At 43.3% G+C, this 104,161-nt stretch overlaps 1 protein-coding gene and 1 pseudogene across 1 annotated transcript; both read left to right on the top strand.

Moving 5' to 3' along the window:
• Positions 1 to 13,036: 13,036 nt before the first annotated feature.
• Positions 13,037 to 89,426, top strand: LOC138829927 (hepatoma-derived growth factor-related protein 2-like). Its single transcript, XM_070026440.1, has 5 exons — positions 13,037 to 13,259; positions 76,666 to 76,742; positions 85,601 to 85,739; positions 87,349 to 87,642; positions 88,037 to 89,426. The coding sequence occupies exons 1-5, from the start codon at positions 13,134 to 13,136 to the stop codon at positions 88,079 to 88,081; spliced, it is 681 nt and encodes a 226-aa protein (XP_069882541.1). The 5' UTR covers positions 13,037 to 13,133; the 3' UTR covers positions 88,082 to 89,426.
• On the top strand, positions 59,598 to 63,214 carry LOC138829926 (heterogeneous nuclear ribonucleoprotein A3-like; annotated as a pseudogene).
• Positions 89,427 to 104,161: the final 14,735 nt, after the last annotated feature.

Here is a 104,161-nt window from a genome sequence, read left to right on the forward strand (position 1 = left end):
TGTGGAGTCTAGCAGCCTCCTGAAAAGTTGGACTTAGGAACAAGTCACACAACTCCATGAACTAATTCTTCAAAATAAATGTGTATATAGATAGATGAAGTGATGAATAGGTTCATAGCAATATGAATGCACATGTCTAGTTCCATAGCTGCAGATACAGAGAATTCTGCAATCATCACTGCAATCATCACCTTTCATAGGCACATGCCCTTTCCAGTTCTTTACCATCTTTTTTATTACTTTCTAATGCTGAGGTTTAAATTTTGGGACTGGTGCTTGCTAGGAAGGTGCTCAACCACTTGAGCAATGCCTCCATTTTTATGTTTGACTTATCTTTAGCTACCATTTTATCCTTTTATCCCCTGGAGCTAAGCTGAGACTACAATGTTCCTACTTACCCTTCAGGCACAGCTGAGGGAACACCTACATTATCTCATACTATCATTAAATCTTACTGTGGCTGATCTTGAAACTCATTTCATGCTGGGATTACAAATATTTATCACCAGTTCTGACCTCTTGCTATCTTTTAAAAATAGAGTTGATGGTAATTCAGGATGAATTACCTTCCACTGGCTAAGTTAACTACCTTGCCTACATTTTGTAAGAAGGCCAGCATGTATGGAACTGACTGGGGACATTTATCTCTTTGACTTTAATTGCTTTTGCAATTATATTTTTCCTTCCTCTCTTTCTTTTGATCATCAGGATGTGTCTTCCTGATTCAATAACCAGGCAACCTTTCCTCTACATGATGAAAGCTCTTTCCTCTCCATGCACTGTTAGTACATTTGAGGCTTTCTTCATTCCTTCTCATCTTCTTATTTCTTCATTCTTTCTCATTTTCACCCTTCTTTAGCTAAGAAGAATTCTGAGTAGAACTATGGGCTGTGGTCCTCCAATGACCTCTCCTGCTCTATACTTTTACTGGGCTACTGTGCAAATTCCACCTTCTCCATCACTTGTGAAATCCTGAAAATAAATAGGATGGAACAATGTGGACCATGGTGATCTGGAACAAGATTGGAGTTAGACTTTGCAAGAATGAGCACAGAACAGAAAAAAGCATTTGACATGATTAAAAACCCCTTTATGAGGGGCTGGGAAGGTGGCTCAGTGGTAGAGCACTTGCTTTGCACACATGAGGCCTTGAGTTCGATCCCTCAGCACCACATAAGCAGAAAAAAAAAGCCGGAAGTGGTGCTGTGGCTCAAGTGATAGAGCAATAGCCTTGAGCTGAAGAGCTTTAGGGACAGCGCCCAGGCCCAGAGTTAAGGCCCACGATCAGACCCCCTAGGAATACATACAACATTCCTCAATATAGTAAATGTTTACATGACAAACTGAAACCAGCATTTTACTTAATGGTGAAAAGTTAAAACCATTTCCTCTAAAATCAGTAAGAAGGATGTCCACTCTTTCAGTATCTCTTTAATATAATACTGGAATTCCTATCAAGGACTATAAGGCAAGGGAAAATCATAAAGGTAATACAAATATGGAAAGAAGTTAAACTATCCCTCTTTGCAGATGACATGATCCTGTATTTAAGGAATGCTATAGATTTCTCCTCCAAGTTAAATGAGTTGACCTGAAACTTTGGCAAAGTAGCAGAATATAAAATGTTAAATGGATTATTATTTTTCATAGTTTTAAATTTTATTGTAAATATACTTTTTATACCTGTTTTATCCTAAATTTATTATTCAGTTTTATGTTTTAAATTTTTATCTTTGTAAGTTTGTAGAGTTTTATTTTATTTAGTTTCATCCTATTCAGAGTTCCATTTTATGGTATGCCATAATCCATTTAGGTCTCATCTTCAAAGATACAATCATTTTCAATATCATATACTCATTCTTTTTGGAAACAAATGTGAATTTTTACCACATATATTTAAAATAGAAATAATATAAAATATCAAGTGATTACAAATATTTTTGACAAGGCATACCTTTGAAAAAAGAGAGGAAATTGGGGCTGAGAAGGTGGCTCAGTGGCAGAGCGCTTGCCTTGCATGCATGAGGCCCTGGGTTTGATTCCTCAGCACCACATAAGCAAAAAGAAAAAAAGTCGGAAGTGGCGCTGTGGCTCAAGTGGTAGAGTGCTAGCCTTGAGCTAAAGAGCTGAGGGACAGGCCCCATGACAAGACCCCCCCTCCAAAAAAAGAGAGGAAATTATACAATGGACAAGACAATCTTTTCAAAAATTGGTGATGGAAAAATTAAACTGGTTTTCTATATGAAGAAGACAAAATAGGACATAATCTCCTAGGCGCTACAAAATTCAAGTCAATATCAAAAATTTTAAACTGCATAGCTTTAGAGGTAAAAAAAAAAACATAGGAAACTCTTTGAAAGTTATTGACATTTGTATCGACTTATTATATAAAAGTTTAACTGAGTAAAAATAAGAGCAAGAATTAAAAATAGGACTGCATCAAATTAGAACTATTGAGTAGAGAAAGAATTTTTATGTAAAACATACAAAGCTCAAAAATAGGTCTCAAATTAAAAGCTATTGCAATTCATAAATGTGTAAATGAGTTGATAGGTTTCAGAAAATACAAATTGTGAACACGTGAAGAAATTGCCAACATATTACAGGCATTAAGGTAAATTAAATAAATATTGAAAGTAAGGTTCCATTAAATCCCAATCAGACTGGAAAGCATTAAGAAAATAAGTTATAACATGCTGGAAAGTATAGAATAAAAGACATCATAACATAATAGTGGAAATGTAAGCTAGGGCAACCAGTAAAGATAAATTACCCAATTTGATATTTAGCACATATTGGTCAGTATCTCTTGCAGTTAGTATATAGTGGTATACTTAAGTTACTTCATCTAAACTGACTGGTTAGACAACCTTGACAAGAATTAATGAACTGTATTTATGTCATGTTATTATTTTTTGTGGTCTTATATCACACTGTTCAGAACATAATCACTCTTGAAAATAAAACTTGAATCTGATTATATAAAGCTATAGATCAAGATTCCAAATAAATATTACATTTCCTCTTATATGTGGAATCTAGAGAGATAAATATATGATACAAATATAAAAAGACTATTTGAGGGTGGTTAATAGGAGGAAAGAGGAAGGAGACAGTGTTGAGAACACATGATCAAAGTATACTATATCTATGTATACAAATGAAGCCAATTAAAATTGTAAACAGAAAGCTGAACATGACATAGGAAAGAGTAATAAAGTGGGTAAACAGCAATGGTATGTTCTATGTATGCATAGAGACAGCACAACAAAAATATAGTGTACAACTAATACATACCAATTAAGGAAAACGATAAAAGATTATAGAAAATATGATCTTAGTAGTTATTGGTAGATAAATAATTTTTAAAACACTCATTTAATATTTTATGTATGTATATGAGGTTTTTCTTTTCTCCATGTTCTAATTTTGAAAATATAATTCTATAATTAGTATCATTCTAAAGAAGCACATTCTTAAGAGATACTCAATTTATTTCCAAGATTTTTATTTTTTTCAGTCACAGAATTGGTAATTTTACCCAAGACACAGTTTCAGAAGGTGAATGTTTGTAAAGTCCAAAGACAGTGTCCCTACCCAACATGGATATCATCATGTGTACATATCAAAAGGCAAAACTGAAAGAAAATCTGGTCTAAGGAATTTTGCAGATAAGTCATCTTACCCTTTAGGAGGTAATTCTTGAATATTTTCATGTTTGTTTTAAGAATGTCCACTAGGTATGGAGTTGAGATATTTAGATATTTTCAAAAGAAACAATGGGTTTTTTTTTTTACAGATTTAATTTATTCCCTCTTTTTTAATTTTTTATTTTTTAATCATTTTTTCTGGATTGGTTCCATACCTTAGCTATGGTAAATAATGCTGCAATAAACATAGTTGTCCTGGTAGCTTTAGGATGGTCATGTTTGTGATCATTTGGATAAATGCCCAAAAGTGGGATTACTGGGTCATAGGGGAGCTCTATGTGGAGTCTTTGGAGGAACCTCCATACTGCTTACCAAAGTGGTTGAACAAGTTTACACTCCAATCAACAATGCAGTAAGGTTCCCTTCTGTCCACATCCCCTCCATCATCTGTTGTTATTAGAGTTCCTGATTATATCCATTCTAATTGGGTGAGGTGGTATCTCAATGTTGTTTACATTTCTTTTATGGTTGAACATTTCTTCATGTGTCTATTGGCCATCCTTCTTTTCTCTTCAGAGAAGTTTCTCTTTAAGACTTTAGCCCACTTATTTATTGGGCAGTTGTTTCTTTGAAGATTTGATGTTGGGGGATTTAATTTTTTGAGTTCCAGGTATATTTTAGATATGAGACCCTTGTCCATTGTATGACTAGTGAAGATCTTCTCCCAATCCGTGGGCTTTCTATTGATCTTGCTAGCTATGTCCTTTGCCATGCAGAAGCTCTGCAATCTCATGCTATCCCATTTGTCCAACCTTTCTTTGATTTGCTGTGTTTCTGAGTCTCTTTAAGAAAATTTTGGCCTGTGCCAAGGAGACCTAGGGTTTCTCCTGTTCCATCCTGTAATGTTTTCAGGGTGTCTGCTTTGACTTGGAAGTCTTTGATCCATTTGGAGTTGATTCTGGTGCAGGGTGATATATAAGGATCTAGCTTTAGTTTTCTACAAGTGATTAACCAATTTTGCCAGCACGATTTACTGAAGAGGCTGTCTTTCTTCCATTCTATTTTTTTTAGCTCCCTTATCAAAGATTAGATGGCTATAGCTCTGTGGTTTCATTTCTGGGTTTTCAATTCTATTCCATTGGTCCTGAGATCTGTACTTGTGCCAGTACAAAGCTGTTTTGATTACTATTTCTTTGTAGTAGAGTTTGAAATTTGGTATTGATATTCCTCCAGCACTGTTCTTTCTGTTAAGGATCGTTTTTGCTATTGGGGTCTTTTATTGTTCCATATGAATTTTTGGATTGCCTCTTCTATTTCCTTGAAGAATGAGGTTGGAATATTGCTAGGTATAGCATTGAATTTGTAGATAGCCTTGGGAAGTATTGCCATTTTCACAATGTTGATCCTTCCAATCCAGGAGCATGGGAGGTTTTTCCACTCTCTAAGTTCTGTTTTGATTTCCTTTTTCTTGCTGCACTTTTTCAAGGAGGTTCAGATGTCTCATTAAATTGTTGGTTTCAGATTCTCCAATTTGTTGATGTAGGAACTCAGAGCTATAAACTTGCTACTGCCTTTGCTGTGTCCCAGAGGAGTTGGTAAATTGTGTGTTCATTTTGATGAATATCATGATCATTTGAATTTCCTTTCTAATCTCTTCCGTGACCCACTGGTGATTCAACAGTGTGTTGTTTAGCCTCCATGTGTTACACGGCTTTCTTTGGTGGCTTTTGGTGTTGAGTTCTACTTTTATTCCATTGTGAGAATGCAGGGCATAACTTCAATGTTTCTAAATTTGGACAGGTTTGCTTTGTGGTCTATTTTGGAAAACGTTCCATGTGATGCTGAGAAAAACATGTATTCTGATGGGACTGGGAGAAATATTCGGTAGATGCCTGTTAAATCTAGTTGATCTGTGCAGTTGTTTAGATTTGCAGTTTCTCTGTTGAGTTTTATCCCCTAGTGGGGATAATGGTGTGTTAAAGTCCCAACAATTAATGTCTTTGGATTTATGTGAGATTTGAGGGAAAGTACGGTTTGTTTGGTGAATAGATATTTAGAATTGTAATATCTTCCTGAAGGAGAGATTCCTTAATTCGTATGTAGCAACCTTCTTTATCTCTTCTCAGTAATTTTAATTTGAAAGCTATTTTATCTTATATTAGAATTGCAAGTCCTGACTGTTTATGCTTGGTAGATTTTGTTCCAGCCTTTCACTTTCAGAATATGTTTGTTTTTATGAGCAAGGTGTGATTCTTGAAGGTAGCAGATAGTAGGATCTTGCTTTTTAATCCAACTAGACAGTCTATGTAACTGAAATGCAGAGTTTAGTCCATTAATGTTGAGAGTTAGGACTGAGTGGTGTTTGGGAGTTCCTGACATGTTATTCACCTTCTTGGGGGATGCAAAAGTTGGGTTCTTCCTATACTTCTTGGATTCTCAGTTTGGGTGTGGTTTCTTGGTCTTTATTGTGGTCTTGTTGGTTTTCTATGTGTAGAACATTTTTAAGTAGCTTTTGTAGGGCTGGTTTGGTGGAGATATAGTTTCAGTTTTTCTTTGCTAAGGAAGATTTTCATCTGACCTCCTGTTATGAGGAGAGTTTAGCTGGGTACAGCATTCTTGGTTGATAGTTGTTTGTCTTTAAGGCATGACATACATTATTCCACTCTCTTCTTACTTTGTCTCTGCTGAGAAATCTGAGGTTATTCTAATTGGTTTCCCTTTATAGGTCATTAATGTTTTCTCCTTGACAGCTTTAAGAATCTTTTTTAACTGAATTGATCCTGTGTTGATTCTAATGTTATGGTAGGATGTCCTTTTCTGGTCTATTTGGTGTTCTAAAAGCTTCTTGTATCTGCATTGGCTTATCTTTTTGCATGTTTGGGAAGTTCTCTGCTAGGATCCTGTTAAATAAATTTCCTAGACTATTAACTTCTGTCTCTAGATGCTCACCTACACCAATTATCCTCAGATTAGGCCTTCTGATGATGTCTTCCAAATGTTGAATAGATCTATCATATCTTGGATAGTTGTATGTTCTTTCTCTATAATATCTAGGCTATCTTCAATCCCTGAAATTCGATCTTCTGCATGGTCTAACCTACTGTCAAGGATTTATAATTTGTTTTTATTTCCTTTTCCACAACTGATTTGTTTAGTAAGGCATCAAAAATACATTCTTGAAAAGGTCAAAAGCTATGTACATATGACCATATAAGATGATACTAAGCGAAATGAACCCCAAGACAGGGACACAAGTGTTTTTTCCTTTCTTGCTATTGTTTCTAACATATTTATAATGTACCATGTGATTTTTTTGTTTCTTTGTATGTTGCTCCCCCATGGTATAACCTCTGTTTTCACTGTATTTATATTTGCACTGTATTTACATCTTGTATATACACTTCTCTAATTTGGGGAGGGGAAGGGAAAAAACAAAATGATTAAATAGGGATACAGGTTGACCCATTGTAACAATGAGATGTACAAGACACTATGTTGAAAATGAACTTTACAATTTTAGCAGGGAAGGGGGTCGGGGGTTGGGGGTGGAGGTAGTTGTGGAGGTGGGAGGGAAGGGATGGTAGGAGAAAAACAAAGGAGGAGGTAACAATGCTTGATAGGAAATGTACTCATTACCTTGCTCATGTAACTATAACACCTCTGTACAGTATTTTTACAATAAAAATACATTCTTGAATTTTCTGAGTTCTGGTCACATGCATATAAGTATGTACTTTGTTAAGTGTGTTAGCTTTATGGTGGTAACCATTTCAAAATGTTTATTTAATATGAAAATATTGTCTAATATTCCTTCAAAATATATAATTTTCTGTGTAAAATTGACCTAGCTAAGGATTAAATATTTTGAAAATTATATCCATGCTTCCATAAACTCATTTTTGGAGAGTTATGTGTTTTAGAAATGTGTTCAACAGATTCTTAGTCGAAAGTATAATAAAATGCACATTTTAAAAATAGGAAATTCACTAATTGTTGTCACAGTCATGAAATACCACTAAAAATTCTCAACGTTTAGAGAAGCCAAATTTCCTGGTACAAGTCATACATTAGTAAGATTATTTGTGATCTTTCATTTCATGAAAGTGACTGTAGTTTTCAATTATATCAAATCAATATTAAGTTACTGACTTTTTACATTCTCATGAGAAATAGAAAATTTACATAAGTGCTAGTCAAAAAGAGTTCAGCATAAGAAACTGTAAATTCACTATGAGTAAATAAGGATGGCATAAAATTTTATTTGTAATGTTTAAGTTTACATTCCTTATATATTTATGTTGAATAATAAAATGTTAGAAAGGAAAACATTGTTTCTTTTCTTCATGATATTTATCAAAGGGCTTTTCATCTGAGCAGCTTTTCATCTGAACAGCACAAATTGGTCTCTGTAGGAAACTTAGTCATAGGGTTTGGCTTTGGACCTCAACACAGATTCAATCCTCCTTAGTAGGGGACATGATTTGTCCTGTTGTTGCTATGTTTTATTAATTGACTTTGTCTCCATTCAAATGGAAGTTGTCCTGGATCCTATTTGCATTTGTCATTCACATAGTTCCTGTATTATACCACACCAGTGTACTATACCATGTCATAGTCCTTTCATCCCTGACTCTATCAAACATATTTACCTGCACCTTCACCTGGTCATGACCTACAGGACTAGCTGTTGGTGGCCATCACACTTGTATTGCTCAATTGAACACATAGTGCACAAGGCTGTCTTCAGAATCACCTCTCTTATGCAGGAGTCCAACATTACCTGTCAGAAGTATTTCTGCTCAGCACTGTAAGGGACTCCACATCTCTCACACTGTCCACTATCACAACTCAGGCATTCTACCTCACTAGGTGTAGAACCTCTTTTCCAGTGATTGAACAAACAGGCTTGCATAGCTCCTTCATGTCTTTGCCAAGAGGCTAAATCCAGTGCCTCAGGAGGGGCCTCTAGTACATAAACTTCCTGTCCCTTCTTTATTTCTGCCCTTAGTTGTGTACTTTCTGCACATAATCCCAAGCAAACCCTCTGGCTCCACCTCATGTCTTAGCTGAATTTGTACCTTCTGCTCACACAGCAGGCATAGAACTTGCCTGACTCAAGTATCTTGCAAATCAGTCCTTGTCCAGCAGCCTCCAAATGATGAGAGGGCAAGTCTCTGGGAGTGAAGGAAATGTAGGAATTGCTCCCAATCAATAAGAGCCACTTCTGCAGTCTCAGACTCAACAGGAGAATTACTGAATCAAGATTCTCAGGTACTTGTATTCAGGTGTCCTCATTTTGTAACTCAGAATTTTGTTAGTACTGAATCAGGGCCCTGACACTAGCAATAAAATATGCTCATGGGTGCTAGCCTTGGACAAATAGGCTCAGGGACAGTGTCTAGGCACTGAGTTTAAGACCCAAAACTAAACAACAACAACAAACTTTTCATGGACAATTACTCTTCTAATCTCTGTTACTCCCAAGATGAAGTTGTGGGTTGCAGTCCTCCTCATCCTCTGTCTGAAAAGATGTAAGGTTTCTTATTTTTACTGTAAAGAAGTTGAAAGTATACCAGTCTGATATATTGACTATGCAAGAAAATTGTGCCTGAAGAAAACAGGTGGAAAATGTTCTTTATGGCTTCTTTTCCAGTTTTCAAAATCAAAGCCTTCTCATGGACATACTTCCTAATTCTAGAACGTAAAACTTGCCTTCAAATTGCCTGAAGTGACAGAATTTTATAAATCACATGGGAAAATTTGTATTTTCCATTTCTGTCCTTATGCCTTATGCAATCTTTAGGCATATTAACAGAGGTAGGACCACCATCCTGTCCGTAAGAAGCTGAGTGTATCCATACCTAGGTGGGGGTATCTGGGTTTCTGATACTCATCAAAATAGTGGGTGATAGAAAAAGCTAAAGTTCTGATTTTTGGCTAGTTGAAAGGTCGACAAGCTTTAGCTTCAGAAAACCATGCTTATCAACCATTTCTTTACAATCTCTTGGCTTAATTACTTTTGAAATGTATGACAGAAATGACTCCATTTGGAATCTGACAACATCCCCTGTCTCAATGCTTACTTTCATACTATTAGAATCTGAATGGTTCTTCATCACTGGAATAAGCTTTGTCCCTAGAGGCCTTTTTCGTTGCCTGAATGTGATGTCCCAGTAGTTCTTATCCAAAGTTGGAGTGAAATGACAGTTTAGAAGGGACTCGGTGCTAAAAAGACATCTTATGATCTAATTGGGAGAAAAACAATTTAGAAGGAATGTCTCTTATACTAGTCTTGAAGTCTATTAGGGTAGTTTTCTTTAAATACATTTTTTATTATAAAAATACTACAGAGGGGTTACAGTTACATGAGTAAGGTAATGAGTACATTTCCTATCAAGCAGTGTTGACTCCTACTTTGTTTTTCCTCTATCATCCCTTCCTTCCCACCTCCACAATTACTCCCCCGACCCCCATGGCTCCCCGCTGGGTGAAGTTGTAAAGTTCATTTTCAACATAGTGTCTTGTACATCTCATTGTTACAATGGGTCAACCTGTATCCTTATTTAAGAATTTTTTCCCTTCTCCTCCCCAGATCAGAAAAGTGTATATACAAGATGCAGGTCACTGGAATCAAATACAGTAAAAACAGGGATTATACCATGAGGGAGGAACATACCAAAGAAACAAACAAACAAAAAACAAACACACAGTACACTTTAAATACATTAAAAACAATAGCAAGAAAGAAAAGACCTTTTGTGTCCCTGTCTTGGGGTTCATTTCCCTTAACATCATCTTATATGGTCATATGTACATAGCTTTTGACTTTTTCTGGTTGTCCTAGACATACTTTTTTATTGCAAATAAGGGAAACCATGGGATTTATGTTTCTTTGGGCCTGGCTTACTTCACTTAATATAATTTTTTCCAAGTCTTTCCCTTTCCTAACAAATGGGGCAATGTCCTTCCTGATGGAGGCATAGAATTCCATTGTGTGTGTCTTTGTGTGTGTGTGTGTGTGTGTGTGTGTGTGTGTGTGTGTGTGTGTGTGTATCACATTTTCTTGATCCATTCATCTACTGAGAGGCATCTGGATTGGTTCTACATCTTAACTATGGTAATAATGCTGTGATAAACATGTTATCAATCTCACTCTTTCTTCCACTGGGTTACTTTTTGTGACTGCTACTTCACACAGACATTCATCTGGACCTTCCTGGCAGGTCTTAATCACCTCCTCCATTTCTTGGACATCTAAAATGTGTCAAAGAAAAAAAAGACAAAAACATAAATGAGATCCAAAGATTCCGTAATATAAAGATGAAGATATTTTCTCCCATTCTGTTACAGATTTTCAATGATCAAAATAGGAATTAATTTATGATACATGATTTCTCCCTAATGTATTAATTAAAAATAATACTGATATTTAGCAATGGAAAATGTTTTTCTGTGTTTCAGTTTTTCTTTTTATATCAGAAGAAATATTTACTCAAATTATTCAACTAAGTACTGTGAAAGTTTTAAGCTGAACACTTAAAATTTGCCTTTAGTATTCTTGGGGTTGTTTCAAATATTGTTTTGTTTGACCATAGGGGAATAGCTGCTTTGTGTTCTTTAATTTTCTTGAAATAATTTATATATTGTGCTGCTTTGCTTCTCAACCATTAGGTGAGGAACTGGAATATTTTCTAGATTTGGAGACTATAATTGTGTTTTATATATTCCTTTGCCTTTCACCTAAGCAGGGATGGTTCCTGACAGTAGGCATTAATACCTACATCTCTTCAATTCTAACTTCTCATAAGAATTACTTTAAGTATCTGTGGGAATTTTAAAGTTCATTTCTCTCCATCTTATACAGTCTCATCAAAATTCCTTTTTTGACACTCTTGCCCCGCAGAAGCATGGAAGATCAAAGACACTCCAGCTCACGACCTAGTTAATCATCCTCTCTACACTAAAAGATCTAGTTGTGAACTCCAGATCTGTGCGTGGTGTGCGCACGCGTATGTTGGTGGTGTGGCTGTTACCACTGTGCCATGTGCTGACACAGATCTGTGCCTGTTGTGTGCACGCGTGTGTGGGTGGTGTGGCTGTTACCACTGTGCACATGTGCTGACACAGATCTGTGTGTGGTGTGTGCACGTGTGTGTTGGTGGTGTGGCTGTGGCTGTTACCACTGTGCACATGTGCAGACCCAGATCTGTGCGTGGTGTGCGCATGCGTGTGTTTGTGGTGTGGCTGTTACCACTGTGCCATGTGCTGACACAGATCTGTGCGAGGTGTGCACACGCGTGTTGGCGGTGTGGCTGTTACCACTGTGCACATGTGTAGACGCAGATCTGTGCATGGTGTGCGCATTTGTGTGTTGGTGGTGTGGCTGTTACCACTGTGCACATGTGCAGATGCAGATCTGTGCGTGGTGTGCGCACGCGTGTGTTGGTGGTGTGGCTGTTACCACTGAGGGACCATCCGAGGTAGGCGGGAAGGGGACGCTTGTAGGAGGATTGCCTTCGCACGCTGGGGCGCACATGGAGGACCCTGTGGGGGGCCTGAGGGTGCGCGTGAGCGTGCGTGCATCTAGAGCCCCACCAGGGAAGCACGAGGTCCTGAGTTCAAATCCCACCCTCCCAGCGCTGGTCACAGAGGCTCGCGGGGCCCAGGGGGGTCGGGCCGGGCCGGCCTTCCCCGCAGGAGGGCGGTGCGAGCGCGCCCAAGCAGAGGCCGGGGCCGGGCAGCGGTCAGGCCCAGTGGGCGCTGCGGCCCCCGACCCCAGGCGTCGGGGCCGGGTCTGACTCCTTGCTGTTTTCGGCAGGACCCCGCCGTCCAGGGGCCGGCGCGGGCCTGGGAGCGCTCCCTCCCACACGTGCGCGGCCGGGGGCCAAGGGAGGAGCTGGGAGACCCCGCGGGGCCTGGCGAGAGCCGGCGCACCCGGACGACCCTCGGGGTCGCCGCCGGGGAGGGAGGGGGAATGGGGACCTGCTCAGGCCCTGCCCCTTCCTCCCCTCCGCCCCTGCTCGCTCTCTCGCACGCGCCGCGCAGGCGCAGCGTCGGCTGCGCCTGGGGTTGGTGGGGTTGTTGTTGTGGCGCGCAGACCTCGCCCCTCCGCGTGGCGGCCCCGACCCCCATCTGTTTTCCCGGGCGCTGAGTGGATTATGTTGTGCGGGGGACCAGGGGCGGCCGCAGCGCCGCCGCGGGACAGGGCGAGCGCGGACCCTGCCGACAGCCCAAGCCGCGGCTGCCTCGAAGACTCGGCCCCGCCGCCGTCGCCGCCGCCCGCACCCCCCGGCCAGCCGAGCCGCGCACCTCAGCCACAGGTCGCACGGAGCCGCGGGCGCCGCGGCGGGAGCCGGCGCGAGGCGCTGAGGCGCCGCCGCGGGGCAGGAGCCGGAGCCGGCGGCGCGCGGGCTCGACCGGCCCAGCCGCGGCGCCCGCCCGGCCGCCGAGCGAGCGAGCGAGCGGGCGTGGGCTGGCGCGGCAATGTGCCCGGAGGAGCGCGGCGCCACGGGGCTGGGCGAGCTCCGCTCCTGGTGGGAGGTGCCGGCCATCGCGCACTTCTGCTCGCTCTTCTGCACCGCCTGCTGCCTGCCGGACTTCGAGATCGAGGTGAGCGGCGGGGCCGGGCTGGAGGTCAGGACGGTGTCGTGAGGGAGGGGGCCGGGGCCGGGGCCGCCGGCGAGTCCGGGCGGCGCTCCCCGTACCGCCGGTACGTCTGGCGGGGCGCCCGCTTGCGGTCAGGGGTCGAGCTTGCTTTTGTCAGGGCCGCCAGGGAGCCTGGCGGGCGGGCGGGAGGCGCCGCGAGCTTCCTCGGGGCCGGGCCAGGGCCGCCGGGAGCTCGTCCCTCCCCAGCGAGGCGGCGGCGCCCAGCCGCCAACTCCGGACGGGGGGGGGGGGCTCCCGGGGCCTCGGGGAAAGTCTGGCGCCACGTCTTCCCGCCGCGCCCGGCCCAGTCCGGCCCCGGGGGGGGGGGGTCGGTGGGGAGGGCGCGGGGCTGGAAACTTGCACGGCTTTTGTGTTGTGGTGGTTGTTGTGTTGTCCTGTTGTTGTGTTGTTGATGTTGTTGTGTTGATGTTTCCCCCTCCCCCCCCCCCCCGGCTCTGCGCCCGGCCCGGCGTGGGAAGCCGCGCTCCCGGGGCCGGGGAGGCGAGCTCCGGCCGGGAGAAGCGGGGTTCCAGGCGCCAGCGGCTGGAGCTCCCGCGGAGCGCGGGACAATGCGATGCGGGCTGCCTCTAGCGGAGGGGGAAGGGGGGGGAGGAAGAAGAGGGGGAGGAGGAGGAAGGAGGGGGAGAGGGGAAGGGGGCTGTGGTACCTAACGACTTTCCCTCTTCTCGGTGGGAGCCCCATCACTAGAATCCGGGCAGCCGAGGCTCGCGAGCCTGAAGTCCGCAGGAGGGATGGATGGTTGGATGGATGGATGGTTGAATGGTTGGTTGGTTGGTTTTCTGACAGTTACTCCCGAATGTTCTGAATTTCCTTAGTGGGTCAGCAGAAAAAAAAACACCCCGACGACGGCCAGCGAATCAGGGCTGCGTCTCTCCGTGGAGGCCTCCGGGCCCAGCACCCAGTACCCCCTCCTTGGGCTCCAAGGGACCTTGGCGAGGACGCTGCGTCAGGAGAGCCTTTGGGGGGAAACGGCCCGGGTCCCCGGGTCCCCCGTTTACCCCATTTTGTGGATGGAAAAGGAGAGGTCGGCTCATTTCAGCCTGAAGACAGCCATGCTCCCAGCAGCCTGGGAATGATTTGTCCTGGGTCCTACACGTGTGTGGCTTCTGAGTTTTAGCGGGCTCACTTCCTAAAGAGAAACGCAGATTGTTTGAAGAGGTCAAGTATATTTAAAGGAGAAATGAGAAGTGATTGTAGCTTACACAGTGACTGGTGCAGACACCCGAAGTGACTGTCTTCTAATTCTAGTCTTCCTTGGGAATAACTTTTTTCTTTTCACTTAAAATATATGCAATTTGAAAAACACCTCAGATACCTATTTAGATTCCAACATGTACGCCCTGTAAGTATTCTTCACACATCTTTTTCTTTGGAGACGTTAGGTAACCTACTTACTTAACGCTCTGGTTCTTGTATCTCTATCGTAGATCATGTGTATTTATTTTGATATGCCCCCCTTTGTGTGTGTGCGTGTACGTGTGTGCACGTGTGCATGTGTACGCACACCCCTGAGCTGCTGCTTTTTTGGGGGGGGGCTCAAGGCTTGTATTCTACCCCTAAGCCACAGCTCCATTTCTGACTTTTGGTATTTATTGGAGATAAGACTCTTCTCACAGACTTTTCTGAGCAGGCTGCTTCAAACCATGATCCTCAGATCTCAGCCACGTGAGGAGCTAGGATGATGGGCGATATGGCTATGTTTTAAGTAAAAAAAAAATTTTCAAAAGTTGAGAAATGTTGAATTAGTTGTCTACCAAACTTGACTCAACTGTGAAGAACTGAGGACACTAATCAGTTTTGATTCAGTATAATTGATTTTCATTTTTCTTAGGTAATTAAAAAATATCAAATAGTTTATTGGCCTGACTGTTTAAGAAAAAAAATCTGGCTGGGAATGTGGTTTAGTAGTAGAGTGCTTGCCTAGAATACATGAAGTCCTGTGTTCAATTCTTCAGCACCACATAAAACAGAAAAAGCCGGAAGTGGTGCTTTGGCTCAAATGGTAGAGTGCTAAGTCTTGAGCAAAAAGAAGCTCAGGGACAGTGCTCAGGCCCTGAGTTCAAGCCCAGAACTGGCAAAGAAAAAAAGAAAAGATTCCTAGGTTAGGTCCTAGGCCCTACAGTGGTAATGTACAGCAACTTGAAAAGATAGAAATGGTGGGCTGGGAAGGTGGCTCAGTGGTAGAGCACTTGCCTTGCATGCCTGAGGCCCTGGGTTCGATTCCTCAGCACCACATAAGCAAAAAGAAAAAAGCCAAAGTGGTGCTGTGGCTCAAGTGGTAGAGCGCTAGCCTTGAGCTGAAGAGCTGAGGGACAGCAGCCAGGCCCAGAGTTCAGGCCCCACGACCAGACCCCCCCCCAAAAAAAAAAAAAAAAGATAGAAATGGTGAATAATACCAGGTAGAAGTTGGATATCATTTCTTCTCTAATGGGGGCTTGAACTCACAGCCTCTCAATTTCCTTGCTCACTGCTGGAGCTCCAACATTTGAGCTCTGCCTCCAGGCTGGCTTTAAAATTTTTTTGGTGTCATTCTTGTGGTTTGAATTCAGGGCCTTGGTGCTGTCCCTGAACTTTTGTGCTCAAGGCTAGCACTCTGCCACTTGAGTCAAGGCTCACCTTCAGGCTTTTTGGTGGTTAATTGGAGGTAAGAGTCCTACAGACTTTTTCATGCCCTGATTAGCTTTTAACCAGAATCCTCAGATCTCAGCCTCCAGAGTAGCTAACATGCCAGCCTGGCATGGTTATAGGAGAAAAGAGTCTACCACTGGAGCCACAGCGCCACTTCTGGCTTTTCCTGTGTATGTGGAACCGAGGAGTTGAACCCAGGGCTTCATGCATGGTAGGCAAGCGCTCTACCACTGAGCCAACTTCCCAGCCTGTGTTTTGTTTTGTTTTATTTTATTTTAAAGGAAGCCAGTTTTCACCTGTGGGACAGATCTCTTCCTCTCTTTTTAACTCTTGATCACCACCTGGCTGAACATTTGGATTTGTAGAATCCTCAAGGATTCTTTTTTTTTTTTTTTTTGGGGGTCCGGTCGTGGGGCCTGAACTCTGGGCCTAGGTGCTGTCCCTCAGCTCTTCAGCTCAAGGCTAGCGCTCTACCACTTGAGCCACAGTGCCACTCCCGGCTTTTTTCTTTTTGCTTATGTGGTGCTGAGGAATAGAACCCAGGGCCTCAGGCATGCAAGGCAAGCGCTCTACCACTGAGCCACCTTCCCAGCCCTGAAGGGCTGATGTTTTTATATTGGCATGCTAAAAATATTTTTACTTCAGCCTTGAATATAGAGGATTTCTTCAGGAAAGGCAACATACTTTTTTTTTTTCCTGGTGCTGGGAGCTGGGAGATTGGACACATGGTCTCATGCTAGCAAGGCTTCTACCATTAAACTCCTTAGCCTCTTATCATTTGGAGATTTTTTTTTTTTTTTGGTTGATCATGGGGCTTTGAACTGTGGGACTGGGTGCTGCCCCTGTGTTAAAGGCTAGCGCTCTACCACATTGAGCCACAGCACCACTTACTGTTTTCTGGTGGTTAATTGGAGATAAGAGTCTCAGAGACTTTTCTGCTCAGGTTGGCTTTGAACTGTGATCCTCAGATCTCAGCCTCCTAAATAGCTAAGATTACAGGCGTGAGCCACCAGCACCTGGCTTGGAGATATATCTAAGGACTTCAATGTTTCTGTGCCCTAAATAAAGTGTTTGTAATCATCAGTCCAGAAATCTGTGAGTGTGCGGTTAATGATCCTTTACATTGTTTAACTGTGGTTTAAAAAATAATAACATAAAATTGCCAGGTGGTAGTGGCTCACGCCTGTAATCCTAGCTACTCAAGAGGCCAAGATCTGAGGATAGTGATTCAAAGCCAGCTGGGGTAGAAAGTCCGTGCAACTCTTATCTCCAATAAACTATTTTAGAAAAGGGGGGCAGAGGCTAGAAGTAGAGCTTCGACTCAAGTAATAAAGAGTCCTGACCTCAAGCAAAAGAAGGTTAGGGATAATTGCCTGGGCCTTGAGTTCAAGTCCCAGTATGGGCACACATACAATTGCATAAAATTATATATAAAGCTTGAATATTATAGCAAAAAAACGTAAAAATTTGAAATAACCCACTATCAGCCATGAGATTAAGAACTTGTAACATTGTAGCTTATTGCATATTTATAAGTTTCTAAATATATTCACAATGTATTTGTGTCATATAGTAGGGATTTTTTCAGAGGAGACTGAAGTATTCGGGTGGTTAAGACAGTGGATTAGTGACACTGAATTAAATCATTGGCATCATTAAGTACCTACTATGTGCTTTATATAGAAGTAGATAATATTAGTTAGGCTCATAACTGTCCTGTCAGAAGATTGGCAGTTAATAAGTAGTTCAGAGCAGGGTGCTGGTGGTTCATGTCTGTAATCCTAGCTACTCTGGAGGCTGAGATTTGTGGATGTCGATTCAAAGACAGTCCTGGCATGATAGTCCCTGAGACTCTTACCTTCAGTGTACCACCAGAAAACTGGAACTGTGGAACAAGTGGTAGAGCGCTGGCTAGAGCTAAAGAGCTGAGGGACAGCGCCCATGCCCAGAATTCAAGCCCCAAGACCGACCAGAAAAAGAAAAAAGTAGCTCAGAGCCACAATTGTTTGTTTATTTTTTGTTCATGGGGCTTGGGTGCTATCCCTGAGCTTTTGTGCTCAAAGCTAGTGCTCTACCACTTTGAGCCACAGCTCTACTTCTGATTTTGGGGTGGTTAATTGGTGATAAGAGTTGCATAGACTTCTCTGCTTAGGCTGGCTTCAAACTGTGATCCTCAAATCTCATTCTTCTGAGGAGCTAGGATTATAGGCGTGAGCCACCTAGCTTGTTGCCCAGCTTGTATTCTATTTAATCTAGCATGTAATTGCTTAATATTTTAGTGGTTAGGTTGGCTAAGTTTTGTTGACTCCAAAGAGAAAAGTTAATTGGTCTCTTCTTCAGAGATTTAGCACTTTCCCCTAACCAAGTAGTCTTCTCAGAAACTAGTGCCTTACTTGATAAGGGAGATTTTTCAGTGGTCTGATCCGAGGGAACTGGAAATGTTCATGTAGAATCATTTATGTAGTTCTTATGGTAGCAGGATAATGAAAATTAATTGATTGCTTTCTTGTATCTTTTAATGAGCTTCTTGCCTTTGAGAACCTAATCTTTAGCTTTGCTGTGTCTCTTTCTAGTTCTTTCTTCTTTTTTGGTTAGTACTGTGGCTTGAAGTCTGGGCCTTGAATCTTACTAGGCTTTTTTGTTCATGGCTGGCTTTCTATCTGTGGAGCTGGTGAATTGGAGATAAAAGTCTCTTGAACTTTTCTGCTGGTGTGTCTGGTTAGCTTGTAACCTTGATTCTCAGCCGGCAGCTTCTTGAGTAACTAAGGGTTATATTTGTGAGTCACTGGTTGGTGTTGGGCTCTGATTGTGGTTTTATGTGGTTTAAAGTCCCTTACCTAACCCGCATGATCACCTGGGTATAATATGCTGAGTCTTGAATGTTATACTTGGTGTTTCCTTGGATTAACTCCTTACTGGGAGCACAAGCCATGAATTTACACATTAAAATAAGTACTGAATGTGGCTAAGTGGTAGAGTGCTTGCCTAGTGTGCATGAAGTTCTAGGTTCCACTCCTCAGTTCCACATACACAGAAAAAGCCAGAAGTAGTGTTGTGGCTCAAGTGGTAGAGAGCAAAAGCTGCTCAGGGACAGTGCCCAGGCTCTTGAGTTCAAGCCCCAACCTGGCTCCTCCCTTCCCCCCCCCCAAAAGACTAAAGGTTAGGAGGAACTTAAAAATACAATCAACAGTTCCTAAACATGGTGCCAAAGGATGGGTGGTAGATTTTTGAGTTTGTATACTTATACACAATCTGCTGGCAGTGTGTTTGTGGTTTAACATTTTAATCAATTCTGAAGGAGGTTCTTCAATCAAAGGTTTAAGAGGCCTCAACTACAGGAAATAATAAGTTAGCCCTGATTAGGGTATTCATTTCATGATGACTAGATGTAGTGGACTGAGTGAGGAAACATGTATTTTTTTTTTTTCCTGGCAGGACTAGGGATCAAGAAAGAAGGTCTCTAGTGTACTAGACAGGCAGGTGTTGTACTGTTGAACTACACTCCCAGGAAACTATTTTAATTGAAACATACTGGCCTTTGTTTTTGTATTGGTGCTGGGTACTATCTTTGAGCTTTTCTTGCTCAAGGCTGGTGCTGTAACACCTGAGCCTCACAGACTTTCCTGCCTGGGCTGACTTTGAACTATGATCCTCAGATCTCAGCCTGCTTTGTAGCTAGGATTGCAGGCATGAACTACCAGAGCCCAGGTGTCCTGTCCTGTCTTGTCTCTGTCTTTCTCCTCTCTTTCCTCTTTCCCCTCCCTCTCTCTTCCCTCCCTCCCTCCTTCCCTTCCTTCCTCTCTCCCCCTCTCTTCCCTTTCTTTCCTTTGTTCTTTTGTGTATGCTGGTACTGGAGCTTGAGCACTGTCCCTTAGTCTTTGGCCACAGCTGGCACGCCACCACTTGAGCACAGCTCTACTTCATGGTTTTTGGTAGTTAATTGGAGATGGGTCTCACAGACTTCCCTGTCCTGGCTGGCTTTGAACCATTATTCTCAGGCCTTAGCCTCATGGGTAGCTAGGATTATAGGCATGAGCCACCAGTACCTGGCCAGAAGATCTTTTTTAAGCCTTCTACTGAAACTGAGTACAGGGGCAAGATCATGTTTCTTCTTTTCTTCTCTCTCTTGCATGGGCTCTCTCTCTCTCTGTCTCTCTGTCTCTCTGTCTCTCTCTCTCTCTCTCTCTCTCTCTCTCTCTCATTCTCTCTCATTCTCTTCCTCCCTCCCCTCCCCTCATCTCTCCCTCCCCTCATCTCCCTGACCCCTCCCCTCTCTCCTGTCCCCCTATCCCTGAGCTCATTTGCTCAAGGCTAGCTATCTTCCACAAGGTGCTAGTGGCTCACACCTGTAATACTCAGGAGGTTAAGATCTGAGGATCAAAGTTTGAAACTAGCCCAGGCAGGAAAGTCTGGGAGACTCTTACCTCCAGTGAACCACCAGAAAACCAGAATGGTAGAGCTCTAGCCTTAGGCAAAAAAGATCAAGACAGTGTGGGAGGCCCAGAGTTTAGAAGCTTCACAATTGATTTTTAAAAAAAAGGACTCCTGGACTCTCCTGCCTGAGGCTAGCTTTGAACTGCCATCCTCAGTTCTTAGATTTCTGAATAACTAGGATGATAAGCATGAGCCACCAGCATCCAGCTGAGTTCCTATTTCTTTGGTTGTTGTTGTGGTGGTTAGTCTTGGGGCTTGAACTCAGGACCTGGGGCACTGTCTCTGAGCTCTTCAGCTCAAGGTGAGCATTTTTTACCACTTGAGCCACAGCACCACTTCAGGTTTTCTGGTGGTTCCTTGGAGATCAGAGTTTCATGGAGGGGCTGGGAATGTGGCTTAGTGGTACAGTGCTCGCCCAGCATGCATGAAGCCCTGGTTCACCTCCTCAGTACCACACACAGAAAAGCTGGAAGTGGTTCTGTGGCTTAAGTGGTAGAGCGCTAGCCTTGTGCCAAAGAAGTTCAGGGACAGTGTCCAGACCCTGAGTTCAAGTCCCAGGACTGGCAAAAATAAAAGTCTCATGGACTTCCCTGCCTGGGCTGGCTTTGAACTGTGATCTTCAGACCTCTGACTCCTGAGTAGCTAGGATTATAGCGGGGAGAGTTGATGTTTCTTTCAGCAAATATTTATAAAGCATCCTTTGTGTGTTAGGCAGGTCGAGTAGGTGCTGGTGTGAAACTTGTAAACACAACACAAAAATAACTGCCTTCTTTTTCGTGGAGTGAGCCAGATAATAAGCAAATCAGTAAATCCTGGATGAAGTCTGTCAACGGGTTGTAAGAAATAAAGCCCAGCCGGGCACACAGAGCGAGGCCCATCCCTTAGTCACTGTAGTTTAATTTATGGTGCTGCTCCTCACTAAAAGGTGTATCTGGCCCCAAATAGCATTGCTGAGGAAAGAATCACAAAGATCCTGAGCCTGTTCCTTTTTTTTTTTTTTTTTTTTTGCCAGTCCTAGGCCTTGATCTCAGGGCCTGGGCTCTGTCCCTGAGCCGCTCTCTGCTACTTGAGACACAGAGCCATTTTTGGCCTTTTCTGTGTATGTGGTACTGAGAAATCAAACCCAGGGCTTCATGCATGCTAGGCAGGCACTCTACCACTGAGCCACCTCCTCGGCCTAGACCATTGCTCTTTTAACAGTAAGAACTACTGAGAAAGACACTGAGCCCATGTTTTCGACAGATGTGGACTAGTGTTTGCTAGAGGCTAATATGAAGACGGAACAACAAAAAAGCAATGAACAGCACCCAGTGAAAAATGAAAATATATGAGGGTGGGTGACACCGCTCTCTGAAGAGGTCTCAGTTTCATACATGAGGTTGCAGCATGGAGGATAGGCAAGCCACAAACTAGACCTGGGTTTTATTTGTGGTTCTATGTACGAGGATCTCAAATACAACAGAACAAAGAAGAGTGAAAGAAGGGCAAAAGATAGTTTTAAGACATTTATCCTCCAGAATTCCTCACAATTTTAGGTCTAATTGAGGGAAAGGTTAATCTTTAAGCCTCAGAAGCTATTTTAAAAGTAATTTGGACATTGAACAGAAAGAAGAAATCCCTAGTTCAGATGCGCCGAGGATGGATTTGTAGGTTTCATTTGGTAGATCGTTACTTGGTGGTACAGATCCTGACCAGGGTTCGCCACCATGCTTGTTATGCATGCTCAAAAACACTCCTAAAATCACGGAATTTTGGGTCTGTGAAATACCTAGAGTTCATCTAACATAAAATTCTTGCACGGATGAGCCATCTGAAACCCAGACTCAATGGCAGAGAGATGACCTGCAGTCCAGTTGTGGTTCCTTTTCAGAGTGAGCTCAGGGACAGGGCATGTGGCAGAATGGTGCATGTGCTATGGGAGCCCTGAAAGAAAGGGTGTCACACAGCTAGATGGAAACCCAGTTGCCTGGCGGCGCCCTCCCACCCTCGCGTCTCTGCGCTGCACATGCGTGTTTCTTGTGCTTGGCCAGTCCTCATTCTGGACCCTTAGCACACCAGGAATCTAGCCCTGAGCCTCACCTGGTCATAGGGCAGATGGTTGCTTGTACTGAGCCGCCCAGTTGTATTTTAGGCTGTCCTGATAGTGTTCCACAAAATTAAGCAAGACAGAATTTACATCCCTGTAATTTACATCCCCAGATGCCAACATGAGATGTCCTTGGGGGTGGGGGACTGGTGCACACCGAGGAGTGTCCCTGGCTCTACACCACAAAACAGTGATCCCCTCCCTCCCATTCAAACTCTTCAGTATTCACATTTAGAGAAATTGAAGGAAGTTGCGAGGCTTCCAGATTTGCATGCTGTCAGCGGTTGTACAGGTCAGTAAACCTGGGAAACAGATGTTAGGTTTTATTCCTTTCTTGGGGAATCATTAAAGAAGCATGTTTTGGAGCAGTAGGGAGGGAGATGTGAAGCTGCCTGGCTCTTTCTATAAAGGCCTCTGCTGCAGGCTGGCTGCTTTGTGCTGTTGTAGCCTTGCGGCCATTGCCTGCCAGCACTCTTGTCAGCCCTGGAGCAGGTGCCCTGGTGGACCCGGGAGGGGGCTCAGCTCAGCTGCAACCAGGTCAAAAGTTCAGGACTTGAGTTGGAGAGAGAGAGAGAGAGAGGGAGAGAGAGAGAGAGAGAGAGAGTGTGCGCGCGCATGCATGTGCACATGTGATGGTGGTGATAATATGTGTTCCGGACACATAACACATTCATTTTCCCATCAGTTTCAAAATGACAGAACTCTAATAATCATTCATGATTTCTTGAATGTCAATGGGTTTCCAGGCAAAGATACCAAGGTGGTATCTACCATGGGTAGATGGTTTCTAGAGAGGATGGCATTGTGGTGGTGACCTAGGCAGCCTAGTGTACTTGTGCGAAGAGTTTGAGCTTCTTGAGGGAACATATTACAGAACATCAAGGCAGTGTTTTCCTCTTACCCGTTGCTCTTGTCTTTTCTGGAAGCACCTATCACCTAGTCTTGTCTGGGCTATTTCATTTGGTCCTTACAGATGAGTATTGAATCCAGGGTCTTGTAACTGCCAGGCAAGCATTCGCCCTCTGAGCCACAATGATGTTCTCTCTCTCTCAGCTGGGGTTAAGTCCTGAACCCCCTGCCTTTGTTTTCTCTTCACTCCATTTTTGTGTTCTTCTCCTGATGTCCTGGGACTTGCTCTGGGGTTGGTGGAGGAGGGGTAGAGTTCTGGCCTGCATTAAGGTGCTAAAATCCTAGAATTTGTGTGAAATCAGTTACTTTCACAGCCAAAAGCAGTGTTTTCTTAACAGAGCAAGTGACCCCTTACAGTAATGCTCTTGTGTGCTGTGTGGTATTTATGTATGCTGACTTGAAATTAGTATACAAAACTAGATGGAGGATAGTATTTATTTTCTCATTTAAAGTTCCTGATACCATGCGACCTTTATGAGATTTACATGGTGTCATTTTCTTGTATATCTTACACTGCAGTGGACAGCTTGTAACCTTGACAGGCAGCCCGCATTCCTTAGGCAGGTTTTCTGGAGTAATTGTGTGACTTGGCAGTAGGTAACCTGAACCTAACATGATAGCAGACTGCGCCTGGTCTTTCATGCCCCTCCGTCCATCCATAACATCCCCCCACCCCCCAAAAAAAGTGAAAATAGGGGAGTGATGGGGCCATGATGATCCTTTCTTCATATTTTAATGTTAAACTTTAAAGTCACCTCCAGATAATTCCCTCAGAGTAACTCACTTATAACTGAGAAACTTTTAAAGCTGGCTTGTTTGCTGTGTTTTCCCCCTTCTGACCAGTCCTTTTTAATGACTACTTTTTCCCTGAGTGTTAGTTCTATTAGGCACAATAAATAGCACACCAGGGATGGTGGATTTGCTTGACAAAGTCCGTTAAATTAACAGATCTACTTTAAATCCTTTCTTCCATTTTTATTGTGTGTTCTCTTTTCCCGAAAGATTGTTTGTAAATAATCCTACATATGGATAAGAATTTTTTTATTTCCTGGAGTCGTTTGGTACACCTTTATGGAGGGAAAGGTGTTCAAAGATTTCTCAGGTTGCCATAATGAGAAGTTTCCCACTCCTAGACTGATATAGATTTGAGTGAATATCTTACACATGTACTGATTTTTATCTATTGTTTCTGACCTTTCTTCTCAATCCCCGTGTGTTACAAATGGCACACAGACCAGCTTGCATCATGCTGGGATAAGTTGGGAAAAGGATCTACTTGACAGCCTCCTGACTGGAGTTTTCACATTAGTGATGGATAGATCCCATCTTTATTCCTGTACTTCCATTTCTGTAATATGCAACTTTTTTGGTCAGTTCTGGGGCTTGACTTGAGGGCCTGGGCACTGTCCCTGAGCTTTTTTTTTTTTTGCTCAAGGCTAACTCTCTACCACTTGAGCCATAGCACCACTTCCAGCTTTTTCTGTGTATGTGGTACTGAGGAATCAAACCCCAGGCTTCATGCATGGTATGCAAGCACTCTAACCACTGAGCCACATTCCCAGCCAATATGCAGCTTTTTAAAGTAAAAATGGAATTAAAAAATCTTTTTCTTGGGCTGGGAAGGTGGCTCAGTGGTAGAGTGCTTGTCTTGCAATGCATGAGGCCATGGATTTGATTCCTCAGCACCACATAAGCAAAAAGAAAAAAGCCGGAAGTGGCACTGTGGCTCAAGTGGTAGAGCGCTAGCCTTGAGCTGAAGAGCTGAGGGACAGCGCCCAGGCCCAGAGTTCAGGCCCCACAACCGGACCCCCCCCAAAAAAAATCTTTCTCTTTTCCATTCTTTTCATTATTAATGCTGAAGTTGTATGGATTATTACCGTTGCCTTGGGAAATTTATCAAGAAGGATCTGTTACAATATAGTAGAAAACCCATGTTATATCTATAAAGCAACCAGTAGCTCAGGGGGAGGCAATGATGATGAGTGAAGAGCTTCCGGGACTCAGGAGTTCAAGTTAGCAAAGCTGGCCGGATCAGAGTTATTTCCTTATACAGACCGGTAGAAAAAAAGGTCGAGAGAGAGAGACCACAGAGGCATTGCTGCAGTAAGCCTTGCATATCAGCTCACTGTTAGTCATCTTTCTTCAGGTAGTGGGAAAACTTTTAAAGTTCTAGGCTAAGAACTCTTGTGTGCCCTGTGTGTATGTTAAATCTAGCACTGGTTGCTGGGCCAGAACAGAGTGAAAGAAGATCGTCATAGTGGGAAAGGTCATTTGCCATTGAAACACTGGGTAGAACTAGATGATCGACCCTGTGCACATTGAACTCAGAAGTGTATCAAGTATGATTTTTCTGGCTGCAAATAATAAAATGTCAGTAATCACTGCAGATTCTCCTCTACCCCTAAGCTCCAGGTAGGTGTGGTGGCTTAGTGATGGAAGTCAGTAGAGTATTCAGATAAGAGCGATTCTGCTAGGCTCCGGTGTCTCATGCCTGTAATTCTAGCTACTTAGGAGGCTGAGATCTGAGGATCACGGCCAGGCAGGAAAGTCAGGCAGGAAAGTCCATGAGACTCTTATCTCCAATAAACCACTAGAAAACTGGAAGTGGTGCTGTGGCTCAAGCGGTAGAGTGCTTGCCTTGAGCTGAAAAACGTAGGGACAGCGCCCAGGACCAGAGTTCAAGCCCCACGACCGACTAAAAAAAAAAAAAGTGATTCTGCTCCCCGTCACAGGATTGATATTGCTGAGTAATAATCCAGACACAGGAGAAAGACAGTGGAAAACAGCCATTGGGCATTGAAGGTCAAAGATGACTTGCAGAAGGGTATTTGAGTCCTGTGGCACCAGAGGAAAGGAGGCGAGGGCTAAAACTTCTCTTTGGAAAGAACTCTGGGAGCAAGTTTGGGAGGGTGTTGAACTTTTTCTTTTCCCAAAAAACCACCAGAAACAGCTGAATTAGTTCCATTTCCTACGTAGTTAGCATTTTGGCAGACTGAAGAGTTCAATTGTAGGGTCCCCTTCCTGAAGCCAGCCGGGGCAGGAAAATCCATGAGACTCTTATCTCCAGTTAACTACCAGAACAAGCCGGGAGTGGAGCTGTGGCTCAAGTGGTAGAGCAGCACTAGCCTTGAGCACAAAAAGCTCAAGGACAGGGCTGGGAATGTGACCTAGTGGTAGAGTGCTTGCTTAGCATGAATGAAGCTCCAGGTTTGATCCCTCAGTACCACATACACAGAAAAAGCCATAAGTGGCACTGTGGCTCAAGTGGTAGAGTGCTAGCCTTGAGCTGAAGAGCTGAGGGGCAGTGCCCAGGCCCAGAGTTCAAGCCCCATGGCCGACCAAAAACAAAAACAAAGAAAAACAAAAACCAAAAACTGAAGGACAACAGGCCCTGAATTCAAGCCCAAGGACCAGGCATACAAACAAGTACAGAGCTGTGTGCCCTTTCCTAGCTGGCTGCCCAGGCTGCTGTGTGTATGTGGGGGATGTTTCATACGGTTTAAAGGGAAGCATCATAGGAAGTATAAGTCCACAAATAATACAAATGTAAAACTGCATACAGTCCTTCAGGTGCTAGTAATTGATGAAAGGGAAAGGCCCTAGCTGTAAAAGGCACAGATAATGTGCTGAGCAAGATCTGGGCTGGGCTTTGAGAACAGAAGTTGTCTGGGTGTAAGATGACCTTACATAAAATAAGCCAGCCTTTGTTTCATATAGATGGGCTATCAAGATACAGAGAAGCCAGGTCTCTTCTGACAGAAGTACAGACACAAGGTGATTGGCACCGTCTAGAGGCAGGAGTATTTTTCTCACTCTGGAAAAGTCTGTGTGTGCTGATGGCAGAGGCCAGGGGTAGTGCCAGATATCTTACAGTCCATAAAGGCAGCCCTCCAAAACACAGAACTCTGACTCAGATGCCAGCAGTGATGAGCTTGAGAAACCCTGTTCTACAATACTCCTGTCTGGAGTTTGGTTAGAATGTGAATCTCCAGAACTGCTCCCAGCAATTTATACAATCTAATTGCATCATCATCATCATCATCATCACCACCACCATCATCACCATCATCGCCAGTCCTGGGGCTTGAACTCAGGGCCTAAGCACTGTCCCTGAGCTGCAATTGCTCAAGGCTAGCTCTCTACCACTTGAGCCACAGTGCCACATCCAGCTTTTTCTGTGTGTGGGGTGCTGAGGAATCCAACCCAGCTTTCTTACTTCACCTGAAGAAGCTGCGTGTTGGTGGTATGCATCATCTCCCAGTTAGTGCAATACTATTGGGGCCCAGGTACAAAACCAGGCAGCAAGCAAGAACCAGATATAAGTAGTACAAATGAAAAAGGACTGAGATGTGGAAGCTAGTGTACCTGCCTGGCAAGCATGAGGCCTTTGAATTCAATCCCCACTCCCATCACCATAAAAAATTAAAAGTAAATGAAGAGAATAGTATTTCCCACCCGTAAGCTTCAGTCATTACTGATATCTCTTATTTATGGTCACCAGGCTTAAAATAGCATTCACATCTCACCTTCTCCCTGTTTTGCCAACTCATTTCTTCCTGCTTTTTCTCTTCAGTTTGTCTGTTTTCTCTCGAAAATGGTTCTCTAATAATATGGGTCCTATCAGCAGGGATCTTATCTCCTTCACACTTATATCCACAGGATCTGTTTGTCATCTTCTCTGTACGATGGCTCAGAAAATATTTACTGACTGACTGAATGAATGAATGAACAACTGAAAGAAATAATTTCCTAAAAGCAGAGTTGTGATCACTGTGGGTGTAGGTATATGTCTGTGATCCCAGCGCAGTTAGTAGGGAAGTTGAGGCAGGAGGGTTGTGAGTATGAGCTTCACCTAGGCTACTACATAGTGAATTCTAGTCCATGCAATGAGACCTTGTCTCAAAGCAAGAAGCAATAGCTGGGCCCTGGTGACTCATGCCTGCCTATAATCCTAGCTACTCAGCAGGCTGAGATCTGAGGATTATGGTTCCAAGTCAGCCCAGGCAGACAAATCTGTGAGAGTTCTATTTCCAAATAATAGGCAAAAAGCCTAAAGTGGAGGTTTGTCTCAAGTGGTAGAACGCCAGTTGTGAGCAAAAGAACTGAGTGAAAGGCCCTGACCTGAGTTCAAGCTCCAGTACTGATAATGCACATGTGTGCCTGTATGTGCTGGTGTGCACATGCATACACAGAAAAACAACAAAAACCACCAGGAACTGCAGGTTGTATATATTGATTGATTTTATCTGAAACAGTATCTCACGGTGTAGCCTACGCAGTCTGTGAAAACTTGAGGTTGTCCTAATGGATTGAGTAGCCCTACATCCCATCTCTGCCTCCAGCTCTGGGGTTGCTCATACAGTGACATCATTGCTGGACTCTCACTTGACGTTAAATGCTCTTTATTGTGTACAGGCAACTTCAACACGTTCTGGAGTCCGGCAGACAGTAAGAGACGGAAAAGATGTTAGAAATAATTTGGGTTTAATGTACAGCTCACACAACATATCGTGGCTTGAATTGAGAATAGAACCAGGAGAGAGCCAAGCCTAGCAGCAGAACAAAGATGACCTAAAATGATAATTTTCTCTCCGTTTCATGACAAGTTCCTGTGTCATTAGTGACCGAGTATTGTACTCTAAAGTGCCTTGCATGGTACTTTTGCTGTTAAATACAGAGTAATGTTTTAGGATTTAAAGAACAATGTGAAAACATTGTTTAGTTGAGAATAATATTATATTTATTTCTGCCTTATGGGAAGGAGCTAGGTGCAGGACAAATCTTGGTTACTGGTGCAATGGGTATATAAAAAGATTTCAGAATGGAACAGATGAGATGGAGGGAATTAACAAAAGGCTGCAGATGGTGGCTTAATGCTTTGGAACAAGTCCATCAGTCCCTGCTGTCCAATCTAGTGTAAGGGTCCATCTGGAGCTCCCCGGAGTGCAAGGATGTGATGCAATGTACGTCGGATGTGAGCGTAGGTTTCCCTGCAAGTCATTATTACCGTCGAACACATACTTGAAATGTTAGCTGTAAGACAAGATAGGGAAATCTGAAGGCTGACATTAGGCTCTCCATTTATCTTGTAAATTCCAGACCGCTGCTAAGTACATGTCAAAATTTAAAACAGCCTTCTCTTGAAAAAGAAGTTCATTAGAAACTTGTCAAGGTTGTGGCAGGTTGTGAAGGCTGATGCAGGAACAAAACAATGTTGAGAAAACAAAAGCAAGACATCAGTAGAGGTTTATGGTTAGGTTGAGTCTGTAGAGAAGGCAGGGCCCATGCACATGCAGGTGTGTGTCGCATGGCAGTGCTGTGGTCCAGACTGGCCTGGTGGTGGTCTTGCTCCACTGGGCTGGTACTCTACCACCGCCAGCTACAGCCAGCTTTTGCTCCCTATTTGGAGATCCAGTCTTAGATCTAGCTTTGAACCTAGATTCGCTTATCTCTAAGTAGCTAGGAGTTTTGGGTTGTCAGTGGATTCATTGCTTTGGTTTGGTGCTCAGCCACTCAAAACATACCCACTCTTTTTCGGGTTAATTTAGCAACGGTCACCAGTATTTGCCTGCCTGCTGGGTACTGGCTCCGTCCTCAGATCTCAGCCTCCAAGTAGACTGGATTATAAATGTGAACCACCAGTGTTGGCTAGTACTAAATGCGGAGGCGTAAACATTGGCTTCTGCAAAATACAAGTACTGGGCCTCACCATTGGATCTTAACAATGTGATTAAGTTTGTAACATCCCCTCCTTCTCTCCCTCCCCCTTCTTTGTAGTGCTGGGAATGGAACCCAAGGCCTTCTGCATATTAAGTATACATTCTCCTACCAAGCTACATTCCCAGCCCCTGATGTTTAGTTTCTGAAATGTGCCTATTGACAGTTTTTTTTGGGTTTTTTGGTTGGTTGTGGGGCTTGAACTCTGGGCTTGGGCACTGTCCCTGCGCTCCTCAGCTCAAGGCGAGCGCTCTACAGCTTGAGCCACAGTGCCACTTCCGGTTTTCTAGTGGTTTATTGGAGATGAGAGCCTCACAGACTTTCCTGCCCAGGCTGGCTTTGAACTGTGATCCTCAGATCTCAGCCTCCTGAGTAGCTAGGATTACAGGTGTGAGCTACTGGCGCCCGGCTACATTGTCTCTTATTTGGGACATAAGGAATTCTAGTATGATGGTCAGTTAACTCATTTAGTACTCACTTGTACTGGTGCCTACAGAATGTGGAGTCTTTCTATGCTGCTAGACTGGCAACTTGAATGTCTAGGTTGGAGTGACCCTTCTGGTTTGGCTCTTGAATAGCTGGGACTACCGACGAATGTCATAATGCCTGGCTAAAGGTACAACTTAACTGAATTTTGCCAGTCCTGAGGTTTGAACTCAGGGCCTGGGCACTGTCCCAGAGCTTCTTTGTTTGTTTGTTTGTTTTTTGGGGTCCAGTCATGGGGCCTGGGTGCTGACCCTCAGCTCTTCAGCTCAAGGCTAGTGCTCTACCACTTGAGCCACAGCACCACTTCTGGCTTTTTTCTTTTTGCTTATGCGGTGCTGAGGAATCGAACCCAGGGCCTCATGCATGCAAAGCAAGCTACTCTTCCACTGAGCCACCTTCCCAGCTCCCCCCACCCCCGAGCTTCTTTTAGCACTCTACACCACTTGAGCCACAGCGCCCCTTTGGCTTTTTCTGTGTATGTGGTACTGAGAAATTGAACCCAGGGCTTCGTACATGCTAGGCGAGCACTCTGCCACTGAGCCACAGTTCCATACTAGCTTTTTTCTAGTTAATTGGAGGTAAGGCTCTGATTTTAGGTGCTTTGCCACTCTGCGTCTCACTCACATCCCGGGCTTTATAAAGCTCTTGCCTCCTTTCTAGACAAACCCTCCTGGATGAAGGAGACATCTGTCCTGCCTACCATGCTCACGCTCACACCCCCCACACATGCAGACAGGCTCCAGCTCCAGGAGCTCTGGAGGCCCTCCCCCCCCCCCGCCCCCCCCCCCCCCCCCCCCCCCGCCAGACTTTGATCTGTGATCCTCAGACCACTGCCAGGCCCCCAGCGCCCAGCTCACGTTCTGTAGCAGAGCCTTCCCAAGAAACCATGCAGGTGGGTTTCTCCAGAAGTGACCCTGCCTGTCTGCACCTGAGCTCCCTGCTCCTTCTGCATGTCTTCCCTCCCTTCCTCATCTGGCATGTGTATCCTAGCCCCTTGTTCTTCACAATCCTCCAGCAGTCATTTTACTCTCAGCCCTGGTAGTTGATCACATTTGGTTGTCTCTGGCCGGCTCCCTCTTCCCTCACTCCCCAGCTCCTGTCTTCAAGCTCTGATTGATTAGCCTTCCCTGTTACTTGGCCTGCTCTCTGGGCAAGGCTGCTGCTTCAGATTTTAATACCCGGGATTAAAAATCCCCACGCCTACATGATACCGTGTGTTGGTATTAGAGCTTCAAGTCAGGGCCTCACACTCTTGCTTGGCAAGGCTGGCACTCTACAATTTGAGCCACACCTCCACTTCCATCTTCTTACTTGTTAATTGAGGATAAGAGTCTGATGGACTTTTTTGTCTGGGCTGGCTTTGAACCAGGATCCTCAGATCTTGGCCTCCTTAGTTGTTAGTATTTCAGGTGTGAGCCACTGGCGCTCAGCTGAGTGTCCAATCTTAAGACTGTTGTGTTATTCCTTAATGTTACAGGTGAAAGAAAGTATCTGTTTTGGGAGAGGGCTTGAGGAGGAGAGGGCCCATATGGGAAGAAAGGGGTATGAATACCTGTTTAACTTGAAAAGAACATACTGAGCACAGTTCAGGATGACTTCCCATTATTGAAGTTGTGGATGTGAAAACTCACCCACAGAGCTGGATAGGTGATCTAGTTTGGGAGTAGGCCCGATGTATTATTAGTTGGTGAAATGGAGTGTACATTTTCATTTTAAAAGACCCAGTCACTCATTAGCCTCCGTGGGATCTTATCATGAACAACCATGAATCAGAATTAGAGCTTACTGATTCTTCAAGGGATGGGAAGGACTCATTTTTTTTATATAAACTTTCCCCAAGTTTTTTTTTTTCCCTTCAAAATCAGACAACCAATTGAAAATTTAAAAGACAAAACTGTAGACCAGATCTTACGTTTCTGCTTGCTAGTCTCTTGCAGTCTCTTATGCTTCGGATGACTTTGATTAGTTGAACAATAAAATCTCTTGAAGTTCTGAGATTCTGTGATTAGGAATGCCAGCTCATGAACCGGAACTCACTGTTTTCTTTGGTGCCAGTCCTGGGGCTTGAACTCAGGGCCTAGGTGCTGTCCCTGAGCTTTTTCACTCAAGGCTAGCCCTCTACCACTTGAGCCATAGCTCTACTTCTGGGGGGGGGGGGTTTTGGTGCTTAATTGGAGACAAGTATCTAACTTTCCTGCCTGAGCTGGCCTGAGAGGTCATTTTTCTTTTTTTTTTTTTTTTTTTTTTTTTTTGTGGTGGGTCCGGTCGTGGGGTCTGAACTCGGCCTGGGCGCTGTCCCTCAGCTCTTCAGCTCAAGGCTAGTGCTCTACCACTTGAGCCACAGCACCACTTCCAGCTTTTTTCTTTTTGCTTATGTGGTGCTGAGGAACTGAACCCAGGGCCTCAGGCATGCAAGGCAAGCACTCTACCACTGAGCTAACTTCCCAGCCCTCATTTTTCTTTTAATCCATTAAAATTCTAGAAAGGCCACAGATATGTTCTCCCTATAATAGATTCATTAGCTCTTTTTCACCCTCAAGAAACTAACAACTTAATCCATCTCAATCCAGCAAAATAGTGATTTCTTTTTTCTCCTGGTTGTCACATGCCATTAGAGTATAAATACCTTGCTGGTGTGTAGTTATTAAATCTGATGTTCAGAACCTACAGTAATAACTTAGATCAAGCCGGAGCATAAGTTTAGTTAGTTAGTTATTTTTTTTTTATTTTTTTGTCGGTTATGGGGCTTTGAACTCTGGGCCTGGGTGCTGTCCCTGAGCTCTTCAGCTCAAAGCTAGCGCTCTATCTCTTGAGCCACAGTGCCACTTCCGGCCTTTTTCTTTTCTGTGGTGCTGAGGATTTGAACCCAGGGCCTCATGCGTGTGAGGCAAGGACTCCACCACTGAGCCACCTTCCCAGCCTGGGAGCATAAGTTTTAACAGTAATCTTCAAAGGGAACCGTACACCCGAAGTAAATTCTAGCTTTTTCACTCTGTCGTATTTTACTTAATTGCAGGTAAAGGTCAATTTGGCTTTTAAAGTTTTCTGCACAATAATACAACATATTATTATTTTATAACAGTAACTTTAATACATAATACTTTATTTTGGTTGGTTGTACAGCTTGAACACAGGCCCTGAGCGCTGTCCCTGAGCTGCTCTTGCTCAAGGCTAGTGCTCTATCTCTTAAGCCACAGCCCCACTTCTCACTTCTTTGGTAGTTTAGTGGAAATGACTTTCACAGAGCTTTTTTGCCAGGGCTGGCTTTGAGCCACAATCCTCAAGATCTCAGCCTCCTGAGTAGCTAGATTGTGGGCGTGAGCCACTCGTGCCCGACTTAATGAAGGTCTCTTTCATGCTGCTTGCTTGTTCCTGAACATGCAGCTTTAGTAAACTTGCTTTACTATTCTTTTATCACATGCTGACTGCATAATGAATGATTCACTATTCTTTGGATAGCTGTTTTCAAGGCTGGCATTTATACCACAGTCAATTCTGATAACATTTTTTTTTTCAATTGGAAATGCCTTATGTGCTGACTGATGAGTTCATAGTCTGTGTTGACTGAGTGTCATCATCAGTAAAGCTCCCCAGCAGAGAGGTCCTGTGGAGCCAGCCAGGGTTAGTCCTCTGTTAGGAAGAGTTGTGTAAACAATGACAGCTGGGAAGAGGAATTGAAATGATGGGCCTCCCATGTGATTTAACATTTGTCTGTCTCTCTGTCTCTCTGTCTGTCTGTCTGTCTGTCTGTCTGTCTCCCTCTCTTTCTCTCTCTCGATGGCAATGGATATTTCCTTAATTTGAGCATGAACTTTGAGCTCCCGTACTTTGACTCAGTTCTGACTCAGCAGTCTTTAGTGGGCTGGGGGCATTGAAGGAAGGAAGGGACTTTGTATTTAATTCCATCCCCAGAACTCAAATGAGCATTATTATTTATTATTATTGTTGTTATTGTTATTATTTCAGTCAGTCATGGGCCTTGAACTCTGGGCCTGGGCACTGTCCCTCAGCTCTTCAGCTCAAAGCCACAGCGCCACTTTTGGCTTTTTCTGCTTATGTGGTGCTGAGGAATCGAACCCAGGACCTCATGCATACAAGGCACACACTCTACCACTGAGCCACTTTCCTAGCCAGACAAGCAGTAGTTTCTTAAGTTTGGACTTGGAGATAGAGAATAGAGGTCTGGGAAGGTGGAAACGTTTTCCTTAAAGTCCAAGTGACTTGGGAGGGACCAAACTAGGTCTCCTGTGACATGGTAGTATTAAGCTCCAGTTTGTGTGATGTGGGGTTTTGCAGGGTTTACTCCTAAAGTTTTCTGGTCAGGTGTTTGTGTGACAAGGAGATGGTGCACCTGTCTGTCAGTCACTCTGCCTTCCTCTATTTCCCCTTCCATCCAGGCCTCCTAAATTAGATACATTCCCCTTCTGCTCCTAGACATCTCCATCTCAGGGTCCCTTGACAGAGCAGTCCTTTATCACATTGTCTCACCCAGGGTCTGGAGGGGCTGTCCCTTTGTTGCAGCCCTGCAGGATAACTTAGACTCCAGCCAACTGCTGTCGTTGGACCCAGAGCAAATGTTGGAGAGGCCCCCTTTCATCTACCACTGCAGTTTCAACCTTCATTTTAAAACTGCAGCTTACTGGGTCTGTAATTACTCTACTAGAACACACACACTCGAGGTAGTGTGGCTTATTTTTCCCCACAAGGTTCTTTCTTGTATTTAGTCATTGTGATCTGGAAATGGAGGTTTATTCTTTCTTTGTATTCCGTTCTGTTCTCCAGGGGTAGGTTATTACAGGTTTGTAGCAGGAGTGCTTGCTTTTTTAAAAAAAATTTTTTTGGGTCCAGTTGCGGGCCTGAACTCTGGGCCTGGGCATTGTCCCTCAGCTCAAGGGTAGCAATACCACTTGAGACACCGCGCCACTTTCGACTTTTTTTTTCTGCTTATGTGGTGCTGAGGAATTGAACCCAGGGCCTCATGCATGCAAGGCAAGTGCTCTACCACTGAGCCACCTTCCCAGCCTGAGTGCTTGCTTTTATATGACATCTTATGGGTGCATTTTAACTTACCAAGGTATCTTTTCTTTTGATGTTGTTACAGTGTTCATGATCAATAGAAATAATTGAACACTAAGAGACTTTTAAAATATTTTAAATCAAGCCTCATGGTTGGCACAAAAAAAGTTCTCATATGCTCACCTTTATAGTACAGCTAATTACTTACTGTTCCCTCTCCCTCCTCCGCCCTCCACAAAAAATAAAGGCTGAGGACTGAACTTGCCAGGCAAGTGCTCGTCCCGAGCTACATACCCAATCCCCCAGTTACTTACTCTTTTTTGCCAATTACCTGAAAAAAAAAATTTTTTTTTGGTTGCTCCTGGGACCTGAACTCTGGGCCTGGGCACTGTCCCTCAGCTCTTCAGCTCAAGGCAAGCGCTCTACCACATGAACCTCAGCCCCACTTCCAGCATTTTCTCCTTCTGTGGTGCTGAGGAATTGAACCCAGGGCCTCACGGTGCTCTACCACTAAGCCACCTTCCCAGCCCAGTTACCTGAAAATTTAAAGTCTCCCCTCTCTTTTTTTTTTTTTTTGTTGGTTTGTGGGTCTTGAATTCTGGGCCTGGGCACTATCTCTGAGCTCTTCAGCTCAAGGCAAGTGCTCTACCATTTGAGCCATTGCACCACTTCTGGTTTTCTGGTGGTTCGTTGTTGGTTAGAGTCTCATGGGTAGAAAAACCTTTCTTGCCTGGACTGGCTTTGAACTGCAATCCTCAGATCTCAGCCTCCTGAGTAGCTAGGATGACAAGCGTGAGCCACCAGTGTCTGGCAAATCTTCCCCTGCCCTTTTTTTATTTTTGGTCCATTGCAGGGCCTGAACTCTGGGCCTGGGCGCTGCCCCTCAGCTTTTCAGCTCACAACTAACACTCTACCACTTGAGCCACAGTGCCACTTCTGGTTTTTTCTGTTTATGTGGTGCTGAGGAATCGAACCCAGGGCCTCATGCATGCAAGGCAAGCGCTCTACCATGGAGCCACCTTCCCAGCCCCTTTTCTTTTCTCTTTTCTTTCCTTTTCTCTTTTCTTTCCTTTTCTCTTCTTTTCCTTCTTTTCTCCCTCCTTCCCACCCAGTCCCTCCCTCCCTCCCTCCCTCCCTCCTTCCCTCCCTCCCTCCCTCCCTCCCTTCTTTCCTTCCTCCCTTCCTTCCTTCCTTCCTTCCTTCCTTCCTTCCTTCCTTCCTTCCTTCCTTCCTTCCTTCCTTCCTTCCTTCCTTTTGTGCCAGTCTTGGCTTGAACTCAGGGACTAGGTACTGACCCTGAACCTTTTTTTTTTTTTTTTTTTTAGCACTTTACCATTTGCTTTTTTGATGGTTAACTGGAGATAGGAGTCTCAGAGGCTTTGCTTCCCTGGGGTGGCTTTGAATCATGATCCTCAGCTCTTAGCCTCCTGAATAGCTGAGATTACAGGAGTGAGCTGGTGCTTGGCTGACACAGAACTCTTAGGAAAAGACGGAAACTGTCTCAGATAAATGATGACTGTCTTTAGGACATACATGATATAAATGATGGAACTGAAATTTGTCTTGAGTCTAGGTCTGTCCTTACGCTCTCCAGTGCATAGTACGTTGTTGTCTGATGCTTGTCTCCTGACACTCTAGGGCTTTTTTTTTTTTTTTTTGTCAGTCCTCGGGCTTGAACTCTGGGCCTGAATGCTGTCCCTCAGCTCTTCAGCTCAAGGCGAGCGCTCTACCACTTGAGCTACAGTGCCACTTCCGGTTTTCTGGTGGTTTTTTGGAGATAGGAGTCTCACGGTCTTTCCTGCCCGGGCTGGCTTTGAACCGAGATCCTCAGATCTCAGCCTCCTGAGTAGCTAGGATTACAGGCATGAGACACCAGCGCCTGGCATTAGGGCTTCCCTTTTAATCTGGTACATGTCCTGTGTGTAGCTTTCCTTGTGAAGAAATAAAGAGAGAGTTTATGTAGCAAAAATGAGAAAAGGAAGAAAAATGTAAACTTTAATAGTTCTAATACTTGCGTGGCTGACTGTAGCTCTCAGATTCAAATGTCTTTTTGGGGTACATTTACATTTGCATTGAGTGTATTATGCACAGCAGTGAACCCAGTGAGCTTTGCCTTCACGCATCTGAACGACATGGCATTCCATATCTGTTGGCTGAAGAATTTTGAGGGAAGAGAGTGATAATGCAAATATCTCCAAAATGCTGGAGGGGGTTAGGGTGAGGGGCACAGGTTTTGAAGGCCAGGATAATTTTAGGTGTAGCAACTTAATGGACTGAGAAGGGAGTCCAGGTGTAAGTCAAGGGAAATAGCAGGAATTGGAACCAGAAATTTGTGGATACTAGATCATGAGGACCTTGTAAGCTACGACAAGCTGGAATCTTATTGCAAGTGGTGGCAATCATAAAGCAAGGGCCATTGGATATTTATAACATACAAAATGATCAAGATATTGGCAGACTTCCCAGAACAGCAGAAGAAAATCACATCAGAAGCACGTGTGTCTGTCTGTCCCATCACAGACTAGTTGGTTTCTCAATCCTGATCTGCCCTCTGGCCAGCCGGTCATTCCCCACCCAGTTTTACAGGTGGGGGATGAAGTAGTAAGTACGTTTATTTTCTAAAGCTTTAGTAAATAAGATACCTCACAAGTTTACAGCGTTTGGCGGCCTTTGGCGTCAGGCTGTGGAGGTGGGGAGCTCCCAGACTCCAAGCTGGCACACCTGTGTGCCCAGGTCTCTGTGTGCAAACTCCCAACCTCACCTACCTCTCAGTGCCTTCAAACACCATTGAAACAGGGATTTAGGGACTAGGCTCCCAACACATTTAACTATAGCAGGGAGAAATGGTGGTGTTCATTCATGGGGAGACAGGGTGAGGGAAGGGAGGGAGTGAGACACACTGAAATACACGGAGTGAGTTGGGGAGATAGGGTAAGGGCGATAACAGTGCTTCTGACCTGAGCCTCTACCACATGGGGGTAAGGTGCCCTTGGGTGAGAGGGAGAGGAATGCTTGTGATGTGATACCTGTTGTTTGTTTACCCTGTGTTTACTGTCTCTGTAGATCAGCTGTTTGCCCTGTGCTATCTTCTTCCTCCTCTTGCCTTCTGTAATGAAGTAGTACTTTTGCTCATTTCAGATGAGCATGTCTGATATCAGTGATGGTGGGAAATAAACTTATGAGAAGACCAATTAAAAATTGGAACAAGAGGGGCTGGGAAGGTGGCTCAGTGGTAGAGCGCTTGCCTTGCATGCCTGAAGCCCTGGGTTCGATTCCTCACTAACACATAAGCAAAAAGAAAAAAGCCGGAAGTGGCGCTGTGGCTCAGGTGTTAGAGCACTAGCTTGAGCGGAAGAGGTGAGGGACAGCGCCCAGACCCAGAGTTCAGGCCCCACAATGTGCAAAAATAAATTAAATAAAGGACTTCCTTTTGTTTCAGCAGTGGAGGAACTGGAAATAAAAGGCTGTTTGTAGAAGAAACAGCCCTCTTGTTGTTTTTAACCATTTTTACTGAAAATAGGTAGTGGAGTAGGTCTTCTGAGGAGCTTAAAAGAAAACAAGAAAGCAGAGAATAAGTGTTTCAGAAGCCATGGTGGTGAAATGCAGAAAGGAAGCATGCCATACACTTAACCTAACGATTTAGTTGGCATTTTGTATTTGGGAGAAAGAAAGGCAGGAGATGGGGAGGGGGTAATCCCAGTTACAAGAAGGCAGAGGAGAGACAGAAGAAAGGGGGTGATTGGCTCAGTGTAATGGCTGAAGGCCCAGGAAGGCAGTTCATTGATAAGTCCAGAACAAAGGCTGCTGTGGTACTGGCAAAGCCTTGCCTTTTCCTTTTCCCCTCCCTCCCTCCCTCCCTCCCTCCTTCCCTCCCTCCCTCCCTCCCTCCCTCCCTCCCTCCCTCCCTCCCTCTCTCCCTCTCTCTCTCCCTTCCTCTCTCCTTCCTTCCCTCCTTCCCTCCTTTCCTCCCTTCCTTCCTTCCTTCCTTTCTTGAACTCAGGCCCTGGGCACTGTCCCTGAGCTTCTTTTCCTCAAGGCTAGCACTCTACCACTTGAGCCACAGCACCACTTCCCATTTTTCCTGTGTTTGTGGTGCTAAGAAATCAAACCCAGGGCTTCCTGGATAATAGGCAAGCACTCTACCACTGAGCCACATTCCCAGCCCTTTTTCTTTTCTTTTTTTTTTCTTTCTGATTTCTATTCTAATTTCAGCACATCATGATTCCCCCCCCCCCCCCCCCGTGAAATTCACAGGTAAGTACTGACGCAAGTCTGTAACCATAGGGAGATGAGGGGATCTTGCATTAAAAAGCTAGTAAGACTCCATATCAACCATTTCTTCGGCCTGGTGGCAGATGCTGGCAATATGAAGCCCAAGTAAGAGGATTGTGGCTCACGCTGGTCTAAACCCTATCTTGAAAGTAAACCAAGGCAGAAAAGGGGTTTGGGGCATGACTCAAGTAGAAGAGAACTTTCCTCACTAGCACGAGTTCGACCCCCAGTACCACCAAGCGGGGAAACGTCTTGTCTGGTTAAGGCCTTTGTCCATGGGAGCACTCAGCTTTAGTCAGTAAGAAAGTTTGCATCACCACTGAGTGCTCAGCAAATGTTGGCTGACTAGCACCTGCCCTTGGTTGTGTAAAACCTGTTTAATGTGGTGCTGTGGCTCAAGCGGTAGAGTGCTCGACTTGAGCTGAGGAGCTCAGGGACAGTGAGTGCCAAGGCCCATGACCAACTGAAAAACAACAGTGAACAAACCTTCTGTCTATGTCCTGTGTACTTTGCCTTCTCTAGTCTTTCTTTCCCCAGCAAAATCATTCTGTTCACCAGTTGTTTTGAAAGTGATCACTCTGATTATATAAGTATATAATTATATAATGAATGTCTGCTAAATGTGTCTTGCTCTATCACGATTGCCTTCAGATGACTAAATTAGTCCCTGAGCTCTATAAGTTAAAGTTCTTGTGCCAGATATGGTAGTGAGCTGTCATCACCGACATGAGCACCTGTAATCTCTGCTACAGGAAGGCAGAGGTGAGAAGATTCTACTGTGATGTCCTCACAGTCCAGCCAGGCCTGAGCCTCTACCAGACCCAAAATTGACCAAAGCAAAAAGGGCTGTAGGTCAAGTGGTAGAGCTCGAGTGTAATACCCTGAATTCAACACTCCAGAACCACCAACAGCACCACTCAAACAAAAATGCTACTTTTTCCTTTTTTGTGGGACAGACTATTTATTTAAAATACATAGGGTGCCTTTGGTGGCTTTCATGTTCACACCTGCCAATTCAGCACAAGCTATATTTCTAACGTAAGACCAGCTTACTGACCAGAATCAAGCATCAGAAGATACTAGTGTTTTGTTTTTAATTTTTTTGTTTGTTTTTGTTTTGTCTGTCGGTTGTGGGGCTTGAACTCTGGGCCTGGGCGTGGTTCCTCACCTCTTCAACTCAAGGTGAGCACTCTACCACTGGAGCCACAGAGCCACTTCTGGTTTTCTGATTGGTTTATTGGAGATAAGAGTCACGGATTTCTTTGACTGGGCTGGCTTTGAACTATGATCCTTAGATCTCAGCCTCCCAGTAGCTAGGATTACAGGGGTGAGCCACCAGCACCCAGCAGGAGGCTGAGATCTTGAGGATCAAGTTCAAAGCCAGCCTGGGCAGGAAAGTCTGTGGGACTCTTATCTAGAATAAACCACTCAGAAAACCCGAAGTGGAGCTGTGGCTCAAGTGGTAGAGTGCTTGCCTTGAGCTGAAGAGCTGAGGGACAGCTCCCAGGTCCAGAGTTAAAACCCTACAACTGATTTTAAAAAAAAAAGAAAAAAGAGGTAATATGCAGAGGGGTTCTAGTCACATAAGCCAGGTAAAGAGTACATTTCTTTTTGGACAGTGTCACCCTTTCCTGCACTTTCTCAGTTTTGCCTTCCCATAACTACCCACAGGTTATATAGTTCATTTTCAACAGTGTCTACTGAGTATCACTGTTGCATTTATTCACCCTCTGTCCCTCTATTTCTGTGCCCTGCTTTACTCTCCCAAAGGCAGATGAAGTAACAAGACAAAAAGAAAACAAAAAGAAAAACAAATCTTTTGTTTCCATTTCCTGGAGTTCATTTTGATAAGTGTTATGTGATCAGCTACATATTGATGTGCCTGTGTCTTCATCTACTAGAGTCCTGTATAGTTTATCATGTCCCCCCATGTATTTTAGGTCTAGCTTCCTCATGTGGTAGAAGACATGCACCATTTGTTTCTCTGAACTTGGCTTACCTCAGTTAACATGATTTGTTCTAGAGCCATGCATTTCCTGCGATATTCTTATGCCTGTGTAAATTTCCATTGTGTATAGGTACCTCTTATTTTGATCCATTCAGCTATTTGTAGGGCATCTGGGTGGTTTCTGTAGCTTGGATATTGTGAGTCATGCAGGAGTGAACCTGAATGTGCAGGTATCTGTATGGTATCCTTGCTGGTGAGGGTCGGGTAGGTGGCCAGTGGTTATGGCTGAGTGGTAGGGAGGGTCTGACCTCCAGACTGCAGTCCAGAATAGTTACACTACTTTCTGTTCCCACCGACAGTGCAGTAGGGTTCCCTTTTCCCCACATTCCCCCAGCATTTGTTGTTCGAAATCACAATGCTGACCAGTCCACCATGGGTGAGATGGAATCTCAGAGTTGTTTTGATTTGCATTTCCTTTATGGCCAGGGCTGATGAGCATTTCCTCCTGTGTTTGTTTACCATTCTTACCTCTTCAGAGAAGGTCTCTCCTTAGCTTCTTAGACCATTAGTAATTGGTTTATTAGCTTTGGATGGGGTTTATTCCTTGTATATTTTCAATATTAGGCCTTTGTCAGATGAATTGTGTTAAAAAGATACTGGTTTTGAGGGAATAATTTCTCCCAGGGCTGATGAAATAGTTCGCCCCCCCAACAAAGCATCTCTCCCCCAGGATAAGGTTGGATAAACACTGCCAAGTTGTTTTGTTTTTATCTCGGGATCTTTTTGGCAGTGTAGATAGCATGCATCATATCTGGATTCTAATAATTCTTTTTTTCTTTTTTGTGTGCCAGTACTGGGGCTTGAACTCAGGGCCTTGCATGCTTGCTTGCCTGCTTTTGCTCAAGAATGGCACTGTACTACTTGAGCTATTCCTCTGCCTTAGGCTTTTTGCTGGCCAATTGGAAATGAGAATCTCACAGACTTTTCTGCACAGGCTAGCTTCAAGCTGAGATCCTCAGATCTTAGCCTCCTGAGAAGCTAGGATTACAGGTGTGAGCCATCATTGCCTGGTTTCATGTTTTTTTTCCTTTGGGTGCTGGTTGTGGGGTTTGAATATACTGTCCCTAAGCTTTTCCACTTGAGGTTAGTGCTCTACCATGAAAGCCACAGCTCGTTTGTTTTTCTTTGAGTTTGAGATATGAGTCTCGTGGACTTTCCTGCTTGTTCTGGCTTGGCTTTGAACTGCCACCCTCAGATCTCAGCGTACTGAGTAGCTAGGATTCCAAGTTTGAGCCACCAACACCTGACATTAATATTAACATTTTCAATACTATCTGTGTTATTAGTTAGCATTCTGTCTCAGACCTGAGATAAACTTAAAAAAGAGGAAATATTTGTTTTTGCTTTTGAGTTCAGTTTATAGTCATGTGGCCTTGTTGCTTTGGGCCTGTAGTGTAACAGTCCATCATGGCAGGACTATCTACCTACCCAGCAGAGGGTGAGAGAGAGAGAAGAAAGTACTGGAGTCCTGCCCATCTACCTTCCTTCTCACTAGCCTTCCTCCTTAAAGCCTCCACTGTCTTCCACTATTGCAGTGCGGGGGGGAAGGGGGGGCTAGGCCTTGAACACACTGCAGATTCAAACTATAGCACCGTTTTCTTTTTTCTTTTGTCGGTCGTGGGCTTGAACTCTGGGCTTGGGCGCTGTCCCTGCGTTCTTCAGCTCAAGGAGAGCGCTCTAATGCTTGAGACACAGCACCACTTCCGGTTTTCTGGAGATTAATTGGAGATAAGAGTCTCATGGGGCTGGGAAGGTGGCTCAGTGGTAGAGTGCTTGCCTTGCATGTCTGAGGCCCTGGGTTCCATTCCTCAGCACCACATAAGCAAAAAGCCAAAAGCCAGAAGTGGCGCTGTGGCTCAAGTAGTAGAGCGCTAGCCTTCAGCTGAAGAGCTGAGGGACATCGCCCAGGTCCAGAGTTCAGGCCCCTCGACCGGACCCCCCCCCCCCAAAAAAAAAAAAGAGTCTCATGGACTTTTCTGCTTGGGCTGGCTTTGAACCGTGATCCTCAGATCTCAGCTTCCTCAGAAGCTAGGATTATAGGCATGAGCCACCGGAGTCCGGCTATAGCACCATTTTCTTAGTTAGAATCAGATCCTGGTGATTCCTAGTTCACATTACTGTTCCATATCTCTTCTCTTGGTTGGAGTTCAGGCATTCCTGAGAATCTCCAGTCACACACATCTTTTCAGAATGGTTGCTACTAATGTCCAGTTTGTTTGCTTGGTGAACATCTGTGACCAATTGTTCTGTGAAGGGACTTGGTCAGTACCAGAATTTAAGCACAGGATTTTTTAAAAAAGTATTTATTTATGTATTTTTGGGCTGGTCTTAGGGCTTGAACTCAGGACCTGGGCGTGGTCCCTGAGCCTCTTTGTGCTCAAGGCTGGTGCTCTACCACTTGAGCCACAGCGATGCTTCGGGCTTTTGCTGAGTAGTTTATTGGAGACGAGAGTCTCATTGACTTTCTTGCCTCTGGCCGACTTCAGACTGAGGTCTGAGGATCTCAGCCTCCTGGATAGGTAGGATGACAGGTGTGTGAGCCAGTGGCACCTAGCTAAGCATAGGATTTTATTAGTTTAAAACATGGTTTGTCTGGGTGCTGGTGGCTCTTGCCTATAATCCTTAGCTACTCAGGAGACTGAGATCTGAGGATCGCAGTGTGACACCAGTTTGGAAAGAAAAGTTCATGAGATTTATTAACCATCAAAAACGACTGGAAGTGGTGCCGTGGTTCAAGTGGTAGAGTGCTAGCCTTAAGCAAAAAAGTTGGGGACAGTGCCCAGACTTTTGAATTTAAGCCCCAGGACCTGCACATAACAAATGCAAACAAAAACACTTTTAATATTTCATTCTTGGAGGTGACTTGTGTGTCACTAAGTGCCTTTCTGTTGTCAGCCTGTGTCCACTGGCGGCTCCTTGTTCACCACCACAGTGGCATTCTGACAGAACCAACATTGCAGTGTCCTTCCGTTGAATTGCCAGCCTTACCTTGCCTTTCTTTTCTTTTCCCTCCCTCGCTCCCTCCCTCCCTCCCTTCCTTCCTTCCCTTTCTTCCTTCCCTTTCTTCCTCCTTCCTTCCTTTCCTCCCTCCCTCCTTCCCTACCTTCCTTCCTTCCTTGCCCTCCCTCCCTCCTTTCTTTCTTCCTTTCTTTCTTCCTTTCTTTCTTTCTTTCTTTCTTTCTTTCTTTCTTTCTTTCTTTCTTTCTTTCTTTCTTTCTTTCTTTCTTTCTTTCTTTCTTCCCCTCTCTCCCTCCCTCCCTCTCTCCCTCCCTCCCTCCCTCCCTCCCTCCCCAGAGCTGAGGACTGAACTCAGGGCCTTACATTTGCCAGGCAAGTGTTCTTCCACTGAGCCGAATCCTATCCCAACCTTTCATTCTTGATCAGCATTGTGTAAGAATAGGTTCTCTTTTTATCCTTCACATACACACAGTGTGTGTGTGTGTGTGCATGCGTATGTGTGTGTGCACGTGCGTGCCAGGCACTGTAGGTGCCTTTCCACAGTTGTGGGAAGCACGTCTGATTGCGTATGTTTTCATTCTTACACAAGAGTCTGGGACATGAACAGCTGAGGTTCAGTTGGGTGTGAACAGCTGTCTGTACAACACTACACGATTACATCTCACTGTATACACTGAGAGGACTTTTATCTCCAGTGTAATTCTTTGTTATCACTGCCACCCCAATCTAGCCTTTTCCTTGTTTACACTTATCTAGCTGTTTTTAGACGGAATTAAAACTCAACCTAAATTTTCTTGTCTTTTTTTTTTTTCTTTACCTACAAGTAGGTGCCAAGCTATTGACTGTGCTTCTGAAATGCTTCCCTTTCATCTCTCATTGCCTGTTCCACTGTCATCCCTCCAGTAGTAACCAACCTATCACTTCTCACAACTGGACTGGGGCTCTCTCTTCACCTTCCTGCCGTCCCTCACAATGTCCTGTGCATACCAAACGTAGATGCAGATGCAGACCAAACATAGATAAATGTTTTGGGTTTGGTCAGCCTTTTTTTATTTTGCTTTGTTTGTTTGGTCATTTGTGGGGCTTGAACTCAGGGCTTGGGTGCTGTCTCTGAGGTGGTTCCCCACCCTACCCCCCCCCCCAAAGGTAGCACTCTACTGCTTTGAGCCACAGCTCCACTTCCAGTGTTTGAGTGGTTAGTGGGAGATAAGTCATAGGAAGTTTTCTGCCCAGGCTGGCTTTGAACCATGACCCTCAGATCTCAGCCTCCTGAGTAGCTTGAGCCCCTGACACCCAGCCCCAATCTTTGTTTTAAAAGTTAAAAATTTGAGAGGATGACTCTGGGAATGTGGCTCAGTGGTAGAGAGCTTGCCTAGCATGCTTGAAGCCCTGAGTTCAACTCCTCAGTACCACATACACAGAAAAAGCCAGAAGTGGCGCTGTGGTTCAAGTGGTAGAGCGCTAGCCTTGAGCAAAAGAAGCTCAGGGACAGCACCCAGGCCCTGAGTTCAAGCCCCAGGACTGGCTAAACAGATAAATAATCTTAGAGCATCTACCTACTATGGGTGCTACCTCCCAGAACTGCAGGAAAAAAATGAAAATGTGTTTCTGAGCAACAAGCACCAACAATAAAACAAAAAGGCAAATGACTCCAGGAAGCTGTGCCATTTTTACCTCCTGTCTTAGGTGTGGAACCCAGGAAAGTCATCAGCCCCGATGGGAGACCTTTGCCGGCTGGTGAAGGCTGGTGAAGGCAGACATCTGACTGGACCCGCACAGAGCATGTGTGTCCTGGCTAGGATCTGCCTTTCCGTCTGTGTAGCCATGCTTGTCCAGCTTAGTGCCTCCCACCCCAGCCTGGTAGGCACCACACTCCCTGCTTTTTCAGTCATTGGGCATTGTTTGTGTCATGGTATGTGTGTGTGTGTGTGTGTGTGTGTGTGTGTGTGTGTGTGTGTGTGTGTGGAAGATTAGGCAATTTTGAATACTTTTTTTAAACAGCCTTTGGAGCCACTATTCCTAATTTAAACATTTGCAGAAAAGTCATTCTAGTTTCACACATTTATTGTGTAATTAACATTTTTCCAGTTGATGATTTTGAGTTATAGTCAACACTGAGGGAAGGAGCTGTTTGGTTTCCACAGCATTGTAGCCGGTGACATAGCTGAGTCTGGTCACTGCATACAAAGGAGCAGAACAGACCTGCTAGCCTTTGGGGGCTGCGCAGATAAAGGTTTGCCCACGTAGCTGCTTTCAGGCCCCTCGGCAGTGCAGTTGCTCTGGCTGATTTATACATTCCTGCTAAATTGGCATGCCACAATCCTTTGGGGTTAAATTAACGTGTACCAAGTTAGAAAGCATCAGCTGCCAGTCTGGGTGCCTTCTGGAGGCTAGTGTGCCTTTACTCCCATGTCCTGAGCCGGCACTCTAGGCAGTCTCTGTGGCCAGCAGCTGCCAGAGTCCCTCAGGGGCCCGCTGCCCTGCCTTTGTGCATGAGGGGTTCTGGTCCCACACGGGGCTTTCATCTAGATGTACATTGTAGTCGGTCCTGGGCAAATCAGGAAGATTTGCAACTCCAAAAGCAAATACAACCAACATGACTTTATTCCTTAGCCTCTCCTTCCCCCCTCCCTCCCTCCTCTAAATAAACTCAAAGGAATTATTGTGACTAAATGGCAGCAATATAAATCTGTATATTGATTCTTGGAAGTTGAAGAAAAGAAACAAATTGGTAAAAGGTTAAAGAAAACTTACACAGGGAATAGGTACGCATTACAAAAGGAAAGTGTCTGGAGTGTTATTTAAGAAAAGCTACAGTCGAGTGACTGGCTATATTAAGGAAATTTCATGTTCCGTATGTCATTAGACTGTCCTTGGTCTGGAATCTGGCTGTAAGGCGGGCAGGATTTTTTAAAGTGAGCGGTTGTTCATCCTTAGCGGGCATGTTTTCTAACCGCTGTCTTCTTCCCCTTCCCCCAGAGGTAGTCTGGGTGCCCCTTGCTCAGTCGTGTGTGTGTGTGTGTGTGTGTGTGTGTGTGTGTGTGTGTGTGTGTGTGTGTGTGTGTGTGTGTGTGTGTGTGTGTGTGTGTGTGTGTGTGTGTGTGTGTGTGTGTGTGTGTGTGTGTGTGTGTGTGTACATGTGCACACGTTAAGCAGGCTTTTCCCTAATGAGCTGTGGCACCAGCTGCAAGAGAGGCAAATCCTGTTACTCTCCGCAGCTCCTCTGAAGCCACAGAGCTGTGGTAGGAATGGAGTCTCCTTTTACCCCTTTCTGCTGTTTTCTTTCCCCGTCCTCTGCTGTCCCTGAGCATCTTGGCAAAGTTCAGATTTCTGTGCTCACAGTTCAATGCGCACAGTGAAAGAATACAAAAGGCCCAAGGAGAGAAAGTGAGAAGAGGAAATAAAAAAAGCTTGGGGTGGATGTCTTTAGGAGGAGGGTCCCTTGTGCCTTAGTCTAAGACTTAAGCTCTGGGTTGAAACCTTAAGTAGTAAAGCTTTGAATAACCTGGATCGCTGGACTCTCTTTGGAGACAGTTTTATCCGTACTTAAAGCAGTGGGTTATGTATGAAGAGAATTCAAATTCCTTATATCAAAAAACAGGATACTGGTATCTCCTCAGTCTTTGCTCTCTTTCCATAGAGGAAGATGAGATAAATATAATATTACTTTGTGCAGCATTTGTTTTGTGTATCACGGGTGGTATTTACCTCCCTTCTTTGTCCATACCACCCCTTGGAGACCACATACTTCGTGTGAGTAACACACAGCATCTTGCTGTGAAAAGTATTTTTTAATTATGGTAACAATTTTAAAACATTTATATCATTGCTACAATTAAAAGTTAACCCATTAGTCGGGTGCTGGTGGCTCACACCTGTAACACTAACTACTCAGGAGGCTGAGATTTGCGGATCACAGTTCAAAGCCAGCCCGGGCAGAAAAATCCCTATAATTTTTTTTTTTTGCCAGTCCTGGAGCTTGAACTCAGGGCCTGGGTGCTGTCCCTGAGGGCCTGGGTACTGTCCCTGAGCTTCTTTTGTTCAAGACTGGTGCTATACCACTTGAGCCACACCTCTGCTGCTGGATCTTTCTGTGTATGTGGTACTGAGGAATCAAACACAGGACTTCGTGCATGCTAGGCGAGCACTCTACCACTAAGCCACATTCACAGCCCCCTATGAGATTCTTATCGCTAGTGAACCACTCAAAAACCAGAAAGTGGAGCTGTTGCTTAAAGTGGTAGAGCAAAAGCCAAAAGAAAAAAGAAAAATCATGAAAATGACTTTTTTCCTGTTAACAAGATTTCATTGTACAGTAATTAATTACCATTAGCCACCAGTGTGTTTCTGTAGTATTATTTTCATTGTTATATTCAGTAGTGTATTTTTATGGTTGTGAAACAAACACATCTCCAGAGCTTTTCATCTTGCACAACTCAAACTACTCTTTAAACAGAGATGGGGAAAGTCTGGCCTGAGGCCCATTGAAGGCCTAGGAAGTCAGTTGGTAAATGAGGGGACAGACAGACAGGAATGTATCTGCTCTGATTGTACTGATAACTTTGTATGGCCCATAATGATGTTATAAAAGGCCATATGACCTTTGGCAGGAAAATATTTCTACACCTTTGCAAAAGTTTCTTTCTCTTTTTTTTGTTGGTCATGGGACTTGAACTCTGGGCATGGGCACTGTCCCTCAGCTCCAGGTGAGCGCTCTACCACTTGAGCCACAGTGCCACTTCCTGTTTTTCTAGTGGTTAAACTGGCGAAAAAAATCTCATGGGCTTTCCTGCCCAGGCGGGCTTTGAACCCTGATCCTCAGATCTCAACCTCCTGAATAGCTAGGATTACAGGTGTGAGCCACCTAGGCCCAGTTTGGTTCTAGTTTTTAATGATAACTTAAAAAAATTGTTGTTACAAGGGTGACCGGTCACAATTACATAAGTCAGATAATGAGTACAGTACATCTCTTTTTGGACAATGTCACTCCTAATGATTTAACCATCTTCTTAACTCAGGTCTGGCATTTGTGCATCCATGCCTGCATGCCTCTCCCCCATCCTAGTATATTTCCAGGTGGCGTTCTGTTATATTAAACATAGTATTGTAGAATTACGTTTTAAAAGGCAGTCTTGTATTTGAACCTGTTTGTCTACAGACTGTACTGAGTTATTTACCATATTCTAGGACCTATGGTGTGGGGGTAAATGGGAAGCAAGGAAAGGGGCTGGAATATTGTTTGAAAGACAGCATGGGCCTGTTCATTTCTCCTAATCCAACAGTCCGGACTCTGTATCCTTCTATTGTACTTATCCTATAAGAAAGCAAACTTTTCTCCCAGAGAGAAGCCTGAGAAGCCTCTTGTCTCACTTAGTAGTTGACTGAAGATCATTTATGATTTTGTTCCCCCTTCATATTGATTTAGGGAGCCTGGGGGCGAGCTCAGTGGTTGAAGCCTTCTCTACAGGTGCCAGGCCCAGGAGCTGTCCTCAGCCAAAAAAGTTAATGCACATCTTACATTCTACTCCAAATCATGATTATTTTTTAAAAATAAAGTCACCATTAAATGTTTTCCAAGTCTGGTCTCTAAGAGATCACGCATATCCTATGTTAGACTTCTGGCAGTCCTCTCTTGAGCAATGCCCTCCTGGTTCTTGCCTTATGTTCTCAAGTGTGGCTGTTAAAACAACTTAATTTGGTATGTCCTCTGTGTGTGTGTATGTAGACGCACATGCACGAGTGCACGTTTGCCTAGGATTTGAACTCAGAGTCTGGGCATTGTCATTGAGATTTTTTTGCTCAAGGCTAGTGTAGTGCTCTGCCACTTGAGCCATAGCTCCAGTCCTGGCTTTTTGGTGGTTAATTGGAGTCTCATGGACTCCTGTCTGGGGCTGGCTTTGAAGTTCAGTCCTCAGATCTCGGCCTCCTAGGTAGTTAGAATTACTTGGCAGAGCCAGTAATATATTTAGTAATAATATAAACTCTAGGAGACATTACATAGTTCAGTCTAAGCACCTCTAATGAAAAATGAGCATTTTTGGGCTGGGACTTTACATCAGTGGAATAGTACTTGGCGTGTGCAAAGGCCTGGGTCCCATCTCTACTATTCTTCAGAGTTGGAAGCCACACTTAAGAGCAAGCAAGTTGCACTTTTGATGTATTCTGGGAGAGGAGGGACTCATAGGCAGGTGTGTTGCAGGGTACATAGCTACTGTAGTTCAGGCATCGAAATTGGAGGATTGGCAAAGTGAAATTCACCTGGGAAGACCGTAGAGAAAAGTCTTTGTGCCTGGTGCTGGTGGCTCACACCTTTAATCCTAATTACTCAGCAGGCTGAGATCTGAGGATTGTGGTTCAAAGCCAGCCTAGGCAGGAGAGTAGTCCGTAACACTCTTAGCTCCAGTAAACCACTCAGAAAACTGGACGTGGCACTGCGGCTCAAGTGGTAGAACGTTCACCTTGAGCTGAAGAGCTGAGGGACAGCACCCAGGCCCAGAGTTTAAGCCCCACGACCGACCAAAAAAAAAAAAAAGTCTTTGTGTGATGTACAGTTGGCCCAGAAAAGGGATTTCCAGGCCCTAGACTGTACACATGAGTGTTTGCAAACGTAAGCAAAACAAAGGCATCTCACTAAGGCATTACTCTCCAGATGATGTAAGAGCCGTCTTATTCTAGCAATCTCCTCTAGACATGCAGGAGTAGCATCATTAAAGTAAAAGTTGCCAAATTTCTTCCTCCCAGTTCTGTTTAGTTCAAAATACAGTGCTGCAGTTGGTTTATTTTTGAAACCGTTATATAACAAAGAGTACTTGTAATTGATTATAAAGAATTTAATGCTCCTGTATTTTGTTTTGCCACTAAATTAGAAAACTATACAATATGCAAACTAGTTGATTATACAGCTAGCATGGCTTTGCAAAAAAGAAATACGCACCTGTATCACAGCCATGGGGCTGGGATGAGATCTGGAGGATTGCCGTTAGTAAGTAGTCAGCCGGGAACCGTTTCCAAGCTCCGTCTCCAAAATAGACAACAAAAAAGCAGGCTGAGCTGGGCGCCCATGGCTCACACTTGTAACCCTAGCTGCAAAAGGGGCTGAGAGCTGAGGATTGTGCTGCCAAGCCAGCCTGTGCAGGGGAGACCCTAAGACTCAACTCCAGAAAATTACTCAGAAAAAGCTGGAGGTGGTGCTGAGTTTAAGTGACAGAGCGCTAGCTTTGAGCAGATTAAGCTCAGGACAGCTCTCAGTCCCTGAGTTCAAGCCCTAGGATCAACACACACACACACACATGCACACACGCATGCACGCACGTGTGCGCGCGCGCGCGCACGCACGCACACACACACACACACACACACACACACACACACACACACACACACACACACACACACATACACATACTGGGCCTCAAGTGTTAGAATACAGGTCTAGCAGGTGCAAGACCTGAGTTCAGTCCCTGCCCCCCATTACTGTCTTCCCCAACCTCCTCCCTCCCACACACAAACACTGGGGCTCAAGTGTTAGAATACAGGTCTAGCAGGTGCAAGACCCTGAGTTCAGTTCCTGCCCCCCATTACTGTCTTCCTCAACCCTCCCCAAGAACTGTGGGTATGTCTTCCAGAGTGTAGACAAAAGGAATGGGAGGGATGGTAGGGGCAGTAAGAGAAACTCCAGGAAAAACCTGAAAGCTCTCTTTGCTCCTCTTGCAGCAGTAACTGGGGGAAGAGGGAAAATGGCAGCAAGACCTTTGCTTCATTGACCAGCCATTTTCTGTTGTTTGGGCTCTGTGTTTTTGGTGGTAGTGTAGATTTTAAGAAGTCTCAGTATTTAATCTCTCTCTTTCCTCTTCTCTCTCAGGAGTTAGAGGCAGCTCTTCACAGAGATGATGTGGAGTTTATTAGCGATCTGATTGCCTGCTTGCTTCAGGGCTGACATCAGCAAAGGGATATCAAGTGAGTAACTACTAACTGTGCTCTTAGCACATATTTATCGCACAGGGATAGCTAGCCAATCATAGCATCTACCCCTAGTCCATATAAGACAGTATACCCTAATGCATAATATGCAAATGAGCTCCCAGGCTCTGTGTCTGCGCTTTCTTTTTTTTTTTGGCGGGGGTGGGGGGGGTGGGGGGGGGAGGTCCGGTCATGGGGCCTGAACTCTGGGCCTGGGCGCTGTCCCTCAGCTCTTCAGCTCAAGGCTAGCGCTCTACCACTTGAGCCACAGCGCCATTTCCGGCTTTTTTCTTTTTGCTTATGTGGTGCTAAGGAATTGAACCCAGGGCCTCATGCATGCAAAGCAAGCGCTCTACCACTGAGCCACCTTCCCAGCCCCTGCTCATTCTTTACTGTGATGGTTGAGTTTGCTTTTCACAAATCTGTTACCATTTACTCGTAGCTACACCAGCTGCCACTCAAGTGTAGAATTTTTGTCTCTTGTTTGTGCCTATTTCTGATTTTTGTTTGAAATATTGGTGAAATACCGCCTAACAAAACGATAGAGTTTTCTATATTTCTTGCACTTGTGTCTTCTGTTGTCCACATAACCTGGTAGCAGTAGCATAATTTACTTGGTGCCTCTGGGCTCTCTGATGCCGTTATAACTGGCAAATAAATAGCTCTCTAGTGTCTGTGAAGGCACTAGCAAGTAAATTTGATCAATGTTGACAAAACTGTTTTGTGCTGAGATCTGTTTTCTTGGTGGTGGTTGTCTTTGGAGCCTGGGATGGGCTGTGTTGTACAGGCTAGTCTAGAACTCCTGGGTTCAAGGGGTTCTCCTTGAAGTTCTCACCCTTCTGGATAGCTGGACTACAAGTATGTGCCACTGCACCTCACCTTTCCCTTATTTTTGGAAAAGAGCCCTGACATTTGTTAGCCTTCCCTTTTGTAGAGCCCCTGCCTAGCATGCATGAGGCCCTGGGTCTGTTTATTTCCTCTTGCTGCACAAATAAACACTCCCCAAAGTAGAGATGCTGGATTCTGAGGAGGGTCTCATGGTTCTCTGGGCCCTTGTGGACTCTCCGAAGCTCCTTGGCTTTGCTGGGGTGCACGGCCGTGCCAGGCCCATGTCCCCCTGAGAACCAGGAGCAGACTCGCCCCGGCCGATAGACACGACAGGTGAAAAGGTCGAGCAATCAGCACAAGTTGCAAAAGCATTATCAGAGATGTATTTTTATAAGTACAAAAGAAGGAAAACTGAGGGTACATGTAAATGGACAAAATGTACAAAGCAGTTGACAGGCTGCCTCACACAACTCAGGAGCGCTGTTCTGTCTCCTGGGCAGGGAGAGTGTCGGTGTTCACATTGATGGGTGATTGGGGTTATCTGCACTGTGTGGGTCCAGCACTTGCACTTGTAGAGCAGGGGTCTGAGGTTACATGCTTTCAGAGTCGTAGGAGCCAACAGCTCTGGAGCACGCCCAAGTTCTGCTAGTAGTAGAATATTGCCTATCTTCTGTTCCCCAAGGTTGATGATAAGCACCTGGGTTCTTCTGTTCACTCTTGCTGGGGTTTCTTTTTCCATTTTCTTCTCTAGTATACACAGGGGTGTTTTTGTTGTTTTTGTTTTGTCAGTCCTGGGGCTTGCACTCAGGGCCTGGAAACTGTTGCTGAGCTTATTTTGCTCAAGACTAGCACTCTATCACTGAGCCATGATGCCACTTCTAGCTTTTACTGTGTGTGTGGTACTGAGGAATTGAACCCAGGGCTTTATTCATGCTAGGCAAGCACTGTACCACTGAACCACATTCCCAACCCCACTTTCTTTGTTTTGTTTTGCTTTGCTTTCAAAAACAAAATCTAATACTGAAAGTTTGTCCTTTAAACATTATCTCTTTGGAAATTACAGTGCTCCTGCTAAATGTGTTTATTTGAACTTGTGACATCATGCAGTAAAATCACATATCTTCAGCATACAGGCCACTTCTGTGTGTGCGCATGACTGGGTCTGTGTACTGGTTTGGGGGTTTGAACTAAGGCCTGGGTACTGTCCTTTGGCTTTTTTTGCTCAAAGCTGCCTATCATTTGAACCACAGCTCCACGTCTGGCTTTCTGGTGGTTAATTGGAGATAGGAGTCTCATAGACTTTTTCTGCCAGGGATGGCTTTGAACTAGGAGCCTCATGTCTCAGCCTCCTGAGTAGCTAGGATTACAGATGTGAGCCACTGGCACCTGGCAGGCCAATGGATTTGAACAAATGAATGTGCCATGTAGTCATCATTCTGCTCAGAAACATAGAACATTTCCATCTTCCCAGAAAGTTGTCTTTGTAGTTGCTCTCCCATGTAAACTGGTCTGGCTGTCAGCGGCCTCAGTTTTACTAAGATACCTTGTGGTAGTGTTGTAGAATTTATGCTAATGGGACAACACACTGTCAAGTCCAGCTTCTTTCATTCAGTGCAATGTCTGCAGAATTCTTTGGGATTGCTGTTTGTATTAATTTGTTCATTTTGGCCAAGTGAAGGATTAAATTGTATCTAGTGAAAAATAAATTGCAAGCTGTTTATCCTTTCCATGTGTTGCTTTCCATGTGTTTCCATGTGTGTTGCTTTTGAGGTTGTTACGATAAAGCTACTGTGAGTATTTGCATGCAAATGTTGCTGTAAATGTGTTTTCATTTATTTTGAGAATTTCTGAATCTTATGGTAATGGTATGTTTAACGGCAAGAAACTGCCAAACTCTTTTTCCAAAGTGGTTGTGACATTTTATATTTCTACTAGTGAAATAGGAGAAGTCTAGTTGCTTGCTCTATATCTTTACCAACATTTGCTCTTTTAATTTCACCTATTCTCTTGTCTTTAAGGTAGTAACTCACTGTCATTTTAATTTGTATTTTCCCGATGACCAGGAATGTTGGACATCGTTCTTGTTCATTTGTACATCTCTTCTTGGTGAAACATTTACTCACATCTTTTGATTACTTATGTTCCGTTAGGGGTATTTACTAGTTTGTAGATGGAACTGTTTAGATTTTTTATGCAGTCTGGATGTAAGTCCCTTGTTAGACATACAATGTCAAAGTGTAAATATTTGCTCCTAGTGTGTATTTTCCATTTATGTTTTTAAAGAACAAGAGTTTTTATTTAGCTGGGCACTGATGGCTCACACCTGTAATCCAAGCTACTCAGGAGGTTGAGATCTGAAGGTTGTGGTTCAAAGCCAGCTCTGGCAGGAAAGTCCTAAGACTCATCTCTCCAGTTAACTACCAGAAAACCAAAAGAGGCTTTGTGGCTCCAAGTGATAGAGAGCTAGCTTTGAGTGCTAGCCTTGAGTGAAAGACCCCAGGGACAGTGCCCAGTCTCTTGAGTTAAAGCCCCATGACCTCCCTCCCTCCAAAAAAAGTTTCATTTAGTTCAAGTCAATGTAATATATTTTTTCCTATATATTTCACATTTTTTTCTGTGTGCGAAATCAGTGATACTACAAAAGGATCATTTTCACATGCTTTCTTTTAGCGATTTTTCCAGATTTAGCTTCTTATAAGTTGTCTTCTCGCTGCATTTAGGGCTAGCATTTTCTGCCGAGATAAGAAGTCCCAGGATTTTTTTCCTTTGGCTGTCTTGATTTGGAGCCCTACTGTTCCAGATCTTAGCCTTCCTCAGAATTGGGATGACAGGCGTGGAATGCCCAATTCTGTGTTTGTTGGTTGGCTGGCCTCAAACCATGGTCTTCCCAGGTCATCTCAGCCGTGTGATGTAGCTTGGGGCAGCACCTGTGTGATGTCTTGTTGTTAGGTGTTTATAGAACTTCTCTAGGTATTCTTGTCAAATCACCCCATTTATTATTGCAAAATTCCAATTTCAGTATTTTTTGAGTTGGTCCTAAGATTAGCTCACAGCTGGTGCTGTATGCCTTGAGCCATACCTCCATCTAGGATTTTTTTTGCTGTTTTTGTTTTGTTTTGTTTTAGATAAGAATCTCAGGTTGTCTGTTGGGCTGGCTTTGAACCATGATCCTCAGATTTCATCCACAGGCTTAGCTACATTGTAAAGTCCTGTCCAAAACAAAACAAAAGATCTGTTAGCTATTTTGGCCTAGGTTCTGTGATCTTAAAGAAGAAACACTTTCAAGCTGGGTACCTGTAATTCAGGAGTCTGAGATCTGCAGATCAAGCCAGCCTAGGCAAGAACCTATGAAACTCTATATTTCCAATTAACAAGTAAAAGTACCAGAAGTGGAACTGTGGATCAAGTGGTAGAGCCCTAGCTTTGAGCAAAAAAGCTCAAGGACAGCACCCCCAGGTCCTGAGTTCAAGCCTCAGGATTCACATCTACCCACACAAATAAAGGATAGACACTGTCAGTCAGTGGCTGTGGCTCCAGTACTGGGGATGGTGCACTGCTGCGCTCTACCGCAGGCCTCAGATTATCTTATACAACCTCTTCACTTGCTGATTTACAAGAACTCCTGCTAAATATTGTCTCATCAATCATGTGCATGCATTAGTTAAGCCTCACCAATGCTTGAAGCGTGTGGAAGGAGGCGATTCTACTTTTCACTTAGTCTGCATTGTGTATGGTTCTTTGCCTTAGTAAGGAGACTGGATACCTTTTCATGTCCCTGACATGTGCTTCTAAGAGGTCAATAGCTGCCTGTTTTCTATGATATCCCAAACACATTGCAGCTGTTAAATCAGTTGCTTTGCCTAGTCATGAATTCTGCCAGTTCCAGCCAGCTGACCCTTAAAAGTGGCCAGTACCCCAGCCCTCTGCCTCTGTCTGTGGGCTGGCCAATAGAAGGGAAGTGTCGTCTGTCTGAAGCTGGCTGAAGAGCTCTTTGCTGACTTCTATCAAGTGGCTAACCTTGGGTGTTAGAAAGCAGTTGACTCATCCTTGTTTTCATTCTCTTTCTACTGCTCTGTCTTGGTTTCTTTGCTATAAGAAACAGGTAACTTCAAGTAGGTCTTCGTCTCTTTATTCATGCAATACTAACTTACAACCAGTGGTCTTTCCTAATATTTTGAATAGGAAAGTAAAGAGAAAATGGATCTTTAAGAGTATTTGGAGGCTGGGAATGTGGCTCAGTTGTAGAGTGCTTGCCTAGCATGCATTTGAATTCCTGAGTACCACATACACAGAAAAGACCAGAAATGGCACTGTGGCTCAAGTGGTAGAGCACTAGCCTTGAGCAGAAGAATTCAGGGACCATGCCCAGGCCCTGAGTTCAATCCCCAGGCCTGGCATGTACACATGTACGCATGCACGCATGCATGCATAAATAAATAAATAGGATGAGCAAAAGATTAGACAGTTGTCTCCACTTCGTAGTTTGCTGTTGACTTGCGTGTGCTGCTGCCTGTGTTTTAAGAGTTCTCTGTGGGGAGCTCTTAGGACACGTTTATCTTCTTTGGAACTTCATGTAGTTGGTCTAATACATAAAGCAGCCAAGACCGTCAGATCCTCCTTGTTGCCATTGATAAGTTTGTCAGCTCTCAAGCCACAGCTTTGTGTACATTCATGTATTTTTGTCTGGGCCTTATGGATAGGCCTCAGACATTCCACAGCTACCTGGAAGACATTATCAACTACTGCTGGGAGCTTGAGGAGGGGAAACCCAACCCCCTGAGAGAAGCCAGTTTCCAAGACCTGCCTCTTCGTACCCGTGTGGAGATTCTGCACCGCCTCTGTGATTACCGGCTAGATGCAGATGATGTCTTCGATCTACTCAAGGTGCTTCCCTGAAAGCCCTTTCTCTAGCACAGTAAAAACCCAGTAGTTGAGAATGGAGCTTTGAAATCAGAGCCTAGACACTGTCCCTAAGCTTTTTTGCTAAAGGCTAGTGCTCTACCACTTGAGCCACAGTGCTGCTTCTATCTTTTAGTGGTTAGTTAGACGTAAGAGCTCTTGGATCTTTTGGGGGGGGGGGGTGGTAGGAATTTGAACTAGGGCCTGGACATTGTCCCTGAGCCTTTTTTGTTTTGTTTTTGTTTTGCTCAAGGTTAATGCTTTACTACTTGAGCCACAGTTCCACTTCTGGCTTTTTGGTCATGAATTGGAGATAAAAAGGCTCATGGCCTTTCCTGCCTGGGCAGGCTTTGAGTCATGCTCCTCAGACCTCAGCCTCCTGAGTAGCTGGGATGACAGACATGAGCCACGGATGCCCGGCTGGCAGGTGTCCGGATCATACAGGATTAGACCTGGTGATGACTTCTAGTCCTTTCTTGGTCATGTCATTTAGAAGTAGTCTTCATTCAGGACTCCAGCCTAGGTCAGGCCCTGGGGTAAATTGGGAGTCTCAGCTGGAGCAGAATGTTGCTGTGGGTTCTGACTGAGCTGCCATAGTGGATTACATGGGACAGAGCCTTAGAACATCTTATCCTACCCACTACCTTTTGTGTACATATAAAGTAAATCTAAGCCAGGTAGTCAGACCATTCATTGGAATTCTCCGTTTTTGGAGGGGTGGGAGCCGTGGTTGGGGTAGGGAACATTTCAAGTATTTCTATATCTTGTTCTTCGAAGAAGGTACCCCCATCCCATTCTGTGTTTTATCTGCCCAGATGGAAAAATGATATCCTGTACTTGGCATTTTGAAACAGGTGATAAGTTCGTGTATTGAAGTTTTCTTCCATTTATTTAGTTCATTGTTTTCCCCAACCCTCCTTCCTTTTCTGCCAAGGGTCTGGATGCAGACAGTCTCCGTGTAGAAGCTCTAGGGGAAGACAATTCAGGGGCACTCTACTGGTATTTCTACGGAACATGAATGTATAAAGAGGATCCAGTACAAGGGAGGTCTAATGGGGAACTCTCCTTGAGCAGGTAAAGTCTTCAGTGTCAAGGCTGTAATAGCTACATGTAAAAATGTCTTTAAAGTTACATGCCTCAGTGCTGGGTTGTGGCTTAAGCCATAGAGCACCACTTTGCAAACCTTACGCCCTAGGCTCAAACCCTGGTACCACACATACATAAAAGAAGAAAGCTCATACAAACAAAGAAAGCTAGAACTTTATTTTCTAATGAGGGGAATTAACTGTATCAGCATTCTTGAAGGGAGAGTAATTTCATATACAAATAAAAAGGAGCAGGGCACCAGTTGCTCACACCTGCTATATTTCCAGACATGTTTAAAATATGTCCCAATCAATCTCACCCCTTATATCAATTTCCTTTCCCCCTTCTCCCCTTCCTACCATCCCAAAACAATTTCAACATGCTTCCTTGTTCAATTTTCATAGCTGCAAGCCATCTCTTTCAATCAAATTTATACCCTTCCAAAATATGTTTCAAAATTATGCACCCTTGGCCTCTTCCTCTCGGTCCCATATTGAACTCGAGTTGGAAGAGGCCAGTCCGGTCTCAAAATGGAGGTAAAACCGCCGCCCGGGTCGCCCCCAGCCTGACTCTGGCTGTCGCTCCTGTCACTGGGGGGAGGAGGGCCATGATCCAAAGGAACCAGAGCAGCTGCGGAAGTTGTTTATTAGTGGTCTGAGCTTCAAAACTACAGATGATAGTTTAAGAGAACATTCTGAGAAATGGGGCACACTCACAGATTGTGTGGTAATGAGAGATCCTCAGACAAAACGTTCCAGGGGCTTCGGTTTTGTGACTTACTCTTGTGTTGAAGAGGTGGATGCAGCCATGTGTGCTAGACCCCACAAGGTTGATGGGCGTGTTGTGGAACCAAAGAGAGAGGTTTCTAGAGAGGATTCTGTGAAGCCAGGAGCCCATCTAACAGTGAAGAAAATTTTTGTTGGTGGTATTAAAGAAGATACAGAAGAATATAATTTGAGAGACTACTTTGAAAAATATGGCAAGATTGAAACCATAGAAGTTATGGAAGACCGGCAGAGTGGAAAAAAGAGAGGATTTGCCTTTGTAACTTTTGATGATCATGATACAGTTGATAAAATTGTTGTTCAGAAATACCACACTATTAATGGGCATAATTGTGAAGTGAAAAAGGCCCTTTCTAAACAAGAGATGCAGTCTTCTGGATCACAAAGAGGTCGTAGAGGTGGATCTGGCAACATTATGGGTCGTGGAGGAAACTTTGGAGGTGGTGGAGATAATTTTGGATGTGATGGAAACTTTGGTGGAAGAGGAGGCTATGATGGTGGAGGTGGTGGCAGCAGAGGTAGCTATGGAGGAGGTGATGGTGGATACAATGGATTTGGAGGTGATGGTGGCAACTATGGTGGCCGTCCTGGTTATAGTAGTAGAGGAGGCTATGGTGGTGGTGGACCAGGTTATGGAAACCAAGGTGGAGGATATGGGGGTGGTGGAGGAGGATATGATGGTTACAATGAAGGAGGAAATTTTGGTGGTGGTAACTATAATGATTTTGGAAATTACAGTGGACAACAGCAATCAAATTATGGACCCATGAAAGGGGACAGTTTTGGTGGAAGAAGCTCTGGCAGTCCATATGGTGGTGGTTATGGATCTGGTGGTGGAAGTGGTGGATATGGTAGTAGAAGGTTTTAAAACAACAGAAAAAAAGGCTACAGTTCTTAGCAGGAGAGAGAGAGCGAGGAGTTGTCAGGAAAGCTGCAGTTTACTTTGAGACAGTCGTCCCAAATGCCTTAGAGGAACTGTAAAAATCTGCCACAGAAGGAACGATGATCCATAGTCAGAAAAGTTACTGCAGCTTAAACAGGAAACCCTTCTTGTTCAGGACTGTCATAGCCACAGTTTGCAAAAAGTGCAGCTATTGATTAATGCAACGTCGTGTCAATTAGATGTATATTCCTGAGGTCTTTTATCTGTTGTAGCTTTGTCTTTGTCTTTTCATTACATCAGCTATATTGCCCTGTGAATTGTGGTAGTGGTACCAGGAATAAAAAATTAAGGAATTTTTAATTTTTCAATATTTGTGTAGTTCAGTTTTTCTACATTTTAGTACAGAAACTTTAACAAAATGCAGTTTTGAAGGTGTTTCCTTGTGAGTTAACAAGTAAAGATCATTGTTAATTACTATTTTGTATGAATTTTGCTAAAGTTAACTGTAAAGAAACACCTACTGACTTGCAGTTTAAGGGGAATCTGTTCTCATTTCCAAACCATGATAAGAATGGGCGCTGACATGTGGAGAGAATAGATACTTGCATGTATGCATTGTGTGTTTTAGATACATAGGATTGGGTATTTAAATTAGCATATTTGTGAATTTAATAGCATTAAGATTACCTTCAAATGAAAAAAAAACCCTCAAAATCCCTATTTGTGCATTTTCCTTCAATGTAATCATGGTTTTAGTGTGTTTTAAGATTTGCAGAATCATAGCTGTGTTTAGAACATCTCCATTCTACATTTACCTTGATCACATTGAGAATGACTGCTACCATAGTTTTGGAGTGTAAAGCATGTCTGCTGCCCTCTATTTAAATTTGTAAAGGGTAGGGGATGTTTTCCCCATCCCTTTAGAAACCATTCTTAATTTTTGATTCAGGACCAATAAGTGTGCAATGTCTGAGCATATTAATGGATACCTGATTTTATTCTGTTTTTCCTTTGAGACCCCTGAGGCCTATAAATTTTATTACTTTTCTTTCCTTGGTTTAATTTCTCCATGCAAGTTTTCAGAGGAAGAGAATAAAAAGACACTTTATTGTCATATCCTTAAAAAAAAATTATGCACCCTCTACTATACCTTTGTCTCTGAGTCTCTTTTGTAATTTGGTTCAGCAGTATAGTAATGTGTATGCTATTTATTTATGAAAAGCAGTTTGTGATTTATTTATTTATTTATTTATTTATTTATTTATTTATTTATTTATTTATTTATTTATTTATTTATTTATTTATGAAAAGCAGTTTGAGATCTCTGATCAGAATTAAAAAGAAAAGAGGGATAGTGCTTGCCTAGCCGGGCACTGGTAGCTACTCAGGAGGCTGAGATCTGAGGATCACCAATCAAAGCAAGCCCGGACAAGAAAGGCCATGAAACTCTTATCTCCAATAAAACCACCAGAAAACCAGAAGTGGTACAATGGCTCAAATGATACAGTGCTAGCCTTGAGCTGAAGAGTTCAGGGACAGCACCCAGACCTAGAGTTCAAGCCCCACAACTGACAAATAGATAGATAGATAGATACATACATACATACATAGATAGATACATAGATAGATACATAGATAGATACATAGATAGATGGTGCTTGCCAAGCAACTGAGTTTTATTCCCAGCACAACAAAAAAACAAAGCAAACAAAAAGCAAAGCACTTATGTGTGCATATTTTTAAAAGATAAGAACCTATAGCCTTTTTGGTCTAACAGTATGAAAATATAGAATTTTAGAAATTTAGGATATTTTGTTCTTGCCAATATATATAGTTTTCATATAACTAAAAAGGTGATATTTTGTTTTCTGAACAAATGTCCTCCAATTGCATTCACTTTCCTGTAAATGACATGATTTCCTGTAAAGTATACATACATACAGTGCCAATACCATGTTTTTGTTACCATGATTCTTTTTTTTTTTTTTTTTTTTTTTTTTTTGGGTCAGTCATGGGGGGGCCTGGGCGCTGTCCCTGCGCTCTTCAGCTCAAGGCAAGCGCTCTACTGCTTAAGCCACAGTGCCACTTCCGTTTTCGAGTGGTTTTATTGGAGATACGAGTCTCATGGACTTTCCTGCCCAGGCTGGCTTTGAACCATGATACTCAGATCTCAGCCTTCTGAGTAGCTAGGATTACAGGCATGAGCCACCAGCGCCCAGCTTACCCTGGTTCTTCAAGATAATTTGACGTTTGGTATTATGTTTGATGTCTATGTTTGAACACTGTTTGTAGTATCTTTTTTCTGTTGAGATCTAGTTTAATTCCATTTTGGTCTGATAGAATATTTCAATTTTCTTATATTTTCTCAGACTTCCTATATATTCTAGAAAGTCTTATGAGCTGCCAAGAAGAATGTGTATTGTGTTGTAACATCTATAGATGTCTGATGATTTCATTTTGTCTACACTGCCATTTAATGCTGCCATTCTAGGATTTCTTTACTGATGTTTTTGTATGGATAACCTATCTGTGAAAGTGAAATACTGAAGTCTCTCATTATTATTTACCAAAGTTTATAAGTTCAGAAATATTTAATAAATCTGAGTGTGAGCTATTTTGTGCATATATATTAACAATCATAATTTTTCTTCATGGATCATTACCTTCATTAATATGAAGCGACTTTGTTTCTTCAGACTAATTTTTAGCTTGCAATCTATAGTATCAGATATAAATATGGCTAATGCTGAACACTTTTGAAGTCCATTTGCTTGGAAGGTCTTTTTTCCCATTCTTTTACCCCAAGCCATGTGTTTCTTATAGGCAACAAAGAGTTAGGTCTTGTTTTAGGTATTGTTTTTTGATCTAAGTATCCATTATGTTTTTTGAGGGTTTTGTTTGTTCGATTTTTCAGTCATGGGGGTTGAACTCGCATCTTTCGATTTTTTAGTCATGGGGGTTGAACTCGCATCCTGGGCATTTTCTCTGAGCTCTTTTTGCTCAAGGCTAGTGCTCTACTACTTTGAGCTACCACTCCACTTCCAGGTTTCTAATGGTTAATTGGTGGCAAGAGTCTAATAGACTTTCTTGCCCAGGCTTGCTTTGAACCACGATCCTCAAATCTCAGCCTCCTGAGTAACTAGGATTACAGATGTGAGACACCAGAACCTGACTAGTGTATGTCTTTTGACTAAAGAACTAAGATCTTTAACATTCAATGTCAGTATTGAGAGAAGTATGCCATGTTTCCTGGCATTTTGTTTTTTTGTGATGTTTGCTTCTTCTGCGGGTAATTTTTCCCTAACTACCTTTTGTGGTGCTAGTTTGAAAGCCATAAATTCCAGTAGTTTTTGTTTTTTGTGGAATGTTGTTATTTCTCAACCAATTTTTATGGATAGCTTCACTATGTAAAATAGTCTGGGTTGACAGTTGTCTTTTGGGTCTGGAATAATGTCTTTCCAAGTCCTCCTTGCATTTAGTTATCTGTGTTGAGAAATCTGCTGTTTTTACAAGGAGCTTGTGATAGTAAGTTACTTGCTTCCTCTCTTTTGACATTTTCGATATTCTGTATATTTAGATAGCTTACTATACTGTATCTAGGAGCATTTCTTTTCTAATCTTGCCTGTTTGGAGTATGGTAGGCCTCCAGCACAAGGATGATACTCTATTTCTCAAACATTTTCTGCTATTATTTTGTTGAATAGGTTTTCAAAGCCTTTAGTTTTTATTTCTTCTTCCTCATCTATCCCTACATCTGTAGGTTTAATCTTTTGACTGTGTCTGAGAAGACTTGTATGTCTCTTGGTCCTTCTAAGTACTTTTGCAATGCTTTGACTGATCTAATTTATCTGCTCCAGTCTTTTCCAATATGCCTTAGAATCCAGGGTATCTTTGTACTCTTGGAAGACCTTCTTTAACAATGGTAGTAGTAGGAAGCAAAAGTAATTTTGAAATACATTTTTTTGTTTTTGTTTTTTTTTTGGTCAGGTCGTGGGGCCTGAACTCTGGGCCTGGACGCTGTCTCTCAGATCTTCAGCTCAAGGCTAGTGCTCTACCACTTGAGCCACAGTACCACTTCTAGCTTTTTTCTTTTTTGCTTATGTGGTGCTGAGGAATCAAACCCACGGCCTCATGCATGCAAGGCAAGCGCTTCACCACTGAGCCACCTTCCCAGCCCTTGAAATACATTTTGAAGGAGGATGAATAATTAATTAGCACACACAAGGCCCTGGATTGGATCCTCAACATCATAAAATTTTTTTTAAAGAATCTAAAGTAAGTAAGTATTCACAGAATTGCCAGATTTTATGCACACTCAGCAAAGTCCATCAATGAACCAAACCCTCCCTTTGATCCTACACAAATTTACACATCAAGCAATGCTCTAGAATAATGTTACAGCCCTAAACATTAAAACAAATAACAATATTCTTTTTTTGGGGGGGTGGGGGTGGTCCGGTCATGGGCCTGAATTCTGGGCCTGAGCGCTGTCAGCTCTTCAGCTCAAGGCAGGCACTCTACCACTTGAGCCATAGCGCCACTTCTGGCCCTTTTTTTCTGGTTATGTGGTGTGCTAAGGAATTGAACTCAAGGCCTCATGAGTACAAGGCAAACGCTGTACCACTGAGCCACCTTCCCAGCCCCAAAATAACAATATTCTTACCATGAAGTTTTTCTTGGATCCTGTGGGCTTCAGCTAATTGCTCTTCAGCAGCTCATCTTCCAAGGCCAGTTTCCTTTCTAGCAACAGCCAGATCATATTCCAGACTTTGTCGTAATGCTTCGCCTTTTTCAACCTCAGACCGCAGCTTGGCAATCTGGCTCTCATAGCTTGACAAGTAAAAACAAATTTGTAAGCTTAACAGATAACATTAAAACATGTTTCTAAGATAGTGATATCATGTACTTAACCATTTAAACTTCTTAGAAAAACTTGATTCCATACATTTGTAAGAATTCACAAATTTGTATTTTCTGAAACACTAGAAATATTATTGTATCAAATGATATTCAGTAGTTCCTTGCTTTAGAGGGAGAAAAAAACAACAACTCGTAAAGCCAGGCACCTATAGTTCATGCCTGTAATCCTAGTAACCCAGAGCTACTTTATGCAGAAGACAAAGGCTCAAAGCCAGCCCAGCAAAGTCCATGAGACTTCCCTTTCCAAAATAAGTAGCAAAATAAGTAGCAAAAAGCTTGGCTAGAGGTAAGGCTCAAGTAGCAGAATACAAGTAAACTAGCAAGCTTAGCCAAAAACATTTAAACTCTCATATGAATTGTTATACAAATAAAGAAAAATCATGCCTTTTAATGATAAGTAAGTACTTAAAGAACATGAAACATAAGTAATTAAAACTTATTTTCTCAGCCAGGCGCCGGTGGCTCACACCTGTAATCCTAGCTACTCAGGAGGCTGAGATCTGAGGATCACGGTTCAAAGCCAGCCCAGGCAGGAAAGTCCATGAGACTCTTATCTCCAATAAATCACTAGAAAGCTGGAAGTGGCGCTGTGGCTCAAGCAGTAGAGTACTCACCTTGAACTGAAGAGCGCAAGGACAGCGCCCAAGCCCAAGGTTCAAGCTCCACGACCAACAAAAAAACCCACAAAACTTATTTTCTCTACTTCTATTCTATAAACATAATCACAAAGAAAACTGCATCAAAGTACAATTTTGTTTGTGTGGGTGGGGGGTGGTCATAGGGCTTGAACTCTGGGTCTGGGTGCTGTCCCTCAGCACTTCAGCTGAAGGCTAGTGCTCTACCATTTGAGCCATAGCGCCACTTCTGGTTTTCTGGTGGTTCATTGGAGATAAGAGTCTCACAGACTTTCCTGCCTGGGCTGGATTTGAACCACATCCCTTAGATCTCAGCCTCCTGAGTAGCTAGGATTACAGACAACACCTGGCTAAAAGTACAATTTATTAAACATTGTCTATATTATTTTTTGTTGATTATGACATCAGTGGCAAAACATATAGTAATAAAAGTGGCAACTCTTGGGTCTGGGAAGGTGGCTCAGTGGTAGAGGGCTTGCCTTGCATGCATGAGGCCCTGGTTTCGATTCCTCAGCACCACATAAGCAAAAAGAAAAAAGCTGGAAGTGGCACTATGGCTCAAGTAGTAGAGCGCTAGCCTTGAGCTGAAGAGCTGAGGGACAACGCCCAGGCCCAGAGTTCAGGCCCCACGACTGACCCCCTCCCCTAAAAAAAGTGGCAACTCTGCAAAAATCATAACAAACTACTAATATATGATCCTCCATTAACAATTATGAAATAGGTCAGAGAGAACTAGATGATTTAAAAGGTCCTTTTTCTAATTCTAAAATCATATGATTTAATCAATGATTCATATTAAATACTTATGTGGTAAGCACTGTGAAAGATACAAACCAAATGTTACTGAACTACTGAGTCAAGGAATTAAATTCTACAGAAGGTATATAGGTTCAGTTTTATAAGAGTACCTCACAAAATCCAGTTAAACTGCTTACTATATCAGACTGTGGTCTATATATCTATCAAATAAAGAAAAGACAAAAGGCTGTGTGAAAGTAGTTCATGCCTATAATCCTAGCTACTCAGGAAGCTGAGATCTATAGATCATGGTTTGAAGCCAGTCTAGGCAAGAAAGCCCAAGAGTTTCTTATTTTCAATTAACTACCAAAAAAGCCAGTAGTGGGGTTGTGGCTCAAGTTGTAGACTACTAACCTTGAGTAAAATGTCTCAGGGACAGTGCCTAACCCTAAGTTCAAGCCCTAGGGTCAAAATCAAACAAGGAAAGAAAAGACAAAGGGACTTCTGAAAGACACATCAGAAATTACTACTAGCTGCTATTAATATGTATGTGGCAGAAACTACATTCTTTCTTCACAAATAAAGAACCAGTGAGTGGGGCTGGGAAGGTGGCTCAGTAGTAGAGTGCTTGCTTTGCATGCATGAGGCCCTGGGTTTGATTTCTCAGCACCACATAAGCAGAAAAAGTTGGAAGTGGGGCTGTGGCTCAAGTGGTAGAGCACTAGACTTGAGCAGAAGAGCTGAGGGACAGTGCCAGTTCAGGCCCCACAGCCAACAAAAACAAACAAATAAATAATGAGGTTTGGAGGTATGGATCAGTGACAGAGCATAGTATACACAAGATCCTGAGTTCAATATTCACCACAAGGGCAAAAAAGTGGGGAAGGAGAAAGAAAAAACCATATGACATAGTAATTTACAAATGTCCATTAGCATGTAAGAAGAGAAACAGCCAGGCCCCAGTGGCTCACACCTGTAATCCTAGCTAAGGATCATGGTTCAAAGCCAGCAGGGGCAGAAACGTCCCTGAGACACTTATCTCCAATTAACCACTCAAAAAAACAGAAGTGTTGCTGTGACTCAGAGGTAGAGTGCTAGCCTTGAGAAAAAAAATGCTCAGGGACAGCACCCAGGCCCTGAGTTCATGCCCCGCAATAGACAAAAATTTAAAAAGAAAAAAAATCACCTTATTTATAAATTTAAGGTAACTCTAATATTTTGTTCCAGCTTCATTCCATTACTCCCTGCCCATTCCCTCACCTTTCATAATACTAAAGTAGTTAGCACTGGATCCTCTTTTGTGTTAGTTTTTTTCCTTGTTTGGTTCAAATCCATCCAGATCGTTTTCATTTTCTATACACAGGCATTCTCCCTTTTTTTTCAGGTTGTAAATAATTCTAAATAGTTGTTCCTTCTCTATTCCTTGATCTCTCCAAATAATTCTGGCTTTATAGGTTACTTTAATGTCTACTGTGTTTCTTTGGATCTTTATATCAATACGCTCTACTGATGTCTCCAATGAAGTTAATTGATTCAGCTTCCATTTTTGTGATCAAACTTCAATAATAATACTCACATCTTGGAATCAGAAATGGTCTCAAGATGGGTTTCTGACATTGGGGGGCTAATTTAGGTAAGTCTAACTATAGTGAAGATCCTGCAGCAAGTAATCCACTAGTAATCCACAATACACAGCAGGACCACAGATAATTAAATTATCATGCAAAGCTGTTTAAGATGAAGTGCCATTTGAAACCAAACAGTTAGAAAATGAAGTAGAAAAGCAACTCACCATTATTGCATTATCTTTGCCAAAAGACTAAATATTACTAAACAATTTGCAAAAACAATCTCAGGGATTCAGGAACACAGCTCAAGACAGACAAAAAGTCAGGTACTAGTAACTTAAATCTATAGTCCTAGCTACTCAGGAGGCTGAAACTTGAAGGAAAAGTCTTCAATTAACCGGCAAAAAGCCAGAATTAAAGGTGAGGCTTAAGTAGCAGAGTGTCCAGCTATGAGCAAGCAAGCCAAAGAAGAGTGAGAAGCTCTAATTTCAAGCCTCAGTACTAGAAGATACTCAGAAAACTCAGAGAATTTCCATGGTGGCTTTTAAAGAATCTCTTATATCCTGTAGCCCTAGAACATACAAGTTCAAGAACCAGACTCTAATTATGCTGAACACTGAATTATCTTTAATGGTGAGTCTAACCAAGTTTCTCCTAAAAAGTTTCAATTTGGAGATAATTAGGAAATAAAGGACCTTGGTTGAGAGCTTTCAGAATTACATAAACCTAAAAATTGTGAACCCCAAGTATCTCCAAAATAATTTTTACCCATCCCTCCTCTTTGAAGTAACTAGCCTTCTACTGCTCAAAGATTTATTCATGACTACAAGAAGGAGCTGACTTATGAGTATTTCCAAAATCCACCTGCACTGCTGCCATTAAAAACTTACTCAAGGGCTAGGAAGTTGGCTCAGTGGTAGAGCACTTGCCTTGCATGCCTGAGGCCCTCGGTTCGATTCCTCAGCACCACATAAGCAAAAAAAGAAAAAGAAAAAACCTGGAAGTGGCGCTGTGACTCAAGTGGTAGAGCGCTAGCCTTGAGCTGAAGAGCTGAGGGACAGTGCCCAAGCCCAGAGTTCAGGCCCCATGACCTGACCCCCCAAAAAAACTTACTCAAATCTCAGTTTCTATAGGAGAAATGCACAGCTGACACTAGAGATAACAACATATATAACAAAAGAATTACATGCTTTTTTTTTTTTTTTTTTTTTTTTTTTGGTCATGGGGCTTGAAATTCAGGCTTCATCACTATCCCTCAGCTCTTCAGCTCAAGGATAACGCTCTACCACTTGAGCCACAGCGCCACTTCTGATTTTCTAGTGGTTTATTGCAGATAAGAGTCTCACAAACTTTCCTGCTCCAGCTGGCTTTGAACCTCAACCTTCAGATCTAGCCTGCTGAGTAGCTAGATTACAGGAGTGAAACATCAGTGCCAGGCATGAGTACATTTCTTATCAAACATTGTTACCTCCTCCTTTGTTTTTTCCCTGCCATCCCTTCCCTCCCATCTCCACAACTACATCCCTCCCTGCCCCATTTAAAAAAATTTTTTTTTAACCTACTGGTCAAAGCCCTCATTGTTTTTTTGTGTTTTTGGGGGTATAACTGGTCCTGGGGCTTAAATTTAGGGCCTGGGCATCTCCCTTTACTATTTTTGTTCAACGCTAGTGCTGTACCAATTTAGCCACAGCTCCACTTCCTACATGTCACTGGTTAATTGGAGATAGAGTCTCACAGGATTTCCTGCTCTGGGTACCTTCCAATGGAGATTTCCAACACTCAGTCTGCTGAGAAGCTAGCATTATAGGCACCCAGGTTCTGATTGCTTTTTGATATTCACGGTGGAAAACTTACACTGACTTTATCACGCCTCTGACTGAACTGGATCTTTGATTACTATTCTTACAAAAACTTATTATTATTATTATAAAGGTGAGGTACAGAGGAATTACAGTTACAATAAGTTAGGAAAAGAGTACTTTTTTGTTGTTGTTCATTGTGGGGCTTGAACTCTGTCCCTCAGCTCTTCAGCTCAAGGCTAGCACTCTACCACTTAAGCCACAGTGCCACTTCCAATTTTTTCTGTTTATGTGGTGTTGAGGAATTGAATCCAGGGACTCATGCATGCGAGGCAAGCACTCTACCACTGAGCCACCTTCCCAGCCCCCCAAGAGGATATTTCTTTTGGACAATGTCACCTCTTCCCTCTCTCTGTTTTTCCATCCTGTCCTCACTCACAAGTTATATAGTTCACTTTTCAACATAGTGAATACCACTGTTGCATTTGTTCACTAATGTTCTTTATTTTTATTATATTTCCCTATATTTTTGCTAATTCTCACTATGTTTACATCAGATTTAAAACATCACATGAAATGTCTATACGTATTATATATAATATATATTATATATAGAATATATAATTATATAATTATAAAATCACAAAGTGTAAGGTATGTTAGTACTATTGTGTATTAAGATGAATAATTATATTAAAATATAAAGGAAGGGATTGTCGTTAATTTTGGGGTAGTACAGGACTGGGGTTTGAACTCAGTGCATGTATTAGGTCAGTGTTCTACCACTTGAGCCAATACAATGCAAAATATTTTCATTAAAATGAATGTATTTGTCCTAAAAGAAAAATCAGTGCTTTGAAAGGGTTAACATCTTAGTACATGAAAAATTCATAAAGATAAAATATCCTCATGCATGTGTCTTTGTTCCTGAGAATTGAACGTAGAGCTCTATCACTGAGCTATATTCTTAATCCTCTATATACCTTTTTTTTTTTTTTTTTTTTTTTGGTCGGTCATGGGGCTTGAACTCTGGGCCTGGGCACTGTCCCTCAGCTCTTCAGCTCAAGGTTAGAGCTCTACCACTCCACTTGAGCTGCAGTGCCACTTCCAGTTTTCTGGTGGTTTATTTGAGGTAAGAGTTTCACGGACTTGCCAGCCTGGGCTGGCTTTGGACCACGATCCTCAGATCTCAGCCTCCTGAGTAGCTAGGATTACAGGCGTGAGTCCGGGCAACCATCTATATTCTTTAATACAGGGTCTCACTGAGTTGCCTAGGCTGGCTTCCAATTCCTGATCCTTCTACCTTCACCTCTATGATAGCTGGGATTATAGACAAGCACTCCGACCTTCTATGCCTTATCTTTCCATCAGGGTTCATCACCTGCTTCTTCTCATCCATTTAAATATTTGGTAGAAAAATTGATTATCTGCCAAGTATAGGCAATGCATAAGATGATGTCTACTTCTAAGTAGTTTACAACTGCCAAGAAAGATTGTAAATAGGCGCCACTGGAAGATGAAGCTGAGCCTTTCCAGATAGGATTTTTGGCCTGAGTCATTTCAGAAAGAGTTAAACAGAATGATCTGCTGGTGGAAAACAAGCTAGGGAGTGGTTCCATTGTAGGTGAAATGACCCAAGTAGGAGTTTGTATGTTTAAAATTTAGTGAACCATTACCATTTCTTTAATTTTTTGAGTAAGATACAAAATACCAATGGAATCTAATGCAGATGATCAATTCTTGAGTGTCAGCTATGATGAAGTTGTTTTACACTTTTTGCTTACAAAAGGATTACAAATTGCAGTTCATGAGACTTTCTGAATTTAGTTCAGGGAAAGGTCTTTTTCTTTTTCTTTTTTTTTTTTAATCAATTTATGGTGGGATTCAGGTCCTCAGAACCCAGGAATATTGAGATCTATTAATTAGGTACAGTCAAAACCCTTTTTTCAAAATATAACTGTGATGTTCCAAAGTTGTTTTATTTTCAAACTATTTGATACTTAATTTTCTTTAAAAAGACAGTTCTTAAAAATAAATCACAGTTCTAGTTATGGTACCTAGGAAGAGGAGGTGGGGGAATACCCATTAGATAGAGAATCATGGAGTGAGAAGCTAAGTATTTCCCAAGTATTAAAAGATCACTTTGGGGTCTGGGAAGGTGGCTCAGTGGTAGAGCGTTTGCCTTGCATGCATGAGACCCTGGGTTCGATTCCTCAGCACCACATAAGCACAAAGAAAAAAACCAGAAGTGGTGCTGTGGCTCAAGTGGTAGAGCACTAGCCTTGAGCTGAAGAGCTGGGGGACAGCGCCCAGGCCCAGAGTTCAGGCCCCACGACCGGACCCAAAAAAAAAAAAACAACAAAGATCACTTTGTTCATTGATTTTGTTTTATATTTATATATTTTCATGAAAACAATGTGTACAGTAGTGTGCCCAAATCTGCAGTATGTGGCTTGATGGACTTTTCCAATGTGCCTTGATCCCTTCTCCTTCCAGGTCTTTATCAATTTCAGTTTGTTTCCTTTTTTCCCCTAGTCTACTTTTTCAGTAGAGTCTTACTAGAATAATCCTTAATATAATAATCCTTTGGTATTTTAAGCTAGCAGTTCCCTTTAGGAAAATCTGTTTAACTCTTTTGTATATGCTTTGACTTTGAAACATTGCAAGCTTCTTGTCCCTGTGCTCTTGAGCTCAAGGCGAGCACTCTGCCACTTGAGCTATAGCGCCACTTCCAGTTTTCTAGTGATTTTATCTGAGATAAGAGTCTCACCGACTTTCCTGCCTGGGCTGGCTTTGAACCTCGATCCTCAGCCTCCTGAGTAGCTAGGATTACAGGCCACTGTCACCGGCACTAGTGGTAGTTTAAAAATAAGATTTTGTTATTATTAAAGTGTTTTGTACAGGGGTTACCATTTCATAAGTAATGAGTACATTTCTGTTTTGGAACTTTGCCACCTCTTCCTATTAGCAGTACTTTTGAAAATAACTTAAAATATTTGCCTACACGTAGTAAGCGTTTGAACAAACTCTTAAAGCTGTTTACTAGCAGAAAGAAGCATATGAACCAACATAATAGTATAAGGATGGAGGGGACAAGTAGAGAAATTAAGGTTCTTAGAACTATTGGATGATTATTCTGTTATTGTCTGAAACCCTCATTATTATAGATTATGAGTCCAGATTTTCTATTCTGTAATGCTTATACAGATAGATACTAGGGTCAGCTCTTGTATTTGCAGTCAACTTGTTTTCTAATTAAAATGTTTTGTATTTGTCCTCCTCTCTGAGATTGGGACTCAGACCCTGGTAATCTGATACTTTTGCTCATTGGCTTGGTGCTCTACCACCTGAACCACAACTCCAACCCCATGTTTTTGAAATTTCAAATAGAAATGTTATTTAACTCTTGGAACATACTAGTGCTTGGTGGCTTGAAAGATTGAAAACTAATAAAGGAACAGGTAACCCCATGTGATTCAGCCATACAATTGAAGTATGTTTTCATTATACATTTCAGAGTGGGAAGTGTTGCTTTAAACTTTTGTTAATGTCAGCTTTTACATTACTCTGTTTATGCTTTCTAGAATGTCATTTAGAATTGTGAAGTAGATTGACATTCTTTTTTTTAAAATAATTTTTTATTATGAAGATACTGTACAGAGGGGTTACAATCACATGAGCAAAGTAATAAGTACATTTCTTATCAAGCATTATTGCTTCCTCCTTTGTTTTCCCCCGACCATCCCTTCCCTCCCACCTATACAACTTACACCCCCCCCCAAATTGTAAAGTTCGTTTTTCTTTTTTTGGGGGGGGGGTCTGGTCATGGGGCCTGAACTCTGGGCCTGGGCACTGTCCCTCAGCTCTTCAGCTCAAGCCTAGCGCTCTACCACTTGAGCCACAGTGCCACTTCCGGCTTTTTTCTTTTTGCTTATGTGGTGCTGAGGAATCGAACCCAGGCCTCACGCATGCAAGGCAAGTGCTCTACCACTGAGCCACCTTCCTAGCCCTTAAAGTTTGTTTTTTGACATAGCATCTTGTACATGTCATTGTTGCAATGGGTCAGCCTGTATCCCTGTTTAAACAACTTATTTTTTCCCTTCTGCTTCCCAAATTATACCAACATCAAATACAGTGAAAATGGGTTATACCGTGGGGGAGGGACATAGAAAAAAACAAAAAAAATCACGTGGTACCTTATAAATACGTTACAAACAATAGCAAGAAAGAAAAAAAAAACACTTGATTCCTTAGCTTGGTGTTCATTTCACTTAATATCATCTTATTTGACCTTTTCTGCTTGTCTCAGATATATAGTAGTTATAGCAAATAAGGAAAATCAATGGGACCTATGTTTCTTTGCACCTGGCTTGCTTCACTTACTTTTTTTCTTTTTTTTGGGTTCGGTCGTGGGGCCTCAACTATGGATGGGCCTGGCTGCTGTCCCTCAGCTCTTCAGCTTAAGGCTATCGCTCTACCACTTGAGCCACAGTGCCACTTCCAGCTTTTTTCTTATGTGGTACTGAGGAATCAAACCCAGGGCCTCATGCATACAAGGCAAGCGCTCTACCCCTGAGCCACCTTCCCAGCCCCTAATATAATTTTTTTCCAAGTCTTTCCATTTCCTAACAAATAGGGCAGTGTCATTCTTTCTGATAGAAGCATAGAATTCCATTTTATATATAACACATTTTTTTGATCCATTCATCTACTGAGGGGCATCTCGGTTGGTTCCATATATTAGCTATGGTAAATAATGCTGTAATAAACATAGTTGGGCTGGTAGCTTTTGTATGGTCTTGTTTGTGATCATTTGAGTAAATGCCCAAAAGTGGGATTGCTGGGTCATTGGGGAGCTCTTCATGGAGTCTTTTGAGGAATCTCCATAGTACTTTCCAAAGTGGTTGAACAAGTTTACACTCTCACCAACTATGCAGTAGGGTTCTCTTCTGACCACATCCCCTCCAGCATCTGTTGTTATTAGAGGTCTTGATTATAGCCATTCTAAATGGGGTGAGGTGGTATCTCAACGTTTTTTTGATTTGCATTTCTTCTATGGCTACAGAGGTTGAGCATTTCTTCATGTAGATTTTGACATTCTTTATGTGAAATACTTGGATTAAGATAAGTTTAAGAATTGAGAATTTGAGCCCGGTGCTGGTGGCTCACGCCTGTAATCCTAGCTACTCAGGAGGCTGAGATCTGAGGATCGCGGTTCAAAGCCAGCCCGGGCAGGAGAGACCATGAGACTCCTATCTCCAATAAACCACCAGAAAACCGGAAGTGGCGCTGTAGCTCAAGTGGTAGAGCGCTCGCCTTGAGCTGAAGAGCTGAGGGACAGCGCACAGGCCCAGAGTTCAAGCCCCACGACCGACAAAAAAAAAAAAAAAAAAAGAATTGAGAATTTGGGGATTTGAGGAAGTTAATGGTGGTACATATTCCATGTGTTTTGCTACTGCTAGCATGGCACATAACTTTCTGCAGAGAAATTATAGAAACATGACTGCATAAAAAAAATGACTGAATTAGCTTTGGTTTTGCAACAAAGTGAATTTGAAAAAGACACCTTTGTTTTATGGAACTTCTTAGGTTTCAGAGTGGGGAATAAGATTTGGAACCTGTAAAATGTCTGATTTTATATCTTCAGCTGTCTTGAATATGTTATCAACTTATTCAGATGTGTTGAAGTGTATATGACTGAATGATGGTAGTTTTTTTTTTAATGTTTCTTTTAGGTAGATGAAGTTCCTGATGGAGCTGTAAAACTACCTACAAACAAACTACCCATTTTCTTTTTTGGAACTCATGAGATGTAAGTCCTGTTAGCTTTTAGATGCAAATTAGAAGTTTCAGGATTGTGCATAAAATGAAAAAGTAGAGATTAATTTAAAGAGGAATAGGAAAGAAATACAAAACTTTAAAATTATTTTTGAACTTTAGAATAAATTTTCAAGCTACCTCTTTGTGTTGAGGAAGCACTATGTATCTTTTACTTTTAGATAGTAAAGGCACTGTAGGTTTAATTTTGATTGAAAGTTTAATTTTCTTAATCAGGGAAGGAAGCAAAAGAATGGTGGAAAGTTTGTATGGGAAGTTTTTACAGGACATTCAATATTTCTGTTCAGTAAAATTACATGGACTTTCTTCCCCCCTCCCCCCCCATTCTGGGATTTGAATTCAGTGTCCTGTACTTGGTAGGCAGGTGCTCTACCATTGAGTCATGCCTCTGGCCCAACTAAGTGATTTCTTTTTTTTTTTTTTTGTCAGTCATGGGGCTTGAACTCTGGGCCTAAACTCTGTCCCTGTGCTCTTCAGCTCAAGGCTGGCACTCTACCGCTTAAGCCACAGTGCCACTTCCGGTTTTCTAGTGGTTTATTGGAGCTAAGAGTCTCATGGAGTTTCCTGCCTGGGCTGGCTTTGAACCTCGATCCTTAGATCTCAGCGTCCTGAGTAGCTAGGATTACAGGCGTGAGCCACCAGTGCCTGGCCCAACTAAGTGATTTCCATAAGGATTATCTTATATTATGCTTTAGGCCTTAGGCTATATTGTACGAAATATGAGCAGATGAAATCTGGACAGTTCCTTTGAGTGTACTAGAGGCTTATGGGTAGTAGAGCCACTCTGATTTGTTCTACTGTCCCTAGTGGATATGGGCACAAACTGATTTGGTGAGACAATTTTAATTTTTCAAAAATTAGCTGAAAATTGAGCTGTTACTTTTACATGCATAAGATTTTCTGGGAGCTATCTCATGGGTTTCCAATGATTATATTTGTATATACCTATCATTTAGTAGCCTTCTAAGTACTATATAATTTGACTGGTTTTGAACTTAAAATAATTTCTGTAGCTTAGGCTTGCTTATTTGGGATGAAGAGAAACAAAGCTTGGTATTCCTCTTCTAATTATAATTATTTTCCTAGAAATGGCTACAATGACAATGTCTGATTTAATGTTTCTTAGCAACCAGCTTTCAGTTATTAATGTGTATGTGTGGTACTGAGGTTTGAACTCAGCCTCCTGCTTACTAATCAGTTATCCTTCAGCCCTTTTAAATTCTGGTTGTTTTTGGAAAGGGAGTTGTATTTTTGCCTCAGGCTAGTCTTGGACTACAGTCCTACCTGCCCCTCCAGTAACTAGGATTATACTGCTGTACCATTATCCTAGCTCTCACATAATTTTTTCAACAGTTATGTTTCGCTGTGATAATATACACAAAATGTATACCACTAAGTTGATTTTAATATGAATTTCATTAGATTTTAGCAGTTTCTTGTATTCATGATCATTCCATTCTCTTCAGTTCTAAACAACCACTAATCTACACGGTTGAATCACCATTTCTGGCCATTTCATGTTAGTGGTATTATAAAATACCACAAATTATTATTTTTTTGAAACTTAAAAAAATTGTCTTTAGTTGTACAAAGGGATTTCAATTCAACAAATTGATAAATTTGTAAGTACAATGCATCTTTTTTGTGGGGAGCGGCCTGAACTCTGGGCCTGGGTGCTGTCCCTCAGCTCTTCAGCTCAAGGCTAGCACTCTACCACTTGAGCCACAGTGCCACTTTGGTTTTTTTCTTTTTATGTGGTGCTGAGGAATTGAACCCAGGGCCTCATGCATGCAAGGCAAGCGCTCTACCACTGAGCCACCTTCCCAGCCCCTAAAGAAACATTTCTTAGGGCTTATCCAAGACTTTCTGAGTCAGTCTGTAAGCTATGGAGTTCAACAATCTAACAAGCCTTGGGGATGATCCTGAGCCATACCAAATTTACAAATACTGTATTAAATGTAGCTGGCATTAGTTGAATTTTCTTTGGAGGGGAAGGGAGGCAGTTTGGGGCTTGAACTCAGGGCCTGGGCACTGTCCCTTAGCTTTTTTGTTTAAGACTAGCACCCTACAGTCACTAGAGCCACAGCGCTAATTCTTGCTTTTTTATGTGGTACTGAGGAATCAAACCCAAGGCATCATGGCATGCTAGGCACGCACTCTACCACTAAGCTACATTCCCAGTCTCCAATTTTTTATTTTTGTAACTTTAAAAAATTCTTTCTGAGTGGGCTGGAAAGGTGGCTCAGTGGTAGAGCACTTGCCTTGCATGCATGAGGCCGAGGCCCTGGGTTCGATTCCTCATCACCACATAATCAAAAAGAAAAAAGCTGGAAATGGTGCTGTGGCTCAAGTGGAAGAGTGCTAGCCTTGAGCTGAAGAGCTGAGGGACAGCACCCAGGTCCAGAGTTCAGGCCCCATGACCAGACCTCCCTCCCCCCCCAAAAAAAAAAAATTACTTCTGATTTCTCTGATTTTAAGGCATTTTGTAAAATATTCATATACGCGTATGTATATATATATACACATTCTTACAGTTTTATAGGGCACTTATGTAGACCATTGTTACTTCTTTTTTTTCTTTTAACAGTCTTGGAGATCCAATGAGGTCCTAGTTCATACAAGGCAAGTGCTCCTTCAGTGAGCTAAAACCTCCAGCATTAGGTTACTATTTTAAATTTAAAAGTGACTATTCTTTCCCCAACATTAAAAAATGGAGAACTTTTATTTTCAATGCTGAAGATTAAACCTAGGGTCTTGAACTTGCTGAGCAGTGTTACCACTTAGAAGCATATGTAGCCCAAAGTCTGTATTTAAATCACAGCATTACACTGGGTACCTAAACTGATTAGGTATTACTTGGTTAATTAGGTATTAAGATGGTTAAGGGGGAAAAAAAACGAGGCTATTAATAATCAAGAAATTAAGGCCTGGGAAGGTAGCTCAGTGCTAGAGTCCTTGCCTGCATGAGGCCCTGGGTTCCTCAGCACCACTTAAGCACCACCTAAGCAAAAAAAGCTGGAAGTGGCGCTGTGGTTCAAACGGTAGCTAGCCTTGAACTGAAGAGCTGAGGGACAACGCCCAGGCCCAGAGTTCAGGCCCATGACTGACCAAAATAAAGGAAATTAAGATATATTCAAATTTAAAAATACCTGCTTTAAGCTGGGTGCCGGTGGCTCACACCTGTAATCCTAGCTACTCAGGAGGCTGAGATCTGAGAATCGTGGTTCAAAGCCAGCCCAGGCAGGCAAGTCCATGAAAATCTTTTTTTTTGGGGGGGGGAGGGTCAGGTCGTGGGGCCTGAACTCTGGGCTTGGGCGCTGTTCCTCAGCTCTTCAGCTCAAGGCTAGCGCTCTACCAATTGAGCCACAGCGCTACTTCTGGCTTTTTTTCTTTTTGCTTATGTGGTGCTCAGGAATCAAACACAGGGCCTCATGCATTGCAAGGCAAGTGCTCTACCACTAAGCCACCTTCCCAGCCCCAAGTCTGTGAAAATCTTATCTCCAATAAACCACCAAAAAACTGGAAGTGGCACTGTAGCGTAAGTGGTAGAGCTCTAGCCTTGAGTTGAAGAGCTGAGGGACAGCGCCCAAGCTCTGAGTTCAAGCCCCACGACCTCCCCCCCCAAAAAAAAAAAAACTACTTGTTTCATAAAAATTTAGTGGCATTTTTATTTCAAAGTATACTTTAATGTTTTTGATCTTCAGTGTTTTTTGTTTTGTTTTGTTTTTTTGCTAGTCCTAGAGCTTGAACTGAGGGCTGGGGTGTTCTATTCAAGGTTAGCACTCTACCACTTGAGCCATAGATTCATTTCTGGAGGTCAGAGTTCTATAGACTTGCCTGCTGGTCTGGCTTCAAATTGTGGTCCTCAGCTCTCATCCTCTCAGCTTACTTAGTAACCAGGATTATAGGCAGGAGCCACTGGTGCCCAGCTATTATCAGTGTTCTTTTAAGTATACCATTTACATTTGCAAAGTCAGTACCTCCCAAAAGCTTGGAGAGTAAAGTCATGGGTTGATGATGAATTTGCTTTGTAACACTTGACACAGGATTTAATACAAGTAGATTACAGCAGTCACATTTGCCTATTTTATGTGACTTTCAGCAAATTACTTACCTTTGTGTCCTTCTGAATTTGTAAAATAGGGATATCTTCTATCTTAGAACTTTAGGCCACAGCTAAGGTGCTTTCATAAATAATTACTTAAGGGAAGTGAAGGGTAAACAAAGGAGGAGCCTGCAATGCTTGGTAAGAAATGTATGCATTATCCTGCCCATGTAATTGTAGCCCCTCTGTACAGTATGTTCTCAAATAAAATAAAATACAATTAAAAAATAATAATAATAATTACTTAGACTAATGCTAAGTATGTGTTGAATAAAATGCCAGTAAGAATTGTATGGCTTTGAAAGACTTGTTTTGGGAGCAATACTTGCTGGGATTTATAAATTAATAGTAACATTGCATATTTTTTTTCTAAGGCTGTTATTGTAGTGTTACTAAGTTTAGATCAGCTCAGTTTGAATTTTGCTGACTAGTTTTGCTAATTGAGAGAATGTCTTCGAACTCTCCAAACTCTTGAAAATTTAGTCATACTTTGCTGCTTTTGTCTCTTATTAATGTTCAACTTTAGAAACTTAAAAAATACTATATAGTATATGTAGTGTATAGTATGCATATAATTTTTTTTAATTTTTTATTGTGAAGATACTATACAGAGGGTTACAGTTACATGAGCAAGGGAGCGAGTACACTTCCTATTGAGCATTGCTACCCCCTCCATTGTTTTCCCCCTACCATCCTTACCTCCCTACCTTCCCCGAGGTTCTTTTTTTTTTTTAATTGTGATTAAGTGATTACATAATTTCCCAAATTTCACAGTATTTTGGAATAATGATGCTCATTTAAAGTCACAAGTTCATTCTAACTTTCCTGGAGCAAATTGTCTATCACGGTCTATAACATATAACGGTGTACACATATGCATATAATTTTTAATTACTGTAAATTTACAGAGATTTCATAGTTGTATTTTCATACATGCATATAATGTACATTGTTGAAATTATGTTCCTTTTTTTGGGGGGGGGTCAGTTGTGGGACTTGAACTCTGGGCCTGGGCTCTGTCCCTTAGCTCTTCAACTCAAGGCTAATGTTCTGCCACTGGAGCCACAGTGTTACTCCAATTTTTTGCTGATTTATTGGAGATTAGAGTCTCAATAGACTTTTTGGCCTGGGCTGGCTTTGAACTGTAATCCTCAGATCTCAGCCTCCTGAGGATCTGGGATTACAGGCGTAGCCACTGGCACCCAGCTTGTCCTTTCTCCTTCTGCCGGTCGTTTTTCCCCAACATTCTACCTTTTACTGTCATAGCATCTATTTATTTATTGAGCCAAGCCTGGGCCTTCACTCAGGGCTAGGGCACTGTCTCTGATTTCTCTCTCTCTCTCTCTCTCTCTCTCTCTCTCTCTCTCTCTTTTTTTTTTTTTTTTTTTTTTTTTTTTTGCTCATGGCTTGTACTTTACCATCTGAGCTGTAGTTCCACTTCGGAATTTTTGGCAGTTAAAAGTCTCATGATCCTCAGCTCTTACCTTCCCAACATGTTAGGATTACAGGTATGAATCACTCGTGCCTGACTTGTTATAAAATTTTACTTACCTTCCCAACATGTTAGGATTACAGGTATGAATCACTCGTGCCTGACTTGTTATAAAATTTTAGTAAACATCCTTTTTCAGATTTGTTTCATATTTTGTGATTTTATAATAGGTAAATGAAGCAGCAAGTTAGAGTTGATAAGTTGAAAATGAAACGTTTTGTTTAGAAAATACTACTTAACAAAGATAAATGACTTGATCTTGATGTCCTTGTCTCTGATAGGCCTTCATATTTTGATTATGGCCCCTTTGGTTTGACTTAAAAGTTCTAAGTTTGGGCTGGGAAGATGGCTCAGTGGTAGAGTGCTTGCCTTGCATGCCTGAGGCCCTAGGTTCGATTCCCTAGTACCACATAAGCAAAAAGAAAAAAGCCGGAAGTGGCACTATGGCTCAAGTGCAGCGCCCAGGCTCAGAGTTCAGGCCCTATGACTGGACCCCAAAAAAAAAAAAAAAAGTTCTAAGTTTGTGGTGACTTTGTGTGGGCTTTCTTATGGGCATCCATACTGTTTAGTAAAAAGGTAAAATCTGAGACATAACTGCTTTTCTATATATTTGCAAAAGAACTTCAATCCACATAAGTTTACTGTTAGATTTGGAATTTACTGCTTAATTTTCTCATTGCTTTTAAAAAGCAAATAATAAAAGGAAAGTTCTACAATTTAACCACTAAAGAGAAAGAATAATATTTTTATATTTTAGAATTTCTAAACCTGTTGTGTTCTGATTTTTTTTCCTCTGAACTTTCACAATTTTCCTTCCTTCATTCCTTCCTTTCTCTCTCCCTTTCCTCTCTCCCTCCCCTCTCTTCTTTCCTTCTTCCCTTTCCTCCCTTCTTTCCTCCCTTTAATCTCTTTCTCGAGCTGGTACCAGCACTTTAACTCAGGGCCTAGGCATTTTCCTTTAGTGTTTTTGTTTTTGGTACAAGGCTGGTGCTCAGCTACTTGAGCCACAGTTTCACTTCTACCTTTTGGATAGTTAATTGCAGATAAGTGTTTCATGGCCTTTTCTGCTTGAGCTGGGTTCTAACCATGAACCTCAGATCTCAGCCTCCTGAATAGCTAGATTACAGGTGTGATCCATGGGTTCCTGGCTTCACAATTTTTTTGTATTTGCTATCAAAATGTAATTAGATTATGTCCTATTTCCATTTTGCATATAAAACACTTTTTGTAGGCCATTTGAAAATGGAACATTTCTAAGAGAAAACCATAGCCACAGCCACCATAAGGTGTTCCTTGGTAATTAGCGGTGCGGTCTCTGGGCTAATTTATGTACTATTCAGGAATCTTAGGGGATTGTATCCCTGTGGACAGTTCTTTTGTTCATCAGCTTTGTTTTTGACTTATCAGTCTTGAGCATATTCTTTACCCCACCTATACTTGGAATTGATTGTGAAGATCAAACACTGAACAGTATATTTACTGTTACAATATTTATTTTATTTTTTTGTGTGTGCTGATGCTGAATATTGAATTCAAGGTCTTATACTCTTGCTTGGCTTTTTCAGTGGCCTGGTGTGTGCTACTACTTGAGCTACACCTGCACTTCCAGGATTTTGCTCGTTAATCGGAGAGTCCCTTGGATTTTCTGCCTGGCTGGCTTCAAACCAACATCAGACTGAGCCTCCTGAGTAGCTAGATTACAGGCATGAGCCACTGGTCCCAGACTCTTAAAATATTGCAGCCTCCTGGCTACTTAGGAGAACTGAGATCTGAGTATCTTGGTTTGAAGCCCAAAGAAAAGTGCTTGGGAATCCCAATTAACCAGCAGAAAAGCAGATTGGAGTGTGTGACTCAAGTGATGGAACACCAGCTGTGAGCAGAAAAAAGACAGCAAGAGTATGAAGCCTTGCCTTGAGTTCAAGCCCTCACTATTGGCACAGAAAAAGTGCTCAAACAATAGATTGATAGATCCATTTAGCAAAATGTATTAAATAATTACTGACATGAAAATCTGTTCATATTTAATTAGAAGTATATAATGATGTTTAAATTAGGTACTTTCTGTTTTTTACAGTACTAGAGTTTGAGCTTGAGCTTTGAGGCGTTGAGCCTGGTTCGTTTGCTTGGCTGGTTCTCTACCACTTGAACCATGCTTTCAGACCATCTCTTTGCTGTTTATTCAGACTTGGTGATTTTTTTCTCCCCAGCCTGGCTTTGTCCAGTTTGGGGGGGAAGTTTTTTTTTGTTTTGTTTTTTGTTTTTTGTCGTTCATGGGGCTTGAACTATGGGCCTGAAAAGCCTGTTTAATTAAACTGAATGAGACCAGGTGCTGTTGATTCCTGCCTCTAATAGCCACATGAGGTTGAAATCTGAGAATTGAGGTTCTTAGCCAGTCTGGGCTCAAAAGTTCATGAGAATCCCATTTTCAGTAACCAGTGGAGCTATGCCTCAAGTGGTCTAAAGCTGTAGCCTTGGGCACAAAAGTTCAGGGACAGTGCCCAGGCTCTGAGTTCAAGGCCCAGGATCAGTACCAAAAAAAAAGTTTATGTAAATGAGATGGTGTTATGGATCTAGGAACTCATTACTGAATTAATAAAGTATATCAGATTGACATGTAGTTCTGTGGTTTAGTGCTTGACTTGTTTCTGTGAGACCCTGGATGCAATCCTTAGTACTGTAAGCGAAAAAAAACAGTAGTATTTGGAATAAAATATAGCCTACTTTATCCCTACCTCTAAACAGAAAACATTTATTGTTCTGCAAAGAAATGGAACCTAAAAATCTTTTAGAAGCTAGGTGGCTGGTGTTTCACACCTATACTCCTAGCTATTCAGCCTGAGATATGAGGATCAAAATTCTAAGCCATCCTGGAAGAAAAGTCTGTGTGGCTCTCTTGTGTTCCAAGCTGGAAGTGGAACTATGGCTGTAGTAGAGTGACTGTAGCCTTAAGTAAAAAAGCTAAGCAATAGTGGGAGGCTCTGAGTTCAAGCCAAAATATCTGCATACATACTCCCCCCAAAAAGACTTTTCCAACATTTGTTCTGCCAGTACTTAGAGCCTTCTCATGTCTTGGTGAGATTGTGTTCATTGAAATGAATTCATCAGACTTTATATCCTTGTCTTCCCTTTAATTTGTATTTTATGAAATGCATCCTATAATAGTGTTATTTTAGTAATGTACTATGTATATATTTATTTGAGGTTGCATTGCACTTATTATCTTCTTCTGTTTTAGTGCTTTTTTAGGACCAAAGGATATATTTCCTTACTCAGAAAATAAGGAAAAGTATGGCAAACCAAATAAACAAAAAGGTTTCAATGAAGGCTTATGGGAGATAGATAACAATCCAAAAGTGAAATTTTCAAGTGTACAGGTGAGTCATTGGATATCCACTTAGTTTAGTATTATTTATTCAGTCTTGGAGGAAAAAATACCATCATAGCTATAGGAAAATAAGATGGCATTTAAGAGTCTTAGTAATTTTGGATTAAATTGTGTTCTTATTTATGGAATAAACTTTGACTTTTTATGTCTAGATGAACTACTGAAATTATTATACTGCTAAAGAGACCTCAGAAAACTGAGAAATGCTTGGTTATTTACTCCTAAGAATAAAGTTTAATATATTAGATTTAAAGCCATATGTACTGTCTTTTTTTTCTTTATTTTTTTTTGTCAGTTGTGGGACTTGAACTCTGGGTCTGTGCACCATCCCTGAGCTCTTCAGCTTAATGCTAGAGCTCTACCACTTGAGCCACAGCACCACTTCCAGTTTTCTGGTAGTTAATTGGTGATAGAGTGTCAGGGACTTCCCTTGCCCAGGCTGGCTTTGAATCTCGATCCTCAGATCTCAGCCTCTTGAGTAGCTAGGATTACAGGCGTGAGCCACCAGTGCCTGGTTTCTACTATATTAGCTCTCAGACATTTCCATACATGCATACAAATCGTTGAAAATAAGTTTTATTCTATTTTCATACATGTGTAAAGTACTTAATTTGCCCTCTCCTTGGCCCTCTTCCCTCCTGCTAGTACCTGATCACCCAGAAGAGCCTATATTACTTTCCTTTCATTCATTTTTTTTAGTGAGTATTACACAAAGGAACTTTGCCATGTTATTTCACATATATACATATATGCTATGTTCAGTTCAGGATATTTTTTTGGAGGGGTCAGTTGTGGGGCTTGAACTCTGGGCTTGGGTGCTGTCTCTGCGCTCTTCAGCTCAAGGTGACAGACCAGGGGGTTGTGTGTGTGTGTGTGTGTGTGGTGTGTGCGAGTGTGAGTGTGGGTGGTGTGTGGTGTGTTTGAGCGTGAGTGGTGTGTGTGTGATGTGATTGAGTGTGTGTGGTGTGTGTGTGTGTGATGTGATTGAGCGTGTGTGGTGTGTGTGGTGTGGTATGAGTGTGAGCATGTGGTGTGAGTGTGGTGTATGAATGGTGTGATTGTGAGCAAGCATGTGTGGTGTGTGTGATTGAGTGTGAGTGTGGTGTGTGTGGTGTGATTGAGTGTGAGCGTATAGTGTGTGGTATTTTTGGTGTATGGTGAGTGTGAGTGTGAGTGGTGTGGTATGACTGTGTGATGTGAGTTTGGTATGACTGAGTGTGGTGTGAGTGCTGTAGGTGTGGTGTGGTGTGATCGTGTGTGGTGTATGTGAGTGAGCGTGTATGGTGTGTGGTGTGTGGTGTATGAGCGTGTGTGATGTGTGGGTGGTGTGATTTGAGAGCGTGTGTAGTGTGATTGTGAGTGTGAACGTATGTGGTGTGAGTATAATGGGTGGTGTGATTGAATGATAGCGTGTGTGGTGTGTGGTGTGAGTGGTGTATGGTGTGTGAGTGAGCGTGTGTGTGGTGTAATTGAGTGTGAGGGTGTGGTATGTGTGGTGTGATTGGTCATGTGTGGTGTGCGTGGTGTGTGGAGTGTGACTGTGTGTGGTGTGTATGATTGTGTGTGTGGTGTTAGTGTGAGTCATTCCGTTGTCCTAGGTGCTGGGTGTGAATGTTGCCTTATGCTCCAGGCCGCCCTTCATTGGCTCTCCAGGGAGCAGAGCACAGAGCTTGTGGGTCACCCGCTGCTCTGCGCGGGGCCGGGGTCGTAGGGTCGCTGGGTCAGCGGGGCCAGCAAGGCTGAGGGTTGGCAGGCCCAGCCTGGCCTTGGCTCCCACCCTGACTGCGCCCAACGCCCGCCACTCCATGGCCCCCGCGGTCCTGGAGGCAGAGGTTGGAGGCTCTCAGTTGGAGGCAGTCTGGACCAACTTCACCCTCATCTCAGAGCGACTGGTGAGGAGGGCACCTGGCACGGCAGGGAGGCCGGGTGGGGCCCTGTACCCGGAGGGGGAGCTGCCTGGCCAGGCTCTGGGCCCGCCCGCCCCCCTGGACAGGGCAGCAGGTGCTGCTCCGCAGGTGGCCGCTGGAGGGCGCTGTCTCCCCGGCCTGCAGAGCCGACAGAGGCCTTGTGCAGCCAGGATCCCATTAGTGGTGGAGGGGTGTCTGGTCCAGCGAGAGGGCGGCCCAGGTCAGGGGGTGACTGGCCAGCCGGGAGTGGGGAGGCCCACACGGTGGGGATGGAGGGGTGCGGTGGGAGCAGTGGGGGGCGTAGTGGGGGTGAGGTGTAGGGGGAGGTTCTGGGTGCAGCATGGGAGTTCTGCCCCTGATGACTTTCTTCTCTGCATAGCACCTGATGCCTGGCATTTCCTCAAATCATCTTCACAACACATAGGAGGTGGGCACCTCTGCAGCCCCATCTTTTTACACAAGAAGTTAAGTAATTCAGCGTCAGGTAATCACGTGAACAGGTCTGCCAGAGTTGGAGAACTTCGTCTCTTTGTTCCAAAGGAAATTGGACTATCTGTCTCCAGAATGTGGCTTTGCTCTGTTAAATGGCCCCAGGGCTGGGAAGGTGGCTCAGTGGTAGAGCTCTTGCCTTGCGTGCCTGAGGCCCTGGGTTCGATTCCTCAGCACCACATAAGCAAAAAGAAAAAAGCCGGAAGTGGCACTGTGGCTCAAGTGGTAGAGTGCTAGCCTTGAGCTGAAGGGCTGAGGGACAGCACCCAGGCCCAGAGTTCAGGCCCCATGACTGGACCCCCCCCCCAAAAAAAATCGCCCCAATAAAAGCTGTTGTCTTCACTTGAAAGGTAGGGGAATCAGGAGATACTTTAGGTGGAGCATAAAAGCCTGTGCAAACATAAAAGATCATCATTCTATTGTTGATATATATCCTAGTAAGGACATTTTAAATGCAATGCAAACATAACACAGATTCCCTGCTGATGTTTCTTACTTAGTAATTTGTGAGTTCGACTTCTGAGCAGATCTTCATTGAGACACTTGAGTCATAGAGAAAAATAACACTTGGCTTTGGAGTTCATCAACTTGGAAATTTTTTTTTACATTTTTTTTATTGTGAAAATACTGTACAGAGGGGTTACAATTACATGGGCAAGATAATGAGTACATTTCTTATCAAGCATTGTAGCCTCCTCCTTTGTTTCCCCTACCCATCCCTTCACATCCCCCCCCCTTCCCCAATCCTCCCCGCCCCCTCCCCACCGAAGTTGTAAAGTTCGTTTTCGACATGACAACTTGTACTTCTCATTGTCGCAATGGGTCCACCTGTATCCCCGTTTAAATGACTTGTTTTTCCCTTTCCCCTCCACAAATTATACCGACATCAAATACAGTGAAAGCATAGGTTATACTGTGGGGGAAGGACATACAAAGCAACAAAGAAATAATCTTATAAATGCGTTAGAAACAATCGCATGAAAGAAAACATTTGAATACATATCTTAGGGTTTATTTCCCTAACATCACCTCATCTGACCTTTTCTGCTTGACTCAGACATATACTAGATATTGCAAATAAGGGGAACCATGGGACCTATGTTTCTTTGGGCTTGGCTTACTTCACTTAATATAATTTTCAACTTGGAAATTTTATTATTTTACTTTGTGAAGACAAGGCCTTACACACATGGAAATGAGAAACTAATTCGTAAGTGTACAATTAAACAGACACAGTTTGTATGCAAGTGTACACAGATGTATTAACTGAAGTATGGTATTTGCAGGGGAGAATTCGGATGGTAAAATTCCTCAGGAAAACAAACTCATAGTCCAATGAAATGAATACCAGGAAACTGGCACTTTAAAGGTATGAGTAGGTCAAGGGGAGGGAGGGTGGATGAATGAAGAGAGGAAGGCAACCATAATACTTAATATGTATTCTGTGAAACCAAGAATTGAGAACAGGGCTGGTTTTGGGAAGGTTGGGAGAGAATGATGAAGGAGTGGCATGATCAAGGTGCATTGTATTTATAAACTGACGTGTGCCACCACTGATAACAAAACCACAATATAAAAGGTGCAGCGAACACTGGGAGACATTGGCATAGGTGAGAATTACCTGCCTGACCACTGATAGAACCACACAGGTACTTCAATGGGGAAAACCATTTCACAGAAATCATCTCAGGGAGACAGTGAATGTTTTGTCTTTAGGGGGTATGCAATATTTGGATATCATAGAAAGGAAGGATTCGAGGCACGAGCAGGGGTGGTGGGGGAGGAATATGCCCGGTCCCTTCCTGTGCTGATGAGGTGCAGAGGGACAGTAGGGTTGCGGTGGAGGCGTGGGGAGAGGAGGCTAGAGGAGACCTTGAATGTCACATTGAGGACGGGTTTTGTGCTGCAGCAGCAGAGGACTGTCAGGAGCACAGAGGGAAGATTTCCCCGGTGGTGCTGTGGAGGCAGAGACAGGAACCAGAATACTAATTAGGCGTTCATTGCTAATACGCTCATAGGAGGGGTGGCCAAGAGTAGGATATGAGAGATGTGGAAAGTCAGTATGAAAGCACAGCTGAGTTACTCAAAGACAAATTTCCAAGTGGGTAATGAGAAAAAGAGAAACTCTCTGACACAAAAATAGAACAAGGTGAAGGAATTTGGTGGGGGCGGGTGGTTAAGAAGGTGCCTATTTTGAGATAACAAACTTGCTTCTGGATGTAATGAGTTTTGATGTGCTGTTAGAATGTGACGTGTAGACGTCCACATATAAAATTGCCAAGTGCAGATATCTGAATTCTGATGGTGTGAAGCCCTGGAGTGCCAACGTGAACCGTGAAACCAAGAGCTTCTGAAAAATTTAGGCCCCAAACGCTTTGAGATGTCAAACCTCAACCCGTCACTAAATTATTCACATTTGATTTTGTTCTCATAATGAACAGAGCAAAGAATCCGTTTTTTTCTCACAGATTTTTTTTTTGAAGTTGGCAAAAATAATGGATTTTAAAGAAGTCATCAATGATCAGTGAACTTACTTGGTAGATTCTTTTTTTCTTTTTGGTGAGGAATGACTCACATACTAGAAAGTATAAAATCCAGTGGCAAAATATACACATGAGTCCCCCTATACGTACCACTCCCATCAGGAAATGGAACGCTTCCAGCACTCCAAATAGTGCCTTCCTTATAAGTTAAGGTCTCTCCAGGGTGCTACCTTCCAGAATGACTACCACTTTGAACAATATCCACTTAAGTTTTTTTTGGGGGGGGGTCCGGTAGGAGGGCCTGAACTCTGGGCCTGGGCGCTGTCCCTCAGCTCTTCAGCTCAAGGCTAGCGTTCTACCACTTGAGCCACAGCGCCACCTCTGGTCTTTTTTGCTTATGTGGTGCTGAGGAATCGAAACCAGGGCCTCAGGCATGCAAGGCAAGCACTCTACCACTGAGCCATCTTCCCAGCCCCCACTTAAGTTATTTTTATGCCTTCAGCTCTGTATGAATTGAATCATACAATGATATATCACATACTATATATATAGATCTTGTATCTGTGATAATATATATCTTTGGTTAAGATGCATTTTTCTAGTATAGTTCATGGAAACAAATCTGGAGACGTGGATGCAATTTACACTTATTGAGGAACCATGCCACCCTAGTACATGAGGCCATCGGCCACACATAGGGACTTTGTCTGCATTGGTGTACACACACACACACACACACACACACACACACACACACACCACAGACATAGGCTGAAGGCCCCTAGGTGAGGTCATGGCAGACTCAGGCACTGGTTATGGCCCAGGTTTTACCCTCTTTTCTCGAGTGGGGGGAAGACTTACAACTCTCATGTGATCATCTTAGGGCAAATGAATATTTTTATTTTACCCCCACTCTTGGGGTAGCGACAGGAAAGTTGTTTAGCCTTTGCAAACTGATTTTTTAATCTAAGTGCTGAAAAGTTAGTTTGCTCTTATAATAGCATAAATAAACACTCTTGGAGCGAGAGCTCAGTTTTATTCTTCCCTCTTCAGCAAAGCATTAAAAACAAAATCACCTCCATTCTAAACACAGAAACCTAGAATTACAGGAAGGACATCTCATTTATTTAATAGTGGTAAGGAAAATACTTTATGGAACAAGGACCAAGGACCTTAGATAAGGGGACTAGAGCCACAGCTACCTGCAGCTGTGCAATGAGTTACAGGCAGGGAGGGAGAGGTGGAGGCCTTGCTATTATGTGCACAGAAACACCTTTCAGTAATCCAGAAGCTCAGGGCTGCCCAGCATGCTTTGTATTAGAGGCTGGGGACACCATATTTCTTTGTATCCTTAGAGTTTCTGTTGCCTTCTGAAACTGATACAATACAAATTGTGTGTGTGTGCATGTATGTATGAAAGAGGAAGCACTTTAGTTCAAATGAGCACTTAATATTCATAATTTCATCTAATTTTAATAAATTATATATGGGAAATACTGAATGGGCCACAAAATATTTTATTATTACTATTTTTTAAAATAAAATGTTTTTCTCCATTTCTTCTGTCCCACCTTCAATTTTTTGTTGCTTTTTTTTCTTATGAGCAAGAATTATATCTTCTCAGATTCTCAAAAATTAATCTGCTTTAAAAGAAGTTAGGGAGAAAAACATTGTTTGAAAAAGAAAACTTAGTCATCCTGTCACCTGAATGCATATTTGTATACTGCTTAGATATTGCTGCTCCAAGTGATTCTGAACAGCTTTTCAAAGGGTGCGTTGGTATGTGGCATTTCAGAGGGAGATATAGCTTAAGTCCACAAAAGGACACATATTAATTGGGGATTTTACTTTATTTTGGCACAGAGTTTTTTTTAAAAAATCACCTGGGTGGATTTTAAGATATAGACAACGTTTCAGATCTGGTTTTGGAAGCCTGATTGAGAAAGTTCTTTCTCCCCAGCATTTAGGACAGCATGTTCTCTCTAAAGAAAGCTGTCTATTTTTCTTTTCTTTGATGGACCTTCAGTTTAGAACAGACACAAAGCTGGGAACACAACCCAAGGCAGAAAAAATTCACTCCTATGTACTGTTGTTCAGGTTGACTGTAGGACACAACCTCAAAGGTTATGGATCGGTGGTGGGGCCTTGTCCCTGCGTGAGCATGTTTTCTGGACTTTGGCTGGAGCTGAATTCCTGACTTCTGAAAGGAGGGATGGGTCTGGGTTTCTAGCGGGAACAGCCAATGGGAAGGAAGAGTGTCTCAGGCAGGCCACACCGCTAAGGCATGCTGTTAACACACCCTCCTGCACACTGTTCGCCTGTGTTTGAAATCCTTCCAGGATACTGGGGTTACTTTTTTTTTTCCAACCAGGAAGAATACATGATTGGATTCTTCTTTTTATCCCTTCCTTCCTTCCTTCCTTGCTTCCCTCCCTCCCTCTCTCACCCATCTCCCCCTCCCCCTCCTGCCCTCCTCTGGAGCTCTTCTTTCCAGCAGGAGCTTGAGAATAAGATTATTATCCAATCAACTCAACAGCAGCCCATGTCAGTGTCCACATGTGCATCTGAGACGAGAAGAGATTCATTTGTGACCTGTAAACTGAAGTCTGCTTAGGTCTGTAAATATGAATAAAGCCCATTCTCCTTAATGATGAAGGTAATCTCCAGTAATGTAATTGTCTTTCTTAACTAGTGGGGATAACCCATTTCTCTCCCCCCCCTCCTCTCACACAAAAACTATGCTTCTCATAGAGTGATCTTTACAAACACAGGGGAAATATGTCTTTTGGTTAATTGCATTTGAAAGAGCTTCCCCCCCCCCTTTTTTTTTCTTTTTTGTATGAGAGACTCTTCTTTCTCCACCACAAATTATGTGTTTTTCTAATAAATATTGTGGTGAGCTGCTGGGGCTCTTATGGGCTAACTGTGGAAGTGGTTGGTGTGTGTGGGACGCACTCCTGGCTTGGGTTAGGTTTGGTGAAAGTTGCTGCTTTGGTTGCTGCTACAGAGGAAGGGCAGTTTCTTTCTGTTGCCATTGTTTGTGGAACTTTGGTGGACCTGGAGTGGATTGTGAGACCCCCCTGCCAGCCCATCCCCTGTGAGCACAGAGCCGTTGTCTCTTTCCATGTGTCATGTGCATTTTCCAAAACATTCAGCTGTGCCTCTAAGAAAGAAGTACAGCTTCTTAAGATGGCCTAGGAATGGAGTTGTTTTCTTTTCAATATGGTTTTGGAAAGAAATTTTAGATGGAAGGTAGAAATCAAGTTGTACAGAAGGTCTTAAGTGTAAGCCAGGAATGCAAAGATTAGACTCACTGGTTTAGTTAGGGCAAATAACTTCACTTTGAATTATTTTCTTCTTTTGAGGGAAAAAAAAGTAGATCTGTGTTGAAAGCAGTGTCTGAGGAGACCAATTTATAACACACAGCAATTGCAGAGACAAGTTAGGTGACACCAAGAGCAAGTGTGTCTAGGCAACCCCTTTAAAAATACCCCAACCGAGGTTATGAAACCACACAGCTTCTTTGAGGAATAACGCATCCAGGGCTAAAGCAGCCTAATTTTATTCAAGGATTTGAAGAGTAAAAAGGGATTTGGTTCTTTAAAAAAAGGAAAAAAGAACAGCCTAGTGAGGATTATTGATCAGTGAGGGATTAAACATTTGCTGGAATACAAAGCGTCAGGAATTATCAACATGGACATCACAGTGGCCGGCCATTCAGCACTTGGAAATGCAAACAGCCCAGTTTCCCACTGATCCAATGGCAGCAGCCCGGAGCTCTTGATTCCCTGTGTGTCCAACTCTGTACTCCCTGCCCCTGGACAGGGATGAGGAGATGGGGTAGGGGTGAAAGGAAACTTACCTTGCTCTTTTAACTTCTGTCTGTCTGTCCCTCTGGAGCAGGCCAAGCACAGACCAGAGAGGGAAAGCACTGGGGAGCCTAGGAGAGGTCCTGAGGTCCAGAGAGGATCAGGAGATCTACCGGGAAACCTCAACTACCACTTCCTCCTGTTGCCAGGGCTGTGGTCCTGTCTGCTTGCCAGCCCGCACCTGCCTCTGTGGTTCACAAGGAAAAGGCACTTGGCACTTGTACAGCCGGCCCCAGGGAGTAGTGCTGGGGCCATCCCGCCCTTTCTGGTTTTGTCTTTTTCTTCCCCCATCAGGTGCCACTGGCTTTGAACCATGTAATTGCATCAATAAGCCATCTCTGGGATGGGTGGGGTGTGTGTGTGTGTGTGTGTGTGTGTGTGTGTGTGTGTGTGTGTGTGTCTGTGTCTGTGTCTGTGTCTGTGTGTCTGTGTGTGTGTGTGTGTGTGTGTGTGGGTGTGTGTGTGTGTGTCTGTGTGTGTTCTGCCACCCTGCCTCCTGGAAGGCTTTGCAGGACTGAGGACATTGGTTTGGATCCTGAGGCTGATTTTTATCACCTCTGCATAAGGCTGAGCCTGTGAGGAGAGAAAGTGAGAGGGAGGGAAGAGGAAGTCTGACTTTGCACTTTCAAGAGCATGTGTGATTTTCCAGGATGTACATCATATACATTGAAGCATCTGTGTTGTGGGCTCCCCGGGATTTGCCTGTTCTCAGTGCCGATTCTTTGTGCACCCTGCATACATCCCACCTTTTGGACTGGGGGAGGCAGTGGAGGATGTTGTATAAGAGGACCAGTGTCCTGACCCACGTGCTGGCTGGGTTAAAACAGGCGCACAGATACTTCAAGCTCCAGCCCACGTCTCTACCTACCCCTGGGCAGGAAGAGCCTAGGGTCACCGTCTGCCTCTTGGAGACTCAGTTTCCCCATCCACTGTGAAGTTTTTGATAAAGGCCTTTATTTTGGGTGCCACATTCTCATGCTGAGTCTCCTATTGCCTTCTGTTGTCAACTTGAGGAGCCTTTGAAACTTTGGGGGAGACGTTCCCATCTTTTTCTTCCTTCTTCTTTTCCATACATTGGACTGTGTTGCTATTTTCAGGCCACAAGTGATGAGACTGAAATGTAAGTGTCTTGATGTGCCAGGTGGGGACATCAGGCCATCTGGCTCAAAAGCTGGAATTCTAGGCCATGTTAACTGTCTGAACCGCAGAGGTAGAGAGAGCACACACAGGGCCACACTCCCTGACCCGTGAATGTTACAGATGTGGCCGGACCAGGCCTTGAGACCATGTCAACCCTGGTCCAGAGGAGAAAGGACACACTTCACCCACAGCTCTTTTTAGGGAGCTGGGATTGAGTTCCATCTGTAGAATCGCAAAGTGTTTCTGCGTTCGGAGCCACTCTTTCTCAGACGTCAAGTAAAGACACACAAGGTTGCAATGAGGGTTATGCAAGCCTGTATGCTGGGGTTTGGCTCAGGATAAGCCCTAAAATGAGCACACTTTGCTCATTTTTGCTGTTCAAAATTTTGGTGATCCTCAATGGAATTCTATGCCTCCATCAGAAAGAATGACATTTCCCCATTTGTTAGGAAATGGAAAGGTTTGGAAAAAATTATATTAAGTGAAGTAAGCCAGGCCCAAAGAAACATAGGTCCCATGGTTTCCCTTATTTGCAATATCTAGTATAGGTATGAGTCAAGCGAAAAGGTCAGATAATGTGATGTTAGGAAAATGAACCCTTAAATATGTATTTTAATGTTTTCGTTTCTTTCATGCATGTGTTTCTCACGCATTTATAAGATTATTTCTTTGTTGCTTTGTATGTCCCTCCCCCACAGTGTAACCCCCGCTTTCACTATATTTGATGTCAGTATAACATGTGGAGGAGATGGGGACAAACAAGTCGTTTAAGGATTCAGGTGGACCTGTTGCAACAATGAGAAGTACAAAATGTCATGTCAAAACCAGCTTTACAATGTCGGTGTGGGATGGGGTATGATTGGGTGCGGGGGAGGGGGGAGGCTGGGAAGGTAGGTGAAGGGTAAACAAAGGAGGAGGCTGCAATGCTTGGTAAGAAATGTATGCATTATCCTGCCCATGTAATTGTAACCCCTCTGTACAGTATGTTCTCAAATAAAATAAAATAAAATGTTGGTGATCCTAGGGTTTAAACTCAGGGCCTTGCACTTGTTATACGGATGCTTTACCACTTGAACCTTGCCTCCAGGCTTCCTTTGCTTTCTGCCAATGTTGTATGACTGAGTCTGAACCCACCTCCTCTAGGTTCACTGGTGATGTTGGACTCAGGGGCCCATGTCACCGCACTGTTTTTCTCCCCCAGAAATAGCGTTTTGAGGACCTTTCTGCCCGGTCTGTCCTAGAACCTTGATCCTTCTAATGTCAGCCTGCTAAGTAGCTGAGATGATAGGTGCCAGCCACCAGCATGTAGCTGAGGATGTGTTGTCCCACTGTGATCCTACTGAGCCCAAACCTTAGATGCACCCAGTGATTGTGTTGGCGAATTGACATCATCGGATGAGCAGCATATATGGCTTATTTATTGACAGTCGAGGTCCAAGCCCTGACTAGGCCCAAAGCCTTAGCCTCACTCTTGGTCCATGGAGATGGAAGACTATCCAGGCAGATGTGTCTCAAAACAGCAATGCTGCTGAGTTTGGTGTGTGTGGTTGTTTGGGGTGTGTGTGGTTGTTTGGGGGGTGTGTGGTTGTTTGGGGTGTGTGTGGTTGTTTGGGGGGGGGTTGTTTGGGGGTGTGTGGTTGTTTGGGGTGTGTGTGGTTGTTTGGGATGTGTGTGGTTGTTTGGGATGTTTATGATTGTTTGGGGTGTGTGTGTGTGGTTGTTTGGTGTGTGTGTGTAGTTGTTTGCGGGAGTGTGGTTTGGTTTCCTGCTCATCAGCCTTGGTGGGTGCCATCTTCTCCCCTCCCCATGGGATGCTCTCTGCTCACAGTGGTGTGACCTGTACCCCTCTCTATTCTCAGTGTGTAACCTGTACCTCCTCTCTGCTCTTGGTATGACTCTGTCCACTCTCTGCTCTTGGTAGTGTGACTTGTATCCCTTCTCTGTTTTTGGTGTGACCTGTACCCCCTCTCTGCTCTTGGTGTGACATGTACCCCAGGGCTAATTTAGGCCATTGGGATTTAGAATGCAGTTGGAGGTGGGAAGGAGAGGGGACTGGAGAGGGAGGCTGGGAGAAGAGGTCTGGTCCCACACCTGCTCGCTGCTCCTCAGGGCACCTCTGTGCACTCCACAGGGCCACTGTGAAGCCTGCTGGGGAGGAGCTCTATCCTGGCTGTCCAGGGCCCCGCGGAAGGAAAAGCAAGGGAGGAACGCGCTTGAAAATAACATCGTGACTGTTCATGGGGTAGAGTTCTGCTTTTGCCAGCTTCATTTTTAATGAAAGGATGGAAATGTCCAGAGGCAGGGCGGTGGCTAATGGAGTTGCATTGTCCTCTTCTTATTGGAGTTTCAACAGCAGGGCATCCAAGCTCACTCTCTGAGACTGCATTCACGCCAATGTGCAATATGAAATGGAGTCCCTTCCGCATTCACCTCTCTCTAGTCCCGGGCCTGGAACAGCAACTTAGTCTTCACCTGGTCTGATTTGAAGGGATGATTCTCCAGCGCCCACTCCTTTTCTTATGTTGACAGTGGTAGTGGTGGGGGGGGGGCACAAATTTACATGACAAAGGACATAGTTCACCTTTTTCACCTGGGAAGTACTTGTGTTTGTTTTCTGGGTAGATAAACTACATTTAAATGGCATGAAGGATTAAATAAAGTGTTATATTTATTTCCTTACCATTGTTAAGGACTAAGTACTTCTGGGCTTTCTTTTTCTTTTTTCTTTTTTACTATCTGGCAGCAAAAATGCCAGCTCAAGTAGAAGTGTGGTTCAAGTGGTAAAATGCCAGCTTTGGAAGAAAAAGCTAAGGAAGAGCATGAGGCCACCAGATTGAAGTCTAGGCTTCCAGTCCCAGAGGCAGGCTGTGTGTCACAGCCCATTGGGGTCACCCAGCCCAGCACTGCGTAACAGACAGTGAAAGGGTCAGGACATGACTGCCATCATTTTGTTTTTCTTTGCATGCTAGGCTTTGAAGTCAGGGCCATGCCCTTACTAGACAGAAGTTATACCATCTGAGCAATGCCTCCGGCCCTGTTTGCTTTATTTATTTTTCAAATACGGCTTCCAGGCTGACCCATCAGCACCTCTCATGCATACTTGGATCATTAATGTCAGCTGCCCACGGCACTCATTCTCCCTCCCCCCCCAACTCCTTGGAGTCCAGCTGGAGGCTCACTGCGGACACATCCTCATGGCTGCTGTAAATGGAAGGGACCCTGGTCATCAGCAAATGGCAGTGTGAGGCCAAGCAAGGTCAGAACTGGTCAGGAATCAGGACTGGTAATGACTCTGTGCTTAGGGGCAGGCATAGCTCCTGATGAGTGGGTAGAGGACTGGACTATGTAGCTTCAGTGTATCTGTTTTCGGGCGGTGACTATCATAGACACATTTGGGTTTTGTGAGGTTTTTGAACCGTGAGGATGGAAGTCAGCTTGAGACTCAGCTGTGGATGGGTTGGTTGGTCCGTCCCATGTGCCTGGGACACAGCTTGCTTTGGCAACTAGGTAGCAAGTTGCCCTTACGACGTAAGTTTATGATTTTCTCAAGTAGAGACTATATTAAACTCCACGAAGGCACAAGGCTTGACTTGTTCTGGCCACAACTAGTTCCTCCTATTGTCTCCAGACAGAGCAGCAGCTCCACAAATAAGGGATGGGAGGGGGGCATCACCCAGGAAGCATTGTACTTGTAACCTGACTTCTGGAATTGTTACCCTGGGTGCAACCCCATCAAAATACTAATAAAAAAGTCATGTTTTCTTATTTGTTATGAACAAATAAGAAAAATAATTTTAAACAACCACACTCTATAACCCATAGATAATTACTTCTTTTTTTTTTTTTTTAAGAAACAATCATTGGGCTGGGAAGGTGGCTCAGTGGTAGGGCGCTTGCCTTGCATGCTCGAGGCCCTGAGTTCGATTCCTCAGCACCACATAAGCAGAAAAAAAAAGCCGGAAATGGCGCTGTGGCTCAAGTGGTAGAGCGTTAGCCTTGAGCTGAAGAGCTGAGGGACAGCGCCCTGACCCAGAGTTCAGCCCCCATGACCGGACCCAAAAAAAAAAAAAAAAGAAACAATCATTGTTGGAGAGTTTTCTTTGAAATACAAAAACTCTTCTTGGAAGCTTATCTGTGTATTAGACAACAGAGCCCCTGAGTTTGAGTTTGCAAAGACTTGGAAATGGAGACTTTCAGGATGATTGCACTCCTTCCCGGCAGTGTGTTTCCATACCCATGCATTCCCACAAAAATTTCCTCCAGTCATTTTTGGCCCTCTAATCTTTGTTACCTAGTTTAGAAAACAAAACTTGGGGAAAGTCATGTGAATTGAAAGTTGTGCTTTTCTGTATATGGTTAAAGAGATCTTCCTTTGGGAACTGCCTACATTTCTTTGCTGTTTTCGGCAAGTTCTCCTGGCTCTTGCTGCTCTCTTTCTTCCTTAGAGGATTCTGTAAGGTCTATCCATCATCCAGTTACCAAAATGCACCTCACTGGGGAAGGAAAAATAGTTGGCGTAGCTGAGTGTTTGAAAGGAAATAGGAGAAAAGACATGCCTCCACACATTGAACCATCTCTGATGCGCTTTGGGAAATTCATAATGACAGATGGGTTGGGGAGAAGGAGACACACTCCACAGTGGGCTTCCTTTCAGATCCAGAGCTCCTTCCAAGGTGGTCTGAGCTATTCTTAGCAACTGGGGCTCCACACATTCACCCTGCCCCCCCAGAAGAGAAGACTGCTTGAGGCAGCTTTGTTGCTTAGAATTTTGCTCCAAACAAGAGCCAAACCAGGCAATGCAGGCATAGATGTGGAGAAATCTAGAAGTCTATTTCATAGAACTTGAAGGACCAAGGCACCTGACTTCTCAGGACCTGTGCTTCTTCAGTCCTCTGATAGGAGTGAGAAGTTCTTTCTGTCGCATTTGGAATTCTGAAAGAAGTGATGAGAATATTCGTAGGGAATGGTGGAGATAGGAAGGTTCCATAGTCCCTATCTTTTGGACACTTGCAGTGTGGAAATCATTGAAATTGTTTTCCCCTTCTCTTGTTTATTCAACTCTACCTATCATTGGTTGATGGCTCAGATTATCTCCCTTCCCCCCCCCAACCCCCAGTGTAGTAATGCATTTCAGGGTAATGCAGAATTTCAATTTGGGGTGTAGAGTGATATGGTTTGATCATGTGTTACAGAGTTGAAGTTCTGAGACCCCGCCTCCCCCATGGAGTTAGGAACTTTGCGCTATGTAGTCACTCTAAGAGCACCTGTGGATTCTTTCCTAGGCTCTCATACTTAGCCACGGACCATGAGCTTGAGCTCTGCCTCTGATGGGCACCAGTTCAGTGTCCATTTTCACCGTGAACACATTTGTGTGGACAGGACCTTCTGTTTGGGGAGGGGGGGCATACCGTGGTGGCTGTGGCAAGACAGAGAAAATACCTACGTCTGTAAAGGTGTACCCAAGCTGAATCCACAGACTTGTATTCCCAGAATGGCCTCAACTGGTGATCCTCCAGATCTGAGTTCCCTGAGTACCAAGGATTATAGGCACCAGTCATGGATTCCTGGCATGATGCCTAAATATTGCAGCGGATGCAAGGAGTTTGAGAAGTGGCGACTGCCTTACAGGGGGTTGTGAACTCCATAGGGACCACAAATGCCTTTGAGAGGGAAGAGAAGGAGGGAAAACCCTAGGATGTCTTTTAATTTAGTATACTTACTGGAGATACTAGGAACCACTGGAAGTACAGAAACTTAAGCTTTTGACCTTTTTTCTCTGGCCAGAGACTGTTCATTGAATTTGCAGCCCCTTATTCTGCTGCAGATGTCAAATCAGAAGCCATCTATCCACCACAGGCAGCTTTATTAAATGTTCAAATTGGTTATGGAAGTGCCCTGCCCACCTGCACTGGCCTCTTTCCCTTACCCAGCTAAAAAGACTCCTTGCAGACACACCCTCATGGCTGCTTTGCCTGCTGTGATCTCAGCTCCTTTCCAAATGCTTGCCTTGGCAGCTTCCCCTCCATCGTGCCTGTGCCTCTCGGACTGGGTTCCCATGGTGGTTGGATATTGAGCTGCTTGTTAGAGGAGGAAACAAGGGCTGTTGTGTACAATGGCAGGCCTGAACTGGCCCTGAGGCAGGGCAGACGCTCTCCCAGGTGGGACTTGTCAGGGCCCAGGGCAGGCATCCTGTCACTGGGCCTTGGGTCACTGTGGTGAGCAGCGGTCACACTGGAACTTCTCTTTCTCAGAGAACAACAGGTTATATCTGACCAGATTGTCTTCTCTAGGGAATCTGGTTCTCCACCAACTCCTGGGGGATGCCTGGGGCTTGAGTCCATGCCAGGCTTCACTCCTGTCCAGAACTTTTCATTCCAGAAGTTTCAACCACTCAGCCAACCCCCCGCCCTTTGCTGCATTCTCTTCTCTGATTCTGTGGCTTACACTCTTCATTTTCTATGAACTGTGAGTTTCCCTTCTGGCTATCCTTGGTTCCTTCCCTTTAGTTTGATTGTGAATAGGGTCCTACTTTGCTTCTAGAAACTTCTTTCCTTCTACCTCTCATTTGGGGGATACTTTACTATACTTCTTTTGGGGGATTCAAGAGTGTTTATGAATTGTTTCTTAAGTGGGCAAACTGCACATACTCTTTAGAGCAGTTTGTGTGTGGGAGGGTGTGCGTACGTGCAGTTTGTGTGTGTGGGGGGGTGTGTACGTGTACATATGTGCTTCAACACAACTTCAGAAGAGAGGTTCCGCTCCTGATTTCCTGATTCAGAGAATGAGGTACAGAAGATTCAACCCTGAGTAGTGAACAGGGGAGGGCCAGGCAGCCTGAGCTCCAGACCTTGTTCTCTGTACATCACCATCTTATGTGACAATGGGACAAGTCTCAGTGTCAGAGCAGCAAAAGTACTGAGTTGAAACATTCAACCAGGGGAATCTTTTACAGATTATGCCCTCATGAAATGATCGATTTGGCAGGGGTTTGGAGTAACACATGTATGAATTTATTGTAGGAATGTATTAGATCAGTTCTCTTCTCCTCCGTCCTGAGGCTTTGGGATGGTTGCTGACTGGTTCACTTGCAGGAGTTTTCCTGTTCATAGCGCATGAGCAAAATGAGGGTGAGAAAGTGCACAGAGGAAACTGATCATTGACAATTATTTGAGCTCTTCTGCTCCCTCTATCTGATAGTGCCAGCGACTTCTTAACTGGCATGGACTGTTTGCTCTAAGATAGTTTCCTCTTTTCACACAAACTCACAAACTGGTGAACTGTCATACTGTGTCTTTTCAGGAGTATCCAAATGTAAGGCTGGCTGACAGCTAGTTTGTTGACTCCTAGAAGATAATAGCTATTGTCTCCGAACAGATTTGTTTCAAAGATTCTTTACCTGAGTTCTGGAACCACTTGTGAGGTGAAAGATCTCTATCAAGCTGGGAGGAAAGGCCACCATGTTGGGTGCAGCCTGCAGGGAGTAGACTCAGCCATTCTATTTGTACACCCTACATCTCTTTGTGGCTGTGGAGGACCAAAACTTTGAATGCCCTTTCACTATTTGCTGCAAAGTGTCCCAGGCTTTTCATATCTTACTTGCTGAATGGGTTTGAATGGTCAATGCAATCTAAGCTATACACATGGGAACTCAGATAAGCTATACAGGGAATTGTATTTAATCAAAGACTTCAAACAATAGAAATTAAGAGGCAATGGTGTGTTTGTACATTTAGGTTTCACTCTAAAAAAAATAAAACCAAACTGAACAAAAATTGATCTCAGTGCTTAAGAGGAAAATCTGCTTTTAACAATTTCAACAAAGGTTGATTCCCCCCCATCTTAAAAAGCCCCGTCAAACTAACTTCTTAATGATTTATTAACCAATGAGGAAATAATGAGGACTACAATTCCTTTGAATTGTATAAACCTGCATAAAAGATAGATCAAAATGACAGTCCAAGATAAATGAATGTTGAACTGATCTATTGAACTCTTCTAAAATACTCAGGTCGAAAAGAAGCCTAGATCCAGGCTACCTACTTGAACAATAAAAAGACCAGCTCTTGTTGGTTCCAGTTGAGGATGTGGATGGTATGCTTTAGGTCCAGGAGGAAGGTCAATCAGCTAAATATGTCAGAACCCTTGGAGCAGAGGGAGAGCTGTGTGGACAGGCCTTGGGTTTGACCTCAGAGCCTCACCCTGGGTAAGCTGGCCACCACCACTTGGCTGGTGCTCATCACAGCCTTATCTTTTGTGTTTTGAATCTGCTTTTTGTCTTGTCATGGTCTGATGAATATTTGTTAAGTTCTTGTTACTGCTGGTACCAGCTGCATGCCATGGCCATTATGGTAAAGAAGACACATGCTTTCGGCCCTTCAATGGTAAGATCTGGATGAGAAAAACCACTTATTCATCATGTATCGCTACACATACCTGTAATCCAAGCTACTTGGCAGATGAAGGTAGGAGAATTAGGATCTGCGGTCAGCCTGGGCAAAAGAAGAGATCTTATCTAAAAAAAGA

The sequence above is a fragment of the Dipodomys merriami genome, unplaced genomic scaffold, assembly GCF_024711535.1.
Source record: "Dipodomys merriami isolate MVZ:Mamm:240054 unplaced genomic scaffold, mDipMer1.0.p SCAF_1790, whole genome shotgun sequence".
NCBI classification, from domain to species: domain Eukaryota; kingdom Metazoa; phylum Chordata; class Mammalia; order Rodentia; family Heteromyidae; genus Dipodomys; species Dipodomys merriami.

What these genes read in the sequence shown, in the direction of transcription:
- LOC138829927 (XM_070026440.1), top strand. Translation starts at nt 13,134, where the DNA reads ATGTGCCCGGAGGAGCGCGGCGCCACGGGGCTGGGCGAGCTCCGCTCC. An exon ending in TTTTTTGGAACTCATGAGAT is followed by an intron (nt 76,743 to 85,600) that starts GTAAGTCCTGTT and finishes CTTCTGTTTTAG; the next exon opens with TGCTTTTTTAGGACCAAAGG. An exon ending in CCCTCATCTCAGAGCGACTG is followed by an intron (nt 87,643 to 88,036) that starts GTGAGGAGGGCA and finishes TTCTCTGCATAG; the next exon opens with CACCTGATGCCTGGCATTTC.